This window comes from Trachinotus anak, unplaced genomic scaffold (assembly GCF_046630095.1).
Source record: "Trachinotus anak isolate AG129_WGS33_773 ecotype Australia unplaced genomic scaffold, CSIRO_AGI_Tana_v1 ptg000016l, whole genome shotgun sequence".
NCBI classification, from domain to species: domain Eukaryota; kingdom Metazoa; phylum Chordata; class Actinopteri; order Carangiformes; family Carangidae; genus Trachinotus; species Trachinotus anak.
Window position 1 is genome coordinate 12,104,159 of NW_027273867.1, and position 140,945 is coordinate 12,245,103.

General features: G+C 41.7%; 11 protein-coding genes and 1 long non-coding RNA gene across 17 annotated transcripts; 5 read left to right on the top strand and 7 right to left on the bottom strand.

The window, feature by feature from the left end:
- The first annotated feature begins 12,540 nt into the window (after positions 1-12,540).
- LOC139634295 (interleukin-6-like) lies at positions 12,541-14,208 on the top strand. The gene is made up of 5 exons (XM_071500657.1): positions 12,541-12,783; positions 12,873-13,072; positions 13,213-13,305; positions 13,401-13,544; positions 13,754-14,208. Exons 1-5 carry the CDS (start codon positions 12,768-12,770, stop codon positions 13,964-13,966), a joined length of 666 nt encoding a protein of 221 aa, XP_071356758.1. The 5' UTR covers positions 12,541-12,767; the 3' UTR covers positions 13,967-14,208.
- A 326-nt stretch (positions 14,209-14,534) lies between these two features.
- tomm7 (translocase of outer mitochondrial membrane 7 homolog (yeast)) lies at positions 14,535-20,557 on the bottom strand. The gene is made up of 3 exons (XM_071500656.1): positions 20,399-20,557; positions 17,997-18,045; positions 14,535-14,943 (listed from the first exon to the last, which is right to left on the bottom strand). The coding sequence occupies exons 1-3, from the start codon at positions 20,499-20,501 to the stop codon at positions 14,928-14,930; spliced, it is 168 nt and encodes a 55-aa protein (XP_071356757.1). The 5' UTR covers positions 20,502-20,557; the 3' UTR covers positions 14,535-14,927.
- Positions 20,558-23,797: 3,240 nt separating this feature from the next.
- On the bottom strand, positions 23,798-44,049 carry hycc1 (hyccin PI4KA lipid kinase complex subunit 1). 2 transcript variants are annotated; one of them, XM_071501223.1, is made up of 12 exons: positions 43,891-44,049; positions 35,834-35,915; positions 34,325-34,426; positions 33,785-33,964; positions 32,831-32,911; positions 32,628-32,743; positions 31,725-31,820; positions 30,764-30,880; positions 30,478-30,565; positions 28,678-28,840; positions 27,087-27,430; positions 23,798-25,653 (listed from the first exon to the last, which is right to left on the bottom strand). In XM_071501223.1, the coding sequence occupies exons 2-11, from the start codon at positions 35,882-35,884 to the stop codon at positions 27,132-27,134; spliced, it is 1,293 nt and encodes a 430-aa protein (XP_071357324.1). In that variant the 5' UTR covers positions 35,885-35,915; positions 43,891-44,049; the 3' UTR covers positions 23,798-25,653; positions 27,087-27,131. The 2 variants fall into 2 exon arrangements, with proteins under 2 accessions (XP_071357324.1, XP_071357323.1); XM_071501222.1 differs by lacking the exon at positions 27,087-27,430 and having other exon boundaries at positions 24,466-25,653.
- A 194-nt stretch (positions 44,050-44,243) lies between these two features.
- LOC139634641 (uncharacterized) lies at positions 44,244-47,386 on the bottom strand. Of its 2 annotated transcripts, none has more exons than XM_071501224.1 (4): positions 47,189-47,386; positions 46,611-46,689; positions 46,251-46,469; positions 44,244-46,109 (listed from the first exon to the last, which is right to left on the bottom strand). In XM_071501224.1, the coding sequence occupies exons 1-4, from the start codon at positions 47,240-47,242 to the stop codon at positions 45,712-45,714; spliced, it is 750 nt and encodes a 249-aa protein (XP_071357325.1). In that variant the 5' UTR covers positions 47,243-47,386; the 3' UTR covers positions 44,244-45,711. The 2 variants fall into 2 exon arrangements, with proteins under 2 accessions (XP_071357325.1, XP_071357326.1); XM_071501225.1 differs by having other exon boundaries at positions 45,559-46,109; positions 46,251-46,464; positions 47,189-47,233.
- A 301-nt stretch (positions 47,387-47,687) lies between these two features.
- On the top strand, positions 47,688-52,960 carry klhl7 (kelch-like family member 7). Its single transcript, XM_071501220.1, has 12 exons — positions 47,688-48,109; positions 48,272-48,374; positions 48,792-48,885; positions 49,038-49,162; positions 49,480-49,655; positions 49,883-50,057; positions 50,417-50,559; positions 50,835-51,075; positions 51,242-51,443; positions 51,779-51,885; positions 52,000-52,177; positions 52,654-52,960. Exons 1-12 carry the CDS (start codon positions 47,981-47,983, stop codon positions 52,817-52,819), a joined length of 1,839 nt encoding a protein of 612 aa, XP_071357321.1. The 5' UTR covers positions 47,688-47,980; the 3' UTR covers positions 52,820-52,960.
- Positions 52,961-53,970: 1,010 nt separating this feature from the next.
- Positions 53,971-58,114, bottom strand: aste1b (asteroid homolog 1b). 2 transcript variants are annotated; one of them, XM_071501219.1, is made up of 7 exons: positions 57,981-58,114; positions 57,069-57,319; positions 56,660-56,926; positions 55,486-56,540; positions 55,150-55,381; positions 54,830-55,022; positions 53,971-54,422 (listed from the first exon to the last, which is right to left on the bottom strand). In XM_071501219.1, exons 2-7 carry the CDS (start codon positions 57,304-57,306, stop codon positions 54,110-54,112), a joined length of 2,298 nt encoding a protein of 765 aa, XP_071357320.1. In that variant the 5' UTR covers positions 57,307-57,319; positions 57,981-58,114; the 3' UTR covers positions 53,971-54,109. The 2 variants fall into 2 exon arrangements, with proteins under 2 accessions (XP_071357320.1, XP_071357319.1); XM_071501218.1 differs by lacking the exon at positions 57,981-58,114 and adding an exon at positions 57,627-57,758.
- Positions 57,874-66,494, top strand: smarcc1b (SWI/SNF related BAF chromatin remodeling complex subunit C1b). Its single transcript, XM_071501216.1, has 28 exons — positions 57,874-58,130; positions 58,484-58,603; positions 59,002-59,087; positions 59,217-59,298; positions 59,383-59,475; positions 59,654-59,723; positions 59,821-59,890; positions 59,980-60,055; positions 60,342-60,467; positions 60,710-60,792; positions 60,886-60,992; positions 61,116-61,175; positions 61,327-61,355; positions 61,500-61,615; positions 61,722-61,793; positions 61,883-61,996; positions 62,293-62,446; positions 62,557-62,667; positions 62,886-62,945; positions 63,147-63,405; positions 63,522-63,593; positions 63,681-63,727; positions 63,839-63,947; positions 64,042-64,184; positions 65,488-65,622; positions 65,769-65,901; positions 65,997-66,083; positions 66,199-66,494. Exons 1-28 carry the CDS (start codon positions 57,954-57,956, stop codon positions 66,264-66,266), a joined length of 2,859 nt encoding a protein of 952 aa, XP_071357317.1. The 5' UTR covers positions 57,874-57,953; the 3' UTR covers positions 66,267-66,494.
- A 1,295-nt stretch (positions 66,495-67,789) lies between these two features.
- LOC139634642 (uncharacterized) lies at positions 67,790-68,614 on the bottom strand. The gene is made up of 2 exons (XR_011694011.1): positions 68,531-68,614; positions 67,790-67,923 (listed from the first exon to the last, which is right to left on the bottom strand). It is a non-coding gene; the product is annotated as an uncharacterized lncRNA (long non-coding RNA).
- A 5,365-nt stretch (positions 68,615-73,979) lies between these two features.
- On the top strand, positions 73,980-88,927 carry LOC139634280 (chondroitin sulfate proteoglycan 5-like). Of its 3 annotated transcripts, XM_071500639.1 has the most exons (7): positions 73,980-74,591; positions 79,580-80,351; positions 81,630-81,818; positions 82,186-82,264; positions 82,758-82,820; positions 84,989-85,153; positions 87,627-88,927. In XM_071500639.1, exons 1-7 carry the CDS (start codon positions 74,510-74,512, stop codon positions 88,278-88,280), a joined length of 2,004 nt encoding a protein of 667 aa, XP_071356740.1. In that variant the 5' UTR covers positions 73,980-74,509; the 3' UTR covers positions 88,281-88,927. The 3 variants fall into 3 exon arrangements, with proteins under 3 accessions (XP_071356740.1, XP_071356741.1, XP_071356739.1); XM_071500640.1 differs by lacking the exon at positions 82,758-82,820 and having other exon boundaries at positions 73,984-74,591; XM_071500638.1 differs by lacking the exon at positions 82,758-82,820 and having other exon boundaries at positions 73,987-74,591; positions 82,186-82,348.
- A 10,014-nt stretch (positions 88,928-98,941) lies between these two features.
- On the bottom strand, positions 98,942-106,535 carry mrpl3 (mitochondrial ribosomal protein L3). Its single transcript, XM_071500693.1, has 10 exons — positions 106,325-106,535; positions 105,108-105,289; positions 104,925-105,016; positions 103,855-103,953; positions 101,703-101,802; positions 101,530-101,590; positions 101,176-101,287; positions 100,967-101,044; positions 100,743-100,820; positions 98,942-99,214 (listed from the first exon to the last, which is right to left on the bottom strand). The coding sequence occupies exons 1-10, from the start codon at positions 106,396-106,398 to the stop codon at positions 99,065-99,067; spliced, it is 1,026 nt and encodes a 341-aa protein (XP_071356794.1). The 5' UTR covers positions 106,399-106,535; the 3' UTR covers positions 98,942-99,064.
- A 1,300-nt stretch (positions 106,536-107,835) lies between these two features.
- cpne4b (copine IVb) lies at positions 107,836-128,175 on the bottom strand. The gene is made up of 16 exons (XM_071500255.1): positions 127,745-128,175; positions 123,991-124,181; positions 121,035-121,214; positions 118,060-118,131; positions 117,655-117,729; positions 117,010-117,093; positions 116,810-116,899; positions 114,956-115,054; positions 114,081-114,167; positions 113,401-113,460; positions 113,139-113,272; positions 112,846-112,900; positions 112,562-112,613; positions 111,843-111,976; positions 111,190-111,426; positions 107,836-108,832 (listed from the first exon to the last, which is right to left on the bottom strand). The coding sequence occupies exons 2-16, from the start codon at positions 124,159-124,161 to the stop codon at positions 108,701-108,703; spliced, it is 1,662 nt and encodes a 553-aa protein (XP_071356356.1). The 5' UTR covers positions 124,162-124,181; positions 127,745-128,175; the 3' UTR covers positions 107,836-108,700.
- A 987-nt stretch (positions 128,176-129,162) lies between these two features.
- On the top strand, positions 129,163-138,129 carry dync1li1 (dynein, cytoplasmic 1, light intermediate chain 1). The gene is made up of 13 exons (XM_071500257.1): positions 129,163-129,318; positions 129,567-129,640; positions 131,140-131,256; positions 131,397-131,627; positions 131,907-132,061; positions 132,220-132,313; positions 132,939-133,074; positions 133,159-133,270; positions 133,548-133,607; positions 133,740-133,784; positions 133,878-133,965; positions 134,083-134,205; positions 136,688-138,129. Exons 1-13 carry the CDS (start codon positions 129,215-129,217, stop codon positions 136,804-136,806), a joined length of 1,458 nt encoding a protein of 485 aa, XP_071356358.1. The 5' UTR covers positions 129,163-129,214; the 3' UTR covers positions 136,807-138,129.
- The last annotated feature ends 2,816 nt before the right edge of the window (positions 138,130-140,945 follow it).

Here is a 140,945-nt window from a genome sequence, read left to right on the forward strand (position 1 = left end):
CACCTTCTCACAGATGGATTGGTGTTATATATAGTGCTATGTGTGCCAATGAGTTTAGAGTTCATTTTTATATACAGTCTATGGTTAGGAGACAATGGTGCCATTACATAGTTTGTCCACTAGAGGGCACTGACACTTTTCTTTTTCAACTATAAAATGTCCAGCTCATGTGCAATTCACATTACAGCGGCAAAACAAGGGTATTGGTCAGCACGGTACTAGTCTCGACTTCCTGGTGGTGCTTAGCTACAATGCCAGTAGATCACTACAGTCAAGAACAGACTTGGTATTTCACTGATATTTCACCAACCAAACATCTTTTTTTTGTGTGTGCGGTTATGTCAGGGCAATTTGTTTTTGGTGCTCTGAAAATTCAAAAGCACAAATAATTAGCTTTTCATCCAACTTTCACTCAATCAGTGGTCAACAGTGGCAACACCCAGAAATGTCAGCACAGTTTGGGTCAAAGATCAACAAATGTAGACGTTCGATACATGCGCAGTTCAACCAGTGCAGCGCTGACATCCAAGCACAGTCGTTGCAACACATCACATCACATCATAAAGCTGTTTTTCCACAATGTGAATACATCATTAGCCTTTGCTTATTAGTAATGTTTATTCATATGATGTGTTTGAATGTTTATCTTGCAAAAAGACCAGACAATAGACCGATATCAGATTGGGGTTTTTTTAGCTTTCAACCCTTTAATATCGATATCAGCCTCAAAAACTAAAAATATAAGTCAGGCTCTAGTATTAACATAATATGTCAGATTTAGCACAGACGAATGTTATGTGGATAGATAAGTCACAGAGCTTAGCATTTGTTATTTTTTCTGAAAAATAAAATCTTCAAGGTCATTGAACAACTCGTGTTATTGTTCTAAAGGTATTTCCATGATTCTCAAAAACCATCTGGATAAAAAAAATACATTATGTTCACTGCATTTAAATCACAGAATATCTTCTGTGATTTAAATGCGTCAATGAGTGTCAAGTTGGATTACAACCTACATAATGTATTCAATATATTTTTATTCTGTGTCTGCACTGTATGTGTGAACAGATTTGTTTGAGCTAATGCTTCTGGGAGCTATATCAAAACTTTTCCCTTTTTGAATGTGAATCCAAAGACAAAATGATGTGTGCATTCCTCCATCCCCACAATATGAAGGACTGAATTCTGTGCCACGTTTTAGAAGCAGCACACAAATCAAAACCATGCTTTGTCATTCTGTGGGTTTATGAGCAGCCAATGAGTCATATGACAAGAGGAAATTCTCTCTTTGGCTTGAAAAGGGCACAGTCTGCTTAGAAAGTTGCTGAAAATGCATTAAATTTGATTAAAGAATTCAACTGAATATGATATGAAAGAGAACTCATTTGAATTCAGTCGATCCAAGAGTATCTAAGCCTGCTACTCCAGATGACATAAAACTGAGCAGAGTTCAGCTTGAGTGCAGTGGGTTCAGTTGTATAACTCAGATGTCGAGCCTGCTTTTCTGATAGGACTCGTAATCTGGGATAATTGGCCCCTTTCAGGGACTCAGATTATACCAACAGCATCGCTGTCAGAGGTAATGGACCAGCATACATACAGTTTGACAGCCGAATAACACACGCACATACCAACAAAACCTCTTTATTTTATTCTGGTCAAAAACTTGCTGTAACACTTAATTCAGCCACACATTAGAGACCAGTTGGGTTTTGAATTCAGACTTAGATGAGGGAAAAGAACAGTGATGAACACAGACACACAATTATGACTTGTTTTTCCAGTCTCTCTATTGTTCTCTGTACTTGACTTGTCATTGTCACATTTCCCATTCCCCGCAGCACTGGACATTACACACTAAAAATCTGAAAGTTCTCACACAATCAAAGTAAAGATACATTAAAGTTTTGCACTCCATCGGCTCTTTTACTCTGTCAGTGATGACTTTGTTTCACTCAGCACAATAAAGCTGTTTTTCAGTTTGAGCTGTCAGATTCAGATGGCTGCGTGACAGTCGAAACTGATGTATCGGAGGGTGGTACAGTTCTGTGGAGGGCTTGGCATGCTGCATTTGTAGAAAAACATACAGTGAAAAAAATGCAAAGTATTTCCATAGTGAAAGTGTGGTCTACAAGGCAGCAGTGAAAAAAAATCCCATCTCATGGGTGCTATAATCTGCCAAAGTGCTGAAGGAGAGCTAAACACAATTACTGAGGGCCTGGGGCCATCAGTCCGTTCTCAGATTATTGTTCAGATAGCTGCCTTCCGAGATTTGGTGGACAATGCCGAAGCAGAAGCTGTGAACCAACTATGACAGTACAGCTCAGCTGTGAGGAGAAGATATTACAGTTGACAGCAACGCTGTCAAAGATCTTACTGGAGATTTTGAACACATTAAAAGAAACAAAGCCATTGGACAATTAAACTTAATTCCTGCAAAGTAGCATCCTCCAGTGCTTGCGTGTGTCACATTGGACAAGACTGAGGAGTGTGATCATCTCCACAGAAGTCCGGTCTGTCTATCAAAGGACTTCAGTGAGGAGTAACATGTAGCATGTGACTTGTAACTTCAATCAGGCTAAAAGTAAATGTGGAAAAATATACTAAGTACTGAGTACTTTGTACTCAGACTCATAGAACGAGCAGCTGCCTGAAAGCGACAGAAGCAAGTAAGTTAAACAATCAGTATTTGCTGAATTGCTGAAGAGGCAAAAGAAGAGAGGGGGACTTACGGCTTTCTTGTGCTGAATCTGGAGGATGATGAAATATGCCGCTCTGCGGTCCCTGGGGACCACTGAGGCCAGCCACTGATTCGTGCACGCACAGCCACATATGCACACACAGCAAAATCAAACAAACCTGATAGTACAGCATTTGAATGAATGAGCCCCACATAAGAATGCATATACAGTACTATACAGTACAGCAGGGCCACATGATGGTGCACCGGGGAAAGAATGGATTATAGGGGGAGGGGAAATGGAGTAAAGGAGGAGAAGGGGAAAGATAGAGCGAGAGGAACAAGAAGGCCACGAGAGAGAGAAAGATAGTAAACCAATTACCATAGGACTGGAGAAAGCCTTTCATCCCAAAACTGTCACCGCACACGCAAATATACACGCTTCTTTTTTTTCTCTTCTGCCTCCCTCCTGCATACAAATAAAGTCTCCAAACACACATTGGTCAGACATCTCTCTTTATCACTCACTCGCACACATATTCAGAGCTCTCTTCAAACAAATGCACTCTTGATTAAATATTGAAGAGTGCCTGTGGCGAACTGAACGGAGAAACTGTTCCTCTCGTCTCCTATGGACTCTCCTCGCCCATGGAAGAAAAAGAAGTGCCAAAGCAAGGGGAGAGAGCAGAGGAGGCAAGAACAGAGCGGCTTGAGAAAAAGGCACAAAGGGAAGTTGAGGAGGAGTAGAAAAAGTGAAGGATGAGAGGAGCAATGGGAAAGGGGAGAGAAATCAACAGGGCAGTGATAAAACCCCAGGAAAGGGGAAACTGAGGAGAATTGCAAGGGAAGGAAAAGTGGGGAGAGAACTGCCATATTGATCTAGACACTAAACACAACGTGACAATTAAGATGGTGTAAAAGAACAAAACTAAAAGCTCAGGCCATGAAAGAGTTCACACTGTTTACTGACCCTTAGTGCATGGTCCACCACTTTGATCCAGACTGAAATAGCTTTGGATTGATTGCCGTGAAATTTTGAACGGGCATTCACGTCTCCCTAGCGTGATTTATAAAAACAGCTTTCGTGATCGCGTCACTTTTCCATCTTGCCTCATCATCAGCTAGTAATTTCAATTCGTCTCATATTTTGGTATGTGACCAAATACCAGCAGAACTAAATGATATGCTCTCAGCCTCCTTTACATTGAGTGCTAATTAACAAATGTTAGTATGCTAACACGCCCAAACAAAGATGGTGAACGTTTCAAGCAATATACCATCTAAACATCAGCATGTCGACATTGTCGTATTGAGTATGTTGGCATGCCAATTTTAGCATTTTGCTCAAAGCACCACTGTGACTAGGTTTAGTCTCTGAGAGCTGTTCGCATGGCTGTAGACTCTTAGCCTTGTTTAAGTCAAAACCTTGACATGAATATTACGTGTGAAGCCAAAAAAAACAGAGGAAACACAAAATGGGATTCTAAATCTTTCTCTACTAAACGAGTATACCTTTTTAATAGACTTCAGGCCAATGCTGACATTCCATTACATGATAAATACCTCACATAATACACAGCGATTCATACAGACACTGAACACTGAAGTTAGACTCATATACATATAGGCGCAAACTCAAGTCCAAATACACACTTCCATGTCCTCAGAGGCCCTCAAGCAATTTCTGTTCAATGTGAGGGTCGTATATTATTGCTGTAGTGCAGGGGCAAAGCACTGAAGAGTCTTTTCCATACTGCTGCCTCAGGTTGTCACCCTCCCAGAGAAGAATGAATTTACCTCTCATCATTCCTGCTGCATCACTGCCATCTAGTAGCAGGCCTCATAAACTGCAGATTTTTGGACTTCATCCTCCAGCTCCACTTTCAACCACAGAGGAACCTTGTGAAACTATTCAATACCCAGAATATTGTTTAATTATTGCACATCTAATCTTCATCTGTTAAGTGTCCTGACCACTTTTGATCACAGGATACATCTAAATCTGTTCACACTCATGAATAAGAGTCATAAATCCATCCTTTTTCATACTGTTCTAATAGTGCACAAGTTAAATTTCAATTTGATTATACGACATAATTTTTACATGGCAACACCAACATACAAATTGTCCAAAATGTATTATCAAAAGGAAAATGAAAAAAGAAAAAATTGAAATTAAATATTAAACATTTGAATTGACTAAGCTTTGATTGATCACCCATGTAATTATTTAGTCCATCAGTCGAACATCCATTTCATTATGTCTGTTACTTTTTGTGGCTGTACCTTTATTATATAATTTCTACATCTGGCCAAGTCTAATGACCAAAGCTGGACTACCAACCAAGTAAGGGAGGTAACTGCCCCTTGAGCCCCAGACGTAAAATATGCACTGTATGCACATATACAGACATACGGTATATATTGCTTGCTTGTATAAAAAACAATAACTACATTTTGCACAGGGTCAAACTGAAACTTACTCATAACACTATATTACACAATATTAATTCAAGATGAATTTATATTAAACTTGTGAGGGCACAAATGAAACTGAGTTTTATTGAAAGTGAAAGTTTAAAGAGGATCTGACTAATTTGGATACTAGATTTACTACACTTTTCCCAGTATGTAATTAGAATTGGGGTTGTCGACAAACAGATTGAAGCTTTTGGGGAAAAACCAAGTGGGAAGTTTGGACCCTTTATTACACATATAATATTACACATATTACATATTACACATATAATATATAATATAATAATAATATAAATCAGTCAATAAAGTAACAAGGGAAGTTATGTGATTATTTATGTATATACACATGGAGAAACACAGAAACCCTAGAAGTAAAAGTGCAGACTTGAAAATATATATTCTGTTACAAGTTGATCCCTCCCTTTCTCAGTCATAAGAATTTCATTGGAAACATGAGAGGAACAAAACTTAAAATTGTAGTACAAGAGGAAGCCAGGAAGGAAGTCAGTAGATAGTGAACTGCTACAAATATGCTGAATAATGAGGTTAAAGCAGTCCATTGGCTGCTTCAACCTGCTTTTAAGTTATAATGCTATAATATTTTCACTCATACTCATTGTAATGCCAGTCCTGATACTGAGATAAGTGTCCTAGCATGCAGCTGTCTGTTTTGCATGGGGTCGGGGGAGGAACCTGGGCTTGAGTCCTTATCAAAACCTCTGAAAATTTAGGTTTCACTGGGCTTACTTGCACTTGCAGTACTCACTGTACAACAGAATGCCAGCACTCACAGCTAAATAGTCCTCTTGTTTAATGCGGGGCAAAGAACAAACAAAGAACACACATGTTTCAGCTATAAGCCATTATCAACGTAAACAACGTATACAATAGTAGTGGATATGACAATTTATATAGTGCCTATAGAAAGAGAATAAATTAGATACATCTGTGAAAGGATCCCCCAGAAGTGACACCCCCAGGGTGGGAGGTGTGGCCATGACAACAACATCACATTATGACAAACAGCTAAACAAAACGTTAAGGAACAAATACCTGCTTCAAGAGCTGCAATGGATATACCTAATAGACACTGGCAAATAAAGATGTACATAAAGCACATACAATTACAACAATCCTTTACACGATGTATGTATGTCCATTCATATTGAACTCAATAGTGGAAAAGATGATTTTGAGAATAATCTGTGCTTGTCCAAGAGATTAAATGCAAATAAAGGGCTCAAACTACCCAGTAAAATAGACAAAACTCAGGCAAGATTTGTCAATAATAGGGACATACAGCATATTAAAGGCAGAGAGAGACTGAGAATATAAGACTTTATGACAGTTTGCCCTAATAGTTTGAATCATCAAGTACATATATAATGGAAAATTACATAACAGAAAAAATTACAAAATGAAAAGAGAGAGTTTTAAAGACCACCATTTCACCAAAAATATTTAAAGACATTTGTACATTCTAAATTAGTGAGGACAAATGGCACGTATAATATTCAAATTAAGAGCCATATGCTTATGCTAAATAGTTTGAAGTAGTTGAAGAATACATATAAGTATACACAAGCAATATACGCTTATATTGCTTATACTATATGCTGATGATGGCTTATAGCTGAAACATGTTCATTCTTTGGCCCAAATTAAACCATTTATCTGTCAGTGCTTGGATTCTGTTTGTTCTGTTTAGATAGCAACGATTGTGCACCCGATACATTGCTGGAGTAGTGTATAGTAATACTCACTGTAGACGGTATGTGGAGTGTTTTTTCCTAATGTTATTTCCTTAGAATGTGCTCTTTTACTGGCCTTCACATTTTTTTATGTAAATGAATTGGTTTGTTAAAATCATAGCATCACATTTCAATTTTTTTCTTCTAAACACTTGAAAATATTGAAATTGAAATTGAAATTCAATGTTCTGTCAATGCAATATTTCAATTTGTAAGAAAGTTTGGAACACATTCTTCATGTGTCTGTTGTCTGATGGACAAATTTACATCAATAAAAATGTAGTAAATCTGAAAGAAGTAAACAAAGAACAGTTTCCTTAGAGCACCACTCTTTGGTGAAAAGCATGCAGTGAATCGCTCTCCAAGCTGCTTACAGGTGCAGATGTTCAGCCCCTTTTAAAGAAGAAGAAGAAACAAAGAAGAGAAGTAAAGCACAAATTTTACATGCCCATATACATCCTTTACAAATCCCTTTGCTTTGCACTGAGAAGCTACAACATATTACAAAGTTGCTTCAGACACTAAGTGTTTAATTTAGAAATAATAAATCTTTTCTTCTGAGGACATATTGAGTTAATTTTCAATAGAAGAGAAAGGTTTTTTCTGTGGCTTATGGGGAGTGCATACTGTGGACTTTTACGATAGAAAATAAATTGCGTTAGAAACAAAAGCAAAAGCAGAAATGAGAGTCAGAACTGCTCCTAATTTTCTTCTCAAACAAGACCAACCATAGTGGTCACCCAGAAACCAAATCCATGATTGCATCTCATTGCAATAAAGGTTCAGAAGTAAAATTGCTATATTACCCTAAAAATTTGCATGTCAACCTAAAAAAAAATTCTTGTGCATGAAAATGTGTCTCGCTCCCTGTCAGTGGGGGAGGAGAATGTCCAAGATCAGCATTTCCCAATAACCTCAGAAACCACTCTGCAACCACTGAGCTATTCTGAAGTCTAAAATTGTCCACTAAAAGTACCAAAACAGCCCCCAGTCAAAAGTCGTCACAAACCTGCTCTTACATCATTCTTAACAGAGCAGATCCAACATCAACTAGTTGTGATTTGGGAGTTCTCCTGTTTGATTCCCCATGAGCAACGCCAACAGACAGAGGGAAAATTACCTGTCAAAAATAGTAGCTGTGGGAATTAAAAAGAATGATGATATTTTGACTATGAAGCCCTCAAAGAGCCTGTGGTGTGAAGTACTAATGATCACATATGTTGCAATAGCGAATTGAAAAGAAGAAAGGTACACTGCACCAAAACCCCAAGAATCCAGAGATAACCTTTATAGGTTCTTGCATATCTGGAGATTTTTTGACACGACATCTTACAATGTCATGATCAGAGCATGCCTAGCCCGGATTTCATCATATATGGGTCTACATCTCCGGATTCTGCAGTATTTGCGCAGTGGTAGTTGAAAACGAAAACATGTCTGAATGTTGGTGGCAGAAAGTGACATTTCTTTGATGGTCTAAGGAAAAAGGAAATTAGGTACCGGAAGCTGAGATGAATCTTTGATACTCACTTCTTCCCTTTCACTGTCTCGAAAAGCAATGAGGAAACACTTTGTGTGAGTAAGTGGCATGTAATTAATGTGAAGCACACAGCTCACATATGGGTTAAGGTCATGCTCTGGTCATGAACGCCATGTCCCAGCCAAGTTTCAAGTCCAGCCAAGCCAATTTTTTTTAATTGAAAATGACTTATAGTAAGTGATATTCAAAACCAGGTGTAACATTAAATATGTCTAAGCTTAGCATGTTAACACACTTAAATCTACTAACTCTTTTTGTAGTCCTTTATTTATAGGTACAGTGAGAGAGAGAGACAGGGAGAGAGGGGGGATGACATGCAGTGAAGGGCTGCAGGTCAGATTCGTACCCCTAAGCCTTAATAGTACATGCTGTACCATGTACCACCGAGGCTAGGTTGAATCAGTAATAATTAGAAAGCAGATGGCCATCAAAAAGGAATAAAATGAGTCTCGTTTTATTGTTTGTTTGTTTTTTTAGATTAAGGCAGAGGCATTTATACTGCTATTTGAAAAGGACCAGGCACAATGTATAAATGCCTGTATTACTTGAAATTGCATAAATAATGATAACAAGCTGACTTAGAAATATTTTTGGTATTTAAACTAATTTTAAGTTATCCTCTTGCTTTAGAAGTGAACAGGTACTGTTCTCAACCATTATCATAAAGCCAGCAGAACAAATTTCTAGCTTTCTTGAGACACAATAAGAAAATATCCAGATACAATGTTTCATAATTTTGGACACAAATGAGCACAGGGAACGTCAAATGATGACAGAAAATTGGTGACTTAACACTTTTTTTCTGAACCCAAGCTCAGCAGTTGCAGTATAGTCGTCACTCCACCCTGACACATGACCCCCTGAGAAGACTCATGCATAGATTCTTGATAAGGCGTTGTGTGTCTCAATAGTTCCTCCTTTCTTGGAAAGTGAGATAACATGACTAAACAATGTGTAACAACAATGTACATTTTTTTCTTCTCAACTTTCTAACTAAGTAAGGTCAAGCATGAGAAAAGACAGAATAAGTATACAGTCTCAACTTAATTAAAAGAACCAATACAACAGTATGAATACTGCATACTTAACTATAAGGAAAACTTGTGTATTCAAAATCCAGAGATGTTCACAAGTAATTTTTTTCAAGTCCAAGTCTTGGTGCAAACTGATGGATCAGCTAGCAACACTGGGATGACTGTCCATAGTGGCTTGCTGTGGTAAATGGATTACCAACAGAATAAGAAGTAGCAGGCTGCGAGAAGTTTCAAATGGGATTAATTGGGACTGCAGACGAGAGACCAGTGGAAACGTTAAGGTGAGTGCATGGAAGGAACGTTTACTGAATATATATTATGAATATTCTTTGCCTAGTCAGCAGATACGGAGACAAAGTCATCAAGCAGCTTATCCTTTTTTCAGGGCTTGGACTCCAGGTAGTGGATATCATCCCTTAAGTATTTTTGAAGAAGATTATGGTGTCAGAGTCAAGTTGACCTTTGACCATTGAATATAAAATGCCATCACTTAACTTAATCCTCATCGATATAGTTAAATTGTTTCATATTTAGAGTATGAATTTGTGAGTTATGGCCAAAAATGTGTTTTGTGAGGTCACAGTGACCCTGACCTTTAATCTTTGACCACCAAAATCTAATCAGTTTATCCTTGAGTCCACGTGGACATTTGTGCCAATTATTTGAAGAAATTCCCTCTATTCATCCTTGAGTTCAAGTGAATGTTTGTGCCAAATTTGTAGAAAAATCTGCTCAAGGCTTGGATATCATGTCACGAGAATGGGACGGATGGATTTATGGACAGACGGATAGAAACCCAAAAACATAATAACATGGAGATATAAACTATAGGGACCTTTAGTTAGAGTCTGTAGATTTGAGGGGATCACACAGACTTTGAGTACTTTACAGAAGAATTTCTGATGAAATATTATCCTGCTAAATGAACTCAGACTAGATAGCCAACTTGTTGTCTTGAGCCTACCTATTATTCTGTAAAATTGGAGTCACTGGACTGATCACCCCCACACAATGATATTGATCTCTGACTCTCTTGCTGCCTGTCACTCCCTCTCTCCCCCTCATGGCCCAACAACCATTTCAGCCTACCAATAATCTGCCCCTGCCACTCCAGCCCTGCCAAACACTAGACTTCATAGGTCAAAAGTCATCGGAATTGCTTCAGATCTGCCCCAAAACGTAATGGGTTCTCCCCTGGCCCATGTTTCATCCCCCCACCAAGTTTAGTGTAAAATGGTTCAGTGCCTCCTTGGCAGAAGTAATTACACTGTTCATGATGAGTCCCAATTTTTGGGTATGAGTCAAGTCTCAAGTCTTTTAAGGATGAGTCTCATTTCAAGACTCAAGTCACTGTTCAACTTAAGTGCGAATTGAGTCCAAGTTACAAACTGAATTCTCCATTTCTACCAAAGTCTTAAGTAAAAATAGGCTACAAAACCACTGTAAGCAAAAAGTACTTAAAGTATTAAAAGCATAAGCAATGTTCTACAGTAAAATGTCCAATGTGACTGATGTAACCTATGTGACATTACTAGGTTGGAGATGTATTAATGTGTATGTAGCATTATAGGTAGCTATTTGCTAGCACAAGTGGTCAAGATAGTTTTAAGGTGCTTAATTCAGTTTCCAATTTAGGGGTGAGGGCCCTGCCAATGGGTCACATGAATCTTTGGAGTCATGATATAATAAATAGGAGAGGAAAGGGGAAATACAAAGTTCTGATACACAAATGTGTATTCATATTTCGAGGGTTTTTTTTCTTTTTTGTGAAATATCCATCATTAGACTTCTTGGGGCACTTATTTAAAAGGAGGGAAGATGTATCTATGGTAGAACTATTAATAACTACTTTCCTAACCACTCAGAAATCCAAACTACATGCTGCTCTTTTAAGAGGTCATAATCCAAAATGGTTGGGAAACACTGGTTTAATTTTGATTTATGCACTACACTATTTGTAAAATCCTAATCTGAAAGTAGTAGCTAACTGTCAGATAAATGGAGAGGAGTAGAAAGTACAATATTTTCCCCTGAAATGTATGAAGTAAAAGAATAAAGTAACATTAAATGAACGCACTTGAGTAAATGTAGCTTCTAAGTTACCTTCCACCACAATAAGGATAAATCATCAGTTTTAAAGCCATTTCGAACTTGTGCCGTCAAACCTGGACCATCATCACCATCTTCTGACAGGACCCTGGATATTGAGGATAGGTTATCGCATCAAAAAGTGGTAAACATCAGATGTCCATATCATTGACTAATATTTTTAATCAGTCATAATCCAGATATGATCTTCTGGGCTGTGTGAACGGGACATGAGTATTAAAAGAACTACATCATCCTTTCATTAATTCTATTGATCAAGCTCACACATGAGAAAGTCTAGTATCATAACTAATAATGGAACAGGAAGAACATCACTGTGAAGAAACAAGAAGAAAATCACTGATTGCAGGAGAAGAAGAAAACATATATGTAACACTGACATTCTGTAAATATACAACTTTATATTTGACATGTTCCTAAGATATTATTATCTGAAGAATAAAGAATAGGCTATTGTGACAGCTACTGATCATTTCATTGGCTAACGGAATGATCACACAAGGGCTGCTTACTGGGGAAGAAAGTTTTGAAGAAGTACTCCAGAAAGTTGACTGGGATAAGAAACAAGTCCCCCAATTTGTTAGTAAAATTAAAAATCCACCTTAGATTTTCATCACTCATCAATCAATACTGAATATTTTACCACCACACTCTGTTGGAATACCGCTATGCAAATGTATGGTTTTGAGTGGATTTTCCCTCTAAATTGTTTGACTGAAAATATCATAGGGATTTTTTTTTCAGAATTATTATTCGATTGCTGTGTGTGTGTGTGTGAGAGAGAGAGAGAGAGAGAGAGAGAGAGAGAGAGTGAGAAAGAGTGAGAAAGAGAAAGAGAGAGAGAGACTTTTTATTGTTACATTTATTAAAATAATCACTTTACTCTTGAATTTCAACGAGCAAGAAAAGAATAAAAACAGCTTGTAGATTAAATTCCTGATCTCGCTGGTCATTTTGAAGATGGACACTCCGACCATCTTCATCGAAATCACCATCAACCACCAACCGGATGCTTGACGCATATATTAATTCTGCTAGTTCCAGAGACATTGGGAAATCCCTCCAGTCTGAAGGATATAAAATGACAGCCTATCGCAAAGAAGAGGCAACTCCTTCTGGCCCTGACTGCCCTCAGCATCAGTGGAAACTCAACAAGTGCTTCCCAGCAGCGCAACATGCCCTCTATACTCAGTAAGTTGTTTGCAGCCTGTGGTGTGAATGTTTCCTGAGTTTCTTCCTCTTTCCATTCATTCAGTCATTCATGCTGTTCCTCTCCACAGACGCCCGCTTGCTCTCTGCAGTGATGCTGGCAGCTCTGCTGCTGTGCGCTCTCGGAGCTCCAGTTGAAAATGAGCCCACCGACAGCCCGGCAGGTGACCTCTCAGGTGAGGAGGAGGAACAGCCGTCCTCTGCCCCCTCGCTGAGCAAGACTGCGTTTTGGGACTTGATCGTTAATCTAATTGAGGGCCTCACAAAGGAGGTAAGTGCTTTATCCTCCAGGACCTTCTCTGGACCGCGGTATTTTTGCAGTTGTTTAGATGAGTAATGTTTTTATCAAGCTTCAGATTTAATTTTCAAAGTTAGAGTGACCTGACATGTGCACGCCCTCCTCCCCACCAGTTTCAAGATGAACTCCAAGCAACAGATTCTTCTCTGAACAATTACAAGATCTCCTCACTTCCCGCAAACTGCCCTGGCTCCAACTCAAACAAAGCAGTAGGTCCTCTTTGCTTCAGTTACACTAATAAGACACATTGGTGATGACTTCGTGTGAACACTGAGTGATCTCGCTCTCTCTTCCTCTCCAGGAGGCTTGTCTCCGCTGGATGGCTGAGGGCCTTGAAACCTACATGGTTTTTTTAAAGTATGTGGAGAGGGAGTATCCTAACACTTCAAGCCTCTCAGACATTAGACAGTTCAGTGGATACCTGATGAGTCAGATCAAGCAAGAGGTGAGTGTGCTGTTCTGCATAAACACACACAGGGGGGTCTGCATGTTATTGCTTTTGATCTGGCTCATGTTTTGTCATGATACATATGACATGTTATTGTCACACTGTAAAGGACTTTGTCATGTCTGCTCTTGTGTTACGTCTGAGGTGTATTATCATGACACAACACTGCTTACTCATATATTACCACTTTCACTTCTGCCCCATAGATGAGTAAACCTGGAAAGATAAAAGTGCTGACCAGCAGCGAGAAGGAGCAGCTGCTGAAGGACATCGACCACCCCCACGCTTTCAACAGAAAGATGACTGCACTCAGCATCCTGCGCCAGCTCCGTGACTTCCTTTGCGATGGCAAACGAAAGATTCATCAGGGAGAGATGTCCAAATATCAAAAAAATGACAGGAACAACAGTCAGTTGTGAAAGAATGCCTAAGATGAACTAGATGGTGTTAGCAATGTTACTCCCAGAGTGACTGCACTGACTACAACAAGCTACTGCAAGAATGTTTGATATTGTAGACCTGACAACTTGAATCACTTATTTAACCTATTTATACTTGATGAATAAAGTTATTTATTTGTCATAGGAAAATCCATGACTATATGATACTGATAACACAATTTGTACTTGGCTGTACTTGATTCATTTATGGATTGTGACAATTGACTCTACTACTGTTAGTAGTATTTTAATAAATGAAATATTATTGTATCATCTGTTTTTGTAAACATTTTTTTATTTATATTATACTATTCATTTTCATGTGTTAAGTCAAACTGCTCATACAATTACAATGCAATGGGCTGTGTGACTGACTTTATATTCTGTACACATGTAGAAATAAAAAAATGATTTGCATAGAAAAGAGGAAGGTTTCTTCATCTTCTCCACCAACACTTTTTACATACAGACTGTGACATATTTTCTAACTGTGACTCTAACTTTAACTTTTTTGACAATCAACAATCAAGATTGACAAAGACAAGCATGACATTTTGTCGAGGATTTATTTTCTGAAATTTTAAGTTACAAATAAAAAGAGGAAAACATGGAACGAATGTAATATCCAAACATCGGTGTCACACATTCATAAACTAAATAGCAACTGATAGTCAGCACAACACATTTTCAGGGACACCGTCTTGATTCCAGTTTGTTAATCCAAATATCTTCTATCCCTGTTGCCAACACTATCCATACTTTGAATGTATGCCATACACAATATGACCACAGATAACATCTATTCATCACTTCTCAGACATTGGACAGTATGAATTGTGGCGAGGAAAGTGAAAAATAAAGTCCATTTCCCAGACTTCAACGGACAGGTGGGTGACATGGTCTTGAAGAGGAGAGGGGATTGGCTACGTGGAGATGCTCCTCAGCCCCATAGCAAACTGGAGAAAAGAATAAAATAAAAGATTTAAGTAGACTCGCAAAGACACCCAAGACATCCTGGAGAGTTTATTCATTTCAATCAATTTTTTAAACATCCATCAACGATTCAGCAGCACTAACTGAAGAAATCCCCTTGAAAACAAAGCAGTACATCTCAGGGGGTTTAATGGTGTACATTATATATATATATATATATATATATATATATATATATATATATATATATATATATATATATATATACACACAGACACACAAACACACACAGGATAAGGTATAGACCACATCTTTTCCGTTTTTTGACTGCAATGTTTGAGTACATTAAGTACCTACTTAACATGCTCACCACAGATAGCCAACAACTGGATGCTCAGAAGTTCAAAGTCTAAACTTATTTCTTAATTAACAAAAAGTACTATTCCTGTAGAAAAAATGTTTTTTTTAACATTCACATTATCATGAAGATTTTTCAGTAAAAAAAGGAAATATAAAATATTTAGTCTTTGTTTACTTGAGGCTAAATGTGCAATTCCTTTAATATGGACGAATATTAAAAGACACAAACCTAGTCAAGGGATTTAAGAGATGTCCTGTGGCCTGACCTTAAAAAGCCTGATGTACATAATGGGATGAGAAACTGAGAAGTCTTTTAAAATATCCACTTGTTTTCTACATTTTATGACACAGCCTGCGACTGTATAAATACTATTGTCGAGACACAGGTTGATGCTGTTGTTGATGGTATTACAGTGCTGCCAGTGGTTGTACAAACCCATTCCCAAAAAAGTTGGGCCAAAATGTAAGTAAAAACAGAATGCAATGCAATCCTGGTTTTCGGCCTTGTCCCTTGCATACAGAGATTCATCCGGATTCTCTGAATCTTTTAAAGATATCATGAACCATAGATGCTGAAATTCCTGAACTCTTCCCAATCTTACATTGAGAAACATTATTCTTCAGTTGTTGCACCGTTTGCCCGCGCAGAGTGGTGAACCTCTCCCCATTATCACTGAGACCCTGCCTCTTTGGGAGGCTCTTTTTATAATTAACCTTATTAGTTGGAAGATATTCAACCAGGTGTTGTTTTTTTTTTAGCATTACACAACTTTTCCAGTCTTTTGTTGCCCCTGTCCCAACTTTTTTGAAACGTGTTGCTGGCATCAAATTCAAATTGAGCATATATTTTTCATAAAACAATAAAATTAAAGCAATTCAACATGTTCCATTTCCAGTTACATATGTGATTACATGATTTGCAAATCACTGTATTCTGTTTTTATTTACATTCTATACAGTGTCCCAACTAGAAACAGGGCTGTATTTATGCTGGAGTAACCTGAGGTCATGGCTATTGAGGGAGGGCAGGATGTTAACTGGATATGTAGTGTGTTCTCTGGCTTTTAAATCATATTTTTACATTCGTTGTCCTTTCCTGAGGAAAACCATCACATTTCTATAACCCACAAAAGATCCATGGTCCGGATACTTGTGTCCCACCTGACGGTGAGCTTCAGTGAGAATTGAGTATTTCTAACACACGGCTTAAGCCTGTTTGTGACTAGTGTGGGCTACATTTTCACTACAATGAACATCATCTGAGTTTTGAGCCATACTCATTTCAGCCAGGTGATCTGGTGTGTGGTTTTAAAAAGCTTTAATATTATTCCTCTTTCATAAGACCTGTAATTTAGAGATGTTTGGTAGCGTTAACAAAAGCAAATAAAACGCCTGCTGATGTAAAGTCCATGTTCAGGTACGAAGACAATGCCGGCGTCATCGAAACTGGATCAGTTTGCATGTCGAAGGGACTGTCATGCACAGGCTATGTAAGCAAAGTACCACACTATAATGAACCCACACAAATCAAATGGGACAACCCCCACATAGTAGTCAGCTTCTTTCCCCCATGGTGTATCATACTGTATGCTATTCTAAAACAGAATGTGTACATTACCGAACTTCCGATCTTTGAAGATGGTTTTAGTATGTTGTAAATATAGTTATTAGGTGGCATACGAAGGGTTGAATCTCTGAGTAAGAAATGTAAATTCTGGGGGGCGGCCCGGTAGTTGAGTGGTGTACCATCTGAGCGCAAGACGCTCTTGGCAGGCAGTCACCGGTTCGACTGGTCCGACTCTTTCCTGCATGTCATTCCCCTCTCTCTCTACCCTTTTCCTGTCAGTCTCCACTGTACTATCATAAAGGCACCAAAAAAAGCCCCCCCAAAAAAATAAAAAAAGAAATGTACATTCTGATGTGTTACAAATGTTCCTTTTACCACTGAATAATTAGAAGGTCAACCACTGTGCAAACTTCTCTAAGGAGAACTCTATCGTCACATGTACGGCCAAAGCTGTTTCTGTATGAATTTCTTGCTATTCTGACTGGGAAAGTGTTGAGCATGCCAGTTCTTTAGTTTGAATTTTGAGCTTGCATCTCACAGAATAGGTCTGGCTCAATCCATTATTGTTTGTGTCTTACACCTTCTTTTGCATCTTTGTCCTGTACTTAGATTCCTCAGGATTTCTCAATATGACATCCAGAGTCTTCTGGGAGATTAACTGAAAACTGGAATCCCTGGTTCTTGGCTTAGATAATTCACATGTCGACCTTCTCGACCTTCTCGTCAACATAGAGTTGCTCTCAGCAGGTCTTCATGTTTTAAAAATTGGTTGTCAAACAATAACCCAAATCAGGTTATTTGTAACCCAACCGTTTTTAGACTGTAATAAACAGAGTCGTTAAATAGCAACCTCTTGATAAGTGCCCAAATTATAAAATAATGACAGCAATTTGACTGAAATCCTAACTCCAAATAAAGTAATCAGGTTTTTTTTGCCCACTATCTCCACATCTTAATACACACACCACAATGTGCACAACTACAGATTACACTGTGTTGCCAGTTATTAAAATTACTTGAACAACAGTTAGTTAGCCCTGCCATTCCACAGTTAAGGATAAAATCATTTCACACCATTCTCCGTCCTGCTTGTGAAGTAAAATACATGAGTTAACAAGAAGCACGAATCTCACACCAATCTGTCCTTACCTTAAGACTGTGGGTTCAGGCATTCCTGGATCTGCTCCACGTTTGAAACCTGTGAATGAAAACCATAAAGGAGACTTGAAGGATGTTGGTTTACATTTTAAAAGGGACCCAGAAATGTCACACAGTGAAAACAGAATGTAGTCCATCCAAAAGTATGGATTATGGGTTATGGTTAGGTGCAAACATTTAGTGTAGAAAAAAGAGAGAGAGAGAGAGAGAGAGAAGACGATCAAACTTGACTATCTAGAGGAAGTAAAAGTTGTAACAAGGTTTCCGTAGGTGAACACACATACATATATATATGTGTGTGTGTGTGTGTGTGTGTGTGTGTGTGTTTGTGTGTGTGTTATACTAAGCCAATTGATTTTCTACACTAAATGTTTGCACCTAACCATAACTAATCCATACTTTTGGATGGACTACATTCTGTTTTATATGTGTATATATATATATATATATATATATATATATATATATATATATATACACAGACAATAAAAAATACAGTTTAAAATTAAATTTGTTTTAATTCAAATTTTAAAAATCTTCTTTGAGAATTACATGTATCCTTTTGCACTGGGTGCTGTAAGAACTGTTTCACCGCGAGTCATTGCTGACAGTGACGCTCACAATTTATTAGCTAAGCATAGTTTGCCCCTGCAAAACACCCCAGTTTGATTTAACAGCATAACTGCGTCAGAGCTCTGACATCCATCCAGTTTTAGTGTTGTAGGGTAGGGTGAAAAGGGTGTAAATTATATTTTTTCTAGCTTCATCCATAGGTTACAAATGGGGTCAAGCATGATGCAACATATTCTCAAGAAAAAGACACGAGGGAAATGCATGAAAAGAAGGACAGCTGCCCATCGCCTATCTTTTCAGAGCCTGAGGTGTCAGACAGACAATTAAAACACCAACGGCGTTCACTTTAAATGCACAGTATGTAACTTCTGCCGCTCTTAATCAAAGCAAAAACAAAAGACGGCATTAGGTGACATCATGAGATCATGAGATCATCATGAGCGCATATGGGAGTTGTTGTCTTTACCCCCATTGCTTCTCTTTTCAATTCATTCAGTGTCAGTCTTTCAGGCATTTTTACCAGCAGCCAAATTATCCACAGAGGTGTCCTCTCCATAACAAACGGACCAGGGGATCAAAACCGAATAACGAATAAAGCAGTTTCACTTTAAAAACCAGTCTCCATAACAAACAGACCTGGTGATTATACCTGTTAAAAGCACCCAGTAAAGCAGACGTGAGATTGCTGCTAACCTTTGTTTCAATTGTTCTTTTGATAATTTATGAACCAGACGTTCAGGAATTTTTTTTTTTTTTTACTACATGCAGCGGAACCATCCACAGAGATCTCCTCTCCCTAACAAACAGACCAGTGCATCTCAGAATGGCTGGAAACTGAGACTGCTTACATTTGTTTTTTTGTATAATTTACAAACCAGACGTTCAGGAGGTATTTCTTTAGGTTTGAGAATTGCTGGAAACATTTGAGTTTATATAAGTGCATAATTTAAAAATGTATAAGTCTAGTCATTTTTAGACATTTTAATGTAGAAAAATTACATATTAGAAACTTCATCTAAGTGATAGTAAAATGTTCAAATCCGCACATTAGAAAAGCTGAAACCTACAAAGGTGTGGCATTTTTTGATAAACCGATCTGCTTTTAATTATTCAATTATGTAATGGCAAGTTGCTGCAATGCCATTTCATGAAGTATGAAGTATTTTATAACTGAGTCTGACTTTTATATTGTGACTGCCTGAAACATGCAGCGTTGTTCAGATGGTGCTGCCAACACAAGAGAAACACATGTTCAGTAAAGATAAGCAAATGAGCTGAAAGGGAGAAATGCGTGAAAAAAAGCCAAAGGAAAGTTAAATGAGAGAGGAGAAAGTGTGACATCAGTGCTGGTGTTTCCAATATGCTGAAGTCAGAGAAGTTTGACTCTCTCACTTTGACAATTGGCAACTCCACGGTTTCAACTTCCCCATCTTTATTCAAAACCACAGCCTGCTATTCCAGTGTCCTACACACACTGCTCTAAAATCCATGGACGCAGGCCTGTCTTTGACTTACAAGGGGGCCACTCTGAGATCAGCTTTTCAGGACTTATTGCCTTAGTATTTCTGGGTCAACAGTTTTCGACACTCTTTCTTCCAACATAGAGGGGATCATTCAATAAAGCTCTGTCCCTCTCTCATGTACTGTTAGTCTTCATGGAAATCTTAAATAATCACCATGAGGGGTATTCACTGCACTGATTCAACAACACACCCAAGGAAATCCAGCAGAAGGCTAACAGGCTAAGCTAACTGACTAACGTTGGCGAGGCATGTCTTCTCAGCCCGCCGTGTCCCCCCCGCTTATGTTCGGATACTGACCGAGGTACAGCACGGTTGGGATAAATCCCCATCGGATGACAAACTGGCCGCACTGGAAAAGCTGCTGCAGCCGCTGTTTGGTCTCTTTGCTCATTTTAGCCATGTGTTTATCCTGCACAGCGAGGACGCCAAGGACGAGGAGAAGGAGGAAGTGACGTAGAAGAGACCGGTAACCTGGCTGTTCACTGTTCTGTCATAGGTCGCCATCTTGTGGAAAGACGCGTAGCTGCATAGAAGAACATCCAATAAACGAAAGTCGGTCATATCAGAGAACTATAAAGAAAGTGTTTTTATACTGCTCTGCGTGTATTGTAATCTGAGTTTCTCTGTTTTCAGTTTGGGTTACTGTAAATACAGGCACCGTCCACACGCAAGCCAGCACAGTGCAGTGCACAGCATTCAGGTGGAAGTGACCCTCCAGACCTTCCTCCACTGAAGAAACCACTTTTTCATCCACAAAGAGATTGTGACCAGAGCACAGGTTGGCGACTGGTGGCGACGAAGCGTTTCTGGTGTGAGGTGCTGGTGGTCTAGTGCGACCTCTAGTGACAGTGACAATCCTTTACAGACCCTTTAACCTATTGACGCTTTCAGATATCATTCCAATACAAGTGAAAGTTGTGGGGTCAAATTCTTACTTGAGTTTATATACTGAAGTACTTGCTTTTAAAAATATGTTAGTATTCAAAAGAACATTTTTTGTCAACTTGATTTGTTCCACAGTGCATTTACAGAACCTAATGACTCTGAAACGCACTGAATGAACTGCCTTGCTTGTAGAACCTATTGAGTAAAAAGCATGTAGAAGATACTACACAACTGATTCATCAAACAGACAGCTCACTTTCTTATTTCTTTTTAGGCGGTGATGAATTGGCCCCGGTAAATACAACAAATATTTAAAACGTGCAGAATTTTTCTATATTTCTGAAACATCAAACATGGACTTAAGATAGGGATTGTCTCCTGTGACAAACACAGTGTATGGTCCATCGCAAAATAAAAATTCATTCCGCTAACAATTTTCAGTTTCCCGAACATTCCTCGAACATTTGCTGGAGGGTGCGAGAACGTTCACTGGATCCGATGGCAAACATTTCCCCAAGGTAATATAGGAAAGTTTTCTTAATTAGCAATTGGTAATTGGTTCATTATTGGTAAAAAAAAAAAAAAAAAAAAAAGGTTCGCAGAACATTCCCACGTTCCGTGAACGTTCCCCACATTTTTTACCAAAAACAAACGTTCCAGGAACGTTAAGAAAACTTTCCTGAATTTCCTGAAAAACAAGTATTGGCAGCAAAATGTAGTGAAAGTATTAAAGCGATTGTGTGAAAATCTGCATCTTAAAAGTAACAAAGGTGTCAAAATGTCAAAGTAGTGGAGTGGATGTATAAAGTGGCACAAAGTGGAAATGCTAAAGTACAACTACCTCAAAATCGTACTGAAGTACAGTACTTGAATAAATGTACTTAGGGTACTTTGCACCACTGCAAATGGCAACTGGGGATGCAGAATCGAGAATTAAGGAGGAAATGCTTATATTGCAAAGGGGCAAGTAGCAGATTATCTCTCACAGTGTGTGAATGCCACTAAAGTAGGATGCAGTTGTCGACACATTTGTATCTTTTTTTTTTGGTATGGACCTTTCTTTCACTTAGACAGAAAGAATGTAAAAACATTGCAAACTTAAAACAAATTGGCCAGACAGCTTTTAACCAAACTATATTTAAGCTGTTGCTATATCTTTTGTCGGCATAATATTACTTTTATTCCTTGTTCTGTGGACATCTATAATAAACAATTTTATTTGCAGTCATTAGCAGGGACTTTTAAATTAAAACCTTAATTATATCTGATTTTTATGAGGTGAATAGTGGAGCATAAGGATGCCTTCCATTCACCAGCCTATCGGGGAGCGTCAGTTACAAAATAAAGCTATTTACCATGCATCACAGTAGATGGCGCTATTGTAACACTTCGGAAACTCATTACGGACACCCCTGTTACCCACACCCCCTTTCAATTAACCACACCCACATGTGACTCTTCCGTGTGGTGTACCAAGCAGAGCTCAGGTGTTCAGGACGCTTGTTCCACAGATGGGGAGCATAGAAACTAAAAGCTGCTTCACCTTGCTGGGTTCTGATTCTGGGAACACTGAATAAACCTGAATCAGATGACCTGAGGCGTCTGGAGGCTTCATATCATTCAAGTAGATGGGAGATGTGTTTAGGCCCAAGACCATTTTGTGCTTTATAGAGAAGTAGTAAGATTTTAAAATCTATCCATTGACACGCAGGAAGCCAGTGCAGTGATTTAAGGGTCAGAGTGATGTGCTCCACTTTCTCTGTGTTAGTGACAACTCTAGCAGCAGCATTCTAGATGAGCTGCAGCTGTCTGGATGCTTTTTTTTTTACTAAGACCTGTGAAGACACAGTTACAATAGTCAAGCCTGCTGAGAATAAATGCATAAATAAGTTTTTCAGAGAAATCTTTTAATTCTAGCAAAGTTTTCAGTAGTAGTAGGCTGACTTTGTAATTATCTTTATGTGGCTGTTAAGAATGTAGGTCTGAGTCTATAACTACACCAAGATTTCTGGCTTGATTTGTAGGTTTTAGTGTCAGGAGGGAGCAGGCAGCAGGGAGGGCAGAGCCCCCAGAAGATTCTCAGAGCTGTAAGACAACGTTTAAAAGACAACGCTAAAAGAAAATTCCACCATTCATGTAAAGGTGTAGTATCTGCAAAATAATTGGATTTGAAACGAAACAAATAGCATAACTCAGGGTGAATATAAATATGCTTACATTGTCTACATATGTAAAAATGTTAAGACCTGAAATTCATGTTTTTAGGTGTTTGGCGACGCTTCCTGGCATACACAGAAAAATATAACCAAGCACACAAGTTAAATATAGAAACACTTTATTCCCAGAAGTTGTAGCAGTTGAGTTATCTTCAGACAAATAAAAGGCCAATATAAACCAACATCAGTACAACAGTATGATGTACAACAAGAGCTTACCATTCACATTCTGTAAACCCACATACAGAAACACGATGATTGTTATTGTTCCATCAAGCTATGGACACTCGACAGCTCTAGTACACGGACAACAGAATACACTTTTGCTTGAGAGTGGGGCAGCATGAACGCTTGATTTAGGAGACTGAATGTAGCAGATGGGTGGAGTTTTATTTATTTATTTCATTGGTACAAGAAGAATATCAGCATGTCTTGTGACATGATGATGTGGCGAACAACAAGGAGGGGCACAGGAAACACATCACCAAAGTACTACAAACAGCTGGAATGGTGGGTGGATCTGAAGAGGGGGGAGATGCTTTGTTGACCCAAATGCCGTCCCACTGCAGAAAGCACAGCAATAGGTTCATTTACAGTTTCGGTCTAGTTCACAAAACTTTACTCAGAGGTATTGTTTATTTTATAGTTCTGCATGTAGGCTGACATTAAGTCCATGTGGTTTTTTTTTGTTTTTCTTTTTGGATCAGTGGCAAAATGCAAGAGTTGTGGGAATCTGTACAGAGCAACAAAGCATCTCTCTCTCTCTCTTACAGGAAAACACCACAGTTGAGAGTCAAACCTCTCTTGTTCATCATAAGAAAATACCAAAGTTGAAAACACAGCTCACTTGTCCTTCAAGTGCAAAATACTTAACAAATCACACACATCCATCATCCCCAAAATCAAAAAAACTTCCTCGTCATTTGTGAGAAGTTTGATTTTAATTTTTTGCCATCAAATACACAGCAATTCAGGAAGGTGCGAGAAGAGCAAGAGGGAAGGACACAAATATTGCTTCTCCATCATGATTACAATACTGTGCAAATGTAAACATAAAGAACTGATTCTGATCACACTGGTTTGATTATTTTGAGGTTGTTGTTCCTGATGTTTTAGGGGAAGAATGTGGACTTTCTTTTACAGAAGCATAGCTGTAACTGGTGACAAAAAAAAGAAGTGTGAACAGAGGGAATTTGGGTGATTTTCCCAAAAGATGGAAAACACTGAATAGGAGAAATTTGTATTGCTATGGGAAGGGATCTATTTTTTTTTGGTTTTTTTTAGAAAAGTAGTAGAAACATTTGTTTCAGCTAGGAGAATCATACCTTGTTCACTGTATCAATAAGCAGCCTTTATTCTAAAAACAATTGTACATACACAGATACAGTACACACACTCAAGCATGCTCACACATACTCAACATCTGCCCTCTGACAAACCTGGGCAAGGTCAGGATGGATGTATGGGAAAGCCATGCAGGGCAACAAATGCCAATTAAAACACTTTCCAAATACTTTTCCACACAGTTTTTAGTAAGGAGAGTTTTAAGTGCACCCATTTTACAACAGGCTGTTCTGCAAGGGAGTTCAGTTCAGTCCTGGCACGACTTCACGGCAACAGTGCACTACTAAAAATCAGTGAAGCTGGAAGTGGTATCCCCGACATCCCGCCTCCATCAGGCCCAGAGGAGTTGACTCTGCTGGAGGAGAGGAGCAGAGGAAGCTGATGGTGCTCTGGAAATCTGGATGGAGCAGGACAGCAGGCTGGTTTACATCACACAGAATCAAAGACGTTAAAATGGAGTTACAGAGGAAACAGTGGGAGTGTTTGTTCATGTCTTTGTGGTTCTTTTGCAGTTGGCATGGCTTGGAGTTCCAGGTCACAGGTACAGGTTCAGAGGCAAGGGTTCAGGTAATCAGGAGTCACAAAGGGTTCAAAGGTCAGAGCCAAGGTGCACGCTGATGCTGGGAGAGCGCTGCGTGTGGTTTGGCGTGGGACTCAAGTACCCCAGCCCTTCCTCCTGCAGGCTGCATGAGTAGCGACCAGCCTCTGAGGCATTGTGGTTGCTGGAGGGAGGGGCGTTGCCACTGGCCACCTGCTCGAAGGAGCGGGAGAAGACGGCGCTGGCGGTGCGTGTCAGGCTGGTGAGAGCTCCTGCCTTGGGCACTGACTGGCTGGAGGTGAGCGTGAGTCGCTTGACAGACAGCTCTGTGTTTTCACTGGCAGCCCGGCCGGTTGTTAGAGGGCCCGCCTCCTTGTCCTTGTCCTTGCTGGTGCGCCCACCGAGCCGACACTTCTTCATGGCCTTGGCCCCCAGGTTCAACGTGGTGACGCTGTTGCTGATAGTTATGGTGGGTGGGGTCATGTCAGGCCCCACCCCGCCTGGCCACACCCCTTCATCCACCTCCGAAATATCCATCAGCTCATCCGGGGAACCCAGATCCACTGCGTCTGTGGGACAGACGGAGACAAAACAAGCAATGAAATGAAAAACAGGAGCTTATTGAGTAAAAGTCTAAGCAGTTCATCTGTCCTCCAGCCCGCCTGATCCAGGCAAGTTATATTTAAAATCTAAATCAAATCAATTTTCAAAATTACATGATTTATAAAGAATATATTCTATATTCTTTGCATAAAAGTTTGGCTGGATGACAGAGGAGCTCTGTCACTGTCCAGCAGGTGGCGCCTTCACACCATAACCTCAGCTAACAGCAACAGCTTGCCACTGTAAGTTCCAGTACAGCACACATGTTAGGATAACCAGCAGCCCCGTGAGTCAACAGTCAGTGGCAGAGGAGTGCATGTTTTGTCCAAAAGGCAGAAGATGACAGTGTCTAAGAGCATAAGCCTAGGAAAGACCACAAAGGGAAGGCAAAGGAAGGCAAACAAAGGCACAGGTAAGTACACCTTAAATGCATTTCTCTTCACTAACTCTAAAGACACGCATAAAAAGCTTTTCTTCAAGGCATGCATCCACACCCATCCGAGTAGCCAACCACACACAAATGCACACTTCTGATTTGATCTATCACTGTAACAGAACACCAGTAAACAGCTGGTACACAGACTGATAGGCAGGTCCATTTATCATCATCATCATCATCATCATCATCATCATCATCATCATCATTTCATGGTCAGATTTAGCCTGTTCAGAGCAAGGTCAGGATCTGCCTGATTCAAGTCTAGATTTAACATCGTGACAAGCTTTTGCTTTAAATAATTCAAAGACCTGCATATCTATCCTCAGCTCCTAGCTACCAGTCAGAAGGAAGTAATCTGTCTCCAGGTGCAACCCAGGAGTAACGTGTTGAGGCGTACCAAGGTGGGCTGTAAGAGACACAAAAGCTTACTGATCCCTCCAGTAAAAACCCAGAAGTCAGACCTCTGAACAACATTGTAAGAGTACAGACTTCTGCTACTGCTAACAGAGACATCCAGGCTTTCTAATTCAAGGTCATTAGGCCTTTTTTTATTAGTGCTGTCATAAACCTACTTTTATACCTGTTGTTTATGTTCCTTGTTTAACCGATGTTCTGCTTTTAATAGGAGCCACTTCATTTTGCTCAACATAAACACATCGCATCTTTTTTATTATATGATTAAGCCAAGCACATTTCATTATTATGTATTTTTATTAGGTTATTGATCTGCTATTCAGTTAGATCTTTGGAATTAATTTGATTTAAGGAATCTCAGCAGGAGATCTTCATGAGGAAGCTTTAGCCACAAAGGAGAGAGTAAATGAATGAATGATATCAGATAGACAGATGAGAGGAATAGTGCAATTAGGCGAAGAGAAGGTGGTGGAGCCCAGTGCAAAAAGGTAAAGGGGGAAGTCATCATGCAGCTTTTCAGACCACGCCCCCCCCCCACACGGTTACCTAGGTTACCCCGGGAGTGGGGCAGGGGGAAGGAGGGGCAGGACCTTAATACTGGCTCCTCCCTGTGGAGGCTGACCCAGAACCCTCATTCTCCACCATGCGCCTCACAGACTTCTGCCTCCTGACCTCCTGACCCCGCGTGCCGGAGTCATGACCTCTGGGTTCCAGGCTGACCTCGGAGGTGGTGCCCAACATGTCGCCATCGGGCAGGGTGCGACCATCAGAGCGTGGCCTTAGGGAGTCTCCGTTGGGCATTCGCTCGCCGCTCACGCCTGTCACACTGATCTCGGGGATAGCCATGCCCCCCAGCGCAGCCTCACTGTCTACACTCACCTCCTGGGACTCTGGTGGTGGGGGAGCATGTGGGGTGTAATGGGACAGTACATAGACACACACATATATATGTATATATATATATATATAAAAATACACATACACAAGACAAACACACATTGTGCACACATACATGACAAACAAAAAGACGGCCATGTGCACAGGCACACACAACCACAGTAACACAAGACACACAAAGGTAATCAATGTAATGGCAGAAAAATAAAAAGACAAAAATCATATTGATCAGAACATAACACATGGTCAAAATACATGCTATATGGAGATGAATATGAACACAGTGGAATCACATTTCATACTAGGTCAACACTGACCTCTACATGTGAATTAATATTTAATAGTATTTTCCTCCATCATCTGCTCACAACAAAAGCTTTATGCATAAACAAGCAGCTCTGATAAGGGCATCAATGAGCAGGCTCCATGAGATGAAAAAGGGTAATTAGGCTTGGGATGAAACCCACTCATTAAACTAGCTAAAGGCTGTAATTTACCTGCCTTATCTGTACTCTGGGAAAAGAGAGCTGCTCTCTTAATTCTAAAACACATACAGACTGTCTTTTATTGTGTGCTCTTTAGAGTCAATGACGTCAAAGTTTCATTTGTTCTATGGTTATCTAAGTATTACAATTTCTTTGGCACAGATCAGGAACGACACAAAACACAATATACTCAATATAAAAGTGAAGACTGCACACTGCAGCTCACCGGTATTATACTATGAATACACTACCTGCTCTCTGCTTTCCTGTCTTCTGTCCTATCTGTCAAATTAGGTTCATGTGCTGCGTTGAATCTCTGTGTCTGGCTTCATCTCTCTGAGCGCTCTCAACCTGTGAATGCTCACCTGACTCTAACAGATCAGAAAGGAAATCGTGGTTTTGAATGAAGGGGTTCTAAGGGGGGGGGACAGCACTGGCTAGCAAGACGAGGAAATGTGATCTATGGGCTTGGGAGCCGAAAGACGACAACACTTGTACACAGTGACTGCAGGACAGTGAAATGATAATGTGAAATGAAGTGATCTAAACCTCATGCTCTCTCCTTTGATATGGATCTGACCTTCAAAACACTGATTTTTTTTTTTTCTTCATTTTTTTATAACACAAATGTGATTGCAAAATGTTTACAGAAAAAAGTGAAGTGTGTGTGTGTGAGAGCTCAAATATTCCAGCAAATTAACCTCCAATAAATACGTCCCTACGACTCGCTTTTTGTTCCTGTGTATGCGTCTCACCGTGTCTCTTCCAGCGGTGGCCCCTGATAGAGAGGGAGGTGACAGCATTTCGGGAGATCCTGGAAGAGGTGGGTGTGATCTCCACCTGGATGCTTCGTGCACCCTCCTTGTTGTTACTCTTCAGCGCTGCGCCGTGCAGTGACGACTTGATGGCGTTACCCACCTGAGGGTGAGGAGGAGCAGAATATTGTTAATTACAGTCACAACAGGGGCCCGCAGTAGGGTTGCCAAACTTGGCTTGCAAACACAAACTCAATGCACATGCTTCACATCCCTTTTGTAAATGGCACTGATGTGTATAAAATCAAATTAGATTTACACCTGAAATCACTGCATCTTTATTAAGTTCACACTGAGACACTGTCACAATTTCTCGTGCAATTATCACACACTAATCTGTATCAGTTCAGCTCATTTGAAAAATAGTAGCCACTCTACAAGTTGTGACATTATATTTACATTTTCTTACTTTTTTAAAACTTTTAGATATATGACAGAGAGGGCTGTTTTATGCAGTTGTTCTCATTTGAGCCAGGCCAACAATGACAAATAATAATTTTTCATTATTAGCTCTTACATTTTAAAATAGGCTTTTTGGTTTTGGACCCTTTTTCATCTTCTAGCCATCAGCTGCTGCACGTGACAAAGTATGAAATGTCAACGCTGTATTCCATTTGTAAAAACTCTTCCTTACAAAAAGTGTCTGTTTACAGTTTTGCCTGCTGGGGACTTGCATCAGTGAAAACATAGTAGTTCTGTGTAGCAAGTACAACTACAGAAAAAGAGCATCTCTGTCTCTTCACCCGTGCATAGAGCAGAGGCAGGCAGATCAAGCAAAAAAGATCCAAGTGTAAAAACACTGGCCCAGTTCAGAAAAACACCATTACTGATCCGACTGAAGTTCAAGTCATGTGACTGAACAAATGACACCTGATCAATAATCCCATTTCTACCAGATTCATGCAGAGGGATCAAACTAAAGGCTTAGCACAAACTGACTGAGTTACACAGACTAGTGAAACAAGAACAAACAAGGCTTTGTACTTAACTCTATTCAACACCATTTCACAAGTCTTGATATAATAACCTCTGCTCTCTCTGGAACTTCTCAAGCAGCACTTACACTAATGGTCATGTAACAGCTGAATAGGTAGCATGAGGTAGACAGCATCATAATCACCACACAACCTGTCTTTTGTCTGTGTGGCTGCAACACATTGGTCTCATGAGGGAGACGTCACCAAGTTATGCTAAGCTAGCAGCCACCTGGTGCATTGCACTGCAACAAGTAAGCACACACATGCACACTGCACTGGATGAATTTGATATTTGAACCTTTCCACGCCAGAGTGTGTGTATTCATGACGTTTATCCACAAAGCTGTTTCTTTATTTAAAAACATTTTTTAAACCCCAACACCATTCTCATTAATGTGAGTCCAAAGCTTGTGTGTTTTGATTGTTGTGGAAGAGTACACCTTGACTTGTGTAGTAATACTGTGACCTTAGGTTCAATCCTCTACTCCCTGGACCTCAAGGATTACAGCTTAACGGAGCAGAGAGGAAAGCATGTAAATAATCTAGTGGGATTACACTCTGCTTGCAGACTCTGACACACACACATACAGACCAACACAATACAGCATAGTGTGCTGTGCATGAATCAAAACCACAAGCCAGCATGTGCGTCGAAATCACATGCCCTATGAGACAGACACACACACACGCACACACCGCAGATCCAGGGACACACACAGTAGAAAGAGATGTGATAGTAGCACAAAAATATTATTGTACGCACCAGAAGAGCCTCGGGGAATAACTCTAGCTGGGCCCGATACAGAACGTCATCCAGCGCTTTCGATCCCAATTCAACTTCCCCATTACACCTACACACAGACACACAAACATGTAACATTGGTAGATATTGGTTGAGACTGCAGACAGCAGTTAATCATTTTTGAGACTGAAAATGCACGTGTAAGAAAATGGAGGTGTTACAGAGACATGTAGAAATGTAAGACATGAAAAGTTGACGTTGACGTTGAAACAGTGAAGCTGTGCAGTGTGTATGTGTGTACACTCACAAGGCGTAGTGTATGCCTGTGATGAGCTGAACCAGGAACTCTGACGTGACTGTCAGCCGCGTGCTAATGCCCTTGTAGCGCCGCATCTGTTGCCGTGGGTAACCGCATATACACACCCTGGAGGACAACCAATAAAAACCCAACAGGGAAGTTTGTATCAGTGAAGCTTCAAGCAGGGAAACCACACCACTGAGCCACTTGGCTGAACCTCCATTAAGGCAATTTATTTCTCTGTGACAAGAAGATATAAAACTCAGCAATGGGCAAATAATGGCTGATTGTAAACACACGCACACAGCATATAATAAATGCTACATTATGATTTATTAACGATTTATTACGTTAACATTTAAAAGCACTGTGTAACTTCAGAGCATGAACAGCAGATGGTTCATTATTTTCAAACAGTCTCATGCAAGTTGCAACAAAGAGGAATCAACTAAAACTGAGGTAGCACCTGTTGAAGCTGCAGGAATCGCTATATACACTGCACACAGGGGATACACGGCAAACTGTCGAGAGGGAAATCAAAACTGATGACTCCTCTTTAGCTCTGTGCTTATCAGACCAATGCTCAGCTGCAGTTGGCAGATTACCAAAATCACTGGGCTGAGCTGGGATGTGTGTACATCACAGCTCTTTGCCGAATAGCGGTATCTTGGCTCTCGCTGGCAGCAAAGTCTATAAGAGGATCAGATAAGCAAGTGCTTGCAAAACTGTGTGTGTGTGTGTGTGTGTGTGTGTGTGTGTGTGTGTGTGTGTGTGTGTGTGTGTGTGTGTGTATTTGGAAGTAGTGTACTTAAAAATATCCGTAATCAAGAAAGTGACACAAAAGTCACAAAGTATGAAATGAATGTGTGCTTGTGCACATATCAAGTCCCCAAGGTCTCTTGACAAGGTGACCTGTGCGCTGCTACTGTATGTTAAGATATACTAGGATGTCTGTGCATGTGTATTTTACCTGGAGCTGAGTTGGCAGAGGGACTGGAGGGAGGTGGAGGTCATGTAGCTGAGAGCAGCATTATAGCACAGCAGCAGGAAGGTCAGCACCTCAAATCTGAGCAACATAAACACACACTTAAAATAGCATGTCTCCCCTCCAGCCACATCGCAACATGACGGACAAACTGAAACCTTAAACATGATACAGCAGAACTTTATAGACACAATTATGCTTCCATCCACACTGTCAAAACAAAAAGTCCAAAAAAGAAGAGAGAGATTATCTCTGCGTGATCTTAAAAAAGCAGTCAGACTTGTTTTGTCACATAAAAACATCTTTAAGCTAAAAATAAAAGATTCACCTATTTTTAATTATCAAGCCAGTCAGTTTGAAACAGTGTAAGAAAACAGGACAGAAATAAAGCTGAGGAAGTTCAAATTAAACCACCATGACCTTCAGAGTCTGGCTGCACTACAGCCTCATTACAGTAATTTAAGAAACCCTCAGAGCTATCTAACAACTTCAAATGCAACAAAAAAAGACAGCTGCCATGGGCTACCACTGAAGCAAACACACCGTGTATAAAATTATGGCCGTGGCAGCAGCTCAACTCACCATTACCACACGAGTCTGATTTCGAGGATAAGATGTACAAAAGCGCATAAATATATCAATAGTCCTACAAGTGCATAAATCTTTCCTTTTAACACATTTGGCAAGTAAACTTGTCAGTGCTTCTTTGTCAGATTGCACATCCTCCTTCATGTGTTTCTATTTTGGTGGCTGGCTGGTGTTTGCTGCCAATTCTAAGCAGGCAGACTGACAGCCTGCCCATTTTAAAACAAGCACAATCGCCTCCCTGCTGACACGTTCCCGGCTGCCCTGAAAACTTGAAACAAGTGCGCCCATCTAGGCTCTTACCTGTTCTGTGCCGTGAAGGTCTCTCTCTGCAGGTGTGGCCCACTGTACACCACCCTGCTCAGCCCGTGATTGGCTAGAGCCCCTTCTGTAAGGGCCATGGAGCCAATGGCTGAAGGCTGGAGGTGAGAGGATGACGTTTTTACATTGAACATTTCTGCAAAAGGAAATTAAACGATTTGTGTGCAGCTGTGCGTGTTCCTCACCTCATGGTACACTGATGGTTTGGAGAGGGAAGGGACGGTAAAAGATAACACTTTACTTTGTCCATCTTTATCAACTATTTCCTGTGGAAGAAAAAGACAGGAAGACAAAGAAAAAAATGTTTCTGTGGGTGAGAAAAACAGACGCCTTTTTTTCTGTCTGTTCATAAAGCTCTGAAGAGCATGTGCTTATCTCTTCAAGCACACTCATCTGTTATGTGTAGGTGTTTGTGCGAGGACCTCAGGGGTCTGCGTTTCCCCACTCATTCTGTTGGTGTGTGTGTGCGTTTTCAAACAATATACACACAAATACACAAACTCCAGGGTTTTGGTGTCCCCTGTGGGCATGTTAATGTCAAAAAGATTAATGAGAGCCAGGCAGTGTGTTGAGTGACAGCTGACCTATTCTGCTATTCAGAGAGGAAGTTAAGGGACGCTGCACTTTGCTGATAAATAGATCATCTAGAGCCGAAATGGATGAAAAACAGAACAACTCAAAACACTTTAATAATTACCAGCGCTGGCATCTCTCTGTGGGAAGTTTAAGGGCATATGCAATAAGCAACCCATCTATATTGTATAGTTGCAAAATCACTGTGTTTCATTTCCCCTATTTCTAACCCATACTTCCTGTCACTCTCCATGCATCGCTGTCTAGCAAGGCAGAAAGGGCATAAAGTAATCGTTTAAAACACATGACGCAGATCCCAGAAATAGTCGCGCAGTTAAGTCCCCAGCCTCTGAAACTGCATGATTACACCCACTAGCTAAGGATCAAAGACATTTTTTTTTCCTTGTGTTGTCCTTATTTTGCTCTTATCACACTGGAAAGGTTTCATTGTTAGAGCAGCTCGCTTTTACTGATAATAAATAAAAAGGATCAGCTGTGACACAAGAATGTGGTACTGAAAATTTAAACACACACACACACACACACACACACACACACACCCCTACCAGGTTGTAAATGCCCAGCAGCAGGGCCTCGATGCAGCCGGAGGTGTGGGGGTCTCTGGCTGCGCTGACAGACAGGAGGCTCCACAGGAGCTCTGGCAGGAACTGTAGCGTGAAACGCTGCAGCTGCGGCTCACCGCTCCGGTAAAACTCAAACAACTGGTGACACACTGGCTCCAGCAACTGGGTGAGAACAAATAACCCAAAATCCATGCACACACAGTTACATCACACCAGTCTACAAAAATCAGCAGGCAACAACTGCCACTGCAACTGTAATACATTTTGTATTTGGCAATTGGTTCTTCAATAATGTAAGGATGGGAAACGCTGTGTGTGACAGTCAGACTGATCCATGAACCACAAGAGCAGTGAGACAAAAAGAACATAAGAAAATCAGTTAAGTGTGTAAGTGTGTATAATTTATAACAGTCATGGGCACAGAAAACAGGGAAAAATACTAAAAGTGTTGCTCAAATTATGTGGTCAGCTTATAATCTCTAATGTTTACATGAATAAATGTATTACAGTGTGTGTACATACGTCGCTGTAGTTCTCTCGGATGACCTTGTAGAGAGCAGGGACCAGAGAACCTTTGTCTCTCAGTGAGGCGGCATAGGTGGACACAGCACTGTCAGGGAGGGTCTGCAAAATACACAATCAGTTGAAGTTTAATACACTACTGACTTAAGGCCTACTGGTATTCTAAGAATAACACAGCGTGGAAATTTGAGACGGGACAACGGGATAGCAAAACATTTGTCTAAATGTGATCTGTTCAGACTCGGTACTTATGAAGTCCAGGATACACAGATATTATTTTAAGGCAATAAATCTGCCTAATATTATGACTGTTGCTGAATGAAACAAATAAGCATCACTGAAAGCGAACAATGTAAGAATACATCATATGTGTTGTAAGTGCAGGCAGAATGAATGCATTTAAGGCCTGCAGAGACAGAGAGTGATAATGTCTAGAGCTGTTCCCATCTGTATGAATATGATTGCTGTCATTGTTATAGGGGATGGCTCAGGTTAAACCCTGAGCAAATACATGAATGCCATAGAATCTCTTTTAACAGTGGAAACCTCTTATAGTGATCAAAAAGCTTGGGACAGAATGATTCCTGTACAAATGCTGTTTAAATATTTGCTTACAGTGATCAAGTAGTCAGCTTACAGTGTACATTTTGGGGCTTCTCATACTTGACAACATATGGAAAAAGAATTTAAACTGTCGCAGCCTGCTTCTTTAAACTGTCATATGCTGAGGGGCTCTGACTTATTTCTCCGACTGTCTCTCGTCTCATCTCACCACTTGCATGCATCTTACTCATTGATTCCAGTCGCCATGTTTGGCTGAGTGCCATCATGTGACCAGTGCCATAAATGCTAGAAAAGTTCATAATTTTAAATAATTTTTAGGTTTGTAGACACACAGGATCTGGGTCTGGACCCAGACTGGGGTTCACCTATTAGTGGCCTCAACCATTTACTATAAATCAATTCTTCTTCACTGCTGTATAACAATAACTGCCAGTGGCTGTACAGCGTAACTTCCTGTGTAGGCTACTGCTTTAGAGCGGCCTAGAAGAAAGTTTATCAATGCATTACTGGTATCAGATCAGTGCATACTCGCTGATTCCTGATCCAGTGTTTTGGGCAAATATCAGAGGCTTTTCTGATAGTAGTATAAAGAGGCTGTTAGTCACATTGATCTGGTTGCATTTAGAGGTCAACTTCACTGAGAGTGGATGACAGATGGGCCATCATATGTTCACACAGGAAAATCTCATCTGCCCTTTCATTATTACACCTCACCAAGCCCAGGCTTTGGTAGCAGTCAAGTAACAGTGAGCGCTGTTGTTGCGAGCGATTTTCCGGGAGTAAAGCCCTTCATAGAGTGTTTGTTTATGCGTACGGAAGACATCCTGCCAATATGCAGAGGCAGAGATCATGCTGCACACTGATTGCGGATACATATATTTTTCTTTTTTTTTTTTTTTTTTTTTTTTACACACACGCACACGCACACACAGATTTAAGCAGTACCTTAAATTCTGACAGCCATTCCTCCACCACTCCTTGGTCCATAGCCAACATGTTCCCTCATCTGCAGTGGAGTCACCTCTACCTAAGAGAGAGAGAAAAATACTGTTTAAAACACACAGTCAGCATAATTATTAACACATAGCAAATATATAAAGCAATTTCTCTCCCCCTATTTCTCTTTTTCACACACACGCACACACACAAAAGTAATTACAGCTTGAATGAGGCTCCCTTCATGTTTGCTAGCCTTCTATTGTTTTATACCCTGATAAAAATGTTCTATTAGAAATGGCAAACAATGCTGTGCACAGTGAATGTACACGCTCCAGGCATCAATACTCCACAAAGAAACACAAGTCTCTCCTTCCTCCTGTTTCCCTCTCATTCCTCTCTAGACACACACCTCTGCAGCAAGTACCTAACCTATTCTCAACTCAGGCTGGCAAATCGAAAATCACCCACACAGAGAATCCTGGCTGGCTTCAGTGTTGAAGCACTGATGAGGGAAGAAAAAAAAAAGTGGCACAGCAGCAGATTTAGATGCTTGTTGAACAGGCTGTACAGTTCAGACGTCTTTAAATGGAGACAGACAGAAAAAGAGGCTCTCCACTGCTGTAGCTTACATTTACTCATAATGAAATGAATGCCCTGCTTCCTCCATCTCTGTTTGTTATTTCTGATGTCCCTTCCTATCATCCCAGCACTCACACTGTCTGCATCCTGACTCCCGCCTGTCCTCCTCTAGACACTCAACTTGTATGCATGTAGCTTCTTTTCCACTGAATTTTACCCTATCTTCTCTTCTCTTATGAATAATCAATCATGTAATCAAGAAACAATGCACATCCCGAATCAATTAATCATCCCTTGTGATGAAATGAATAAATAATAGATTTTGTTGTTTATGAAGCAACAAGCCTAAGAGTCTACAGCCCCACTAGCTGCTCCAAGAGATTGTAAAATGCCCATTTTAAAGAAAACCACACTGTCCTCACCATTACCTGCTAAAGTCAGGGGATCATGAGTCATTAGGATTTATCCTCAGGGGAGTATAAACATCTCTGCAAATCTCCATAGCAAACCATACAATGGGTGTTGTGTTATTTTTAGTTGTTATTTCAGTTTGGGCCAAATGGTGAACTGACCAATCACCTGACAGCCTAACATTGCCATTTCTAGAGTCACTAGTGTGGCTAAAAATATTCACTGGTTTCAGCTTCTCAAATATAGCGATGTTCTGCTTTTCTCTTGTTTCATATTGTAAACCTTTGATCTGGACTGTCAGACACAACAAGCAAACTGTAGATCTGTAGACTGTAGGGATATATCTTTCCCTTTGGTATTCCATAGATTACATACACACATAATCAATTATAAATGAATAGAAAACAATCCGCAGTTTGATATCTAAAATCATGTCACCTTAAGCAGTTCTGACAATGACAATGCAGCAGACTGACCGGAGACCTACAGGACACTTTCTGCTGAGGAGGACGACGACACTGTCTCTTCGCTTGTCTGATTAATTATCTGTTTTTGACTAGCAGTCTGTTTTCACTGCGGGGTATGTCGTGTCTGTGCTCTGTCGTGTCTGCATACTGAAATGGCAAGTACAAGGCTGAATTGGCAGTTGAATGCGGAGAAAGAGTCCATGTTTGGTATGTCTGGTAACAGAGGCTGGGTTTTAAAAAAAAAAAAAAAGAGAGAAAGAGGAAGCAGTCCTTCTATGTGCTCACTTGTCATGCAGAAATAACATGTGCTCAGATTTGGGCTGAAAATGAATTAATTTCACCAACTTCCACTTCCAACATGTCACTCATGATCTCACACATGTCTTAAAAAGTAATTATATTTTCAGCTGACAAACAAGCTGGCTGTGAAAGAAAGTATCTATTTAAGTATGCATAATGCCTGCGTGTATGATGCAAAATTTAAAATGTTTCTGGTTGTTTTTTGTCTTCCCTGTCCCCGCTTAGCCTCCGCTGTCCCTCCGCTCGTCCTCCCACACCACATCATTTTTCTCTCCCCATCTTCCCTGCCTTCTAATCTGTCTTTTCACACTTCCAAATGCTTTTATTATATTTTGAATGATTCTGATGCTTGGTCTGTCCATGGCAGCCAGGTGTCTATTTATGGACTGTACCAATGACAGGAATGACAAAGGGGGAGGGGAGTCAGTGACTCATGAAATGGGGAAGGATTATAAAGCAGAATAGCCTCCATTTGGAGAAATTAGTCCTTTGTGGCAGTCATGCTGGTGAAGACAATGAGGAGGACTGCAATGTCTAAAGCCAGCATGTGCGTTTCAATGGCATGCTCACTGAATAAATAACAATATACAGGCTGTGATTAGAGTGAGGATGAGTCAGTCTTGTAAGAGGATGGCTTCTGCTCCTACAAAGTCGCTTTTCAACCCATCAACTCTGTCCACGCTGGCATCTGGGGCATGTCATCTGTATCACCTGCATCCAGAGGAAAAGATACTTACAGACAAAAATCAGCAGTCGCCTGCCATGCCACCTACTCATGTGATATATTTGCCTCGTACCTCAGCAGCAAGCAAGTCAGAAACTGCTGCACTAAAGCAGCAGTGGAGAGCGGACACTTTGGTCCAAAGTTACTATAAATAATTTGTATGTGTATTTTTAAAATCATTTAGTTAAATATATGTAGAGGGTTTAGTATTTAAGATTTTGACAAAATAAAGGCAAACAAGTCAACCTTTCATACTGTCATTGAGTGGACAGGAGCATCAGTCATGTCATCAGTCAAAAGCAACAAAACAAATTTAATGGCACATCTATTATCCTCACCATGTGTTGTACATGTATGCATTTTTCTACTAATCCAATTAGCGAGATAAAATCATATACTGTTAGGCGTGCAGCTATTTGCGGCACATTTTTTACTGTTGACATTTGACTCCTAGTAACTCTGTAGAGCAGTAGGTCCCTGTTTGCTTCTGTTGTAGACAAGCACAAGGATGCACTTAGCACATTTGGGTGATGTAATACACACCTCTGCCAATGGTTTCACACTGTCCCACTGATCTACAGGTGGTGGTAACACGCTGTGGCAATACAGCAATGTGCCAAAACTGGCAGTGATGAAGAAGACTGCCAGCAAACAAGCATGGGTGTAAACAAAGTAGGTTTCAAAATGTAAAAAACAAAAAAAAAAAACAAAAAAAAAAAAAAAAAAAAAAAAACACAAAAGAAAAAAAAAAGTTTTGCAACAAAATGTGTTATGAGGAAGGAAATACTTTCAACACATTTGGCAGACCTTAAGGATTCACACAATTCGTTTTGGTGAGTAACACTGAACGTAAACACAACTTTTGTTGGTTGTTTTAATCTGCAGTTTCAAAGAAGAAAAGGCTGCAAGCTGCAAATATTTGACTTTTGCTTGATAAATGAACTGATTAATCAAATTATCAAAATGGTAGCACTACAATTTTCTGGGGCAGCCCAGTAGGCGAGTGCTTAGGGCACGTACCACGGGAGCACAAGACGCCCTTAGCAGGCAGTCACCGGTTCGACTCCCAAACGGTCCGACTCTTTCCTGTATGTCATTTCCCTCTCTCTACCCCCTTTCCTGTCAGTCTCCACTGATCTATAATAAAGGCATAAAAAGCCCCAAAAAAATAATAATCATAAAAAAAATTCAATTTTCTGTCGAATGAATGGCTTTTTGAGAGATGATTTTAGCCAAGATGAACACACTAAAAATCCATAATTGGAGCCACTCATCCATGAAAGTGAAGATGATTCAATTGGAAACAGCATTCAAACTTCAAGAGAAAGTGGCACAAACAGCACATAATGCTCTGTCTTGAGGATTTCTAGGCTCTGTTGACACACTGCAGACAAGCACAAGCAAATAGTGGAGGAAAATAGAAAACTAATTGCTCTGGGAGTACACTACAGAGCGTAATTATGTTATTTGTTAGCCATCTCTGTCATTACGGACTCACAGATCATGACAGAATCAATACAAGCCAGAGAGAGCGGACAAAAGATGCAGCAGCTGGTGAGCTTCTTCTCCGCAGCTCAACCACGTTGACCAGCTCAAACTCAAACACACACACACACACACACACACACACACACACACACACACACACACACACACACACACACACACACACACACACAAGGATAAACCAGTTTTAGGGATAAGTGCCTGAGCAGGCTTGACAGGCACAAGTAACAATCCAGTAAAGTAATGAACAAGTACATGATAAATGCAGGAGAGGGAGCGGTAGGGAGAGCAGAGGGAACAGAGCAGAAATCAATAGCTAAATGAATAGAGACTGAAATAAATGGACGTATAGAGAAGTGAGGGATAAAAGGAATGTATGACAACCCAAGGGATAACTCAAGAACAGAGAGCGCATAGGGTCGATAAATGAGGAGAACTCATTAGGTTTCAATCTGCGCTGCCCTGGCAACCTCCCAGGCTCTGAGAAACACACAATAAACACACCTCTCTCTGTGATCTAAACAAGAAACAGGTCTAACCAATGTGTTTAGCAGCCTAGCTGAGGCATACCATGCAAAGCTCTGATGGAACAAACAACTAGATGGAACTACCGTGACAGAAGATGTGTCATGCATTGCACAAGTGAGTGTGCGCACAAGTGTGTTTATTCAATGTCTCGTTTGACAAAACTTGTTCCTGTGAGCTAGCTAAAGTTGACAGTTCATTCCCTCTGAATTTACACCCACGCCTCTGCCTTAAACTCTCCCTCTCTCCCTCTCTCTCTCTCACACTCACACACACACACACACACACACACACACACACACAGGACAGACAGACTAAATGAGCTTATATTTGACTCCTCCTTCTGAAGACTTCTACCAACACCAACAGGTCACCTATGAGTTTACATTCCTAATCCTTGCTGTAAGTGTGCTTGCATGTCCTGACAAGAGTTACCACAAAACACCTGAGGCAAACACACAATACACCACCAATACCTTCACATGGATTATTACAAAAACCACAGGCAGTCGGCCCTATCAATACGCAGAGTGTCCTCCGCTGCTCAATGATGAAGTAAGAACATACCTGTCGGGAAAAAAAATCAGGTGGAGAAAGAATTGAATGAGCTAGGGGGGGGACACCCATAAACGTACGCATCGCTCCCTGCTGATTACCTCATTTCCTATTACACACATGCTTTGCAGCCTTCTCTTTTTTCAGGAAGTGAGTGGGCCAATAACAATGAAGGCCTGAATGGAGGGAAGAAAGAGAGCAGAGAGAAAGATGAAGTGGGTGGTTTTGAGAGCGACAGAGCTGCCCAGCTGCTTTTTCCTGTGGTACAGGGTGCAACCGCACAAACTACTGGTTAGGCTGATAACTAATGCCTCAAGAACTGAAAGCTATACAGAGACAGAGAGTTGTGAAATAGATTAGGTAAGCTGAAATGAATCTAAACAAGCTCATGTTTCCTCAGCTGACTCAACTTTTCTACAGACACACCCAAACCACTAATAACTGCTAAACCATGCTAACCAATGTCAGAACCAGGCACTATAGAAACATGCCTCCACACTGAATCTCCAAACTAGGTCAGCTGTCAACTATCAACAAGCTCTACCGGTGACTACACACTTATTTCTACTTGAATGGAAGCAAAAGCCGTTAAGGAACTATTTTGAGGAGCAGCATGGTGTTCAAGTAAAGGTGGAGGCAGGGTTGTATAGCTGTGGTCATAAATGGCAGAACCTCTAACATGCCCTGAGCTCACAGCTGCACCGGCTCTGCTAAGGGCTATTTACACTGTTTGTCCATTCCAAGGACTTTAGCATTTTGCTTGCTTCAGTTTACATCAAATCTTCCATGCTGTCTGTTACCATCTTCTTTATTTGGACAAGCCTGGTCTGTGGTTAGCCCTGTTGCATCATTGACTCCCACCTTGCTCTCCTCCCTCAGGTCTTCTTCAATAGCAGGCTGCTTATAGCTTGGAGGAAAGGGGGGGGGTAGCCCTTCATCCTCTGCTGCTGTTGCTGCTTTCTTTCTCTTTTCCTCACACACACACACGCACACACACACACACACACACACACACACACACACACACACACACACACACACACACACACACACATATATATATATGTATATAGCAGTGGGCTGCCTGTAGCTAAGCAGACATGACAACAGAGTTGCTGGTTTGTGTGTGTGTGGTTTTTGCTGCTGAGGGAGACAGATCGAGAGATCTGACAGGGAGGAATCCTCTTATAGCAGCCTACGCTCTCTTCTCCGTTGCCTCTAAGCCAGTGATGCATCTTCGTCCCTCCTCTCACCCTTCCAACTCCCTGTCTTCCTGCTGCAAGTGAGCCTGAAGATAACAATGATTAATATCACTGATTCTTCAATTATGTACACTCCCTTTCATCTCCCCTTTTTGTCTCTCTATCACAGCAAGCAGCTTTTTCTTGTTGTCACAGTTAAATAGCTTTCTCAAAATTTATTAGTGTTTAGCCTTAGAATCTCACATTAAAATACCGCTTTTGGTGAAAATAATAAGGTTGCATTTATTTCAAGATTTTTTATAAAATTAAAAGCATGCTACTTTTACTGGTATATTTGGCAAAAAAAAAAAAAAAAAAAAAAATACACATTTGCCGGATAAGTTCACATCTGTACTTCACCTATACGCTGCTTGTGTACACAGGCACAGGTTTAAAGAGGCAAGGACTGAAACTGTTTTCGCTGCTCAAATTGGTCATGAAACTGCAGGCATGGGTGACTCTAGCTATGATGCTGGATGACAGCAGAGCCAGTGTGATCCTCCTGCTCCATGACCTGCCGGGCTTCACTGTCAAAACGCATTAAGAGGTCTGAGACACTAGCAGCCACGGATGCCACACATTAACAAGCCTGCACATACTTTTTATGCATGCACTCACACACATCCACACCCTAATGTCACCACTTTAACGGTGCGGGATCACTCACCCAACAAACACATCAATTGCTACAGGGAAAGCCTCTCCCTTATGTCAAAGGCAAACACAGATATGTAAAGCAAAGGACGGACTATGAAATTATATCTTATTTAAACAACTAGTACACCACCAGAAGCGCAACCTTTGTGAAGGACACAGAGTGTAAAACAAACGTTTTTCAACTTCTGACAGCATGTACAGTAGTGAGGGGGTTTATTTCATACAGCAGGGCTGCCATGGGGCTCTGCGGCAAAGCTTCACACTGTCCCCTCTCATACAGGAAACCCCTCAAATGGCTGAGTGGCACGGAGGAAAGCTGCATCACATGATGGCATTTGGAAAAATCCTAACAACGCATTATCTAAAATACCAGTCTGCAGTGGCTGCCAAACTGACTGACTGCCACACACACACACACACACACACACACACACAGAGGAATATCACCTGAGGATCTTACCAAAGTCCTCACAGACAACACACACACACACACACACACACACACACACACACACAGAGGAATATCACCTGAAGATCTTACCAAAGTCCTCACAGACAACACACACACACACACACACACACACACACACACACACACACACAGCTGTGAAAGTCGAGTACAAAGTCTGTCTCTATGACAGATGTGACCGAGTCTTCTACAGCAGCAAAATGGTTGCTATAAAAAAAGCTCGTTAACTTAACACGTTGGACAGCCGTCTCATCTCGACTGTTGTTTTATGTCATGTTATCTGGCTGATTTAACTACTAACTATACCTGTCCTTGGGCACTGCTAATCAGCTAGTTCGCCATCCTGACTACCGGCGACACAGCTCGCAGTCAAACAACGTGAAATTGTGTCTCAACACACTGGTAGCCCATTGACAAACATTAGCTTTCCCTGCCATTCTGGGTACTTCCAGTGTATTTGTTAACCAGTATCAGCCGGAGAGTGTAAATTAATCCTCCGCCGTCACACACTCTCTGTCTCGGCTTGCTGAATGACTTCGAGCTGTCACAACGGTGGTTTACAGATTAGCTAGTTAGCTAGCGCGGCTAAGGCGCGACACCAAGTAAACTGGGGAAGTTAGTTTACTTACTGGCATGCTATCTGTCAATATCCTGGTATCGCTGTCCTCTGCGCTTCCGACAAGACGAGCAGACAGCTATCAGTTCGCTACTCTATAAATCTCCTCAATAATTCAACAACATCGGCTCCTTCCATCTTCATTACTTTCTCCACTCAGACTACCTTAGACGAGGGGGACACGGTTTGCCCGGAGTAACTAAACGCCTGAGCCAATGAAAGAGCGGTTTATAATCTAACTGCCACGCCCCCAAATGCAGCAACCAATCAAATTAGAGTCTGGGCTGCATGTTAATAATTTCCACGATCATGGTAGGTTGTCGCTGTCAGTCATTGCTCTTTGACAGCAGAGTGATCTACCATAAGTGCTGATAATGAATCATTTTATTTATTTCTTTATTCATTTATTCATGGAACATGATAGCGTTGTAAGAATATACTTCAGCATATGAATTGATGTTGAATGATGTTTAATCAGTAGGGATTTCCCTCTGAATCATTTGATTAAAATAAAGTATATTCACATTTTAATTCTGAACATAATTAGTTACAAATTCTAATTCTAACCATTTTGTCACACTAACACTGGATCTAGTCAAAGTCATTAAGGACATAGTTAGGTTGCCTGTATTCAACATATACAGAACAAAATTTCATTTACTTGTTATATTTACAGAACCGTTTCATGATGAGACTAACTGAATGTTCTCGGGCTTTATCCAACACGTCCTACACACTTAATGCCAAATCAATCTGTAAAGCTTAAGGCCAAAGCACTACTCTCTCAGATAAATAATGCACGACCACTTGACTATGACCTCTGGAACAATGGATTTTCCAAAATTAATTATCAAGATGGCATATGACCATGTGTTTGTTTGCTTTCACATCAACTGAGGCTGGAAAGCTGCAGTTTTTAATCAGTTAATAAATGCGATGGGGCTTTTGTGGATAATGAGCAGCAAATCTCCGTCTGAATGCTCCGTCTGCATGTTACAATAGCAAAAGGATATAAACAGTCACAACAAACCCTTAAGTTGAGTTGACCATTGCAGGTGTAGGAGACTGTATCCTGTCTTGTCCTGTTTGGCACAATAGAAGAAATGTCCAGTGCAGTTCGCAACATGAATACTCCTGCATTTGGAACAATCTTTCCATAAGGCAAGTGTTTAATTAGGTACAAAATTCTAAAAAAAAAAAAAAAATAATGATACATTCACTATGTGGAAACATAATTCTGAGATTCAAGGATTCAGGGAATCTTAATCCATGCAGTGCAATTTCTGAGAGAGCTACATTTAAGGGATATGAGTCAAGGAACAGCTGTCACAAATAGTAAAGTTAGTCTGCAATGCCCCCTGATGTTAGCTGGTAAAATTACACATATAAAGGAAATTTCAGTTTTTTGCACGGACAAGTTTACAGTATTTTCAGTGTGAGTGCTAATCTCTGCTATATTCAATACAATTCTAATAAAACATTTAAAAGGCAGGTATGATCACAAGTCTTCATGTCCTTGCAACAAACATTAAACAAGAGGCTGCAAAGGCCTGCAAAGCACAGTGTGCATAGTACCTTTAAATACACGCATGACATTCTGTGTGTACGTGTCTTATTATCTGTTCTGTCACATTTCTAACATTCCTGATGCTGCAGATTGCATGATATGAATGCAGATGACTGATTCTGATTACTGGATTTGCAACTGGCACGTTTATCAAGAAAAAGAGTAAGACAGTTGGCAAATGTGTTTCCTCTATCCATAAGTGTCAAAGAGTGCGTATAATCTTCGTTAAAGATACAAAAAACTTAAAATGAAAGCATTTGGAATAAACTATGAATAAGATCCTGCAATCTGTGCAGCCTCATTGAGAACTTCGGCAGCTCGCTCTCTGTATCGCACCGACAACTCCTTTGCCCTCTTCACTTCCCGCATGTTCTCATCCAGGTTTGTCTTCAGTCTTCCGTGCTCCTGGTAAGATGGTGCTACCTGTTTCACTTGCTCAGCCATTTGATCCCTGCTATGGAGAAGCCAGTTGAGCAGTTCTTTGAGTTTGGTACCCCTTGACATGGTGGCTCTGGCACTCTTAGAAGCGCCCCTCAGTTCGTCCTGAGCCAACTTCAGAATGGGAGGGAGCGGCTCCTCTTCACGTTCACCCTCTGACCCCACAGGAACCACAATGAGGGAGAAGTCATAGCCCTTCATCTTAAGGCAGACCCTGTATGTGGCTTCTGGAAGGAGAGAGAGATGGAGATAAACACAGGGGACAGCAACGGAAAACTGAGGCACGGTAGCCTGCCATCACATTGCCTGTACTGACAGGTTGTGTGGGTACTTCGCTCAGGAGTGTGAGCTCTGAGCCTGTCACTCACGGTACTCCTCTCTGATCTTCCCCACGCATTCAGTAAAAGCCAGGGTATCACCGTGGACACAGCTGCAGCTCCTTCGCAGGTTCCAGATGTGTCGGGCCATGGCCTCATAGTGTTCCAGCTGTTCGTTGAAGGTCTCGGCCATGTCAGAAAACCTCTGGTCCAACTCTGGCACACCTACTCGCTTAATCACCACCTTGCCAGTCCGCCTCATGGCCTTTACTTCAGTACAAGAAGAAAAAAACAGATCACATACACAGACACACAAAATGGGTACAGAGAGATTCGGCCACTACACTATTTTATGCATGGGAGGTGTATAGGTTTGAGAAGCAGATATATGCATCAAGAGAGATGATGTACCACTGCCTGTTGGTTGGATCTGCCGGGCTGATGCAGCTTCGTTCAGATCAGATTCTCTGGCCTGCAGGAGAGGCTGCCTCTGAAATAGCAGAGTTGTTCCTTTTCATATAATCTTTCTTTTATAATAGTTTTTTTTAACTGACAAACAAACATAAAGGACTAATTATGCACTGGTGTTCACTTAAAACTATAATTACTTTGACATAAACTCAGTGTGTTGAAATATTCATTTCAGTGTCTCATATGGTTCTTACTGCCTTTGTGTTACATCTCTGCACTTTGTATTTGTGACAGAACAATAACGTCATGGTGATTTCAGTGATTTATATTTTATTATTTTCATCATTATCATTATTATTCGGACTTGCTTCTATGACATCTGCATAACGTGATTCAGATAGATTTAAGGTTTATTATGGCTGTAATCCCCGCGATTCTTACATTAAAGTAGGCTTGTAGTAATGGGTTAATCCAGTAATTTTACTGAAGCAAGTCAGTAATGAACTCTGAACTCGACAAACTCTACAATAAACCCGCATCAGCATTTGCACAAAACTCAAAACAGCCCAATCACATACCTCGCTCCCGGAGTTTTCCCCAGAGAAGCAGCAGCAGCAGAGACAACGATGCATTTTCTGCAGCTCCGGTGCCTGTCAGTGTGTTTTCAGGTCAGTTATCTCTGACAATAGGCTGTGTATCTGTTGCCCCCATTCAACGTGACGTCAGCGTCATGCGATTTCCGAAAAACTTCTCTTCCTGGTTATGCTGTGAAAGCTGCTGTGCAGGTATGAAGGCGGCAGACGGTCATTTACCCACAGGTGTGTGAGTTACACCAGATAAACAAAGTGCTGCTGTCGCCATTGGGTGTATTGATACCTTGGGTGTAGGATATTTACATCAGAAACCTGATATTACAGGGGATACATAGTACTAAAGTCTTTGTTTTTTTTGTTTTTTTTTCATTAGATATTTCATGTCACACTGTTAAAGCTTCGCAAACCTGCAGGTTAATCTGTAATCTGTCGCTTCTGCCGCTAGAGGGCAAACGCGCGTTTATTCAACAATAAGCGAATCGTAGAAGAAGAAGGAACCCGCAACCCAAGCTACACAGTGCAGTTGTAGCTTAAAAAATACGCCACGCTAATGCTTTTTACTGCTCTTTTCCACATATGACAGCAAGTTCACCTTTAAAATTTTATCTCTACTTGCTTTCAAGGTGAAGCTGCATTCAAAGTGGCGGCTTTTTAATTCGTAAAAAAAACAAAAACAAAAACACAACAAGCCGCTCTTGTCTAGTGAGACAATTGTCAACAAAGAGACCGCGGCTGCACACCGCTGGCAGTGGAGCTCAAAGCGACATCCTGGCTGACATGACGGGGATAGCCTCTCCAGAGAAGGCGTCCAGCGCCAAGAAGAAGAGCGAGAGGAAGTGTGCCACCAAAGAGGAGTACAGACAGCTGTCCAGCATCATGGGAGTCATGAACAACCTGAGGAAGCAGGTGTGTGGATGTGGGAGACAACACTAAACAAGAGTGGGAGCAGGACCTCTCATGTCCTATATGAGTGTGTGTATGTGTGTGTGTGCGTGCATACTGCTATGAACATGTATGTCCCACCCTGTCTGGACACATGATAAACATGTTTGTGTGTGTTTTCTGCAGGGTACCCTCTGTGATGTGACACTGGTGGTTCAGGGGAAACATTTTCCTGCCCACAGAGTAGTGCTGGCAGCTGCAAGCCACTTCTTCAGCCTCATGTTCACCAGTAAGTGTGCGCGCACACAAACACATGATCATGGACAACCCCACTTACAGTAAGGCACTGATTTCAAATAGTTTTCTGTCATATGAGGCACGGAGGCATGTTGGGGAAATGCTCATAAGTAATCTGTTTTGTTTGAAAATAAATACATTTGTACTGTTGTGGACCAATGGTTGATTTAGAGCCAAAGAAAATAAATATTCACCCATAACCGAGGACAACAGGTCCTCTGTACACGTGAAAAAATGCCAAGATAATTAATTTCAGAAACCAAAATCATATGTGCGATTAAGCATTATCAATTATACAGCGCTTTCCAAGATGTTGCCAAGCATTGCAGGAAAAATACCTCATGCTGCCGCATGTTGCTGGATGTTTCTCTGTTCTGTGAAGTCTTTCTCTCTTTTTCCTCACCTCCAGCCAGAATGATGGAGTCGATGTCCCATGAGGTGGAGCTGAGAAGTGCTGAGCCCGAGATCATTGAGCTGTTGATTGAGTTTATCTACACAGCTCGGTAAGAATTTTGGCAAGCATAAGGCTTGAAAGCTTAAAGGGAGGATCATTTTGAGAAGTACGGTTTAAAACTGATATAAAATACTGTGGCCTGATGCTGCCAAGATCTGGATCTTATGAAGAGATGTGTGCATTTGCATGTGTATGTGCTAGGATCTCGGTGAACAGCAGTAATGTCCAGTCGTTGTTGGATGCAGCCAACCAGTACCAGATTGAGCCTGTGAAGAAGATGTGTGTGGAGTTCCTCAAAGGACAGATTGATGCAACAAACTGTTTGGGTAAGAGGAGCACTTAACCCAGGTTAAATCTTATCTCTTTTCTTTTTACCCTACAATTTTGTGAGTGCTTTGATGCTTCGTCTATTGATTCACCCACAGTTAGTAGTTATTACATAATGAGTAGACTAAAGGCCAGTATGCTCCAACCTGAGTACTTGTGCTTGTTTACATTTAATAGCCAGATAAGAGTCTGGTACGTAAAGAGCTCTTCTGTTTGTTTAAATATAAAAAAAACAAATATTATCCAAATATTTAAATTACTTTTCCAATCATGTCACTCATTAGAGGAGAAGACTGATCCTTCTTCTGTCCTGCAGGTATTTCAGCCCTTGCAGACTGTATGGACTGTCCAGAGCTGAAAGCAGCAGCAGAGGACTTTTTCCAGCTCCACTTCACTGAAGTCTACAAACTGGATGAGTTCCTGCAACTGGATGTGACACAGCTCACACACCTACTGCACCAGGACAAACTCACCGTCCGTGCTGAGGCCCAGGTACACATGTAGACATTCTTTGATTATGCGGTTCATTTCATTTGTGCTATAATTTTCTAGAAATCTGGAGACATCCCTAACAACTTTTTGTGAAGCATAACTTAGATTACTAAATGTATGGGTTCATTACATCAGGACAAAGTTGATTGGTAGCCTTGATTAAAAAGATAGTGTATCCCCCATAACATAAGTTTTAACATGTTTTGTCGTTGCATATGTTCCCAAAGATTTATGACGCAGCAGTGCGCTGGCTGAAGTACGATGTGTGCAACAGACAGCAGTACATGGTGGAGGTACTGGGGTGTGTTCGCTTCCCCTTGGTCTCCAAAACCTTCCTGTCTAAGACAGTGCAGGCTGAGCCCCTCATCCAGGACAACCCACAGTGCCTCAAGATGGTCATAAGTGAGTAGAAGTGTAGTGCATTCATGTGAAGGCACACAAAACATTGGTTTCTATGTGTGAAAATGTTATATTACTCTGGATCTTAGCTAAAGTATCTGTGTTGTACTTTATTAAAATACTAAAAGGTTAAATATTTATTATTATTAAGGGTGAAATTTGAGGTTTTAGCAGAGCAGAAGCATATCATATGAGCCACCACAAACAAATGTAGGTAATTCAGATTCATGAGAGCAAGTTGATGTGAAAATTACATCAGAGCTTAGGACTGCTTGGTTGACATCAGTGCACACCAACACCCACACCCACAGACACAGGCACGTAGACACAGACAAAAATAAAACAGTCTGTTTTTGTCCCAGGTGGGATGCGCTACCACCTGCTGTCTCTGGAGGACCGGGAGGACCTGGGAGAGAGCAGCAGACCGAGACGGAAGAAGCACGACTACCGCATCGCGCTGTTTGGAGGCTCCCAGCCACAATCCTGCCGCTACTTCAACCCCAAGGTAACAGGCTCCAGATGTGAACAGATTTTTACCCACAGGAGCAATCACACACAATTCAAGAACCATAAAATGTAGTATGGATATGTACTCTTATTCAGTATTACAGTGTAATCAAAAAGCTAAAGATAAGGCTTTTACATACATTTTTAAATTTTAGTTTTTCAGTAAAATTTTTTACATTCCTGGATTAGACGATGAAGAATATTTTTTGGATTGTTATTTTGTTTATTTGTTTGTTATCCAGCGGTCAAGTGTCAGTCTGGCTTTCATTGCAGGACTCCAGCTGGACAGACATCCGCTGCCCCTTCGAGAAGCGCAGGGACGCCACAGCCGTCTTCTGGGACAATGTGGTCTACATCCTGGGTGGCTCACAGCTGTTCCCCATCAAGCGTATGGACTGCTACAACGTCCTGAAGGACAGCTGGTACTCTAAGCTGGGTCCACCCACACCACGCGACAGTCTGGCTGCCTGCGCCGCCCAGGGCAAGATCTACACATCTGGGGGGTCAGAAGTGGGTGAGCACAGGGATGTGAGAGAAAGGGTTTAGATTTTCATAATGACTTGCATTTTAGGTTTAGAAAAGTACAGGAAATTATACTGATGATCCTACATGGGTTAAATACCACCCATTTTTGCAAATATCTGATCGTGGTGCTACGTACTGTATGTGTGTGTCTACAGGCAGCTCAGCCTTGGACCTTTTTGAATGTTACGACACCAGGACGGAGTCGTGGCAGGTGAAAACCAGCATGCTGATGGCCCGCTGCAGCCACGGTTCAGTGGAAGCCAATGGGCTCATCTATGTCTGTGGAGGAACAGTTGGCAACAATGTGTCTGGCAGGGTCCTCAACAACTGTGAGGTGTATGACCCCAACACACAACAGTGAGTCGCACAAACACACAGCTCTGTACGGCTCAAGGAATGATGCACTGTGCGCTCGTGTGTGCTCACAATCCTGAGACTTTTATTTAATCCACTGGCAGAGTGAATGGATATAATAATGAAAAGGAATATGAGAGAAAAGACTGTTGCATTATGGCTCTGTACTGACCTTATTATTTATAGCTTAGTGTGTATAAACCTATTGATTTTGTTTTGTTAAATTCATTTGTCCCCAAAACTGACAGAGAAATAAGATAACAGGTGTCTGTCTCTCTTACACTCTAATTTTCCCTAACAATGAATGCCTTCCTCTGTCTGCCTCTTCCTGTCCTCAGATGGAGGGAGCTGTGTGGGATGAGAGAGGCCAGGAAGAACCACGGGCTGGTGGTGGTCAACAACAGGATCTATGCTGTTGGAGGGCAGGGGGCACTAGGTAATAAAACTGAAACTGTAATAACACTAGTAAACACAGTAGCTGTGGCACATGGTACATGAAAAGTGTTCTTGAGGCATCTGTATGAAACTGTTTTTGTGTATGTGTTTCTTGTCGGTGGACTGGACTCGGTGGAGTACTACGACATCGCTAGTAACGAGTGGCGTGCTGCCTCACCGATGCCATGGCGAGGCGTAACGGTGAAGTGCGCGGCAGTCGGTGATGTAATTTATGTTCTGGCGGGGTTCCAAGGTGTGGGGCGGCTCGGACACGTCCTGGAGTACCACACTGACACCGACAGGTTGGTATAGTAGATAAATATAGCTTAAATAAAAGAAATCATATCACCATGAATAGACATTACTTACGTCTTTGTCATCATCATGTGGTGTGAAAACTTGATTGATAATTAAATGGACATAACCACTGCCTTGATTTCTCTCCTGTTTGCTTATTTCGTTAATTAAAATGATCTTAATCCACTTTTGTGGCTGTTGTGGCTTGACTCACAAATTCATTAATTATTTTGAGTAGTTAATTTAGCCAGGTATTCATCACTATTATTCTTACCAGTAAAGACGAACCATTGTCTACACTGTTTTAGTTGCAGTTCTTCACAAAATGTTGAATTCTGTCACTTACAGGGAATACCGGGAATCTATAAAAAGACACGATAGCTTGTTTAAACACTAAATCTAACCACCCCACCAAGACTGCAGGTTTTGATCTTCATTCCTGTTTCATGCTGTCTCTAAATCAGTTTTCTTCCGTGTTCAGGTGGGTGACCTGCAGCAAAGTGCGAGCGTTTCCCGTCACAAGCTGCCTCATCTGCGTGGTCGACACGTGTGGAGTGAATGAAGACGAAGACATGGACCTTATAGAATCTCAGTCACACACGGCATCCACTGCCTCTCCATCTGCCTCGACCTCATCATCGTCATAGGACGAGAGGAAGTTTTAGTGTATTTTATGTCGTGATGTTTTATGACAGCTGTGGCTGCCACTGCATTAGGCCTCCAATAGAATATGGAGCTGATTTACGTGAGGCAAGACCTGGCTTTTCAGGAAGAGTCAGTCATGCTTAGAGAGCTCATGCCAATGTAAATATTCATGTGTGTATATCGGTAGTCATGTTCTTCAACTATGTCCAGTAGCCAAATTTCTTTTTAACTTTTACCTGCACCTGAAATGCAGGTCCTTATGTTGAAGCTCCAATGGGACGCTATTCACAAATTGATGTTTTAGGGGACAAGGAGGCTTTTAATGAGAGATGTTAGTCAGGTTGGATACCCGGACTGGTTTTGAAAAAAATCTTAAAAAAAAGAAAAAGACTGATTAATACAGTCAAAGAATTGAGAATCTGAGTTCTTCTCCTTATTTTAAAGACGTTTGTAATTTTGTTATTGTAGTTTGTGAATTATGTACTGTTACAGAGTGTACACATACTGCATTTATGTATAGCTGAATCCTGTGTTGTATTATATATAGTTAATAACAGTGCGTCTGTAATACACTGTAACTTAAAACTGACTTTACGGAGAATTAATAAACAGTTTATTCTCAGATCCTCAGATTCTCAGATGTGGTTACAATCTAAAAACTAGCTGAATATGATGCTTTAAAAATCATGCTTCTGAGTTTGATTTATATTTTTTTAATAGAGAAATATGAGTAAACAATTCAGGATCACCAAATTCATGAGTATTAAGGCATCCGCGATAAAATGACATACAATTTCATATATTGCTTATTAAGATGACATTAGCTGCCATACAACTTTCTGGTCACTGCTGATGAAATAAGACATCTCTACATTCACTGTTTAAATCTTGTGCTGACATAAGTGAATAAAACCCTCAGGTTGGAAACAATTGCATGAATAAAAAATGACATTACTTTGATCAAAGCTCTTATAAATCTGCTAAAATATGTCAAGAGTGGACTTTGGAAAAACCACTCAGGTATTCTGATGCAAATGTTTTGACATCACAGTATTTGAGATTGTAATGGCAACTGGAACATAAAAAGCAGGTAGTTATCACTGAGGGAGGTTATATTAGTGCAATAGAAATATAAAGGTTGACGCACAGTGGTAAACATGAAGAGGTGTTATTCTTCACTTGAAAATGACCGTAGCATTCCCTGAGCATGTTTTAGAAACCACTGGAATGTCCTCCCTCATTTGGCCCCTAGCAAGTGCTTCATATCGATTCGTTCTGTTTTCTCCGCCTGCTCACCAATCATCATCAGACTCTTCCTCGCTCATCAGGAGAGCAAACCTGTTGTTAATCTCCTCGGTCCCTTGACCCCCTCCCCGCGCTCCTCTTCCACCTCCCCTTCGTCCTCTCCTTACACGGCCTCTGCCTCTCCTCCCTCTGCCTGCAGCCGAAGAGGAGGCATGGGCTTTGAAGCTGCACTTCCTCACAGCTTCCAGGAGGGAGAAGTAGAGTTGTCCAGACAAGGAGCCCCCAGCTAGGAGAGATTCGGCAGCTCGGCCCCCTTTTATATACTTGAGGAGGCCGTGCACCAAGGTACCGCTGAACAACCTGAGACACAGAGAGGGGAAGGGAGACAACCAAATGATAAGACAAATGATTCTTTTTTTTAATTTGGGTGAGTTGACCCTTTAAGTGTATTGATTTGACTGAAATGAAAAGCACTGGGACCCTTTGCCATAAGCAATGTGAGAAATGTTCGCATCAATGATAAACAATTAGTAGACCAGTCAATCACTGCAAAATTATTTCCCACAAATACTAATTATCACTTAACTGATTAAGAAAAATATTAAGCACAAATGCAAATGGTGATGGACATTTATCACTACTTTCTGATATTTTATAGACTAAAATGACGGATTAATCGATAACGAAAATAGACATAAGTTGCAGCTCTGGTTTTCATACATGGGAAATGCAAACTGTGTTTTCTTTTTTATGTCCCTGTGTCCTACCATGACAAGTTGGGTTCAGGCAGCGGCAGCAACAGCAGCTGATTGAGACACAGTGCACTCCAGAGGCAGGCCTGCCATTGGCTGAGACTGTGAGCCACTCCGACGTCCAAGCCCCGTCTTTCCCCTGGTCTCACACGTTGTCGTTCCAGCCCTGCCAACACATTGCGCTCTGCAGCCCAGTTTGGCTGTGGGACTAGGATGATACACAGCAGCAACAGGTTTTAGATCAATAAGAGTGGATTACTGTTTGCCTCGTTGTTGAGGGATGTTTTAGTCTTTGTAACCTTGTGGAATAAAATGGCAGATAGAGCACAACTAACCAGCATATTGGTAATGGGTAGCTCCAGGCTGGTTGTTCCAGGACAGTTCTCCATAGACCATGCCCAGCACCAAGGCCTGGACCTGGGGCTGTGAGGGGGTAGGTATGGCCTCTCGCAGCCAGAAGCCTGTCACTGCTACAGCGAGCCTCAGGTGGAGAGGAACAGCAGCCAGGTCAGACTCCTTCACTCCTAAGACTTCTAACAGGGCACCAAGACGGACTGCCACAGGAGCCTGTATAAAATCAATGGACAATTAATTTTAGGAATTGTATATACCAAAACATATAAAGACAAATATGGTCAATATAAGAGAAAACATTTTATTGTCATGTTTACCTGGCCTAGTGTATCCAGATGTATAGGGATTCTTGGTGGATGTGCCTCTGCTTGGTTTTTTTTCAAGTTCAGGTCCGAACGGTCGTATTCCTCCACACAAATGGGGGCACTGGAGCCCTGAGCCTGCAATGCAGCTCCACTAGCTGCTTGTTCCTTGTTAAATCCTACATTTACACCCTGCTGTGTGGGTAAAATGATTCCCCTACCTCCAGCGCTTTTACCACCTCCCCTTCCTCTTCCCCCTCGCCCTCTCCCACCTCTCACACCTTGGCTGAAGTTTTCTTGTACCATCATATCCTGTGCTTGGACAGCACCTCCTGGTCCCCTCAATAACTGCTCACTGCCACCCCTACCCTGAGGCACATTATACTGGCCTCTTTGCTGTAATATCCCATATATAGCCTGACGTATAGCTCTGGCACTACAGTGGCTGCTGGACAGTTTGCTGTTCTCCACCTGTGGAATGAGCAGGACCTTACGCATCACCAGAGCATCCACCACCAAGGGGGCCAAAAGCCCCTTTGCTGCAGCCAGGGAAAGGCACTCTGGTAGCTGTACGAGCCCAGAAATCCACCCTCCTGGAGCTGGCTTATCTCCAGAGAACCAGAGAGCCAGGGAGCTCTGGGGGGTGAGGTGGTACTCCTGCATACCTGCCCACAGCTCTGAACTCAGCCCACCTTTCTGTCTTCTCTTGCCCCAACCACCTTCCTCCCCCATTAGCCTGCTCACTTCCTCCAGGGCCTCTGCTGGGCTTGAAAAAGAAGACAGCCAAACAAGGATACCCTCGATGCGAGAGGAGGGTGCTCTACCCTTACCTCTGCCACCCCCTCTCCCTAATGCGCTAACATCTAACAGAGCAAGCAGTGTTTCAGCATCTTTTGGAACGCCATAGTCGTTACCAGTCAGGACGGCACACAAGGGTAGCAACTGTGGATTCATTCCCCCAAACCAGCGACAAAGCCCATTAGTGGTGTAGCACCGAGCTGAGATATAGCGATGAGAGGCTTTACCGTTAAGGTTGGTCCACTGGAAAAAACTAAATGGCAGGTAACCACCTAAGGTGAGACACAGAAGACAAAAACTTGTGTAACAACACCAAAATCAAAATAACTAAAATCAATCCAATTCATTGCAATAGGCTGTTTGGATACAAAAATCCTTGCACTACCCACACCTGGCAGGTCAAAGATATAAAAGTCACTGTCATTGGTCAGAACTGGGCAGTTCCACTGGTGAGCCAAGCATGCGATCTCCCAGTCAGCCTCAGCTGAACACTGGTATAGTGGCACTCTTCTCTGGCTGAGGACCTGAATGAAGACATCTCTTGTGAGGATGGGAAGAATAGAGCCACTGCGGCCATGAGAGATACTGTCTGCCTCCCTTATCTTGGACTGCAGGCGTTGACGCAGAGTAGGAAACTTCTTGTCACTTGGATCAATCCCTTAAAGTCACAAAAAAAGACAAAATTATATATTTGAGGGTCACAACTCTATTGTTAAAGTAAAATTTCTCGAGTTTTCTACAATAAAGGAGCGGATGGGAGGCAAGATTTTTATTGGGTTGTTATTCTACAGCATCTTTACCTCCATCCAGTACCACATATGGCTGGATGTTGCAGGCTGCCAACGCAGAGAGGAATTGGGTGAGAAGGCGAGCAAAAGCATCATAGTCCCCGCCATGCTGCTGGTCCAAACCGTGGTTAAAGTAGAGGCGGAAATACAGACTGCAACCATCAATAACGAGGCGACTGTCCCTGAACTTCACATCTTGGAGGAACTGTCTGTTCCCCTCAACATAGGTGGTCAGACCCTGGACACCCATGGGATCTCGGGGCCTAGGAAAACATGGAGAAGTTGAATGAGTTCTTGTTACTCACAGGAGTGCTGGTGCTTCACTGCCTAGTAGTTTCCACTGTCTGCTTGGTCTGAGGGTGTGTGGGTCTGTGGTTTTGCAGATATCTTATTATAGAATGTAACGGAAAAGAAACTCGCTGCCTCAGCTGGACAGGAGTTCCCCCCCCCCCCCAAAAAAAAAGACTGCAACAAGAGACTAAAGGCAACTTATAAGTAAATTTTCAAACAAATATTCGAAGGGGAGTTTTGAATTAGAGCATTAAAATATGTGAGTTGCTACATACTGACCTGTCTCACTTTTTCACTTCTGTTTACATTTCCTGCGCAGTTACTTCCTGGTCATGTATCATCAAAGTAAAAGTCCTAGTTTGCAAATGTGTGTTTTCTGTTGTGCATACAATAATATGTTTATAATATGTTTTAAGCATGTACTACTTAAACTAAAAAGTACACAATTTAATTCAAATATCACTTGAAAATGTAAAAATGTTAAAAACTAAAATGTAGTAAACCCTTATGCCGAAATGCACCGATCGCGGTGCATCTCGCGAGAGAAAGCGAGAACACACAAGCTAGCAGTTTTGTTCTCCCGTTTGAAATTAATCTCGTATTTTTATGGCCACAATGTCCGGAGGAGCAAACCTCGGGATTCCCGGGACGAGCCAGACCGGCTCCGGGATGACTGTGCATCGGAAAAAAGACAGCAGTCCGTCCGCCTGGTTCTGGGAGAGCCCAGATACTTTAGCCCAACTGGAGGTGGTGCGCCAGTGGATCGGGAAGCACTACAAAAAGGTAGTTAGCTGTCCAGGAAGCTAGCTAACAAGCTAGCCGCCCCCTGCTACTATACCCAATGGCTCACACTGTAAACAAACATCTCATGCTGGATAACGTTACCTTTGCACTGGCTAGCGAGATTTGTGTAATGGGACTTAATGGTGCTGTGCCTATTTAAGACAAAACATAAAGTTCAAATGTTGCGAAAACCTAGCGGTTAATCAGCCCTAACACATTGGTGAGGCTGTCGGGAAATGCAGGAAGACAATGTTAAGGTTTTAAATTATAGCTTATGTGTTATTAATGATATAAAGCATGCTGAAATTCTACTTCTTTCAAAATGTGTGTGCGTGTGCGTGTGTGTGTGTCAGTTTGTGTTGGTGGATGCTCCATCGTGCCAGGCCTTGGCTGCAGTCACTTTACAGCTGCTCCAGTTTCAAGAGGATGCCTTTGGCCGACAAGCTACCAGTCCTGCTCTCACCAAATTGCCTGTGAGTCTGTCTGTCACTGTTTCACTTTGTTGTATTCTAGAATTAGAGATCAGAGTACCTGGTTCATTGGTTGTTTGCAGGCTCCAAAGTGTCCAACTTTAGTCATTTATGTTGCATTAGTGTTTTTGTGTTTTCTTTGTGTATCATTCTATTGTTGTATGACCAAGGACAGATGGATAGATTTGTTTGTCAACAGTAAGGGTTAATATTAGACTTAATTCCCTTATTCTTGACAACAAAAATTGAAGAGGATGGAAATGCAACAAATCTGACAGTTAATTTCCATTATAGTCCTTGACAGAAAGGGGAAAAAATAAGATGACAGATCTTAAAGTCTTGCACAATGGGTTAAAACATGCAAAGTAGAAGAAACAGCAATTATTATCATTTCTTCTTAGGCACAATGCTTCCTGGACTTGCGACCAGGGGGTGGACTCTGCCACATTCTGGGCACTGCCTACAAGTTCAAGGCAGAGCAAGGCTGGTGAGTGTCAAGCCTCATGTACCATCACCATTTCACAGTGATATGCCCTCACAAAACCTAGTCTGCATTTGGTTGATTATGTCTTAGAGTGTCTTTAGTATCTCTTTGTTCCTCTCCACACCTTCACAGGCGAAGGTTTGACTTGCAGAATCCATCAAGAACAGAGAGGAATGTGGAGATGTTTGGTGCAATTGAAGGGGCACTTATCCAGGTGACAAAGAGACACACATACTCAGACACCAGAGTACCAAAGACACACCACTGATGAACTTGCACCTGTTTTGTGTGTCTACAGAACAACTGTATGTCACTGCCTGTGGTATATCTGGACCCCACTCTCGATCAGGAGTTGGCAAGCAGACTGACCAATATCATCACCAGGCACCAGGTAAAGTGCTGCACAGGAGAGTCAGGGATATGTCAATAGAACTACTTAAGAGAGAAAACCTATGCTAGAAATACAGATTAAAAGTATACTAAGGCTGATCTGACTGATAAAAACTACTGTAGCTCTGGTAATGTAGTTCCTTCTCAGTGCTGCTGGGTCACAGTTTGTCCTTGCACAGGGTACACTCACTGAGGACCAAACACTCGCCAGTCACCACATCTACCCCTCAGCTGCTTCTACAGAGGAAGGTCAGTTCAATTTGCGCATGCACAGTATGTGTGTTTGTTATTGTTGTGAATGTCTAGTACCACTTTAACTTAATACATTTTTTATACATATCTTCAGATGAGTGGATGTGTCCTGTCATGCGAAAAGACAAGTATGTCTTGGTACACTGGGGTATGCACCCTGACAGGTAATGCGCAAGCACCCACATTAACAAATAGGTGCTCATACACAATAAGAATGTGGACCCGTTATGTCTCATGTCCCTTTTTTTAACAGTTATGATAGCTGGTTGTCCTCAAGTGACGTTGAAGGGGAGGTTGAAGAGCCACCACATCCAGAGAAACCCAGGAGGGTGAGCATTAATATGCACCACATTAAAACAGTGTTCAGAATTAACTTTTTGTCTCATCTGCTGAGGCATCCAGCTTGGGGTCTGTTTGCTCCTGTGCTGTTTGATTTGCTTACAGTTAAAGAGAGTACGACAGTCGACAGGGACAAAAAGTCTGAGTTGAGATTAACTTGCGTCTCTTGGTGTGATCTGATGTGGTTTAATTTTGGACAATGATGAGATAGACCGAAACACACTACTCCACACCTGAATTCCTTATTTAATATTTGTGTTTGTTTGTGTATTCCAGGTCCATGCTGGTTGGGTTTTGGACACAGATGTTTTCAATGAGTGGATGAACGAGGAAGACTATTGTGTGGATGAGAGGAATGTACCGATTATCCTCCGCCAGCGTATTCACCTCCGAGATGACCAGGTTTGTGTGAAGCTGTAGGCACAGGAGGTCTGGAGGGCTTGTGAAAGGATACTGTTATCTATTATTAACACTCAGTCAAATAGTGGACAGTTAATTCAACTCCAGGAAGCAAGTGTGATCTTTTAGACTTTCATTTTTTTTCCGAATGTGAAGGGTTTAATCTTTCTTGTTTCAGTCAGACACTTACACTCTTGTTCTTTTTGGGGTTTTTTTTCCCCCACTACCTCTACGCTATCTTCCAGGACTCAAAGTCCACCCCATCTAAAAAGAGAAGACGATCCCCCTCTCCTCCTTCCTCTGAAGGCAGGAAGAAAGGAAAGAAGGGGTAAGAGGCAACTGTTTCATCCTAGCAGGAGAGTGTACTTCTGTTTTTGGCATTTTGGTGCAATGTCTCAGAACTGATGTTTTGTGTGTACAGGAGAAGGCGTGGACAACAGGAGGAAGAGCCAGAAGAGGACCTGACCAAAGACATGGAGGACCCTACACCTGTTCCTAACATGGAGGAGGTCATACTACCCAAGAATGGTAAAACACTCAAACATTGTGACCATAACTCACTAAAATATTTTGCATGAGTGAAGGTTTTCAGATGGGTTATATGTCATTAAGTTGTTCTTAATTTCTTTCTTTCTTTCTTTCTCTGTTTAGTCAACCTGAAGAAAGACAGTGAGAATACTCCTGTCAAAGGAGGCACCATGGCTGACCTGGGTAAGCTTGCATGTGTTCATGGTAAATGTTTCCAAATGAAACTAGAATGTCTATAGGTTCCCAGATTTAAAAAGATTAAAAATAAAATGTAATATGCTTTTGTTTGTGTGTATGCATTTGGATTTTTCATCTCTCACTGTTTCTCTTCCAGATGAACAGGAGGATGATTTTCCAGGAAGGGTATATATCATGTCTTTCTTTTTTTTATTTTATTTTATTTTTTTTTTAAATCAGAATGTTTTTTAATTGGGTAGTCTGTATTAAGTATTTTTGTTGCAGCAGAGCAAAAGTGGTGTTGAATTCACACTGTGTGTATGTGTACAGGAGGATGAAGAGGGTAGAGGAGAGATGCCACGCTTATCAGAGGGGGAGGAGAATATCACAGAACAAACCCATCACATTATTATACCAAGCTACACGTCTTGGTTCAATTACAACAGGTAAACAAGCACATACAGATACATAAACCTTTACTGGCACTGACATGTTCTCTTATTAATCAATACATGCCTGACATTAGAGAACTTCTGTGTCCATGTCTCCCAGCACTCACTTAATAGAGAAACGTGCACTGCCTGAATTCTTTAATGGGAAGAACAAGTCCAAATCTCCAGAAATGTGAGTACTGCTGACAATCAAGAAATCACCATTAACTTAGAAGATGGGAAATGCCTCACCAACAGCATGATCTTCCCTGTACATTGCAGTTACCTGGCATACCGCAACTTCATGATCGACACATACCGGCTCAACCCCCAGGAATACCTCAGTTCAACGTCCTGCAGACGCAACCTCACCGGAGACGTCTGTGCTGTCATGAGGTATAACTTAGTGTGTGGGTGTTTGCTACGTCTGCTGCATCTGCTAAATTAAGTGTAGTATTATATGTAGGCGTTCAGGTTTGTAAATGTGTTAACTAATTAAATCTGTTAATGTTGCGAGGGAGCGTGCGGTATGTGGTGTAGTTAATGGGACTGCAGTTTGAAGGCAGCATTTATTTTTAAATACAACATGCCACATGCTGATTTGTCAGTGTATTTATTTTTTGTCATTCATGGAGACAGTTTTCCAGCTGCATTAAAGTGAAATGAAAAAGAAAAAATATTCCTGTGTCCAGGGTCCATGCGTTTTTGGAGCAGTGGGGTTTGATTAACTACCAAGTGGACGCCGAGAGCAGACCCCTCCCCATGGGACCTCCACCCACCCCTCATTTCAACGTACTGGCTGACACACCGTCTGGGCTGGCCCCGCTACAACACAAACCCCTGCAGGTAACACACCCACCCATCCACACACACGCACACACAACAAGAGCTCTACACAGATGGACATGAAACGCCTCTTGATGGTCTCTGCTGCTCGCTCTCACTCACTCTTGCAGGTGACGGCCTCGCAGCACATGTTGTATTTCCCAGAGAAGACCAGAGAGAAGCCTTCAGACTGCCAGAACTTCGGCCTGCGCACCGACATCTACGCCAAGAAACACCCGAAGGTCTCACACAGTAACAATACAAATATACCGAAAATGGCATTCATTTTCATTTTTCTCATGTCCAGGTGCTATGTCTGGTAGAAAGGATTAATATATTTTTATATATTACCAGTCCCCGTTTTCATTACTATCTGAAATTAGGTGTGAAAAAGTTATTTTATTTTGTTTCATTATGTTTCATTATTATTAATAAATGAATCTTATGCCATCTGTCTCAGACTAAAGGAGCAAGTGCAGGAAGGGAATGGACAGAGCAAGAGACACTCTTGTTATTAGAGGTAAGTAAATCACTTGTATGTTGTATGTGTATGTTTTCTATCATGGATCTCACACATGACTCATTGCTTTTCTAGAAGGGAAAGGGCTGGTTTTAGATTTAGAAGAATCTTTTAGATAGGCCCTGATGTTTTGCAACTGTGTTCTGAGCCTTGCCTGTTCCTCTGTCTGTCCCCTTCACTTGTCTCCTGTGTCTCTCTCAGGCCTTAGAGGTTTACAGAGACGACTGGAACAAAGTATCCGAGCATGTGGGCTCCAGAACGCAGGACGACTGTATCCTCCACTTCCTCCGTCTGCCAATAGAAGACCCTTATCTAGAAGACTCCTCGGCCTCTCTGGGTCCACTGGCATACCAGCCTGTGCCTTTCAGCCAATCAGAGAACCCCGTTATGAGCACTGTGGCCTTCCTGGCATCTGTGGTGGATCCACGGGTGGCATCGGCTGCAGCTAAGGCCGCACTGGGTGAGAGGACGGAGGCACAAGTGCTAATTTGTGTGTAGTCTAGGTTATGGTATAGCTATGAGATAGTATACTGTATGTACAGAGTGCGTGTTGTGATTCTACATCTTTGTCTTCAGAGGAGTTTTCCCGAGTGCAGGAGGACTCAGTGGATAAGGTCCCTGAAATCTCCAACCAACCCGAAAAAACAGGTAAGACTTAAATATAACATGCACATAATCACACTCAATTCAATGTTTCTTTATACAGTCTATATTCTGTCTTTTTCTGTCCTTTAGAATCGATGGATGCAGAAAAAATGGAGACAAACTCCACTTCCCATCAGGTAATGCAACAACAAGAGCTTAGAGAGAGTTTTTATTGTGTCTCCTGGTGATTTTTGTAGCTTAAGGTCTGTGTGTTTGTGTGTGTGTGTGTGTATTTGGATCTGTTTCAGGTCCCTGGAAGGGCGGATGGGCTCAAAGTGGAACCTAGTGGGGCTAAAGTGGAGGGAGATCGAGTCAAAAGGGAAAATGCAGAAAATGTTCTGGGAGAGGAGAGAGATGGTATGTAAATTAGTACAATATGTATCTGCTGTATACAGTATATACTGCATGTGTGTATAACTGGCTATAGAATGAAATACTCTCTATGATCTAGGAAGGGGAGATGATGACGAGAGCTTAGGGCGGCGAGAGGGAGACGGGGACGAGGGGAGAAGAGTGATGGAGCAGGAGCTGGTGGAGGGCAGTGTTGCCACGGCAGCAGCATCTGCTCTGGCCTCAGCTGCCACAAAGGCCAAGGTAAAGCCCACCCTCTCACTTCAAAACTGACCAATCATTGGAGGATAAAGTGAAGTAATGGTTGTCATTTTAAATTGTTTTTTTTTTTTTCAGTTGTGTTAGGTCCCCTAGCAACCAAAACAGGCTCCTTGGAGACCAGTTCAGTACCTGGCTTTGCACGTGTAATTGACATTGACAAAGGCCAATGCTGAGATTATTTAGATTTCCAACCAAAAGCAAAAATTAAAAATGTCTGTTTTATGTTACAATGGAGGAGAAGACAATTTAGACATGCAATCATCTGTCCTCAGTAGTTTTCTGTATAATACACTGCTTCACCAGGAAACCTCCGTTGGTAACACCCATGTACTGATTTAAACAAAAATGTATTATAATATAATATCAAAATTAACACAATGTCCATTGTGATATTGACTTTTAAATCCAAAAGTGGACTTCAAATGTAGAGTAATTTCATTACCACACTCTGTGTCTATGTTGGAAAACCTAAAACAAAATATACTCATTCTTCTTGCTAAGAATGAGTAAAGATGGATACTTCCCACATGTTTAATTGTTAAATATGAAGGTACGACAACAGCTTAACCGACATCTTGTCATCTTTACACTTTGGTTTTTGTACAAATGAAACACAAGACGTAACATCTTCATCAATGAGCTTTAGAGGGGCTTGATTTTGGTTGACAGAACCAGGCTACCTGGTGTCCCCCTACTTGCAGACTTTGTGCTTAAGTAATTGGTTACAGAGAGTGGTATCGATCTTCTCATTTAACCCCTGGTAAGAAAGCAAATACGTGTATTTCGCTTGAACAGAGAAGGCTACAGGTATATCTCAGGTCTCAATGTAAGTCTCTGCTATATCGCTCTGTCTCGCGTGTGGCAAAGAGGTGATCCTGTCCACAGTCATGGCTAACTACTGTGGTATAGCTCTAGCAATAATATAAACTTAAAATGCGTTCTGTCAAGATGTATGGTCAGGTCAATTATAGTCCAATGCCTTATTTGCTTGATCTGGTAGTTTTCTTCCATCCAGTCTCTTCATTTGTATTCTCTCTCCATCCCTGCCACGCGCCGGCACACCCAATTTATTCTACCCTCATCTGCCACGTCTCACCTCATATCTTTTCTCTTCTTCCTCTTTGTTTTCGTTCTTTATCTTACCTCTGCTACTTTTTTTTCATTTCCATTGCTTAACCGTGTCACAAACACTTACCACCCAGTCTCTCACTTATTTGTGGATTCATTTTCTTTCTAACTTTATCCTCTTCTAACTGCCTCCATCTCTTTCTTCCCGTATTTGCAGCACTTGGCAGCAGTAGAAGAGAGGAAGATCAAGTCCCTGGTGGCTCTACTGGTGGAGACTCAGATGAAGAAGCTGGAGATCAAGCTGAGACACTTTGAGGAACTGGAGACCATCATGGACCGCGAGAAAGAGGCTGTGAGTGATTCTAATATCTGCCTAGCCCATAGCAAAGATGATCAAACCTTCTTCAGGGTTTATGTCCAGAACCAACAGTAGCATGGCTATCTCATATCACTTAGCCTTTGTGTGTGTGTGTGTGTGTATGTATGTGTGACATGCAGCTGGAGCAGCAGCGGCAGCAGCTTCTATCAGAGAGACAGACTTTCCACACCGAACAGCTGAAACAAGCAGAGATGAAGGTCCGCCAGCAGAGGGAGCAGCAGGGGCAGCCGGGATACACAATGCAGCATTCTGGTCAGGCCACACACACAAACACATGCGCACGCACATGCACATTAAATCATTGTTTGAACCTACTCCTAACATTTAAGTCCTCCCTCCTTCTTCAGGACAGTCCATGCCAAACCGGATAATGCCAAGTGGAGGCAATACCCAGCCGATGGCCCCCCGACACCCTGGAGCTCCCAACGGCATGTGTAAGTGTCCTTTACTGTTGTCTCTTGTTTCTGAAGCTGTTACTTTTTGATCTGATTCCATTATTATTATTTTGATCCTATTCTTTGGGGTTGACGACAATAACTTCTCCTTCAGACCCGTCCTCACAGCCTGATGGGATCGCACCAGCTCAGCCCGGTCCTCCAGCATCCACCCACAGCTGAAATAACCAGAAAACAAGATACACCCACACACACACACCAATTTTCCCTCAAGTAGGACACACATAAAAATGTAACACTGGCATACATGTTCAGGAACAACTGCATAAAATTGAAGTCCGTAACTCCTCAGTAGCCACACATTTATAAATATTGAAATATTTGTGCTCTGATGTCAGAGTTGAGAAATCTGCAGATTGAACTCAACTCATTAAAGTTGTTTTATATGAAGCTTTTGTTTTTGTTTTATTTTATTGTCCAATGTTCCTTGTGGGTCTGTGTGATTATGTCAGTGTTGACGCGTATCACAAAACACTATTTGGTGCATGGGATTCACTGAATGCCAGAAATAGCTCAAGATTTACAACAAATGTGAACAAACACTGCAAACAGTGGAAAAAACTATTAAAGTTAAACATCTATCTAAATTAAATTTGAGAGTACAATACCTGTACTTTCAGTTTGTAAAACTACAGGTTAGTGAGCTCAGATCTTAACACTTCCTGTCCCACATGTAAACTTATGTTCTTTCCCTCACATGGTACTTTCGAAGAGGGGTTGGAGGATGAGGAAAGGGGTGGTTGACCTCATAGCAGCCATTAAATAACTCAATCAATTCACTTACAAAAAGATGTATTTCACTGAAACAGTAGTTGAATGTTGTATTTGTATCAGTTTGTGATAACAGTGCTAAACAGTGCCACATCAGTGCCATCGCTTAAATCATGTGTTCAAAATGTTTACAGTACAACCATAAGTACGAAAGTATTATCAAGCAAAAAAGTTGTGAATGCAAAAATGTACTTCCACACCACAGATTGTTTACAATTTTTATTTTAATGCAGAGTAATTATTCCATTGATCCACTGATACTTGAAGTTAATTAGAGAAGAATAAAGTTGTAATGAACAGGTGATACAATACTTCCCTCTTACAATATCTTAGTCTGTAGAAATCTGTTGTTCTATAAAACCTACATTCAGTGTAGTCTAAAATCAGCTACAGCTGAAATACGTTTGAGACGTGTAATACCCTTTAAGTTTGGTCAGGTTGTGTAATCAAGATAAACAACTTTTGTTTGTACTATTAAATGACCAAAATGTGTTTAATGGTAATTGAGTGTCCTTTTAAAGATGGTGAAAAAAGAGGTGTCATCAGTGATCACTAGTTCAGTTTGTTTCCATTTAAGCAAAAATGAATCAGTGCCAAAGTTTAAACTGTTTGCAAGCAACCAACACATTGAGATATAAAGCAAGTAAGCATAAATTTGTTGTTACAGAATTTTCCTTCAAAACCACAGATTAATATGTGCAATGTATTTTTTTTAATTTGATAGTCATGATTAGTAGATATGAATATTATTAAGCTGAAGATCAGTCCATGGCGGTTCGTCCTTTTGTACTGGGTTTATTTTTTACTGAAAGAAGCAAAACAAATTATTTGAGTATTTGAGACCTTAATATCTAACATTTAAATGCACATTTATCAGACAAAAAGTTTCTTTTAGAAAGTTTTGAATCACTTACTTTTGGAAATGCACACAGCTCCCACAACTACTACTGCTGCTGCTGCTATTATAGCCAGAGAAGTGGGTGACACTGTCAAACCTGTTATCCCAATCGTCACTCCAATCCTTGCAACAGTCACACTTATAGCGTTCCTAAGAAAAGGAGTTAGCAACACACAGTTAGAGGAGGATTAGAAATTTTCATTACATTTTCAATGACAAAAGCTGTGTGTGTGTGTGTGTACTTCTGTGCTTGTGTATATTACAGTAAGAGGCTGTTTTTATTTTTTTTTTATTTTATGATTAAGAATTATTTTAAATGTAGTTGTCCAGGAACTCTCCTCTGCTAGTAGAGGAAAATGTTTGTTCAGCAAAAGTTCCTGCTTTGTACAAAATGTCAATATACTGTCCACACTTCATCACAAGTGGTGACATTCACACCAGCATCAACTTTACATTTTTGTATTATGCAAATACTATTCGCATTTTAACACACAGAACTAAGAGAGTAAAGATAGTAAGTTACACATCATAGCTACAAACTGATTCACTTCATTCAAAAGACCAAGATATAACATAACAACACGAAAATTTTGTAACAATTATAAAGTCAGTGCTTGTAACTAATGAGATTATCACTTTGCTTGTTTGAATAACCAGTGTAAGCACATTGGTAATTTTACTAGCAACAAACCCCTTTATCAGTCAACCACCAATAAACAGAAATGCATCACCTACAGTTGAACGTAAAATTACTTACACAGTCACAGTCATTTTTGATATCTTTGTCTCAACAGTCGTGTTCCCGGAGCAGGTCTGATTCCGACTTATGTGAAGTTTTGTGTTTAGTTTCAGTTGTGTATCAGCCCCTCCCGTTGGACTTCCTATCAGTCCTCCTGAAGGGCTGTGCCTCAGCACATTCAGCTGCTATGAGAAGATCTGAAAGTTTGCAGATTTTTAACCAAGAGATGTGCATTTGTTCTTTACAATGTAATGTTTCAGTGAATTAGGCTCTGCTGCGTGAATTTTGTACTATTCAAAGATTAGAATAAGAATAAAGGCGTCCTCTTATGCCTGTGTCTTTTCCTCCTGCATTTGTGTGTGTGCACTGTAGAAATACTCTGTGTGCGGGCTCTCTGCATCTTACATCAGAGTAATGTTTATTACAATCTGAAGAAAGTGAGCAGCAAAGGCAGAGGCTGTGTGTGCCCTCAGATACTTAGAGCAGCACGGGAAATTCAGGTTTGTCAGGAAGCTTTGTTTACACAGACCATGGTACTTTCAGTTTACTTCAGTGCTTCAGTACTATAAAACCTGCTTTATAACCTACTTTCCAGTCTAAAGTCTGCTTCAAATTAGTTTTACCAAATTAAGTTTGAGAGGTGTAATACCCTGTATGTTCGTCAAAGTGTATCATCTAGATCTAGAGCGACTTCTGTTTGTTTTTGGTCATTTTTATGGAAAGAAACTAAATAAATGATTTGAATACTTGAGAACTAAAGGTCTAACATTTAAATCTACATTATTCAGACATAAGAAGCCTCTTTTAGAGATAGTTTTGAATCATTTATTGCTATTAACCAACTGCACTTCGCTGTTAGACAAACTTTGTCATCACCTAGTAGCACAGCTCTCTTTATCAAAGACACAGACAGTTTGTTAATTGGGGCGACACAACTCAAAGACACTCAAGTTTATTTACTTTGTCCATCTTGTAGACTGACATCCTCTTATTATCATCTCACACTGTGAATCCTGTGCTGTCTGTGACGACCCTCTCCGCTTTGCATATCTGTTGCTTCCGTGTGGCTGTTTCTCTCTGCAGGTACTAGGGGTGGGTGTTGTAAAGGGCTTGAGCTCATCAGAAAACCTGGCACACACAGAATAAGTTTCTGGTCATTTACAGTCACTGAACACAGATATTGACATTTAATTTATGGGTGTGGTGCTCACCTGCAGTGGCCCTGCTATTGTCCCAGCATCTGTACTTACACAGACATTTTGGACAGGCACGGATTGTAATAACCTTATTAGTCAATTACATTCACGTCAGCATCAACTTTACTTTCTGTATTGTGCTAATCAGCAGTTGCCAGCATGTTCACAATCTGAACTAAGAGAGGAAACATGGGAAATTAAACATTATACCTGCTACAGCACACAGAAACAGACTGAACTAAATCACAAACATATTCAGATCAAATGAGACTAAGAAAAAACATTATATTACAAATTATGTAAAGAAATAAATAACTATTAAATCAATCAAAGCTTGTACCTATGACACCTTTGCTTTGTTTGTTCAAATAACTCTCTGTCTGTTTATTGAATTAAATGTGTGTTTGCTGATATAACTTGCCTGAAACTGGGCTTGAATCATGATTTGTTGTCTGATTCTAATTTTATTTGATTTTTAATTAATAGAGATCTTGACGTGACACTGTAGGTGGTGTGCTACACTGAACCAACTACCTGCTGTGATCCACGTCCAACTCTGACCTGAGATTCTGTGGCTCTGTCCTTTCAGTTTGTTGGTTGGAGCAACACAACTCAAGAGTTTCATGGCAGGGCACAGTAATGCTCAAACTGATCTTTAAATTATGTTTAAAAAAAAACAAAAACGTATCCTGTATTATTTTTTATGTAGCTCCTTATCTCATGGTAAGAGCTTTCATCAGGGACTGATTTGCTGATGGGACTTGCAGAATAAAGTAATGCCTGACATTAACAAACAAATTATTTGGACAAGCTTTGGATGATTTATTTGATAAATACTGTTCATGTCCAGCTGAGCTATATGCAATAAACTTCCATCCTTTCCATCACTCATGGAAAAGATGAAGGGAGGCATGACATAGTAAATATGTCTTCCACCAATTTCAAAAGTGATGAATGTTTGACTTTGTTGTGACATAACAAGCACCCTGCCATGAAAAGCACCCCCATACAGTTGGCATTATTTTTTAACCCTAATCATCACCAATCATCACTCTTCATCACATAATCTATCCTTAAGGGGCTCATTCAACAAATTTAGTAGGAATGTCAGCTTTTGGGTCTAGGTATTGTAATTAACTATAATGTGTGTTTCTCAGGCTTTATGTTTTCTAAACTTGTCTGGTTATTTATTTATTTATTTTATTATCATCATCTGATAATAGTACCTATCATACAGTCAGTCTGTGATTATTACTGCTGTAGGTATGCTCTGTAAAGTAGAAGACCCACCACTTTACATAAAGTGCACAGAAATCCCACCATTTATACAGCAAAGGACACAAGGCGCATCAGTTGTCTGATCACCTTCACCAGTGCAGAAGGAAAGATAAGACGACCAACTGCACTTCGCTGTTAGACTCTGAAGCTTTGTCATCACCCAGTGGCACAGCTCTCTTTATCAAAGATGCTCAAGTTTATTTACTGTGTGCATCTTGTAGACTGACGTCCTCTCATTATCATCTCACGCTGTGAATCCTATGATGTCACACACAGAATAAGCTTCTGGTAATTTATGATAATAATTTTAATAATAGAATTTATAGGTATGGTGCATTTGCAATGGCCCTGCTATTGTCCCAGCATCTGTACTTACTCACGGCAGCCTGACAGTACTGCATTGTATTCATTCCTTACATTTGGTACAGGCATGCTCCCCTCAGGGTGGATTGGAATAACTTTGCTAACCAATGGCATTCACGTCAGCACCAACTTTACTTTCTGTATTATGCTAATTAGCAGTTGTTAGCATGTTAACAGACTGAACTACATCACCAACAGATTCAGGAAAGAACAAACACCCTATAGCAGTGGTTCCCAACCTTTTCCCACTTGTAAATCTCAAAAATGCTGGTGGCCCACAGCCGACCCCATATATGTTCTTATCATTGGCTTATCACCGCTTGTGATAGCCCATAATGGGAGGGGGAAAAACTAAGAAAGGAGTTTTTCAACACTTTACGTGTTTTTAAAGATAATTTCATTTTAAAACCTTCAAAATTCCATCTTTTAACCAAAATTGTGGTTTTGCGAATGATTTGTTGGCTCACTTGCAATACCTTTGCAGCCCACCAGTAGGCTCTGTCTCACAGGTAGGCAACCACTGACCCATGGGCACTTGTTATCTGTCTCTCTCTTCACGTTCATATGCAAGTGCGTGCACACATAAATACATTAACAGCCTGACTCTGCGGGAAGTTCGCTTGGATTGATGTTTGCTGATACAACTTGCTTGATTTCTATCAGGATTTGTTGTCTGCTTCTTATTTTATTTTCTTATCTATTGTCTTATTTTATTATTATTCATTGATTCTTTTTTATTTTGAAAATAAATGTGTAAAACTCTGTAGGTTCAAGATTATGTGGCTCTGCCCTTCTTTCAGTTTCTTGAACTCAGCAGAAAAAGTCTGAAAAAATATGTCCCTTCTGCTTTCCATTTTGTTGATCACCTCCGGACCCCTTACATTTATCCTGTGAACCCTTGTGAAGGCCATGACCCTTAAGTTGGGGACCACTGCCATACTAGAGGCTTCATGGGTGTAGATATAGTTTTAATAAGCAGCCTTTTCTTCTGCCTATAGTCAATGTTGCAACACTGGACACACATTCACAGACACACAGAGTATGCACTGGAGGGGATTTGGACATCCTGTCCACCCCTCACTGTTCAACACAGGAACACAGGATGGAAAAACCGACGTGGCCTCAGCAACAACATGCACAAACACATGCACGCACAGAGCTTGGCGTCGACTTAGGTGTGCTATTCTTCCACTCTGCTTCTTAGTAAGATCCATCTGTTCATCCTACACCAGAAAATACTTCTCTTTCCTACAGTCTGAAAACAACCTATCCTGCCTGCAAAAAGCAAAAATATTGGAATTAATTCAATCGCTGGAGGAAGAGTGAGAGCTGAAAGATGAGATATACGTGTTTGTGTGTATTTATCATAGCCGATAAGTGTGTGTGTGTGTGTGTTTGTGTGTGTGTGTGTGGGGGGGGGGGGGGGGGGGGGGTAGGCGGGTGCAGAAGCAATTTCGTTCTGCTCTGTTTGGCAGTGCATCAGTGAACATTTTTTCTGTTTCTCTATCTCCACTACTCTTCAGCTCCCTCTCTTCAATGCTCACCCATCTCTGTCCATCCTCTATATCCCATCACACACACACACACACACACACACACACACCCTCTCTCTCTTCCCCTCTTGTGTCTGTCCCTTTCTCTATATCGTCCCCTCTCTCACTCTGCCAGCTCCTTCTCATTCAAATTCCCAGTCTTCTGTCATTGAGTGTGGGGATGTGAGGAATGGATGCAGTTTGGATTTTGGTGTTTTTTGAAGCATAATTGATGGGAAAAAGCAGAATGCTGCTCAGCAGGAGCTGGGATCAATTCACTGCTGATTCAATGAGTAAAAACTGCACGTTGTTCACTATGAACAGAGCATTTGGTCTTAATTATTTCCTAATGTATCTGACATAATCCCGTTAAGGAGGAGAGTGGGTAGTCAGCCCTCCACAGGCCATTTTGTTAGCTGTTTGTGACAGAAAAGGGAAAAGAAAAACAGGGAAGTGGATTAGTGTCACAGAGCAGTGATTACATGTTACACTATTTAGGATGATTTAGAGGGAAAGATAGTAAATGGTGCGAAGGCAACGTGAAAAGTGATGTGTGTGGTATGGTGTTTGGTGGGAAGAAGAGCGAAAGAAAGAATATGATAGAAATGATGCTTTGGGAGAGAATATGTGTGTGTGCGTGCGTGTGTGTGTGTGTGTGTGTGTGTGTGTGTGTGTGTGTGTGTGTGTGTGTGTATTGGGGGGGAATAGGCAGATGCAATTGTCTGGAGCCTATATCACAATATAACAGTAAGAGGATTAACCACCCATGCAGACACACACACACACACTGTACTGGCCAAAGCCAACATGCACCCAAATAACCCCCCTGACATATAGCCACCACCCAGAGAGAGTGAGAGACATAATGTTCACACACACACACACACACACACACACACACACACACACACACATTAACAGTGGTGTAAAATGGAGCATATTGACTTCCAGTGACAACAGACGCTGCTAATCCCCCTCTCACCCCGATTCTATACAAGCTCCAGCAGGCTGCTGCGGCTGGACACTGGCGACCATTTACTCATGTCTCTCTCTCTCTCTCTCTCTCTCTCTCTGCGCTCGCACTTTGACACCCAAACGCCCAGTGTGTGCGCGCCCTGACGTGCCGCTCCGTGCCGCTCCGTGCCGCGCCGCGCCGCCGCGCTTTGCCGCTCATCGCCTCTGCAGCCGAAGGGAAAGGCTTAGCGGATCGTCTGCGGCAGCGACAAAAAAAAAAAAAAAAAAAAAAAAAAAAAAAGCTCGCCTGCAGACCTTCTTCCGGTCGCGCGCGCCTCACTACTACAACTCCTCGCGGCGCTGTCCACGGAGCCAGAGTGACGCGCGCGCGCTGAAGGTGTCGTGGAGAGGGCGCGATGGGACCGAGCGCGAGTCGTTAAACGGTTCAGACGTAGAAAAAAAAATAAATAAATAAATTGAAAAAAGAAAGAAGCACACGCTGCGGCTGTGAAGGAGGCCAGACGCTGGGGAGGAGAACGGCGAACATGGCGAAAAAGATCTGAACTTTGGAGGACCCGCTGCGAGGATCGTCGTGCAGCCCGCTCTCCGACCGTGGACACCAGGAGCCGGGATCTGAGCTTTGCATCCGCGGATCACAAGGAATAGCCCGCGTCATGGCGCTCGGTGACAGCCGCCTGGGGACCTGGCAGGTGTTACTGACCCTCTCTCTGGTCGTCACCCCCCTGTCTGCCCACGGTGAGTCCATCGCGCTACCTGAGTCCCACCCTGCGTGCGTGCAAACGTGTATGTGTGTGTGCGTGTGTGCGTGTGTTGCATGCAAGCGCTCGTGTGCGTGAATCAAATCACACCTGCGTTGGTTTGGCTTGGACGTGGGAAATGACAAATGGCATTGTCCATCTGTGCAGCACAGGGACGCAGCTACCGCTTAAGATGTGGCCATTGATGGTCGACACTCAGCCGAATAATCTGTCTGTTGTCAGCACTGAGATTCTTTGACCCAAACCGATAGTGACCGGCTGGTAACTGATCTCTGTGTAGCATGGACACTTACATTTCAAATGCAGTGACAATCCCCTGCATTCCGGCATTCACAAATGTCATCGGGTTCATTTTCATACATTTGCATTCAAAAGACTGTCGATGGATCATTAAGCTGTGCAGATATTTCTAACAATCTGATGTGAGATGCTCTGTCTCTCCTGGTGAGAGCTGCTCTGCTGATCATTCATGACACTCGAACCACTGACTGTGGCCGTGGTCCAGCCAATCTCATGTCCATTAAGGAGAAAAAAAAAAAAAAAAACCTTTGCCTTCCGTTTCCAACTATTTAATAGGTAACGGACTTGTTCTGAATGTTAAGAGCTCTCGATGTGTCCGTCCTTATAAAGAAAAATAAAATGAAATAAAAGATAGGTCTGTGGGTGATCGGTGAGACAGACGCATCTGACAGTTCAGTGGCAACTGCAGCTGCGGCTCGCCTCGGCGGTGCGTGGCCCAGACAAAGGCGGGATTAAGAGCACCGTGGTCTGGCTCCAGGGGGCCGCTTCACGGCGATGAAAGGACCGAATTCCTCCACACATCCAGGGGAAGCCTGAGACAACGGAGCCCGCCACCCTCCACACCCCCCTCCCGCATTGTTATTTGGTTACTGTCCATCACTTGAGACATGAAGACAGGTAGTGTGGGAACTCAAATCTGACACGGCACACACACACACACACACACACACACACTGTGATCTGAAAATCCTGGAGATGTAGAAATGAGCGCTGCCGCCGCTGCCCAGCAACAGGGTGGCTCGCAGCATCACCAGTGTGTAACCAGGCGTTAACACTGTGACATATTGACCGGTGGATGTGCGCCGGACGCCCCGTCCCGCCTGCTTTAAACCTCCGAGACCAAGTGGCTGTGGAAATGCGATTAATAAGGGACATTGTACAGGTTCTTCTTCACTTACACTCAGCTGTCGGTTCATTAGGTACACCCGGCTAAAACTAATATTGTCTCACACAACAGTCCTGCAATAAATCCGTTAAAACGCTCTGTGCTGTGTTGTGTTGCGTTGACTTCGATGATGTGCCGATTTGATTTAATGGTCATTTGGATGGGGGTGGGCTGCAGTTTGTCAACCCCATTTATATCAATGGGGGTATTCGAAATAACAGAAGCACCCTTCTGCATAATGTGATACAAAACATTATAACCTCTCTCTGTGACCCCTAGACAGTAATAGACCAAGCAAATAAAAAGAAAGAAGACATAGAAAATATAGCTTTAATATTCCTATAGTGGTCCCCTAGTGGCTATAATTTAATGTAAAGGTCTCACAATGGTTACCTCCTTTTTCAGGTCTGTGATTAAAAAAAATTTGAAATGGAAGCTGCACGTATCAGTTATATTTTATTTTTGGTTAATTTGACAGTTATGTTTCTCTATTAACCAGTTAATTGCTCAGTCCACAAAATCAATCAATCAAAAAAAAAAAAAAAAAAAAGCCCAAGTGCTTTACAGCTTTGGACATCCTCCATCTTTGCACCCTGTTTTATAAAACAAATGATATCCTATTATTTACTGCCATAGGGAGACAAAGAAAACTGATAAATGTTCACGTGTGAGAATTCAAAAAAATGATAAACAATGAATATATTATTGAAGTGGTTACTGCTTAATATTCTGTTGATCAGCTAAGCAATCAGTCAGTCCACTAACGCATGCACACAAACATACACAAACGCAGATTATCCTTGAAGGCTATGTAAAGCAATATGGCTCAAATCCAGACTCTTGGGTGCTCTGCCATGTAAGTATGTGTGTATGTATGTGTTTGTTTGTGTGTGTGTGTGTGTCTGTGTGTGTGTGTCCACTGTCTGAGTGACTGCACACTGTGAGGTCCATCTGCCCTGTAGCCCCAGAAAGCTCATGATATGTCACAATGGATCAGATCATCAGCATCTCCCTGACTTTCACATGCACGCACGCAGAAGGGGAGGGGCTGATGCATGGTTTAAAAGTCAAAATGCACTGGGGCGGATGGCTGGAGGTCACAGTTTGGCCAATCAGAGGTGTCAAAAACAAATAAGAAATACAGTGGGGGCAGCTGGACACATGCAGTGCAACATTTTCCAAAGCTTTCTTTACAAATCAATGTAGTTTTATCATAAAAATACTTAAGAGGATCGACCACTGACAGAGACCAACACCTGATATAGTGGCTGTAGTTGTCAAGTGTCTATGACCAGATTTATATATTTCAATCTGTTAAAAAAAAAAAGTGGGACTAGTTGTGCTTGTCCATCCAACAACAGTACGTAGGATCCCTACCCATAATTCCCACTGTGTCCTGCTGGTAAGACGGAGGCTTCTGGGAATCTGCACTCTGGCAAGCCCCATTGACCTCAGGTAAAAACTTGTTACCATGGTGATGCCAGAGGTGAAGAGCTGAGCAGCAGTTAAAGGCACAAATCACACTATTTGTAAGACGGAAATCAAATTGCTAAGCAAGGGCTCGTGCATTCAATCTGCTCGCCTTGCTCTTGTAATCTCTTCATGTTCCCTTTTGCTCCTGTAATCGCTACGAGTCTGCCAGCTGCTAACAGGATGTGGCATCTCACTCTCAACAGGGAACAAATTGGCAGATTGAACCTTTAAATGGAATTTGAATGAGTTATAATCAGTTTTAACCAGCGGAGCATGTCTATCTCTTTCACAAACTGTGAAGCATTCAAGTTCATTCCACCTTGGTTTTCCCAGAGATGGAGTTGGCATATAACACCTACTGACTGGCTGGCTGATTGATTGAAAAACAAGAGAGAGAGAGCGCGTGAACACTAGATTCTCTGTTTCCACTGCAACTCCCTCGCCCCACTCCTCCTTTCAACATGGCACCTCTTTACATCTCTCCATGGCAACAGCAATGCGTGTGTGTGTGTGTGTGTGTGTGTGTGTGTGTGAGGTGAATCTCATGGTTCCTCAGCCACCACCAGTCTTCGTGACTCCAGGCACGTTCAGATGGTTTTTGTATTAGCTCTGAATAAAGTGGCAGACACTGAAAGCAGTGATCTCATTGGGCACAGTGATTTCAGGGTGGCAGAGGGAGAGAAAAGACCAGCCAAGTATTTGGATGAGTTGGATCAGATGTACCAAGCCAGTGGAAAAGTATGAAGAAGTGGATTTTGGAAAATCAGACGACTGTGGGAACACTAGCCTTACCTCCAGTGCAAGAAAACAATCCCCACACTGTTCAACAGCAGGATCTTTTCTTTCCTCCTTGTTCCTTTTGTTTTCCCCTTAAAGCGATTGTTTTACATTTTGGGAGATGCACAAACTGTCCTTCTTGCCGAGACTTAGATGAGAAGATTGATACCACTTTTATGCTAAATATGAAACAACTGCCCGCAGCCCATTTTATCTTAGCAAAAAGGAAATAGCTTCCCTTTCTCTGCCCAAGAGGACAAATTCAAAAGTGTTGTATTTTTTTATTTTTTGTGGAAACTTTTGGATCTCCACTTGAATTTGAAAGAGCTCTGTGGGTTTGAACAATGCTTGAGTGCCCAGCATAAGTTTATAATGACTGGCCCACTGGCGACCTGCTGCATGTTAAAAAGTTTAAAGAATTCCTGTCTGTCTGTCTGTCTCCTTGTCCTCGCTCTTTTTCTTTCTCTCTCTCTGCCTCCTTGACTATCAGTGTGCATCTTTCTCTTGCCAAGTAGAAGAGAAGTGCCTGACTAGTCGGCCTCTAACCTATAGCTCTAAATCCTAATCTAATCCTCACCCAGTCTCGGTCACCAGAGCACATTAGACAGTCAGTCAATGTGCCTAATCCCACATCTCCACGGTCTGATTACACGACAGTCTTCAGCTCTTGTTCTGATTTCTATGACAATTAATCACTTAGCTCTTAAACATGAACCATATCAAGTTTTTTGCTGAGCCAGTTTTCCTTAAATTGATTAAACAAAATTTGTGCAAATTGTTATATAATATTATTACAGTATTTGTCAATTTCATCTCAATTTAAAGTGAAGGATATATTGACTTAACGGTATTCTCCCAGAAAACCTTGCCTGGTTCAGCCTTGAAGCAATTCTGCAGAATATTGTAGGGATCCATTTCAATTATTCATGCCTCACCCTCGGCCACAATCTTTATGAAACAAAACAGAGGCAGCACTATGGGATTAGCTCCAAGCCTTTGTTGGTTATTTTGTCCTCTATATTTAGATAAAATCTCAAAAATCTGACAAACTCTTCCACTGCTCTGTCACTGATGCAATGTTGACAAAAAGATTAAGTCAAAGGGGCACGCAATTGATTTTACACATCACTGTCAGTATGCCTGTCACATGAAGGACTCAGCCTGTGAAAACTGATGTCTGATGTCTTCTGTGGTTCTGGAGGAGCTTTGTCTGGAGCGAGTAAATGAGCCCATGGATGTCATCACTGTTATCTCTGTTTGGGCTTCAAGGCCACAATTTTTGGACGAAAAGTTACATTATTGTGGCATCTGTTTTCCAGGTGGAAAGGCTCTAATGAAAAGACACTATTGCATTATGGGAAGTGTAGGATACAGTGTTTTTGGAGCTTGAACCACGATGAGTAACCTAAAGCTGCGATGATTTTGAATTCTTTTTTGAAATCTGTCTTTCCTTAATCCCGCAACTTTATGGAAGTAAAGTCCTAAATAACTGGCCTACCCAATAACGTTTTTTATTGTCTGATTGACAGGGAGGCATTCGCTGGCCAGGCGCCACCATCACCACAACCAGTCGTCTGTCAACAAGGAGGCCTTGAACACCAGGATGGTGCTCAGTGATGACTCGGCAGAGAGAGACCACCTGATTGGAGCAGGCCTCGGGGCCAAACTCCCTCTCAGCTCCACCAGACATCACCATTCTCGTAAACGTGTCCACCTAGACTTTGTAGAAGAGGACCCACCTGTTGGGGAAGAGCTCACTGCCGGTGGGGCGGGTCCAGACCAGCCCGGAAACCCCTTGTCCGATGACGTCATCACCGTGGAATTCCACAGCCCGGCACCAGATGTCGTGCCCTCCGATCCTGCTCTGGATTGGGCAAAAGCCCCAAAAGCCCAGAAGCAAAAGGGGGGAGACCCTACTGCATGGACGCTTTCTGACTTTTACGACTACCTGTCCCCTGACGACGACCTCTCAGCATTAGATACTACCCCAGAACCCGAGCCCACCCCTTCACCCCCGGCCGACATGGAGGATGAGAATCCACTCCTCACTGGTTCCTCCGCTGTTCCTGACAAGGTGAAGCCGAATGTGGACCGCGGGCCCTCCTTACCTGCTCCCCCCATGCCAGGGCCAGACAAGGGTGATGGGTTAGGCCTAGGTGGTGCCATGGGGACTGACGGCTGCAGGCTGGGCTTTGTACGCTCCGGACCAGGGGTGTGTGTGTCTCAGTGTGACATTGAACCCAATTTCTGCTTCAATGGCGGGGTGTGCACCGTGGTGGCAGGAATGGGAGCCTTCTGCAGGTGAGAATAACTTTTTCATCTACAGGTAAACTTCACTGGTTGGTTTGGGTATTTGGGTAGATAATAAGGAGGAGGATTACACCAGCTTCCTTTTTTAATTGTTTTTAGTAATATAGAGTCTTTTTTTTTTTTTTTTTACCAGCATTTACAAGCAGGCAGTGACATGTTAGAGGACAACTGGTACACATATGTACAGTGTGAGAGTGGCAGCAGGAGCGTCTGGGGGATTGTTTGGAACTAAAACATTCCCCCCTTTTAATTTGTGTTTTAATTTGTGTGTGCTCTCTGACACAAAAGAAAAGATTTAGGACATTTAAGACAAGCACGCACACACAGAAAACACACACATGCACAAAGACAGAAGGCTGGCTTAATGTGTCATGAGGGTTCGTCAAGAACACAGCGGGGTCGCCAAAGGATTAGCTCAGTTTTGGAGGCAGGGTAAGGGTGTGTGTGTACATATGTGTGTGTGTGTGTGTGTGTGTTGGTTGGCTGGTAAGAGCTGATGTAGACACACGCAGTATGCACATACAGAAAGTGTGTGAGAAATATGACAATACAGTAAGGTTAGGGAGGAACACACACACACATGGAATAAAGACACACACTGCTCATGCACATGAACACACACTCATGCACCACGCCTTGTTGGCACCATCTGTCCTATCCTGCAACCTCACTATAAGCTTAGAGGTAAACTGTTGCTCAGCTGATCATACCTGCTGAGTAATAGCACACACACACGCACATACGCACACTCGCTCACACTGGGATATATAAGGGTTCAAACACTTGCATGTTGCACAGAGAAAGACAGCAATATGGACAAGGTACACACACACACACACACTTACACACACAAACACACACACACACACACACACACACACAGACACACATACCTCGCATGCGCGTCCTGATCCTTTGATCTCATTAAGGACTAGGCTGCCGGCCGAATCCCTGCTTTGCTGGACAGACCTCAGGACAGCATGTCAACAGCCCTGAGTACCATTTTACACTCTTTACCCTGGATAACACGCTGTAGTGATAAATATGGTAAATAAGCTAGTGCAGTGGGCAAACACTCCTGATAAACCTCTTAGCTGTCTGCTTTTTCATACAGCAGGTCAGGAGAATAGGAAGGTCGATTAGTAAAAACGGGCAAGCTAAAAGTGTTCATTTAATACAGAAGGCAAATACTCTAATAAACCAGGATGTATAACGATGTAAGAATGAACAGTCTTCATGTTCCTGCTTCTCTCCCCCCTTTGTATCCAGGTGCAATGTGCAGGACTACATCTGGAACAAAGGCACGCGCTGTGATTGGGCAGTCACAGAGTTTCAGGTGCTGTGTGTGGTGGTGGGCGTGGCCTCCTTTGTGCTCCTCCTCCTCTTCATGATCATCGTATTCTTTGCCAAGAGGCTGCACCGCCTCAAGAACGAGAACAAGCGCCTTCGCAAACGCAGGTGTGTGTGTGTGTGTGTGTGTGTGTGTGTGTGAGACTGGGGCAGGGGGGTGTGAATCTAAAAATATGTGCTGTGAGTTACACTATTTGGTGGGTGCAATTTAGATTTTATAGTCACCAGCCACAATGTAGTGTTTAGATTTGATGAAATTCTCTTTGGTATCCAGTGAATTATTTACGTTCTTAGACTGTGATGATACATTTTCTGTCTCCCTGTGGCTTTAACCTCAGTTTCACACTGTGCAGAGCAATGTAGGAAAACATCAACCTGGAAAGTGCAAAGAACGCTAAAAAAAAAAATAAAATAAAAAAATTATCTGCAAATATTTATCACACACACATCTCTCTCTCTCTGTGCCCTCCTGCAGTAAGTACCGCCCACAGAGCACCGAGCCACAGACGGACGGCCTCTCGGTTTCCACAACAGCCGACGGCTCGCAGCCAAATGTAAGGAAACTATGTGACACCCCTCCGCCCGCTCCCCAAGCTCACTCTCACAACCTGGCGTACTATGACAACATTATCTGTCAGGTATGCCCCAACTCTCCTCATGTTCACTCTCCTCTCTCTTTCCTTCCATTCTTCTTCTTTTCCATTTGAATTTTTTTTTCTCCTTTCTCTCTCTTCTGCTTCTGTTTAATTTTCCTCCGTCTGTTTTCCTCTCCTCCTCATCACGTTCCCTCCTATGTTGTCTCTCTGCCAGCTTGAGATGTGGTTTGATCTATCTATCTGTCTGCGTCTGTTTGTTATTCTCTCTGCGTGCATGGCTGTCTATCTGCACTGAAAACACCCAACTAACTGAGGCTTGCGGTGTTACGCACACACCAAACTCACCTTGGTTCCCTATTAAATCACAAGTTTTATTGGGTTTTTACCTTGAGTTGTGTATGTACAGTATAAGTGTGTGTTTAATGCTTTTCACACTCACCGATCCCCTCAGAGGCCATCAACAACCAGCTATACCTGGGAATATAAACCCAGAAACCCTTATAACCACTTCCAGGTAAGCAGAGCAGACACGTCCACATTGCCTGCAGCAGTTTTCCCTCCCTGGCTTTGCTTTGAACTTATCCACCGTGCAGCTGCTAGATGCCAGATTTTGGTTCTCCATTTTCTGCAAAACCTCACTTCCACAAACTCCCCCTGCACCCGATCTTGTATCAGCCATATTCCACGTACACTGTAGGTGAAATGATTAATGACCTCCTGCAAGGCTTCCTGCAACCCGTTGTTCAGAGGTGACATGTAGTCAGCGCTGTGTGAATAAATAGCAAGTTCCCACATTTGCTGCCTCTCTTACCCGTGCCTTTGCAGCTTCCTGAGAAGCCCGGTGAGGAAACTGAGGCTCCATTTTGTTTTAACTGCTCGCTTCGCTCTTGTGCCCGTAAAGCTCAGACAGCCCCTTGTCCACCCAATTCTCCTCCAAAGGTTGTGCATGTAGTGCTGCTATAAGGTGAACTGCATTCTGTAGCAGCATGTGAGTGTGTGTCCGTGAATATGATTGTGTATGCACTGATGCATTAATTTCATTTCTGTCGGTGTTCCTGTATGTGAGGGGTTTGTGTTTTCAGGCAGATTTATGTGTGCCCCTGTTCGGCATTCATCAATCATACTGGCTTCCTAGGTTACTAAGCCAATAAAGTGTGTCAGGTTACTGAAGCATGGATAAACTCTTCAACTCAATAATCAATGGAAATTCTTTTTTTAATAGAGGCAGATATAAATAGAGATTAACCAAAGATGTACATGAGATCAACAGAACAAAGCCATTTTACCTGCACGACCTCAAGCTTTTTGAACTTGTCCCGGGTGTGAAAGGGCGTTTGGTGAGTTGTGTCCAGCTGTGGCCAGTGTGACCGATCGATGGTGCCCTACTTACTGCCTGCTGTGCCCATGACCTTCAGATGTCTGTGACATACCAATCAATCGATGCCTTGATCATTGACGAGCCGACACATGCAGATGCACGCAGACACAATAGTTTTGTAGTGGTACAAACACGGCCCTCTCATCGATGACTGCATGCATTTAGTACATTGAACACACATGCACTCACAAACGCAATAACAGATCGATTGATTTTAAAAATCACATATCAATTCTCAGGCCATTACCCACACTTGGCTGGGCTAACTGGAGTGAGCAAACTGTGACTTATTATTTTAATAGAAACCACTGCTCCTAGAGCTCTGCTGGCATTTCAGTTGTTACCGATGAGTTTCTGTGACTTCCGGATGCTCTAAATGTCAGGTCTAGAGGCTAAAAAGCCCCTGCAGCATAGTCTACAGTCATAGTCTTTTTTAAATGTCAGAGAGCCGATCGGTATTTTTTTTTAAAGACTGAGGTATGATTAGTTGATTAGATAAAGGTCTAGACATACAGTGTGAGTATCAGTCCATACAGTGACCCATATTAGTTCATGAAGATCAGCTCTAGCACGACGGCGGCTCTCTGCAAGATAGGCATATGATTTTGCTTTGATCGTTACTGAGCTACATGTTTTACAGTTAGCATTTTTGGTTTTAGTTTATTTTTTTTTTAAGGTTTCATTCAATTTACTCAAATTGTTTGAGAATTCAATTATCCTGCAAAGTGCTTGTCACTGCTAACACCACTTCCACCTGGGGACAGTTTAGATTCCCATGTGCTTTCTCCATCTCACGTAGAGTAGGCAGCCTCTTCTTTGTACCTGTTGGGTAGGAGGTTATCTGTGAGGATGTAATGCACCTCAGAGGTTTATGCAATCTATTTTGTGCATATTTCGATGAGTGCGTTTGCCACAGCATATTACAACTGGGTGACCTCCTAGCCCAATTTGGACAGGAAATGCCATGACTTCAATTGATGTAAAATACAAATTTTATGATTTTATATACAAATGATTATACAGTAACAAATCAGGATGGGAAAGCTACAGTATCAGTCTTCAGTGAAGCGTGGGCCACATGCAGAAAAGCATTTAAGGTTCCACAGACGTTCCTGTCGTTGCACACTCATCATGCAAACATGAGGAGCTTATGCACTTTAAGGTTACAGAACCCTGTGTTCTATGTGTGTGTGTGTGTGTGTGTGTGTGTGTGTGTGTGTGTGTGTGTGTGTATGTGTGTATCAAGGTGTGTTTGTATGTGTAAATGTGAGGCATGTGTAAAGAGTAACTAACTCTCCCCACAGGATGAGCCTCAGAAGCAGGAGGACCCAGCAAAGTCCCCGCAACCCAAGGAAGAGGGGTCTATGAACATCCTCAACTCTCATTCCCCCAAGCACGAGAACAATCGCCCAGCGTCCGTCGTCCACGACCACGGCCACACCCCCAACAACACAGAGGAGAATGCCGAGGTAAACATGCTCCAGAACAACCTGGTATAATGTCACCATCTGTCGAAGTGTGCTGCCGGAGAATCAGACCAAAATATTGAAAGCACACACAAACAACAACAGAATATTATAGGCTAACATTGTTTACACTTTGCAAAGTACATATTGTGTATTTTATACAGTTCTAATCAGGCCTCATGTCAAAAGTAAGCACAACATGAATATAAGGATACAACTTGAGAAGCACAACACTCCTGTTTACAAGGCTGCCATGACATCACAGATCACACAGTGGCGCCACTGCCTCCTTTCTTCTCTCTGTCTGCCTCTTACTCTGGTCTAAAATCTCTGGCTTGGACCAACTAATGACTGACTTTCCCCTCTACTGATGCCCTGCCTTGGTCTTTGACCAATGAACTCTTGCTCCTTCATTGTCTCCTCTCCTGCCCCCCCCCCCCCCCCCCCCCCCCCCCCCCCCCCCCCCCCCACCTCAGCCTGCCCCGCCTTACTGTCTCTCTCTGCCCGCATGCATTGGTGTTATCAACGAAAAGTGTCTGAAAACGTAATATTTGCAAAAGAAGTACGTGGAAATCAAGTGAATCTGTATTTGCGAAATTCATGTTTGACATTGCTAATAAGTGGATATGTTTAGATTATATGAGGTCTAGGTAATTGCTTGGAGTCGATATTTGAATCAATATACACATATTACACACGCTGTGTCTTGGTTTTCAATGTGATTTCTAATACTTTAATGTACTTGAGGTTCTTTTGTACTTTTTGGGGTATACATGGAGGATTATAGTTCACAGTGGTTGGAATAAATCTTTTTAATTTTATCCAGCTTGTCCCTGTGTGTTGCTATGAGCTCTGCTTTCCCTCAAGATTCTCTCTCTCTCTTTCTCACTCTCTCTTTTCTCTGCATGCCTGCTCACGATGAAGCTAACTACTGCCCAACTGCTCCCATGCTAATAATAATTGAATGCATGGCTGACCCTGCTTTTGTGCTACAGTAGACAGCTCTCACATATTACACTACACACACAATGGTGATTGCGTGCCCTTTCAGCACCACGGACAGCTCTTTTTTAAAAATGCTCCCTGACAGAACATTAAAATTTAAAGCAGGCTTTTTAACCAGACCCAGTATTGTTGCAGAGGAAAACATCACAGATTACTGGGTTTTAATTTGTCATTTACAGAATGTCCCTCCTGTGTTAATTTTTTTAAAAACAATGAATTGAGATCAAATTTAGATGATCTGCTCCGAGCTTTGAGTTTGTATTTCTCTGTATGTTCTTCTTTCAAGAAAATATCTGTTTTGTTATTATTTCAACTTCCAACTTTTAATCATTTAATTTTACACAAGTCCACACATGTGGCCCACCATCATTTCTATTCAAGCTTGCATTTTTTTATATGATTATTTGTATCACTGTATCATTTATTTTTCATGTGTAGTTCCGATCATTTTTTACTATCATCTGTTTTGACCCTCCTCCAATCATGGATGGATTATTAAATGGGCGTACTGGGCCCAGACCTGAGGATCAGGGGTCCCAGTGCTTGTTCTTACCAAATAATCCTGAAGTATTAATATTAGTTATCAACTGATGCCAAATCTGATAATACGGCTGCACATTTAGATTACAATAAGCTTACATCAAAATTAGTACAGGGAAGGCAATTTTACTTGCATAGCAAATAAAGGCAAAGAAAATAATCAGAACAATGTTTAAAATCACAGTATGAAGGACAATAAAAATCAAAATTAGATTAGAGAGAGAGAGATAGAGTAAGACATACAAAAAGATAATAGACAGTCAATTCAGTTACTGTCAGAAATTCAGTGTGGTTACAGTGAAGTAAAAAGTTGCCTCAAATTCAAAAAAGGAAATAAAAGTACAGTAGTAAATCGTGGCTCTGCTTTAAGTAAATATAATCGGCATTACAGGTTTCCTTTGTTAGCTTCCTGTAATATGTTGTATAGTGTGCTCTTATAGCACTGTTTTTGGCTGCAGAAGGAAACTCTTGTCAGGTAAAATCTTTAAAACCTCTTTGTACGCAACCCAGCATCAAATGGCAGAGTAGTTGGTGAACATAGTGGACAATTTCCCTCAGGAGTTGGTAGAGATCCAAAACAGAGCAAATATGAGAGTGAATATTGGACTTACATTTATCAGACAGCCAGAAATATGACTCCAGGTGGATGCTAATGTTGCTTCATATCTTTGGAATTATAGATTAGTAACTGTTTGCCGTACTGACTTAAAAGAAGATAACATGTCAGTGTTGTGCTAACAGCTGGTTTCTACTGCCCCCAAGTGGCAGAAAAATCTGTCTCTGTGGTCCTGTCCTGTCTGTGTTCCCAGGGGCCCATTGTCTCATAATCCATCCATGCCTGTATCTCTGTACAGCTTTATTTCATTATTTTACCTCTATGACTCTCCCTGCATTGTTGCGTCTTTCTCTACTTGCCATATTTTCACATCAGGATGGAGTCACTATTGGCCTGGAAGTGCTCCTCCCTAAAGAGGCCAAGCTCCACTCAGAGGCCAGCCCACCCCTTCAGTATGACGTCTTCCTCTACAAGGTTGCCAACAATGGAGACTCCACCTCTCCCAGCCATGCCCCTCCCACTCACTGTGCAAACTCTTACTCCACCTCTCACCCCATTCCCAAATCACCCAAATCGCCCAAAAAATCGAAGACACCCAAGTCGCCCAAGATGCCCAAGTCACCCAAATCACCCAGACACACCAAGGAGCACCCGTCCATTAACCGTGAGCCCTTGTCTGGGAGGCACTCCTCACCTGGCCGTCACCCCTCACTTGGTCGCCACCCATCACCCATTCGTCATTCTGCACCTGGGTGCTATTCTTCCGCCAACTACCATCCGTCTTCCCACCACTCTCCTGCCCACTACAAATGCATGCCCACCTCCGCTTCCACCCCGCCTCAGCTGCGGAGGCCCAGAGGTCGATCTCAAGATCCTGGCTCAGAGCGCTCTTGGAGCGGGAGAGAGTACCAGAGTGGACACATTCGCCCATCCCCCTCCTCACCTCACCTTACCCATCTCCCTCCATCACCATCATCCAGGTTGAAGTACAGCCCAGTCAGCACCCGATCCCTGCCACCACTCTCCTGACCGGGCCTCCACCCAGTCTGGCCCAGCATCTATAAATTTAAACGCACGAACATCTAATCTATCCACTGATGTGTCCATCATGGCTCTAACTCTTTTATTAGTGATTTATAGATCAATTATCCATCCATCCACCATCCAGTTTTGTACCCCCCCCCCCCCCCCACTCCACACGCACACACACACACACACACACTTCAAACGAAGAGGACAAGCACAGCACCTGGTCCAGGTCCATGGAGCCAGAGAACAAGGACTGGGACAACTCTGTATACCACACTCACTCAGACTCAGACATGGATGCATCAAAATGCACACATAAATCACTGTGTAGTCGCTGCAGCCACACATTCACACCTTTATGTAAATGACAGCCTCTCAAAGCTCAGGTTACTGCTTACACAAGTACAAAATGAACAACTACATGTGAACACGCTCCCCTAGAATGGTGCCAACGACAGCGACTGCCGAGGATATTGTTCATAAAGGTTTCATAGAGGTTTACTACAGTTTACTACTAGTCTTCGTGTTTTCAATGGTTTATATAAATCTTTTGCACTTCAGTGTGTAATATTATTTCATGTTTTCAAAAGCTTTTTTTGGTATGTTTTTCATGTTTCTAATCCTCAATAAATAGATGAACAACAAAATGTGCGGTATTGTGCTCTCAAGATGGAGAAAGGTGAGAGGAACAAAGCAAATGATCAAAGGAGAGAGCAAGGCAACAGGAGTAAAGGATGGGGGATTATTGTTTCGTGTGGTCAATTTGGATGTTAAAAACTTATGAGGGCCTCTGCCGCCCCCTTGTGGATAAAGCAAACATTGCAACATGAACAGCAAAATGAAGACCTGTGTAATTCTGGTGATGTAATGACATTTTAGGTTTAAAACATAAATGTAAAATCAGCCAGATGACAGGTTGAATAACAAGGGTAAAATTATATGTCAGCTCCCCGCATAATTCTTCAACCTGGATGATTTTCTGTGTGCATGTATCTGTTTGTCTACAGTATGGCTTTGAGTGACTGAGAGTTTTAAACTGCGTGCCTTTCTAGCTATATCTAGGCATATCTAACACAAGCAAGACCATGAAACGTTTGGTGAATAGTGGCTACTGTGGCCACGAGTGAGGTTTAACAGATAATGTTAAATTCTATAACATTGCTTTAAAGTCCAACAAAAAAAGCTACTTTCCCTTTTTGTGGTAAAAAAAAAAAAAATGTAATGTCATATTGTTTTAGTTGTACTTTTTGTCATTCAATGGAAGGGGGTTGTATTTTTTCTCTCAGCCCTCTCAGTTAGGTGAAGGTGTGTTAGTGGCCATGTTTAAAAGAAAGCAGAGCACCAGAGAGTCAACACAGACACCAACTGAAGGAACTTGCAGGTAACTGTAACTTAAGAACAATCAATGTTTAGTTAGCAGAGATATCGAAGGGAGAGAATCACATCAGCATCTATACTGACTGTAATGACATTATCAGGTAAGTTCAAAGTATTTCTCATTGTGCTGAAGCTGACTAACTAATCAGCTGTTTCGTGGTTTAGTTGTGTGGGTGTTCTATGAACATATTATTATGTAAGAGCGGTTGTTTGACATTTCATTTTCAAAGACTTAGGCGGCTTCACAGTGCACAATAATCAAATGCAATGAGGAAAACATCTGTGGCATATGTCTAATAATGTGATAATAAAAAGAGCATTTGACAGACTTAAGTAGCACATAAAAATGCAGCACACTGTCTGACTTGAAATGATACATTTATTTGCAGTGTTGCAAAGGTCTCGCAGGATTTTATGTTTGCACTCATTCTGCTCCTACACGCCTCCCTCACAAATTAGATGTGGGAAGTGTTCTTCTGCTTTCAAAGACTTAAACGTATATAACTTCTGTTGCTATGGGTCTCTCTATCAAAACAATGACAAAATGTGGTGTTTGGTCCCACGGTACTTGTGAAGTACTGTACTACTGAAGTACTGTGGGATCTTGGGAGTTTTCTTCATCATCGCCATCACTGCAGTCAGATGGTAAACTGATAAAAACAATGACTAAAGCAGTTTCACATTAAAAGGCAGTGTTTCACTGATTCTGTACGTTTCATTCAACAAGAAAGTCAGTGCTTGTCATATGAACATAAAATAAGTGAGTGCATATTTTTACAACCATTTTTTTTTTTTTAGTTCATTCAACCATCAAAATATGTTCACTAGTGCACAATGTATGTGTTGTTAATTAGCCACAAACTAATTAGGTTATATTGACCTTACAAAGTTAAGTAAAATTAACTCAAAACCAAAAATTGCTGACTTAACATAAATAAATTATGTCAAGCTCACAAGGGATGAGTGTTGGTGTCAAGTGAACATAAAGTTGTCTTTTTAACAGTCCTGAAGATTTGAGCGGTCACTGATGGATTGTTTTTCTTTTTTTTTTTTTTTAATACAGTAACCTCCTAGTTCTCAGCAAAGTTCAATTACACTATTACTTATCCACTAATAACAAATAACCAGATTGAACATCTGAGCAGCTAAATCCCACTGCCCATTAGCAATCTGATGCCATGTGAACAGTTTGTACTCATCAGTATAGTATCTGTTTTAAACTCATTTAAACTCAGGATCCATTTAAGTTACACAAATATTTTAAAAAAAACATGACCTGAAACAATGAGAGAAAGTGTCTCATTGTAGTCACAAATGGACTACATACACCTGCAACTGGTTCGCACAAAAACAACATGAAGATCAGTTTCTGCTGCTGAGGTCATGTGATTTCCTGTTAACTGCAGGGGTCAGGTCTCTCCAGTTTATGCCTCTCCTGTATTATTGCTCTTTTTGTACAACACAAGAACTATATGAATCCATTATTTATTAACATGAAATTGTAGTAACTGACATCAATATACTTATTTATTACCGATGAACAACATTTTAAAAGCTTGGTTTATGTTGTGTATATTAGGGAAAAATCCTTGTTTGGGTTAGTGCACGACTCAGGAATCCCAGTTTAAAAATATTTTTTTTTTTTTACTGTGTAACAGACACAATAGTTTTTTTCATCCAGATATTCCAAAGAGTCTTTGAAGATTATGAAAATACCTTCAGAAGAGCAGTAACGTTTGTTACATCACCCTCTTCTGTGCTGTCATGAAATCAAAAAGATAAAATATACATTTCTACCTTTTATGTTTAGATTTTTTTTCTCAAAGATTTCAGATATGTATATTGTAGCACAGAAAACAATGCGATTTAATTACACATGTACTTTAAAACATGTACAGATACCGATACTGATTTAAGTCTTTGTCCATTTCAGGCGTAGAATGGTGAGATGTTATTCTCTTTGAATGCTGCACTTTTTTTTTCATATTGCTACTTTATTATTTATAATGCGAGGGTGCCACTTCTATCCTCTTTGGTGTTCAGGACTTGAATCTGCTCATCTCCAGCAGCACCTCTGTTTTCTCTAGGGAATTCAAAATAGGCAGCTTATCTATTCTTTGACTTTTTACCTGGATAAAAAGAACCTTCGCGTTCCAGATGGATCAGGTGAAGGTGAAGCTATCCTTCCTGCTCTTCTCATTCATCAGAAATAGGCTGTCTTGACATGAAAAGAGTAATTGACAGGTTTGAAAGTGGAGAGTCTGTATCTCTCAGTGACACTCAATGCTCCTGAAGAGCTCTCCTGTCCTGCTTCACCTGCAAGGTGCTCACTGTGTGTCCTCAATGTGTCCTCACTTGTCAGGTTTTTTCTTTTCTCTTTTTTTTTTTTTTTTTTTAGCTGATGTAGCTTCGAGAAGTGCTCTGTCATTTGGAGTGACCCTGAAACTAAAATAGACCTTACTCTGAAATGTAATTATGTTTTTCTGGTCGGTGTGTTCCTATATTGGCGCATGAGAGAACATTAACATTTAATTCAGCATTTTTTAAGTAAAAGAACATAGAAACAACTGTGGGCTTTTCAGCCTGGTGTTAAGTTACTCTTTAATAAGCATCCATGTTATATCTTGTAACCCTACAGCACATTGCATACATGAGATGGTTTATAGAAAAGAGTGGAAAACAGTAAAATGAGAAACTATACAGATTAGCAGGATAAAATGACAAAAAAAAAAAAAAAAAAATACACTAACTGAAGCTGTACAAAAACCAAAAGAATATTTTCAATACTAATAGATTTAAAGTGAATTTGAAAATAAATTGATAATATGACACTGCTTTACTGCCCTGATCTCATCATGGACCATCCCAGAGGCTTAATGATTCGAAACAAATGTACAGAGGGTGACACATTGCCACTGCCACTAGCTTGATTATTGTTGGCCCTGAGAAAATTTCCACTTCACATCACACATCAAAGACCCTCAGAGAAAAGTCACGCAGTCAGGACTAATCCAGAAACACTGATTTTCTGCAAACGCTGGTGCTATTATCTTAGCAGGGTGTAAATTTCGAGGTCCAGCTAGAGATGATCTCTCAGTGTGACTTGATTAAAGTGGAGGCAGTTGATCAGGAGTGAGCAGAGCAGGTTTGGTCCTATAAAGAGGTCTGTTATCACAGATCACAGCCAAATGCAGGAGCAGCACATTCTGCTTGAGCAAAGACTGCTTTAAAACAACCTCTCAGGCTTGGTGTGTGTGCGCCATACAGAGAGGACTGTTAAAATATTGAGAGCGTGGGTGAGATAATACAAACCTTGTCTGTAAGGGAAATATCACAATTTCAAAACACTAGATTCCTCTGAGATGTCAACTTGCACAACCTCTTCTCCAACCAGCCTCTCTTCCGTGTGTGTGTGTGTGTGTGTGTGTGTGTGTGTGTGTGTGTGTGCAGCTCCTGTATAAACCACTGAGCGGCAGCGTTGCCCCACAGTCTAACTTGCACCACTGTTACTGTAGATAAGAGATAAGATCGGCTGACACTTTGAAACGGCTGATCTGCATCTTCATTAGCATTCACTCTGGGTCGACTGAGGGAATGTGTGCTGAATCAACACGATGCTGGGATAATTGATAATGTTATCATGTCGATATCTTGATGATCTCTGGTGATCTCAGGCATATTTAAAGCTTTGCAGGGGAGGAGACGAGTTCTGGGATAGTGTTGTGTGTCTGCGGATACTGTGTGATCTGCTGGGCTGATGAGATGATATGTCTGCATAGTGCATGTTCAGATTGTGTGTTTTTGTGTGTGAGTGTGTGTGTGTGTATGTGAACCACTTGAGTGTATTGCCTTTTGGCAGGTCCATTACTGCCTCTTTAAGTAGGGCTATAAAGTATTTTTGCTGACCCAAAACAGATGTAATTCTCTCTCTCTCTTCCACTGAGCCCCTCCTTCTGTCTGTAATGCACCCACCCACACACACACACACACACACACATGCGTGCACACGCACACAGGTCTCCTGAGATGCCTCTCATAGCAGATGAAGGGTTTTTTATAATTAGTGGCATACCCACATAATGCAGTGAACTGACTGCATTTTCCACACAAAACCCAATTTGTTTTTGAATCATTTTTGACAAAGCTTTGATTCATCATTCATCTGTTTGCTTTCACCATCAAAGAAAAGTAACAAGTTAGAAAAATATTTTATCTGTCAGTCTGAAACACAGACAGACTCTGCATGATTTATAGCGTGAACATACCTATTGTTCACTCTCAATAGATACATTAACCCTATTGTTGTCTACATGGATGTCAGGTTTTAAAAGTGTGCTTTTTAATGTATTTTACTCTCCACAATATTAAGTGACCCCTCCATTTACTGTCTGTCTTTCTCCCTCTCTCTTTGTGTTGATGCTTTTGTGTCTGCTCCTCTCTGTGAGTCAGGCGAAATGTCTTTCTACTCAGGAGTGAGAAATGTCTTCTTCTCTTGTGTGCAGGCGTGGGTGTGTGCAAGAGAATGTAAAGGTTCACTTCAGCGGAATCACAAAAAAATATATTTTTTCTCATTTAAACTTAAAGGTCTCTAGTAACTCAGATAGTATTGGTTTGATTTGTGCGGACTGAAGTGTCATTTTTAGATGTTTGAGCGACACAGATTATTGCAGAGGGGTTGCAAAACAAGTCTGAGCAGCACATATCTCTAAATGTCAGCAAATAAAACTATATCCACACCTAGACCCCAATATGTTGTGTAGATATTCTGTGTGTGTGTGTGTGTGTGTGTGTGTGTGTGTGTGTGTGTGTGTTTTGTTTTGATTTAGGTGAACTGATCCTTTAAAGAATAAATGTGAACATATTCTATATTGTTACAGTTGTCAACAAATCCCACAAAAAGACCAAAGCAAAATATAGAAATATATCTTAAACCTTAACTCTATGAACTAAACTACAGTGGCCAGCTGGTTTTTGAATATATTAATCTTCAGTAGGAATCAATAGAGAATATTGCCTTATCCTTTAATGCACCTGCACACACTCCCACACACACACACATGTGAGGTCACAGATTAAGCTGCTATTGGAATGTCAAAGGTCAGACAGGAGGGGAAGTTAACTCAGTCTCCTCTTCCCCTCCTCCTCCTCCACCTCCTCCTCCTCATTTTCCATTGCTTCTCCCTCCTTTGCTGCTGTCATTTGGTTTTTCACCTGAGGTAACATCCCCTCTCTCTTTACCCCCCTCCTTCAGCCGCTCTCCCTTGGCTTCCATATTGATTTACTCGGTATCCCGTGGTCACATTCTTGTGGCGAAGGTTTCCGGCTGAAAACCGCTGACATTTACCTCGCAGTCACAACACGGCTCATTTAAGCCTCACAAAATAATGCGCGCTTTTATGGCACATGCCAACAATGTGAAAGTTAAAGGATGATTGCAGACATTTTGAACACCTAATGGTGTAATGGGCCACTTTGCTCCATCTGAGAGGTGAGAGTCAAAGGCCTGAGTGCTTGTGGTGCATGTTTTAAAGACAACTATAAACTATGTTCCCAAAGTTTTCCTTCTTCTTGCTCCCTCTTCTAATGCCTACTTTCCTGTCCCTCCATTGGCCCTTGTTACCATGGAGATGTCTCAGATCCTAGGTGGGCTTTCATTAAGTCTTGTAAATAGATGCAAAGTACACACACACACACACACACACACACACACACACACACACAAAAAACATATCTGAGGGCAGCATAGGAACACCTGTGGAGAGGAAGGTGGGGACCCAAAGGCTGCACCCTGCCCTCACCCAGTGGTGCTGGAAGGAAGGAACCCAAATTTACCAACGTGGGTGGGAGGCATCACACACATACACACACGCACACACACTCTCATGCGACGCAGGTGTGCACAATTGGGAGGGGGCTTGGCACAGCAGGACCACCCGGGCAGAGAGGCTTTTAGAGGGATGTGTGGTGATTGTGGTGCATGTGAAATAACCAGCGGGGCTCTTCTCTCCATCCCCATTTAGCGCTGATAAAAGGCCTGTGACTGGATTAAACTATGATAAACAACACAAATGCAAATGTCTATACTTAGGGGTCATTTCCTCTCCATCAAGCGGTGAAATCTTGAATAAATAAGGATTTGAGTCACCGACGCAGTTTCTCTTTTTCTCTCAAGATAAGTGTGCTGTGACAGAACGAAAACATTATGCAACACATGATACAGTGCGAGAGCTTGAGTCAGAACAGTCATTTCACCAGTGACTCCATTATAAACTTCAAACATCGCTCAGACACCTTGATTTGCAGACAGCGGTTGTGTTCAGTCTAATAACAATAACTTAACGTTCTGTTTGTAGTGAAAAGATTCATTCATTTCATTTCTCGTGTTAACTGACTTGGGCGCTTATTTAAACACTTCATAATATCATTTCCTGCTGATTCGAGTCAGTGTGAAATTGCATTAAGATTCTCTCAGTTCCCTCTTTGCTCCTGTTTAGAGACTCGCTCCTGACTCATAACTGGCTGACTGACTGAGGGAGTTAATGTGTTCAACAGCCAGCTGTCCCTCAAATAACACACTCAATAATTCATATTGCAAGGCACACACAAACACACACACATATATACTGTATGTGCATGCAGAATGGCAGGCGAACATTTTTTTGTGGAAACTTGGCAACGGAGTAGCAACATAAGTGCTGACCAGTCTTGGATGTAGCATCTTCGCTTGCTAAGGAGGCAACAAAAAGAATGTGTGTGTGAGAGAGAGGTGGTCACAGTAGGTTTGTGTGTGTGTGTGTGTGTGCAAAGCAATAGGAGAGGCTGTGCACTGTGTGCGTGTGTGCGTGTGTGTCCTCTTTACTAATGGATATCAGATCTCTCATGTGTTGAGCCAGCAGAAGTAGAGCAGTAGATCCATCATGTCAGACTGGGGTCATAACCGCGGCCTCCACCTTCACTCACACACTCCCTCGCTCCAAATTTCCCCCCAAAACATTTGGATTCATTAGTGAATGCGAATGCATTTGGGGATCAGATATTGAGGCAGACTGACAGACAGGAACACGGGTGGGTGGGTGGCAGCACTTCAATATCAAGACATGCAGAGTGGTGATTTCAGTTGAGGGCACGTCCCTCCACACACTTTCCTGCTCCCGCAGCTCAACAACTCATCTGCTTTAAGTTTCTCTGGTGCCAACATTTTGGTGTTCAGCTGAATGTCTTTGGGTTTTGGATTTGAAAATGTAAGCCTGCTCGGTGGAAATGTTTCAACTTTTTCGGCAAATCAGCTGAATAATTAGCAGATTAATCACTAATGAGAATAATTGTTAGCTGCATCCCTGGCTGAGACTGATTCATTCATTCATTCAAGCATGGGTCTAATAGTCAAATATTCAGGGAGTGCATTTCTACAAGGCCTGTCCCTAAGGATCTTATCTTTTTATTTATCTTTATTTTTTTTATTGTTCCGAGATTTTACCAGGTCAAAATCAAACCTTTAATGGTTCTGCATCTAAGTCCCTCCTGTAGAGGTAAAGTCTTGTGTCTTGGCGTGATGTCTACATCTCTGCCGTGTGCACTTTGTGGCACAGCTTCATGGATGGTAATGTCATGTGGTTAGTCTGCCCGTTGATCCACTGATCACTTTGGTCCAGACTGAAGAATCTCAACAACAGTTGGGTGGTGTGTCATATGATTTTATACAGACATTCATGGTGATCAGGTGATAAATGGTACTAGCCTAAAGATGTTGGGAATCCCCAGACTCTTGTCTGAGGGCCACCGTGAGGTTGACATTTGACCTTATGACCCTGAGATCAGTGTTTAAAAGCACTCTAATGTGCCTCAGGGAAAGCTGTTGATGTCAAAGCTTATTGATTAGCAGTTTTATCCATGCTCTACTTCAATCCATGTACATTTTCAGGTCAATTTTCATTTTCTTTTCTTGAATCAGGTCATTAGTTCGTTGGACAGATTTCCATGTTAAAAACTAACAATCGTACAGGGCTTCTATGCCATGCAAACACACACACACACTCACACACACACAGTAAGTTAACAATCCAGCACACCCTGTCTTATGAAAGTGTGCTACAGAAATCAGGCTGGGGTTCATCGTCTGTTCTTCCTGCTCTGCTGCTTTAACAGGCAGCGACCCCCCTCCCCACCTCCGCTCCTCTCGTCCACCCCCACAAGAGCCTGATGATGTGCAGGCTCCACAGAACAGGACTTTCAAACGATATCATTACCATTTCAAAGAATCTGCTGCTGCCTTATGGACCTACAAGCTGTGGCATGTTATATGGAGCAGGACGGTGTTTGCCACAAACTGCATCATCACTGTACATCTTCATATCTAAATGACAGCCAATGACTGTATGTTACGCATTCCTGAGTCTGCCGGCTGTTGTGTGTTGTTTCAATTAGGGAAAAGGCATGGATGCTGTGTGTTTGTGTGTGTGTGTCTGCAGTTGTGGCAGGGTATTCTGTGAGGCATCACCGCTGCATGTCAGTATTTCAAACAAAAGCTTTGTTTTTGCTGCTGTCAATTACAGAGCAGAGACCAACAAAGAGAGGGACTGATTCACATGCAGGCCTCTGAGGATGTAAATACACAAAACAAGAGTTGAACACTTTGGAGGATGTGTTTCTAATTTATTTATTACCCCCCCCCCCCAAAGAAAAGGATGCAGGAGGGGGCCTCTTAAACCCCCCGGCTTGAGGTTTTCTCATTTAAATACTGCAGAACACAAACACGCATACACAGACTTAAGCGCCAGTGGTTCCTGCTGCAACATTAATGTCCTCATTTATCCTCTTATGCACAAATGTCAACCTTTGTCAGCCTCCATCCCTGCCTCTCCCTCTCTCCCCCCTTTAGCCGCCCTCCACACCTCCACCAGCTCATTTCTCCCTTTCCCTCCCGCTCTCTGCTCCTTTGTATTTGCTCCCATGCCTTCCGTCCCATTCATCCCTCCACCCCTATCTACACTCTGTCTGCATTCCCCTCACTCTTTCTGCAACTCATTGTATCCAGCTCAGCCCCCCTCCCTCTCCTATCCTGCATCCTGCACGGATATTACACATTTCTCCATCATATCTGCCTCTTTCTTATTTTGTTTCATTGTCTTTTTTTTTTCACTGCTTGGGGATCCTCAAGTGACATCATCACTCCTACAGTTACCATGGTTTCAGGGGAAAGGGACCGTAATAACTGTTTGGATCAAACAGACAGGCTCGGTGCTGTTGTATCATTCACACACACACACACAATAAGAGGGGCTGAAGACATTCAAAGGAATTACTCTTTATTACAGGATCCAGATACAGTTTGCAGGTCTAGGTATGAATGTGTCTGTGTGTGTGTGTGTGTGTGTGTGTGTGTGTGTGTGTGTGTGTGTGTTGTGTGGTCAGGTGAGTGTTAATGATGGTTCTGTGTGAATGAACAAGTTGTCATCGTACAGGTCTTCTTCAAGGTCAGCTTCCTCTTCAGTAAAATAGGTAGGGAAAGGAGGGTTGAGCAGGGTGGAGCTCCTGGTTGGCAAAACCGTATCTCTTACCTGGAACAGACAAACACTCACTTCAGGTAATAGCTGTGAGGACACTCTTGTCTTAATTAGTGCTGAAACAATTAAGCTTTGATAAACATAAAATGCCAAAAAAGGAATTTTCCAGCTTCTCAGATGAACGCATTTTTGCTTTTCTTTGTTTCATTTCATTTTAAATATAAAAAAACAAAAAACAAACAAAAAAAACCACCAGAACACACACTTTGAAAATGTCACCTGGAAATGCACTGGAAAATGAGCCAAAGTAATTTTTTTGATCAAATCAGCAGTTCTCAAACTTTTTCTATTATGCTTTCAGAAGCAGAAAAACAATGTGTCCAACAATTTCTGTAACTTTCTGAAATCGACAATCCAACATTCACACAAGCTGTGCAGACTGACGGACAACAACATGTCGGACAACACGTCACATGAACTAGTTATGTCCAACCCTTAACATGTCCTGCTGTTATGTGGAAAACTACTCGTGCTGTTTGCAGCATGGAAGCAGATCAAGACTGTAATTATTACTGACAGACTTCTTCATTAAGACAACACAAATTTGTTTGGCTGCACTGTAAATAGATACACCAGTTGCTCTGCTGTTGTAATTCTGCTGTTACCACGGTAACTCAATCAGGACTGAAATCTGAAGGATTACAAATTTTAATCAGTTATTAACAACGCTGAAGTAGCAAAGCAAATGAAGTTAAAATTTTTTGAAAAACAAAATTAGGTTAGAAGATCGGTGTTTAGTGCTTCCACATAAATCATCGCGCACTCCCCCCCTGCAGTGGATCGACACACCCCAGGAGGCCCTGACCTCCACTGTGAGAACCACTGGGCTAAATGATTAATCGATTCACCATAAAAACAATCAACACATTAATCAATAATGAAAATTGTTATTAATTGCAGCCCCAGTCAAAATTGTATTAAACAGAACAGCAGTTCCTCATTGACACAGGGACACTGAAGCTGCACAGAATAATAAAAACAAAATAATGAACTTGCAAGTGTATCCTTCAGGGCGATATAATTTTAAGTGAATGCAGGTGTGTGTGTGTGTGTGTGTGTGTGTGTGTGTGTGTGTGTGGAAGACAGATGAGCTGGGTGAAATGCAATGCACATTTGTATTCATTATCGCTTGTCTGCAAAACAAATAATAGGCTGTGTGTGTCCACACAGACACACAAGGCGAGCACAACATGCTGAGTATGGAAATGGATGCTGTGGATATTACTAACATCATTAAGAGGCACATTTCCATTCCCTCACAGAAAAACACACACACACACACACACACACACACACACACACACACACACAAATGCACACACAGACACACACACGCGCGCGCACACACACACTGCTGATCCAGCACAGTGTCAAGATAAAGATGGATCACACTGTCTTGCAGGTGTGACACTGTTTTACAGGTGCAAGGTCACTGGTCTCTGTCAGAACACTAAGCATGCTGGGGTTGACCTTCGACTTCACACTTCCATTTGAAAGTGTGTGCGTGTATGATTATTTTTACCTTCAGTAAGCAGTTCCTGTGGCCGGGGACCGAGCCGTGAACATACAGCACATTATTCTTGGTGTTGACCCTCCATATCTGAAGACAGAGAGAGACGGAGAGGAGGCAGATGAGAGAATATGGAACTTAAATTGCTGTCAAGGACAAGCAAGTTCAAAACTTAAACTATGCATGTGTCCTGTGTGTGTGTGTGTGTGTGTGTGTGTGTGTGTGTGTGTGTGTACCTTCAGTCCATAAGCTGTGATGTAGGTGTTCCCCATTTTGCCAGGCATCTTCTTCCCTTTGAAAACTTTGGCTGGATCCTAGATGCAAATGAAGAACAGCACACATGCTCCCATTACTGGATTATGGGAAGCCAACTGTTCATGCCTGGCATGAATGAGTGTCTTACACAGTATGTGTATGTGTTTGTTTATGTGTGAGTGTGTCTTACCCCTCCAGGTCCAGAAGCTCCCGGTCTGCGGTGAGTTTTGGTTTGGCCGTGGCTGGCCGGCTGACCCTTGAACCCCCATCGCTTCATTACGCCTTGAAAACCTTTACCAATGCTTCACACAAACACAAGAAAAATTCATGCTCATACCTTCAGGTTACATTCAAGTATGCTGACTTCTTGTCTCGGAGGATAATGATATAAAAAAAAAAAAAGAGGTTTGCACTTTCTTATGAAGTCAGAAACTGATCTATCTTCAAAACGTGACGCTGGAGCCGAGAGAGGACACGATATAGGAAAAGAAGCCAAGCAGAGAGAACGCCAGTAAGGAGGGGTAGCTGGCAGAACAGAACTTACGATTTGGCTGTGACGTCCACATATTGGCCTGGACGGAAATGTGCTGCATACAGAGGAGTGCCTGAACACACAACAAACAAGACTATATTGAAAAAATGTGTACGAAAGGGTGAAAATAAGATATTAGATTCTATTATGTGACATGGACAGCAAAGTAATGCATGTGCGTATACCTGGCTTGATGAGGGCGTTGTCGGAGATTTTAAAGGTGGTAACTTTCTGTTTCGGCGGCACTCCTGCATTCCTGAACATTTCCAATTCATTTTCAGACCGCTGTCAGTCACAATGATGGAAAGAGAGAAAAATATAAAGTTGAATGGAGGGAAAGAAAGTGGTAAAAGAGGTAGGAGCACTGAGCTGCAGTTGGACTTTCGCATTTTAAAACTAACCGTGGGCCTGATATGACTGTATGTGAGCCAAGCACATACACACTGACAGGCATATGCGCGCACACTTGGCAGTGAGTGCCTCTAACATTTGCTTTCACGCGGCTCGCTCTCATCTCAGCCCCTCCAGTCACTCTAAAGTCTCTCTCTCCCCTTCTGTTGACTCAAAATCAGCCTGCCAAAGCCTCTGACTCTGACAAACTCTGCCTCTGACTGAGGAGCGCTGTGGCTGTGTGAGAGGGATTCAAAACAACTTCACATACGACGAGTGAAACCCTGAGCCCGATCCATCACGCACCTATCAGGACTCAGAGAATGAGCCTTTGATTTATTCATCCTTGTTCTGTTGTTTTCTTATCTTAAAAAGATGGACATTAACATTTGAAGAGGAGGTTTCTCCTCATACATACTAAAGAGGTGATATTCTTAAGAACAACTTCTTGTCTACACTTTCTTTGGAGGAGGTAATGCAGGGCCAGAGTGAGCTCTGAGCCAGTGTGTTGACTGTCATCTCAGTTTTCACTGTTAGTTCTGATAAGTATCTGAAACGGGAGCAAGACCTTATTACAGACAGACATTTTTCTGATTAAGCGTGCTCATCATTGTCATTATGTTATCATGTTTCCCCTGTAACACTGAGCTGATGTTTTTGGTTTTTTTTGCATGATTATGAACTGTGGCCAGAACTAAGATCTAAGAGTGAACGTGTTCGGTGTGAGCAGTATAATAAGTGGTGTTTTGATTAAATCATTAATCAGCTATGCGTAGACACATCATTCACGCTTCAGACACTTTGAGGCGATAAAGTGACACTGCATGACTAGGTTTTGGCTACTCTGCTAATATTAAGAGTTCCGAGACTGGGATGATGAAATATGGTTTTCTGAAATGTCACAATTCAGTACAAACTCAACACTTTTTTTTTTTCAGTCAAGTCATGTTTGCAATTTCTCAAGCTACTTGGAGGCAAAAATAAATAAGCACACAATAATTCAATGACATTTCTGTGGGGACAGCTGCTGATTTTACATTATAAATACTGCTGCCTCACTACTGAATACATAAATGCGTTTACATTATCAATGTCATTATAGACAAAGAAACTTTTTCACTTGTCACAAAACTACTTTGCTTGAAGTGAGACAGTGTAACTTTTGAGAGATAACGCATTCTTCTACTTACAAATGAAGAGGTGAATTTAGTAGCAATTAAACGCTACATTCAGTACATTCAGGAGTCTAATGTGGTCTGGTAGCTTATGGTTGCTAATGTTATAGCTAAGCATCTTAGTGTAGCTTGCTAATCTGATGGTATAACAAAGTAAGTGCATTACAATTTCCTTTGATTGTCCTCATAGGTTTATTATCTATCAGAAACATAACCCATGAATCTCTTTGGTTTTCTTTTTTTAAAACCTGCATGTCCTCATTTTTTTGCCACTCTTTATCCACTAAATATTCCACCATGTTCACCAACTAGTTGCTAACTCTTTGCTGTCTGGTGCTGAACAGCTAGGATACAGTGGGTTTTCAGCACTTTTTCACTAAAAACAGCAGTAACTGCTGCAGATGACATTATGAGAGCAGGGAGAGCGAACCATAATGTGAAAAGTGTAATGTAGTGGGCAGGACGGCTTAAGTGATGAAACTCGCTGAAATACACTATCAAGCTCGGTAAAGACAGCTGCAGATTCAAGTGAGAAGTCTGTAGGTTGTTCTCTACAGAGACCCCTTTTAGATTGGCACCACTTTTTCACATTGTCATTTGAGGCATTGTAATGATAAAATTATCAGCTATAGCTACTTTTGAACCTGAAAAACTGTACCACATGAAAGTTAAAAGAATGTGCTGTAACAGCTCTTACTATACATTTTTGAGGTTCACAGCTGAGAAAAAACTCACACATGTGTTTTTAATCATTTTAACAGCACTTTCTTACGTGGAATGGTGATGCGTTTTTCCCTCCTACAATGAGAGCTGCTGTGTGTCCATCATATTGTTCTTTGGACAAGTACTTTATTACATGGCAGTCCTGCACCTAGAAAAAAAAAGATTTCAGGTTTAGATTGACAATCAGAAAGACAGTGTGAGTAAAGTATTTCATTTAACTATAGTCCAGCAGATGGGATTAAATGGAAGCTCCTACTGGTGTAAAACATGTTAATATCAGGTCAAAGGGTAACTCAACACACCTGACAAAATGTAACTACAATAGGATGACAGAGCACTTTGCAACACAAAATACTTTACAAGTAAATCACCTGTGACCATCTAATCTGACCATCTTTCTGCACTTATTCACTGCCTCATGGCGAACTTTTCATTTCACTTCAGATATAACATGTACCAAAATGGCAAAGTGGTGGGAGTGCGTTCGCCCCGAGAGGGTTTATTTAGATGTTCCTCCTTTCGTCTAGCACAGACTGTGCCTGTATCAGATAAAAGAAAAAAAGTGACTAAATGCGACAAAAGTGAATCAGCAGATGGGTATAGACATTTCTGTATAACCTTGACGCTGATATTGCAAAATAAAAACAAATAGCTGAGTGTTAACAGTGACATTTAACTGATACTTAAATAGGAGTTTTTTATGCTTTCCAGAGCAATATAAAAAAATGTCATTATCAATAAAGCATAGAGTGAACACACAAAGCCACAGTTTACTTTTAATTACTTCACAGATAAGTTGATTAGGTTAAAACGTGCTCTGAATAAACCTGACATCAAATAACACCTGCTGTAAGGGAGTAGCAGCTTGCTGAGGAACACACCATCTGATCATCAGGTGAGATTTAAAGGAGTTCACTATTTGCTATTCTTCCTCCACACTCCAGAGAATAATCTAATTTATTTGACTGCTTTCTCCTACTACTGGTCATTTCATTATGAATGACAAAGGTTCACACACATTATCATTCCTGAAGAAGGCCTGTGGCTATTTTCACATGAAGCTAAGGCACATCACAAAAGTGAACACAGTGAGTGTGTGTGTGTGTGTCTGTGCAGTACCTGTAACATGGTGACGACATGTCTTTCTCCTGTTTTCGTCCAGATTGGAGCCATCCCCAACTTCACGGTGACTAACCCGACTCTTCGGCTCCCTGGAAAGAGAAACAGATGAAAAGATGGTTAAAGTGCAAGTCAACAACAAGAGAACATACATACACAACTGTCACTAAGCAACACACGAACCCTCTGTCCATTCATGGCGTTGCCAGGGCTCATCTTTGAGTGGGTTGAGCTTTTCAGCTGTCTGTCTGCTGTATTCCTCTGCCACACTCTTCCTCATGTACTTCTGGTTGTCCTCTGTGAGGTGTTCATCAAACCACGTTGTGGTTTTTACTGTCCTGATACAACCCACCAACTGGACAGGACTGCAAGAGAAAATAAATTCAAGTTATCAGGTGCAGTTATTCACAGACAAGGCCATTACTTACATCAAGACATACTCACAACTGTGTCCAATCAATACTTGAGTACCACCTACCATACATAGATATGTACTTATTTATTTCAGGGCTGCTACTAATGATTATTTTGCCCTGTCGAGTGAAGTTTCTTTCCCCCTAATTTACTGTTTCGTCAATTAAATGGCAGAAAAAGTCCAAGGTGATTATGTTGGATTGTTTATTTTGTTTGACAAACAGAACAAACATAGTCTATTTGCAACGGAACTAAAAAAATAAAGCCCCAAAGTTGAACACCAAAGAATGATAATTTTGATAATGGTTAAATGATTATCAATTTTGTTTTGCTTTATTTTCAGGATCATCATTCCTGCACTAATTTATATACTCACTGCAAAACTCCTGCTGTGAGTTAGTTCAGTCACTGATGCATTTTATGTGCCTTAATGTCACCATGATGATGATGAATCAAAGGCAGGAAAATAAAGCTACACAGGACTGGATGAATCCCGGTGGCATTTTGTAATATCAAAGACTGCCCACGTCTGCGTGCAGATGGATATCAACACATTACTCATCTGTTACTGATCTGACTGGGACTGTGTAGTGGTTCATCAGCTTTGTCCTCCTCAATAACAGCATGTACTTCTAATCAAGTATTCCATGTAAAATACAGAAGCTCTTAAAGTTCACATTTAGTGAAAACAACTACAACAACCTCAAAGCAAACCCAAACTATAAAACCCACAAATCTAGAGAAACCGTAGGAAATATTACCAATTAAATGGTAAAACATACTAATTCGTAGCCCAATTAAATGGCGAGATGTTATAGTATATTATTATTATAGTATATATTATTTTAAAAAAACCCCAAAGACAGTACTGAGCTGAAATGTAAAACTGTTCAGCTATTTTATCACAGCAGTCTATATCTAGCTAAGGTGTATGGTGAAGCTCACTTCAGATACGTTAGCACAACTAGCCGTTTAGCATTAGCCACCTTTCAGCTGCTGCTCGGAGAGAAACAAGTCGAGTTCCCCGCTGAAGAAGAAACCGACAGCTCCACGCCGCCATTGCGCTCCTTAGTCTGTACACTTACACATAAATATAAAAGCTACATATGAACTAAGAGGACACAAGGTCTCACAACATATGGACACCCATGCCTTCGTTTTCGTCCTGTTCTAAATGTCACCCTGGCTACTTCCGGTACGTGAACAAAACAGTTCCGTAGCACTGAGGCTCATGTCTAAGGTTCCGCACAACCACCTTTAATAATTTTAGACATATCTTTAAAATTTCATGTCCAAAAAGCGTTTAGGTTCAGCTTTATGTTTGACGGCTTGACACAAATGACCCAACAAAAAACGTTGATAAATGTTGAATTTTAAAGTTCATGGCCTTGGAAACAGAAGTTGACTAAATAGTTTCACCCTAGTGGTCGTTCGTGAGCTTTCATATGACGTGAACTTCAGTAACAGATGAGGTTTGTATGTTTGACAAGGAAATATTGATGTTTAAATTTCGATATCTGAGCACTGTAAAATGTAAAATTAATATAAAACGATAAATAAATTAGCTCAATAAATCAATTTTAACCTGGCAAGTCCCATTGTATTATTATTATTATTATTATTATTGCTGTTATTATTGTTGTTGTTGTTGTTGTTGTTGTTATCAGTAGTAGTAGTAGTAGAGGGTAGTAGAAGTAATAGTATTGTTATGAAGAGAACAGATTTTTTTGCTCTTATAAATCTGATCCTCAGTCTCTCTAATTGGGAAACAGACAGGGGATGCATGTGCTGAATATTGATCTGAATGTCAGAGACCGAAGCACATAAAGAGTCCATTTTCAGGACAGCCCAACTTTGGTTTGCCCTAATTAACTATATGCAGATTAGTGAAATAATCTATTCTTGCATTTTAATGTCTGTCTGTGAGATGGTGAAAGAGAGGTGTTACAGATGAACATGCCTCTGTCCAACAGTGTTATTTGTGTGTAAAAAGGAAGTGTGTGTGAGAGTTAGTAGTTGCTTGCAATGCTGGTTCATTCAACAAGACAGCGTAGGGCCGTCCATGAGAGAGACAAGGGCTCACTGGGCTGAGAAAAATAAATCAACTAACAAGCTGCCACCTTTTTACATCAAGTCTATGGCTGCCACCTACTCGCTCTTTGTTATTCTAGATTATACCTCCACACTGCACACCTGCACAAATGCACATAGGGTTGTTTTTGTCCCTCAGAAGAAAATGATATTGTTCTGCATTGATTCCTTGGAAAATTAACCTTACACAGGCCATAATCACAACACACCCAACCCCAATTCTAACTCAAACCTTTAGCAAAAACCAAGTCTTCATCTGAAATGTAATGTTTTACCTTGTCACCAAAAGGGAGGTTAACCCCCCTAACCCACCACTATCCCCCCCTTTGATTGTGAAAGTGTGAACATAAAAACATGATTCATACAAGTACACAGACAACTACACAAATATCAGATTACAAACAAGTGAGAAAACCAAAGTGTCTTTATTATAATCAACATGCAGAATACAGAAAAAACAGTTTTCAGCTCACAGATGAGTGTCTACCACACACGCTTATCTACCCTCCCATAACTCTTTAAAATGTAAGAAGGTTATTAAGAAATTATTACAATTATTCAGTCGTTCATTTCGATTTAGCAAAATCTCAAACAAATCTGTAGAAAAGAACCCAAAACACCCAAGACAACCTTGAATGTCACTCAAATGACAGAGATACTTTATTTCATAACTAGCAAGCAGATACTGGAGATTGGATATTAGCAGGAGCTAAATTATGCATGCATTTATGCAGTACACTAACAGGGACGCTACAGTTCCCATAAATAACATTTGCAATGCTAATTCTAAGCATTTCAGGCTATGCAATCACATATTTTGGCTTCTCTACTCACAGATCTTTTGGTCTATGTACTTGCTAGTTATCTAAATAAGGTAGGAGTGTCATTTCTTTGGGTGGGCTATGGTTTCAGTCTGCATGCTGGTTCAGAAGGCTGCTCTTATTTCTATAAACATCTTTCAGATATACAGTAGATAGTAATAATTTCCCAGGTGATGCCACTGTGGCCAAGCATGCAATAGTCATCAATGGAGTAGTTCAAATTGTTTCACCAGAACAAGCTAATTCTCTGAGCTAGACTACTGTATGTAGTATGTAGTACGGTTGTGAGTACATGTTTGTGTGTGTATGTGTGCTTGTGCTTTTGCCTGTGTAAATGTATTATACAGTACATAAATGTATGTATATATATCTATCTATCTATCTATATATATAGATATATATGATATATATACATGTGTATTTGAGTGTATGTGTGCATGTAGTCCATTGTCAGGGGCTGAAGGTTCTTGTGGACTCATAGTCTGACATACACTTGGGTTTGATGCCTTTAGCGTTGTAGTAATCCACCACCTGGTTAGGGACTTCTGCCAAAACACTCTTAGCCAGGGCAGCTGGGGAGGCCTGGAGACACAGATACAGACAGAGAAGGAGGTGGAGAGAGGTCAATGCACACACATCGCCGGCCATGCATGATTCTAGGATGCCAGAATTTACTGTTGAGCCTGATGCTGTCATAGGTCTAGACTGCCGGGACAGATGTGATCAGACAAGCAAACATCTTGTCTGATGTTTGATTTCTATGTTTTTGGCGTTATGAAGAATGTTGAGAATACTTAGTGAACTATTCATTTAAAACGTGCAAAAACATAAAATGGTCAAATAAAGCAAAACACCCAAAACTTTAGTTAGATTGAGGACTTAAAAAAGAAAAAAAAAACCATTCCAATGCATACAAACACACACATAATTACATACACACACACACACACACACATGCGACTGCACTACACGCACACACACACACACGTCCGAATATTTAAAGTCTGCGAATCTGTCATACTCCATCTCACATAATTCCCCGAGACAATGCATCATCAAAGTGCACCCACCCGAGCCCCATCTCCCCTCCTCCTCTTCCTCCCCCTCCTCTCATTTCCACCCTCCCTCCTGCTTTCTCTCCTCCGCTCCTATCTACCTGTTATCCCCCGCTCTGCCTGTCGCACAGCAGCTCCGTCCTGCTAATCCCTTCTGAAAAGAAACGACAGAGCAGAAAATCACCTCTCCACCTCTGTCACACACTCCCTCGCTCCCTTCTGTCTTTAGCTCCGCTCTCCTGTTGACCTCCCTCAAACACCGCCACCACCACTGGGGCTGTCTCTCTCTACGTCTTCCTCCGTCACCCATTCAGATTTATTCTTCACTTCTCACATGTGCCTGTCCCTTGATCTATATACTTTTGAGTATACTATATGTTTCCACTCCTTCCTGCATTTTGCTGAGGTCTTCCCCACTCTCTCTGTCTGCGTAGCTGCGATGATTTCTCAACCTGTCATGGACCATAACGGACTCAGCCAAACAGGCCCTGTCAGAGCCAGGAAAAATGAATGCCACCAGAGACACACATGTGCGCAGTGTGCAGATAGCTGATGTGTTTTGACGAGCACACCAAGCACATTACGCCCACACACTCGCACTTGTTAACCCCCACCGCAACACTTCTTAGCACCCACCCAACACATTCATATACACACGCACAAACACAAACATATAGAGCCCCTGTTGACATGGAACTTTTTAAATGCTGCTGCTGGTCTGCCTGAGGCCGAGCAGATTTACAGCAGCTTGTTGTAATATTCATTTGGCATGAAATGACTCATATATGTGATATATTAGTTAGTTCATTGATTACAACTGTGTTTGGACTGTTAAACAGCACCAAATATGGCCAAAGGTGGCCGTGACAGGATAACAGGAAGTGCTAAAACGCAATGTAGCTAATGATAAGTAGATAAGAATAATAAAGTCAGCAAACTAACCCAATGATGTCAGTTGACCATAGCAATATCTATCAAAGGTGTGCTAACATTAGCTAATATATGCTAATGGTAATAACAGACCATGAAAGGCTGCTGACTGTAGTGGACGTGTTATTTCTTCTTTCAACAGTTACATACTTTAAATGAACTGGATTATATTCTTTATTTGTCTTGTTCATTTGTTTATTAAACTTAATTTAATTGAGACAAAGTAGCTGCGGTTTGTTTGCTAGTGGGGGCATTGATTATTATTACGAGGCCATATTTATTAGGATTTATTGTGTTCCTTGTGTTTACACAGATATCTGCATCAGATTTGTAGATCTGAAAAATCATGAAAAAGTTTTGACGAACTGGAAAACTTCAGCTTTTGTCATGGAGCCAGATTTGGCTCATGGGCCTCACTTGCCCAGCACTAAGACAAAAATACAGAGCAATGTTTTGAATCAGTACAGAACCTCAGGTATTGTACGGGCACCAGTGCTAAAATATTTAAAGCAAAATGTACCCCTATTGCGTATTGCCTTGTTTTTTTGTTTTTTTTACATTGCAGCCCTGATGAAAAAATTCTTAATATTTCATGACTAGATACACCTTCATAGATACTCCTAACATTTCTTATGCTCTTTAATGTTATTCAGCTTGAGAAAGCACTCAAGTTTGAAGGTTAACAGTCTGGTATCCACTATAGTCATGCTGACTGTGAGGAAGTAGCCACATAAAGTACAGAAATAGCTGAAAAATAGCATTTAGTGCAAAAAGATGTTATAAAACCCACTCTGCTGCATTCTTATATACTTCCTCGTTTGTACATGTCTGGTTTCTGGACTTCCCTGGAGATTCAGTCACATTTTCTGCCTGGAATGCATTCATCAAAGCTCTATGATTTTTCCTGAAATTCAAGACTTCTGCCCTCCACCCTTTCCCCCGACAACCACCCACGTGTTTGAAGTCCTTGAAGGGGACGAACTGGACGATGTCGCGGAGGACAGGCTCGCCCTTGGGTGAACGCAGGATCCCGTCGTCCCCGTCCAATATCTGCATGTCAGTGAAGTCTGCGTTGCCCACGCCGACGATGATCACAGACATGGGCAGGTGGGAGGCGTGCACGATGGCCTCCCGTGTGTCCGCCATGTCGGTGATGACGCCGTCAGTCAGGATCAGCAGGATGAAATATTCCTGGCGTTGGAGATGAGAGAGCAGAAATTTGTGGGTTTAAGAAGGGAGGATTTGGGGAGGGACAAACAGATGTTGGCTGAATTTTATGTTTTAAAGTGGCTTCTTGTCAGGGACTCATTTGAATAAAACTCACTCTAATCCACTACAGTCCGGAAAAAGCGGGAGGCATTAAGGCGGAGAGGAATTTGTGCACTAAAACTTATGACTGGAATTAAATTAATATCAATGACATCCCCACTCTTTCAATTCATCTCCTCTTGTTCTTCTTTGTCCCAACTTTTACCACCTCTGACGTCTCACTTTTTGCCTTTTCATTGCTAGTTTTCTTTCTTCTTTCTTTGTCTCCCTGTGGGCCAGTGCAAACACCATCACTCACAACAACTTTCTTTTGTTATCTTTCTCATTCTCTGGCTCACCATGGCCTCTTTGGTGTGCATCTCCTCTGAGGCTGATGAGGCCACTTTCTGGATGATTGGGGCGATGTTGGTGGGCCCATACAGCTGGATCTTAGGGAGGCAATTCTGGTAGGCCTCCACCACGCCTTGGATCCCTGCAACACACATACAGGTTCACTTGCTGCTTGTTTATTTGTATTTCTATCTGTCTGTCTCTATATTACACTATGCTGACCTTATCAAGTCAAAGTTCTTGTGCTTGCAAAAGTATCTGCTAAACTAAATCAGATTCTGCTCATGTGATTGCACTCCAAGGTGACTGGGCATCTTTCAAAAAGCTTTCTCTTATAGTCCACACAAACACGAGATGACAGGCACACACCTTCGCGGCGGGTACGCAGCTATGTGGGGAGAAGGGTGCAGAAGCCCATTTCACACATACAGATTAGTGTTGTTTTTCTCTGTATCTCAGAGCCTGAAATACTTCCTCCGGCATAGTGACAAATCTGCCGGCTGCATTTGTGTGTGCCTGTGTGCATGCAAGTGTGTGCGCATGCCTGAGTGTGTTTGTATGTGTGAGAGGAAGAAACATGAGGGTGGGGAGAGATAGAGGGAGAAATATGGGACTGACAGCGAGGGAGAGATGAGAGGGGACTGTAGGACTGTTTCCGTCCTGTGATGTATGAATGTTGTGAAAGAATGTGAAAGTTTTCTGTGTGTGTGTGTGTGTGGATGCTCACCAGCACATTCAGGATTGTCCTCATCAAAGTTCACAGCGAAATCGTGTGAAACCTTCATGTGGAACAGAGAGAACACAGCACCTTTCACTGCTACAGCAAACCAAACTCAGCACAACATGTTCAGTCCAATTTTCAGGTTGACAGATGCATTCTCCTTTCATGTTGATCAAAAGCAAACTGTGCCTCCAAAAGAGATCTAAAATCTAAATCTAAACTAGCCACAGCTCCCTCTGCTACCGCAGACACACACACACACACACACACACACATCCCAGATGTCCTACCTTGAAGTCAGGTGGTATCAGAGCTCCAAAGCCAAACGCTGGGAACATTTTATCACTGGAAAATGAGAGAGACACATGATTCATTGAAAAAGATGGAGTAAAGGTACAGATGGAAGGAAAAATAATGGATAAAAGCTTTGCGATATATGGAACACTTTACATGATAGGCACATAGAGCTCCTTTTATGTAGACTTTCATCAAAGGTTTTGGTCCTCAGGGGTAAAATGTAGTGTGTGTGTGTGTTTGTGTGTGTCAGCATTAGATAAATGATGATTGATGGAGTGTTGTCTACCTGTCATAGTCTTGGCAGATCTCCCCTACAGCCACCAGCGCTTTGAGGTACTCATTGGGCTGGTAGGGGTGGATGTAGTGGAGGGAGCAGCTGTTTCTGGGATCCCCATTGGATGCTGTGAAATCTATTGCCACCTGGGACAGAAACACACACACACACACACTCACATATAAATGTATACACTCACATAGCACGAGTGGGCATGGACAGACAATGACATACTGCCGTGAATATTAAGCAGAATAAATGTGACAAAACTTACTGTGAACTGAATTTGGCAGCCTCCCATGATGTAATCCAGGAAAGAATACATTTTGATGATCTGTCAGGAGAAATACTGAAATTTAGGCCACATCATAACAGACATGACAGACATGAAAAGATTGTCTTTATTGTCCAAGGGAATAATTTGTTGCCACAACTTGCACATGCTTGTTTCTCTCATAAAAAAATATACACAGTACATACGACGAAGACGTGGTCACCTATGCATATATACATTTGTGCCCTTACACACTGTATGTTACCACACATACTTACATACCCGTGTACACACAGAAATTCACATATATATCTATACATAGTGTTCAGTGGGAAGTTTAATTTAGTGCTGACAAAATGCTTGAAATTTTTGTTGAAATATTTATATTATTAATTGATATCCTCTGTTTATATCATGGTAAATTTAACATCTTTAGATTTTGGACTGTTGGTCAGAACAAAAGATGCAATCCAACGACCTCCCTCTCAGTTATGGGAATTGTGTGATGGCCATTTTTCATCATGACATTTTGTAGACTAAACAATAATCAACTATTATGGTATAACCAATTGACAGATAAATTAATACTTGAAATACTCATTGCAGACTTCACAGAAAACACAAGCAGGGATAGACTGCAGAAAGTTGAAGGATGTGAGACTGATGTTGCTTCACTTCACCTTACAGTGGTTGAGAATGACAACACCAGAGTTTCTGTAATTCTTCTTCTTCATCTGGTATTTCGGGTTGATGCACTCCCACTGAATCTAGGTAAAAACAGCACACAGCAAATTATGTCAGTGTTAGTGGTGCAGCTGTGGGTGTGGTGTAAGTAATTACACATACATTAGACAAAGGTGCAAGGCTAATGGAAATAGAGCAACACCTGCACACTGGCTGAAAACCACCAATTTATTTCCAATATTGACAGTGTTGGGAAACCACGACCACACCACAGCTTTTAAAAAAGAGACTGGTCAAACACAGATGCTGCATTTGCACCCAGGACCAAGGAAACCTGGAGGCATCTCACCTTTTGCCTTCAAACGTAAACACCAATGGGTCTGAACATGAGATAAATATGAAATAAAGCATTTCTTGGTAATTAAGATGTATTTATTTGTATAGCTTCTTGTTGATAGCTATCCTTAGCCTGGATCATGCCACACATGTATGCCAGTGTATGTCAACAGAAAAATATGATGCAGACTCTTTGTGTGGAAGTGTTCAGGTTTTTTTGTCAGGTGAAATAGTGAAAATGTTTTGTCTCTATTGTACCTCTCTTTGAGACTGACTGTAGTTTTCATTGTATGCCTCTTGAGTTGTTCATCATTTTGAGATGTTTATCACATTGAGTGGGGTACATGAAGAACCACACCCGTCACCATACAGCCTATCAGCTTTCTGGTATTTACTGTAACTATTTTTCATCATCCTTACCTGACAAAGATCCAACTGCCCAAATACATTCGTGCTGAGGAGTCAGTGTGCGGTGTGCTTTTCATCCATTAAAAAGCAGTTTTGTGTGTTTATGTTTGTGTGTTTATGCGCTTACCTGTTTTCCCTCCTGCTCTGCCCTCATCTCCTTAAATGTGGTCTGAAACTCCCCAATAAAGTCATGTTTCCCATTAGAGTCCCAGTCCCAGACCGTGCACTGGAACGGACACAAAGAGACACACATACACAAGCGCACACATTCATTCAGTGAGAGCGCAGCTGCAACACTGTTTTCTAAACACACACACAGACACACGCACTCACAGGCAAGCAGGGAAATGCCATGCTGAATGATTGATAAGGCGGTGTTGGTGGGGGGGCAATGGAGCGGTGAAATATTAATCTGAGGATGCTGAGAGCGACGCGGCTTAAGAGACAGCTTTATGTGTGTGTGTATGTGTGTGTGTTAAGGCGTAATAGTTTGTTTCTCTCAAAGGAGCTAGTGGACAAGATAAATGGTCTCAATCACTGGTGAAATGCGAGGGTCAGCGGGCCAAGGCTGAGCACATCACAAAGAAACAATCCTGTGATTTCAAAAGGAGATAGGAGGCGCCGATATCTGGGCTGTCCCCGCAGAGTCTGTACCATCAGTAATATTCAATACAGTTGGTCAATAGAGACAAATGCTAACACACACACGGAAATGCTTCTACTTTTAACACAGGTTTAATTGCTATGAATGAGTCATTTCGCTGGCAGAACTTTGTGTCCTTCTCGCCTGAGGTCACCTCGACAAGTAGCGATCAGAAACAATTCGACGCATGATTAAAAACAACGACCAGCAGTAATCCCCTTATTTCCTATCTCCCACTTAAACTTCCAAGTGCCTGTGCCTAAAGTGTGTGTGCCATTTTTGTCTGAGTTGTGTGTGTGATCATTTGCGGATTGTATGTGTGTCTGTGTTTTTGACGGTAATTTGTTCGCCTTGCTTCCACTTCAAGTTCCTGAGAGCTGAGCGAGAGAGTAATGAAAAAATGAAGAACCGTTGTTCCATTCACTGAATACTAACAGTTGGATGGAGAAGGAGAGAGACCAATGGAGGGAAAGAGGGAGAAAAGTAGAGAGGTGGTGAAACGCATAAGGAGAAATACAAAGGGAGAGACAGGCAGACACTGCAGAGAAGGGTTTATGCATTTATGCATTGGTCAGTTAAGAGCCTGGTGAAAAGCACGTAGTGGTCTGAATAGAAATCTCTGCCCTGCCATTTCTCACTATAGCTCTGATGCTTCAAACAGGTAGCCCTGGAAACCATAGCTGATGGCTTGCATGTGTGTGTGTGTGTGTGTGTGTGAGTGTGTGAGCCCTTTCTCCTGCTGTCAGGAGCCATGCAGAGTTAAGACACCTCTGAATATTTAACGAACAAGCTCATGTTTATTCATGGTAAGAATAACTGTTCGCAGCTGATGTGCGGCCACCACTTTTGCACATATGCACGCACACACACACACACACACACACACACACACACACACAGATCTATTCTGGCAAGAAAAGGTGAGAGTTTAGGGCGACCGCTGAGCTCTTTCACACCCGTCTGGCTCTTTAAGGAACGGTAGCACCTGACCTGAACTCAGCTCCTGGATAATTGAAGCTGCTCACACTGTTATCTGTCGGTTATATATACCTGTGGGTATGTGGCACTTAAGCAGTGCTTATGTTTTACAAATCTCATCATTTGTATGCTGCACAAAAAGCAAAACATTTTGCAAAAGAGCAACTGCAGGCCTTCGGGCGCTGTTTGGCCTCGGCCCTCTAAATGTGCCTTAAGTCTTGTTTGGGGAACTAAAATAATGACGCGAGCCGTGGTCAAGGTTTTGCTGCACTGAGATTGTAGTAGATTTTTGTTCAGGTTGAATAAAACGATGTTGCCCTCATCATGACCTGCTAACAATAGTTACAGCTCCAGACTCACCTTTAGCTCCCTATCATGGTCACCACTGCAGAGCGTGTTCAAGGAAACTTTGAAGGATTTCCAAACTGGGCTCAGGTTGTTCATGACCGTCTGCGCATATGAAGTACACACAGACAAAAACATCACAGTAATTGTTAAACACAGATATGAAGCAGTCAACCACATTTAAAACATATGCTTGTGTGTGTGCTTGTGTTCACCTCAGTTCTGTGCACAAGCGACTCAGTCCCGTCATCATTTAGCCTAAAGATCTCCAGAAAAGGGTCCGACTTGCTGAAGAAATCCTTCAGAGGGAAAACACGCATGTAAGGCATTGCCTCAGCGCTGCCTTCGATCACCATAAATCATCCATACACTAACAGAATCGCCTTTTTCCCTCCCTTTCTTCCTTGTTTCTTCCACCCATCTCTTTCCTGTCCTCTCCAATTTATCCACCCCTCCTTTGCTTTCTTCCATCTTTCCCCTAAGGCACAACTTGTTTGGATTAGTCATCCGTGGCTGTGCGTGTGTGTGCGTGTGTGTGGAAGCTGAAAATTAATATAGTTATCTGTGTGTGTTGTGGGGTGGGTGAGATAGGAGGGGTTTACTGGGGGAGTGGGTGGGGGCCACCCATCTCAGGAGGCCTGCTCTAATGCCAGATTGTACTTCTGTGTATTGAATGTGAGTTGCTGCATCACCAAATCCCACAGCCCACACCCCCACCCCACCCACATACTTACACACACACCTGCCTGACAGCACACCCACAATTTCATATCTCTAAATATGAATTCCTCATATATATGAAAAAAACCCCACAAATTTTCAATATGTTTGACAGCACACACACACATAGTTGCACAAACCTTGTCGTCTAGCTTACGAGCACTGAAGGAGAGTTCAACATAATCGTCATTACCAGACAACTCCTCTGCTGTCACCTTTACAGAGGTGGAGAGAAAGTAGCGGGGGGGGGGGGCAGAGAGAGAGAGAGAGAGAGAGAGAGAGAGTGACAGGCAGAGAGGTAGAAGAGGGAGGTGACAGAAAATGAGATGGAAATGAGGAACAGAACAGATTGAACAGGCAACATCATCAAATTAATTATCTTCAGAGTGCCTAAGTGCAGGAGGTGGTGCGTGTGTGATTTGCACGCACATGCAAGTGTGTGTGTGTGTGTGTGTGTGTGTGTGTGTGAGTGTGTGTGTGTGCGTGTGCGTGTGCATGTTTGTGTGTGTCACTGTGTTGGGCTGACGTCGGAAACACTGTCATACCGTTATGGAAGACTTTCCAGCAGTGTTTCCCTGTTTGAGTAGAGCTTTGGTCAGTTTCCTCTGTGAGACGATCTGGAACAAACAGAAACACAGCCTCAACCAAATCAGATCACATATTCCAGCGCTTCCCCTCAGAGGGACAGCTTGCCCTGTTAGTGTCACCCTGGTGTTTGCCTTCTTAAGGTTAGCATACAACCGTCTACTTACACACCCAGTGGTCATAAAGCATTGCAGTGAAGTCACCTTTCTCACTCCCTGACAAATGTAATTTTCTCTGGTGTTGTATTCCTGCTTTAATCTGCCAGCTCCAGAGAAATCTGGTACCCCCTGAACCATTTATAATTTTGTGCTGGCCAGGTGCTATAATAGGGCATTGTTTGCTATGAATGACTGCTCACATTTAGAGGGGAGGCTGGTGAGATTCACTAGGAGTCAACCACTCAGACAGAAGAACCAAAACACTGAACAAAAAGCACCTGGAAGCTGCAGAGTGAGGTGTTTCTCAGTGGGATCACTAGTACTAGCAACACTTTCTTATCACAGGAAGACATTTGTTTGATGTTGTTATCCAAAGAGCAAAAGTGATACACAGGTGCATTGCATTGGGGGCTACACACCTCTTAAAAAGCCAGTAGTGTGTTTTAGTTTGTGTGAAGACTATGAATAACTGAAAGCTTGTCTCTAATTAAATAGTACAAGTGTGTCTTTGTGTTCAGTTTTGATAAGAAAATTGGTTTTGAAAGATTTAAATATCACTTATTATAAAAATGAAACATAATTGCAAAGAGAATAGAAGACGTGTTGTTTACCTACAGCTTTATTTAAACCTGTAATAGCTGCTTTTTCTTGGCTACTGGGGGGCAGTAGAAGAAAACTGTGAACACATTGATGTAGTTTCACCTTAGCCAAGTAGACAACCTTAAACTTGTCAGCAAACAGTTGCCTATTCAGACATCCAGCTGATCCAGCACAAGATTATTGTTTATTTGGAGTCGTGCTTATGTTTACCTGGCAAATGAAAATCTAATGTTTACTTCAATCCAATATTTACTAATATTTAGTCCTTTTTTTTTTTTTTTTTTTTTAAGATATTTTTGGGGTATTTTGCCTTTATTTGATAGGTCAGTAGAGAATGACAGGAAAGGGAGCGAGACAGAGGGATAGACACGCAGGAAAGAGTCGGGCTGGTTGGAAGTCAAACGGGCTACTCGCCTGCCAAGAGCATCTGCACTCATGTGGTACGCGCCCTAACCACTCAGCTATCAGGTCGTTCCTTAATATTTACTCCTTTTGACTCTTTTTTCTTTTGAAATTGACTGCCTACTGCTAGCCATAACAACACTGATAGCAGCAATGAGAACAGATTTTCAAGTTTCAGAAAATCAAAAAATGGAGCTGAAAGACGTGAACCGCTGAGTCGGGAGATAATTCTCTGCAGGCTTCATCACTACAAGTAGTAACAGTAGTGGTTCACATCCAAGTAGTCATGTGATCTATTGTCAATATAAAACACTGTATATAGCAGCCTTCAATATAGCGGATGTGCTCTCTGTGATGATCCCCAGATCCCATTTCCCAGTTCAGCACAGTACTGCAACAAATGCCAGTAGTCCCACTTAACCTCTGCACAAAATGTTCTACTGTCTGTCTCAAATCTCACTAAACTGCTTTGAATTAACAGATCTGTTACTATCACTTTTTAAAATCCTCATACGCGCCCCTGCTTTCGTATTGCAGTTGTATAGTGTTGTCTTTTTCTTAACAAAGCCCTGGATTGATTGTTGCATCCAGAATGTTGTTGTTGTTCACACCCAGACTACACGCTGGCAGCATGTTATCCCATTTCAGTAAACCTCTCTGTCTCTTGCCTTTAAAATCCTCCTCTTCCATGTCAATTACCTCAGTTCAGCCAACTATTGTAAATCCACTGGCTTTGTGTTGCTGATCGTGTCTCTGACAATGAGAAGTGGATTCCAGCGGAATCAAACTTTTTTATTCCCCTCGATGGCAGACGGGACCTTAAAGCTATTGGACCCAAGTTCCTTCCATTCATTATGACACTAGATGGTAATTCCCTGAAATCCACTTACTCAACTTGTCAATGAGTACCACTGCAATTCCACTTTCCATTTTAAAGGCTATTGCACGTTAAGTGAAGAGTGTAAATAAAGCAAATCTTTAAATATTGATCACAACGACATCATTAAGAAAGGCAGCAACACCATTAAGTACGTAACAAGGCCATATGTATCAGCATATGCACATATAAATGCTTTGAAAACTTTGTGTAATGCACCCTCAGGGCTATATGTAAATGAGGACTCAAGGACATAGAAACGCATTGTAAATGCAGATAGTGAGAGTAGCCGACCTCAAGTGAAAAGATTGTATTAATATTTTATCCACAGGTAAAGTTGGCCTCTCTAATCTTAAAGTTGCTCTCTCACCCTAATTAAAGTACATATTACCTGATACATATGTTTCATATCTCAAAAAGGTAAATGAACTTCACAAAAGGTCATATACAAAAGGTCTGTAATTCTTACACTCAAAGTGTGCAGGCTGTATTTATGCATGTTTGGGTCTGACACTGACTTGCATACAGCACACTGGTAAACATCACCCCTACTGTATGTGATACACTGGTTCTGTGTGCAAGTACACTCACTGATGCACATAAATGCACTCTCGTCATGCTCACATCATATGCACTTCTGTTCCTATGATGAAATCACTCTAACATGTGTTCACATGTGCACCGTATATGTACTAAAAAATTCACTCACACGCACCACTTAGCCTGTGCAGTGACCTGCCTAACATGCCGCGTCATATTCAATCATATAAATCTGACCTCTAGAGTTTTATTGAATGGTATACAGTGGAGGGAGACGGTAATCGCATACACTGTAATATGCAATTGATTACAGTGACAAAAGACTGCAATGCACTGACCAGTCAGAAGAAGCACTGACCTGTCCTAAGGTGCACTCCATGGCTCCCAGGAAGTCAGCATCACGGAGGCCATTGTTGCCAGAGCTGATGTCGTGAAGTTCAAAGCGCAGCCTCTGGACCTCCTCAAAGTAGTAATCCACCAGGAAGATCTTGGAGAAGACTGGGCTGCTGCTGCTGCGGATCACCTCTGTACGGTCCACCTGCAGACATGCATGTGCATACACACGCACAAAGGCAGGTGTGCATGGACACACACAAACAGCTCCAAGTTAACCTCATTTCTTGCAAATAAAGATACTTATGTTATGAAAGGTTTGCCTTGGATTTACCATAAATCCCACTGCAGTCCATAGAGGATTTATTATGTGCATCCCAGGCAAAGTTTATCCATAACAAGAACCCAGAGGACAAAATTAAAATAGAGTTGGTGAATAAAAAAAAAAAAAAAAAAAATACTGGTAGGTAGAAATGCAAATTGAAAAATGAAACCCCTTTTAATTTCTTGCATTTTTAAATTGATTAGTGATTTATTAATTGTTAATTAAAAATAATAAAAAATAAACTAATGAATGATTTTATATGGACATCTACTTATTGAACAATTATTAATGAAATCAATTAATGACCTAATTTATATTGATTTGCAAGACCCCTGAGATCTTCCATATATATCTGATCAGAACATCTAATAACAAATAACTAAATCTAATATTACTCATGTGTTACACGGACTAATATTTTTTATATAATTAAGTTATATTTGTTGTGTTGGAAATGCTATTTAATATTGGCAGTTTCACTTCAAATTAAGATTTTTTTCCAAAGTTGACAGAAGAATAAAGATTTCACTCAACATCCAACACACTGTGCACTGTTGTGCATTGATTTGGAAGCTCAGCAGACTTTTCAGCTATGCAGCAATTATCACAAATAGCCATTGCCACATTGTTTACACTTATCAACTAGAAAACTGGTATTATGGATTTCTCTTGATGGCTAAAAATCACACAGGCTGTTTGACTAAACAGAGAGGCGACTATAGTTGTAACATTGATCTCAAATTTTCTTCTCTCTAACATCCTGACACAAAAGGGAATAGAAAACCAAAGAGAAGTCTATCTCTGTGCTGCCAACAAAACCTATCCAACTCTAGCAGCAACAACTGGGTCCCTTTTATTGTTGATAACCCATATGGCACACACACACACACACAGACTTACCTCCATAGGCTGGCATCTCATTAAAGCAAAAAGTATCGTGAACACATGAACACACAAACATGCGCACACACTCAAACAATTATCCAATTAAGAGACTCTAAATCTGATGGGCAGTGATAACATTTGTCCAATCCCACACTCACAAAAGGGTTTATTGTAACACATACACACAAATCTCTCTCTCTCTCTCTCTCTCTCTGTCTTTCTCTCTCTCTCTCTCTCTCTCTCTCACACACACACACACACACATGCTATACAAAGTAGCTTTTTGTGAAGTCTCCAGATAATACTGCACTACAGTCTGAGTACTTGATCTTGAGCCCCCTGGAAACAAAAATGTGTGTGCGTGCGTGTGTTTTTGTGTGTGTGCTTGTGTGTGTGTGTGTGTGTGTGTGTGTGTGCGCACGCGTGCGTGTGTGTGTTGCATAGTGTATCCTTTGTGTCTATGACAGTGTGTGTAAACAAGTGATGTGTAAATCCACATACGTGTCTGCATGTCTGTAATAGTGGGCCACTGTAGCACTGAATGTGTGAGGACGTGCATTCATGCGTGGGTGTGTAGCTACACATTTAAAAGGAAGGCAGAATGCGCTCAGCATATGTGTGTCTTTCTCACAGATAAGGGAAGAGAAATAAAGGCCGACAAGGATACATTTTGTTCCTTGAACTCCTCTAGATTTACTTCATGCTGTGTTTGGGTAAAGTTCAGCTACTACATGTGTTACTGCCACCAGCGAGGCTTGAACAGGAATATGCTGTTTTGTAAATAGGAGAATTCTTTCTAAAGTCCTTGAAAAAGCACCTGGGACTTGGAGGTAAAAAGAGAGGAAGTACAAGAGAGCATTATCAATTTTCCATTTATTGTCTGTTTTCAAGTGCTAAACACTCTAGTCTAGGAAGATATTGTCTCCATCCATTTGAAACCGTTTATTCTGTACAATAAAAACGTCCATGATTCCGGGGAAAGTAGCTTGTTGCTCTCATTATTTTCAATATTAAAATGACTGGGGCAAACAGGTTCTGCTGGAAAGCTGAGATGAGCATAGAAACAATAACAGCACACTTTCCATTTCAAGGTGACTAAAGCATTTTGGATAGATAAATACTGTCTATACACCAGCTTACAAAAGTTATGACTTCTGTTGTCTTCCGTGACAATTAACATCCATAATTTATAAGAACCACACATAACCCGCAATTTAGTGTGAGAAGGTTAGCGACACAATCACAGCTCAGCATGATTACTCGGGTCCTTGATTACACATAATAATTTAGTCAAACATGAATTCAATGATGTGCTTGAACAATTTCGAGAGTTGTCTGCAGGGGAATTCGTAAGGAATCATCTGCAACAGAACCTTAAAAGCAGGTGAAGAAAGTTTCTACCAGATTTTGTAGCAGTGGCAAGAATATGTGCTTTTGACAAAATTACAAAATGGTGTTGAATCTTTATACATTTGCAGACATTTTTCAATAGAATTAAAATGTAAATTGTTGGTTTATAAAAGACCACTTTATAGGGTCAAAAAGTGACACTGTTGACGCACCAGAGGGACTGTTGCCCATACATACGACTCCCACTGCAAAAAGAGAAGCCTCTAAAAGCATGCACACATCAGCAGCCTGGGCTCTCATTCAGAATGTCTTTCAAAGGTTCGATGAGTGTTGTATGCAAGGACACTTCAGATTTCCCCTCACTGATACTGCCGTCATCTTCTGCCTATAAGAGCCCCCACCCCCCATCCCATTACTCTACCTCAAACCACTGCCCGTGCGATTGCATCTTCAGCACCACGCAAGGGTCGGGTTTGGAGAGGGCATCGCGATCCGAGATCCCCCGGCAGGCCACTCTCAGCTCCACTTTGGTCAGGCATGGAGAGCTGATGAAGCCCAGCGTGGCCTCTGCAGACTCATAGATGTTACTCATGCTGAACACACAATCACACACTGACAGGAGAGGGAGACAGAAGAAAAGATGGGGTTAGTTTGTAGACTGTGAGGAAGATATAGATAGATAGATAGATAGATAGATAGATAGATAGATAGATAGATAGATAGATAGATAGATAGATAGATAGATAGATAGATAGATAGATGCACTGCAGTTCATTTGAACTGGTGTTTGCTTTGACATGAGCAGATGCAGTGGCCCTGACTAAGCAGACAACAATCAAACTGCTCAAGGTCAGGACTCCACTGAATATCAGACAAGGTCCCTAAATACACACAAATGTACACATACTTTACAGTATCAACATAAACACCCACAATTACGCACTTACACGTTAATGAACTTTGATTTATGCACAGATTAACACAAACATGCACATACTAACACACAGATACACACACACACACACACACACTAACACACACACACAGACCGAGCTCTGCTGAGTAACCAACAAATCGGCAGGTTTCTCCTCAGATGTCCACAGAGTGTATAGTGTTCATAGTCCTTAAATAGAATACTGTCAAGCATCTAATCACTGCGACGCAGGCGTTTTTTTTCCCATGGTAAGACTTTTACACTAAAGCTTGCAAGGAAATGACCTATTAACTCAAAATATATTTTTCATTTATTCAAGGTGAATGTTCTTATTTTCCACCCTTATGTCTGGGTAATTCTTCCAGGTATTAAACTATATCACGTGCCAGTTTAAAGCGAGGAAAGGTGTCGGTTGTACACATCTCATAGGAGTGTTTGCACACACAGTAATACGTAATAGTCAAAATCACATAGACATGGCAATATTACTTAATAGATGACAACTCTCTTAATTTTAAAGGACCTACACGTCCATCAACTACCCACATACTGTAGGTGTTTTCAATGACTTGCTTAATTGCTCAATACGACCTCCTCCTGTGCAGTGTGCAGGGCTTTTAAATGGATAGTTTGACATGCTGGGAAATACGCTTATTCACTTTCTTGCCGAGAGTGAGATCAGGAGATTAATAACAGTCTCTCTTTTTTTTTCTTGTTATATGAGGCTACAGACAACAGTTAGCTTTGCTTAGCAATTAGGACTGATCAGGGGGAAAGCGCGAGCCTGGCTGTCCAAGGCTAATAAAATCGGCTTACCAGCGCGTCTAAAGCCCACAAATTAACAGTTATATCTCTTGTTACATGAAATGTAGGTGTAAAAACGACAGCATGGAGGTGTTTTATACCTTTGGACATAGCCAGGCTGTAGCTTCATATTTACTGGACAGTATCAGAGTGGTATCAACCCCCTCATCGAACTCTCAGCGAGAACATTAATGAGGTTATTTTCCTAAATGTCAAATATTCATTTAACGGAGGATATCACCGCTACGCCACAGTAGTCCACTCAATAATAGTAATATCTTTCCACCATGTGAATGAAGGGCTACAATTTCTGAGGCTGGGTCAAGCTGACACTCACTTAAACCTGTAAATGTATGACTATTTACTTGAGAGCACTGCACTGCATCTATAATTAATCTCAAAATACATGGATTCATATTCCCAGCCCATTATGTACATGAAGCAGTGGGCTGAAACCATGGGTAGCCTCAGGTCCAGTTAGTCCAAACTAAAGGATAACAGCAGGTCTGATGTGCTAGATGGTACAAACTGAATATTAATGCAGTGGTCTAGTAGTATCGTCCTTTGGGAGAAAAGCTCTTGGAACTGGGTCTGACTCTGACCTGAATGTCTCTGTCTCTGTCTCTCTCTCTCTCTCTCTCTCTCTCTCTCTCTCTCTGTGTGTCTTCCATAATTCATGTTCCATGTGTGTTGGCTGGTGGTGATTATTTTTAGCTAAGCACAGTGAATGGCCTGTATACAGATAAACGGATGCGGACAGAGCTACATGGCAGGTGTGTGACATACAACAGACCTGTGTGTGGGTGGCACATAGTTAGTTGTGTTTCTGGATGTGCCCCGTGCATGGATGTCTTTCTGTGCGTGTGTGTGTGTGTGTGAGTGTGTGCGGGAATCAGCAGATGCCTGTCTGTTCCGCTTGACGGCAGATGACACTGATAGTGATGGAGGCTGTGGAAGATTTCTACAGCCAGAGCTACTGTATCAGAGCTGTGTACAGAAGCCGCCTTTACAGCACAAAGCATCAGCTGTAACATGTGTTACACGTTGCCAGAGGTGACAATTAATTTTCATATTGCACTTAGTCACAGGATCTTGCAAAAGCTTCTTGGGGTTTAAAAGTCCCACATAAACTTATAGATTAGCCTGGCATGTTTCGAACATTTGATGACTGAAAACTGCGCAGTGTTTCACTGTGTTACTGTTGATAGGAGCAACCATTGCAAACAGGGGGGTTGCAAATTGTAGGATGCGTGGCTGAATGGTTTGTAACAAAGTGACCTGTGTGCTCTGAAATTGGTATGTAAATCAAAAATAATGCCAAAAATAGCAATGATTGATTGGCGGGCGGTGTAAGACATCTTAAAATCATTTCAAGGCTCCTCACTGTCAGCTGTTATTCTGTGACAATCAATCAAGGCTTGGAGCTCAATTGCCATGATCCTTGACTCTGTGTGTGTGTGTGTGTGTGTGTGTGTGTGTGTGTGTGTGTGTGTGTGTGTGTGTGTGTGTGTGTCCCTTCACCTTCACATGTACACTTGTGCAGAGTGACTGTGACAGATGTGACATTAATGATTCAGCCACAGGAAGGTCCATGACACTCAAGTACACTGTAATTGCTCGGTCACATATTGATTATCAGACAGAGAGGAGTAACATTGCCATCCGGCAACAGGACAGGCATCATAAGCTGAAGTACTATATGGAATATTAATCATGACAGGTGACAGCAATATGCTCAGCTGAAAGAGCAGACACATAAAAGGCGGCCGGGTTTGAGAAAAGACAGAGAGGAGTATCAGAAGTGAAGCAGTCTGGTGTTGCGAACTCGCAGTGTTATTAGATCTGACAGAGAGGGAGAGCCAGAGAGAGTGAGGGGGACAGAGGTTGCGAGGGGGGATTAGAGAGAGGGAGTGAGAGAAAGAGCTGGAGAAAGGCAGGCAAGTGTGAGTGAATGAAGCAGAGGGCAGAGAGGGAAAGAGAGAGGGATAGAGAATGAAGCGGATCCCCTCCTCGTCCAGCTTATCTTGTCTTATAGCACTCCAGCAGAATACAATTAAAGCAGAGGATTTCTATGAGAAGCCCCCTTGGTGTTTTCCAGTATTTTCTCAAATCAAGAATCTCTCAGGTCCCTGTGGATTACTGTAAAAAAAAAAAAAAAAATTGTTCCTTGGCAATAAAACGTACATTTTTTTTTTTTTTTTTTTGTGGTCTGTTCTCTTCCACGGGATAGTTAACACACCCAGTTAGTAACACAAGCTGTTAAAACAATAAATATGAAGCTGTCGGGTTATAGCTCACCGTGTCAGGCTACAAACATCTGATGCCATCACACATCCATCATTTAAGACACTACAGAAAAACACCGGAATAGCCTATGCGCCGGGTAAGACCATGCACCATCCGGGCTGCCTCTCTCTCCTGCAGAGAGAAAACTCACCTCAACGACCTGGAGAAAAGATCCGAGCAGAGCCGAAGAACTTCACCGCCGCTCACTTGACAATCATGGACAACTAACCGCCTCCGGACCCATCTCCCTCTCCTCACTCTCTATGTCTATATGTTTTTTTTTTTTTTTTTTTTTTTTTCTAAATCCTTCTGACACTGCAGAGCTCTGTCGGTTTGGCGCTGGCAGCCAAAACAGTGCTGATTTCCAATTCCCAATGGGCGGGCACGGCGAGGATGCGTGCTCCGTGAGCCTGGGTCTACTCTGGGTGAGAGACGGGGAGGAGGAGGAGGAGGAGGAGGAGGAGGAGGACGGTGCGCCACTTAACTGGAGTTTGTAATCCGCCGGCTCCATCGGGGGCCGCAGAGAGCGCGCCGTACCCTGGGACCGGCGGCCTCGGAGCACGGTGCGCCAGCGCCATCTCACGGTCATTGCGGCGAACTGGCGCTTACAAAACCGATTTTCCGGTGCTCAGCTTTGATTGGCTGCGACGCGCTTCAGCGGCTTTATAATAAGCGGTGACCGCGCACCTGAGGCCGCCTGGCAGTGAATTCAAAGTGCACACTGCGCCCGCCAGCTTTAGATGAGTTCAAAACGACCCAAACAGCAGTGCAACAAAACTTCACCTCAGTCACTGCCACTTTGTTTCCAGTCGTTTCCAGTCGTTTTAGACGACAGATTACATTTGTTCTGACTTTCTGTCTTATTAAGTGAAATATGTAAAACTGATACTAGCTTAATACTGATTGAGTGTGTGTGTGTGTGTGATATATTTAATTGTAATCAATATTTTTAATAGGACTACATTACTTTTTGGATTTTTTTTTTTTAAATTGTGGTATTTTATTACCTCGTCTAACTTATTCTAATAAACTGTTGCTCCTACTCTTTATCTATATAGCTTTTATTGTAGCCTATATGAACTTTGAAGTGCGTCCAACTCTTACATGGTATTACAGCTTTATCTCCATCCTGGAAGCTTAGGCTCGGTGCCGTGTTATTCACAAATAAAGGCACTGCTTTAGGGGCCAAAGTATTAAAGATATTTTGTCTGAAACGGATTTGTGTGGCTCTTTATCCTGATCATTTATTCTGATCGGCCAGCACAAGCACAGAAAAATCTGTTATAATAACCTAGGTTTTAAACTATCAGACTATTTCGCTTATTATTTATGTATTAGCCCCAATTTACAAAAAAAAAAAAAAAAAAATAGCATGCAAATGACTTCCCTCTAGCCATTCATCATTTGAATGATTTATTTCTGACATGAAGCCGTTCACTCTCTTCCAGTGGTCTGCCCTGATCCGTCACTTTGCGGATGAGCTCATGTCATGACCGCAGCTGAGAGCCCATGCTTTGTGCGGGGCGGACCACGCCCCGGCCCCGGCGTGCGGTGCATCGGGCTAGGTTAGCACGCAGCTGCTACATCCGGGCGCTCCGCTCGGTTCACAAGCCTTGCGAAGATGGCGACGTCAGGGAGGAGTGCATTATTATCCTCCACCTCAACTGGACCTAAGAGCACACTGGAGAACTCCAACCCAGAGGAGGACGATGGACAGAACCTGTGGTGGGTGATACGTGATTAAAGCTGGTTTAATGTGGGCGGTGGGGGTTTGTGGGCGCAGAGGGTCCATTGTGCTGGGATGAGGATGGTTTGACAGCTAGCCCGCTAGCGACGCTAGCTAGCATCAGCACCAGACCGCCTTGGCACTGGTGACACGGCAGCACTTTAGCTCGCTTTAGCTGCTCACTATCACTCGTTGTTTGTTATTGGATGAACAAGGCGTGTTTTTAACGGGGCTGCTCTGTCTGCAGGTCCACCATCCTGAGTGAAGTGTCAACCCATTCAAGATCTAAGCTACCGTCTGGGAAAAATGTCCTGGTCATGGGTGGGTATCTGTGTCTGCCTGCAGCCTCCTGGCTAGCTCGGAGGCATCGTTAGCTGGTGACCATCTCATCCTGGAGGACTTAATACTGCTCAATAGCTGAGTTAGCCTGCTCTGGACCGATGGTGCTTTATTGTTCAAACCTGGTAGCTGGTGCGTTGGCTAGCAGGGGGAGACAGGTGTATTTTCTGAGCGCACACACACACACACACACACACACACACACGCGCGCGCACGCGCACACGCACAGCCTCCTCCTCATCATCTAAGGAGAGGGGATCGGGCCGCTTTGAAACACTGCAAGTCATTCTAGCATCCAGCGATGCTAGCAGCAGCTATGTGGAGATGATGCTGAGAGGACGAGACAAACCATCGGTCTGTTGTTTGAACGGAGCCATTGAAGCAGAGACGGTGCCTCCCTGTCTCGCTCGGTCCTCATGCTGTCCGCACACACACACACACACACACACACATTGTCTACACATCCGCCTGGGATTATCCGCAGCCTGATACTCATTCCAGCTAATCAGCGAGTTAGTTACCGATGTTTAAAGCCATTTGTCTTTCATGCTATCCACGACAACATCAGCAAGCTCATGCTTTATGATGCATCGAGTCCCCCTGTCGGTTTAAGTTAATATGGCACAGCTGAAGAATGGATGCTGCCCTGACCTTATCACACAGACAATAACAATGTTATGCTGAAGTTAGCAATAATAATGCTAGGACAATTGCAGATACTCTGTCAGGAGATATACAGTCTGTTAGGGCTGTTTGTCCTTCATGAAAAGTACATGAAGGATCAAGCTGCATGGCTCTAGTCAAGAAGAGATTGGATTGTTTACAGTGTATGTGTGCACACATCTGTGTCTAGCTGCAATGATCTGTCGATTAATCATTTAGTTGATTCACAAAAATGTACACGCAAACTATATTGCTCCTCAATTACTAGTTTAAGACATTTTTCAAGCAAAAACTGTCAAAAATATTTTCCAGTTCTAGCTTCTCTATTGTGAGGATTTGATGCTTTTCTTTGTTTTATGTGACAGTTAACTGAATGTCTTTGGTTTTCAGTTTAAAATGTTACTTTAGGAAATTGTGATAGGCAGTTGTCACTATTTCCTGGCATTTTATAAAACAAATTACAAAATAAAATAAGAAAGTAATAATGAATGATAATGAATAGTGAAAATAATCTTAAATTGGAGTCCTATATTTGGGTAATTTTGTGCATGTCCTAATTTTAGATAGGATGTGCACCACACACTATCTATTAACCTGCATTTATTAAACTTGAAGTGTGTAACTACTAGAGTTCACAGCATGATAGAGGACAGCATATGTATGGAATAATAGAATACATGCTCAGCAGTGGTGTGATGTGTTGGCTGTCAGTTTGCCACCATAACAATTTATGGTTAATCCATATCATTATAATTTTTTATTATAACATGACATGACTGTATGTTACTGTATGTCATTTACTGATTTTATGTGTTTAGGTGAGGTGGGCTCGGGGAAGACCACCTTGGTTGCAAAACTACAAGGGGTCGAAGAGTACATGAAAGGGCGTGGCTTGGAATACCTCTACTTCAGTGTCCATGACGATGACATCGATGGTAACCAGCAAACACTTGCAGTTCATAAAATAAATTACTTCGTCCATCTACACTTCTCTTTTTGCCTTCTAAAATAATCCAGCAGTATGGTTGTTTAGAAGCGTGTACTTATCTTGATGTATTTTTGTGTGTGTGTTTAGACCACACCAGGTGTAATGCCTGGGTGTTAGATGGAGACCTTTACCACAAAGGTCTGCAGGGAGTAGCTGTGCCCGTGGACTCGATCAGCAACACGTTGCTGCTGATAACGGTTGACATGTCGCGGCCGTGGAACGCCCTGGACTCCCTCCAGAAGTGGGCTGCCGTCGCTAGGGAACACATCGATAAACTCCGGGTCGCCCCGGAAACGCTGCGGGAGCTGGAGCACAGACGTGAGTCACACTGACAGCAGTCAGACTAACCGGGAGATAAAAAAGTATACAGCAGTGTTTTTTCATACATATTTACATCCTCCTGGGTGTATGAAAAGAAAAGCTGTCAGATAAGGAGCCTCTTTATCAAAGCTTTGGTGTAAAGCTTTACATTGGACCACAGGCAAGGGATTTGTGTTAGGAGGAACCCAGTTATGAGAGTGATAACGCTACATGTTTAAGATGATAACCCCTGCCAGGACTTAATATCATTGTTTGTGTGTGTGTGTGTGTGTGTAGTTGTCAAACAGTTCCAGGAGTACACAGAGCCAGGCAGTGGGGAGGATGGCACCCCACAGAGGAGGAGTGAAGAGGAGGAGAGCGTGCTGCTGCCATTAGGAGACAACACACTCACACACAACCTGGGCATACCAGTGGTGGTTGTCTGCACCAAGGTACACACACTCACTATTGGACTATTGCGTTAACATAGTTTCGTATTAAATTGAAATGTATATGACCCTGTTCTGCATGTGCTCTATTAGCGTTATATATTTGTTGAATCTCTTTACACATGTTCACCTCTGTTTGACACGTGCCTCTCTGTCCTCAGTGTGACGCCATCAGCACATTGGAGAAGGAGCACGACTACAGAGACGAACACCTGGACTTCATCCAGTCCCACATCAGGCGTTTCTGTCTGCAGTGTATCCTTCACCAAATCAGCATTTTCTCATAGATGTTTCCTTTGGCTGGTGTGAGCTAAAAGCTGCTTAAACAAAAAAAAAAATTACCATCAAAGAGAATAAAATGAAACAAGTGTATATATGCTGTTTTTATGGGCCTGCTAGTCAATACAATCGACTGTGATTTCCAGGTCAGATGCAGAAATTTGGATCAGGTGCATTACAAAGTGTTTTGTTCTCAGGCCAAAGGCAAATACCCAAGCAGAAGTATTATTGCAGTAGTTTGGCCACTGTAAGCTGCATTTGAACTATTGTTGTTGATATTGCTTTGTTGCAAAGAGAGTTTGATAAAGGTCACAGATCACCCGGCACTGCTTGAGATTGATTTTCAGAATCATTTCTCCAGTCCATGCTGTGTGGACGCGGTTATTACATTTTCAGTGGTTATTGTGTTTAAAATCAGCCACGATCACACACTGCCTCAATTCTTCTGTGTAATTGTAGCAATTAGTCTGAGATAGAATCTGTTTTTCTCTTGTGCTACTGTTAGTAAGAATTTAGTTTTTTGTCACTATGGTGTTAGTTTGATTTTGGCTCCTGTATTTTGAAATTGCGGTGTTATTAATGCCCTTGACAGCTGTGTCAGATGGTGCGTCTCTGGTTTACACATCAGTGAAGGAGATGAAGAACCTGGACATCCTCTACAAATATCTGGTCCACAGACTCTACGGCTTTCCCTTCCACTGCCCCGCACAAGTGGTGGAAAGAGATGCTGTCTTCATGTAAGCCTGTGTGTGTGTTTATGTCCAAGGACTTGTACGACCACCTGTATTTGGTTTGTAACCCCCCCCCCCCTTCTCTACCAGTCCATCAGGTTGGGACAATGAGAAGAAGATTGCCATACTTCATGAGAACTTCCAGACAGTAAAAACAGATGACACCTTTGAGGACGTAATAGTCAAACCACCAGTCAGAAAGGTACGAGCTCCCACTAAACACCACCCAACTTCAAAAGATTCTCTAAGACACGCTAAGCAAACAGTGCAGCAGATTGAATATTCCTGTAATGTCCTGTATCATTGCCTTCTACATCCTTTTACAGTTCACAGCCAGTGCACTGAGCTTAACCCAACATCCCTACAGGGATCACAAGTTTTATCCAGTCTTATGTATTAGCTGTTGTAGAGCTTTAAGGAAAAGCTGGAAGTGAAAAAGACTTTTAAAGTTGTATTTATTTTTTCCTGCCTCTCACCAGATTGTACATGAAAAGGAGATTCAGGCAGAAGATGACCAAGTGTTTCTGGTAAAACTGCAGGTCAGAAAACATTTCAGTTCTCTTAATGTCATTTGGTTTGTTACTTGTGGGAACTCCAATTAACTTGAGGGTCTTGATATTTTAATTGAATACTAATTGGAGTGAGTGTTCATATTGTGCTCTAATTTGCAGTCACTGCTTGCCAAACAGCCCGCTGTGTCAGCAGGGCGACCCGTGGTGAGTGTTCCTGTTATTTCTAGATTTGGCTCATAAGACAAGGTAAACGCTCTCTGCAGGGTCCATATGTGTGAAATAAACTGTTCTTTACAGGACACGACTAGCAGAGCACCCACCGGTTCCCCCAGGACGAGTAATCGCTCTGCAGCGGCCAACGTAGCGAACACCATGCCACAGTCAGGTACGCTATGCATTTCATCGCTGCACCGACGCACCTATGACCATTGTTCAGTCATTGCACTGCTGTGTGTGTGTGTGCTTAACTGTGTGTTTTAACTCTGCTCCCTGTGTGCTGCAGGTCAGACCAGTGAGGGGGTGTTGGCCAACTTCTTTAACAGTCTACTGACAAAGAAGGCGGGGACAGGTGGACCCGGGACGCCAGGTGGCGGTAACAACACTCCAGGAACTGTACGCAAGTCAGGTGAGAACACACACACACACACACATACTCACACTAAGTATTATATGTTGTCACAGTGCTCTGGTTCTGTAGGGTAGAGCAAAAATGATATTTATTTGTTATTATTCAGTTGTGTTTTAGGATTAATGCCATTTTCAGACACTTTTTTTTGGATTTCACTTTTCATCTGCCACTATTTTCTCAACTCTGTCCTCTACTCCAGACATGAACATAACACATGGTAAAGAGATTCATGAAATGGTCTGAGTGCATCTCCCAGCCAAACAAACACACACTCATCCTCATCATCATCATCATTATCATCTCTCTGCCTGTTTGTAGCTCTGTGACTGTATTTCTTTCTAAACTACACTCATAGTGTTTGCTGTCGATTCTCACTATTAACATCATTCATAATGTGTGTATGTGTGCGCACTAGTCAGAGGATGCTGGCCACGTTAAGGTGTGTGTGAGAGAGATACTCCTCATTTATTATTGCTTGTGTATGTCACTGTTCATTGTCAGAAGCATCCCTTTCTTTTGGACTCCTACCTGCACCCCCTCCCTCCTCCTCCAGGTTTGCTGGGATCAAACCTCCTGTATCACCATTTTCTAGGACATGAACTGGCCTGAGGATTATAAATGATCTTAATATGTTTATATACACTGTTCCACTGCGCAGATTATATAGAAGGCACTGCTGCTTTTTTTGAGTCGAGAACTGAAGCAGTGGTCCAGGAGATGATCCCATTGCTGTTTAATTACTTTCACAACACATGGCTCTGTTTTGTTTTCAGGTTGTTTGCAGTCAGTTTTATTGACTTCAGAATTTCAAACAGTGGCTTTTGCTAATGGGGTCATGTGAAACAGGAAAGCTCAGGCATATTCATCATGACAAGTTGATTGAATCCAGCTCATATGTATCAGAATTAATGTATTGTTTTCCTGTTAGTGGCTAAATCCACAAATGTGTAAAGTTAACAAGGCAAACAGGTTTTGAAGGTTCAGATCCTTTTGCTTTTCTGTTTTTTATCCACTTAAGTGGGGAAAGAGATGCCAGTTGTAGTCAGGATGTTGCCTTTATGGACATTTTCATCCCAAATCTTTCCTCTTTTAACCCCCTGTCTTTACTTTGCTCCCCTACATTTAATTTATTTTTTATTTTTTGGCATGTGGCATTGCATCTCTTCCAACTAACATCTGTCTTAGGCATTGCACATGATTGTTAATAAGGCTGGGCAATATCAGAAAAACATCTTTTGACACTTGCAAACATATTGGCTATACACAGTGTACATCCTAATTTATGCATTCTCTGCAAAATGGCTTAAAGTAGATATTTTATAGTTTGACCCATATTTTTAATGAGAAACCTAGGAAAAGATACTCAGGATAAAACAAACATGTTTTGAATTGTGACAAATGTCAACCACAGTTTAGGGAAAAGACAAAGCTTGAGTCAGATTAGAAATACTTAACCTTAAAGCAGAATTGCATCAAATGTCTGTTTTCCACTGAGTTCTGTTTTGAACTTGATACTTACACAGGAAAAATAATATAGAACCGGAGTGGTTGCATGCTGACTGAATTAAACTAAAGATGTCACATAAAAATGTTGACAATCAACATTTTTCAGTCATTGCAATAAGAAGAATTTTACACTAAAGTAATGCTTCAGATATTTTTAGTGCAATAAGACATAAAATGTAAAAAATAAACATCTGTTTGTGCGTAAAAAGCATGAGGCAGAAAGGTATGAGATGATAAAATTTGTATTACTACACTGCAAGTTGTAAACAAATGTAGGTGCCATGAATACATTCAGAAAGGAATGGATTTTGTAGTAATATTAATGAGGTTTGTGATGGTCTGTTTCTTAGTGTTCATAATATGTCATTTATTAATGTGCAGTGTGTGGTTTGAGGAGAGAGGGTGTTTTTTGTGGGCCGCCTCTTATTTTTTTTGTTTGTTTGCCGTGATTATTCTGATCCTAATTTTGTGCACCTTAAAAATAAGTTGATATTTTTCATGAGCAGTTATTTAACCTACTGTGGATTTTAGCTCGTCTTTTCGGTAGCGCGTCAGATAAAGCAGACTAGGCCCGACCTCAGACTCTCAGCGACTTTTAGTTTGTTTCCTGCAGTCGCTTCACAAACAGTCTCAACAAATGTACAACTGAACAACAGCAGCTGTAGCCTTGCTGCTCCCCTTCCTGTCAAACTGAGGTGACGCAATGCAGTGGAAAAAAACCTAATTAACTTCACACACAAACATTTCCATGTCAATCCAATGATATATAGCAAATATTTAGCTTATATTGACATTTTCACCCAGCTCTTATTTTGACCATGTGTAATCATACTTATTGCATTGTGTCTTAACCACTCGTTGATGCACTGGATAATGATGCACTGGATTAAAGCTTGTCAGCCTCTGTGGTAGTTTTCTCTGTGATATTGTACTAATTTCAACGGTTGTCTGTATCCACCCACACCTGATGCAGGTTCCAAGCTGGGCCTGAGCGATGTACAGGCGGAACTGGACCGCATATCCAGCCGGGAGACTGACTCCGACTTGCCCAATGCCAACGACACCCCTGCCACCGACGGCCAGGACACATGAAGACCAACACACATCACCCTGCTCTCCTCGCCTCACCCCCTCCACCTCAGTCACCTTCCACCTTCCTTTGTCCCTCCTCCCTCCACTCTCAGCTCCTTCTCCATCACAAAGATGTGGGGAGAAGGAGGGAAGTAGGGGAGAAGGAGGGGGAGGGGACACAGTTTTTCCCTCCCTTTCCTCTTTCACGTTCTCCTCAAGGTGAAGAACACGCCCTCTCTTCCCCTACGCCTTCTCCCATTCCTCATTCTCCTTCCCCTTTCACTCCTTTTCCTGGCTGTTACACTGAGGGCCAGTATTTGTCACTGTTACATGACTGTCTGTTACATGAGAGTAGATGGGTATGGGGGACCAAGTGGGGGTGTGAAGGTTGGGATGGGAAGAAGTGTGGGGTGGGTTGAGAAAGACCGATTGCAAGAATGAAAGCATTTTATCCATCCATTTATTGTGATGGTACAGTTAGTGTTTTTACTGTAGGAACTGCTGAAGGGCGCATGTTGAAGAAACTGCACTTAGGTACTGTAGGGACGGTTGTGTGATTGTGTGTTTAATGTATGTGGGGCAGTTGTGCTTGGCCGGAGGAAGAGATTGAGAACATAAAAAAAAAAAATATGCCTGAAACAAAATTGCAAACACAGTCTTGTTTTTTTTTCTTTGTTTTTTTTTTTTTTAAGATGAAGGGACAAACATACCAGTGTGTGTATGTGTGTGTATATGTGTGTGTGAGTGTGTGTGAGAATGAGGCAGACAGAGAGAATTAAGTTACTTCAGCCTAGACCTGTTTGTTGAGAGATGTTTGGCTGTTTGCATTTCCAGCAAAAAAAAAACAAACATTACTATGCTCTTACACTACAAGCTCTCAAAACGGTGCACACACTATTATTACCGCAGCCCTGTGTGCTGCACTACACAAAGCAAGTCTGACAAAAAAAATACTACAAAAGTTCACACTCAAGCACTAGTCCTATGTAGATGGCACCAAAGGTCCAACATGACACCCAGTTCTACAATTGGCCAAAACTTCCCCTGTTGTTACTTACTGCTCAAACCTGTAGATAACAGACAGTACACTGAAAAGGGAGGGTGGTAGAGAGCGGGTGGGTAGTTGAGCTTTACTTGTACAGAACGACGCACTAGTGATTCAGTTCCATAGTTACTGCTGGCGGGGTGGTGGGTGGGCAAAGGGGTCAGAACATGGGAGGGTCACATCAAGAATGTACAGTCATTGTCTCGCTGATTGGTCCTGTTATTTCAGAGCTCTGTGTTGGCGTTTGTATAATCAGATCTGTTAATCAGTCAAATAAAAGGTGTATTTATTCGGATTCATCCACCTGGCTTCTCTTGATTTCTTTACTGTGGTCATTCCCCCTCTCCTCACACTGCATGAATAATAAACACAGATAAACACAGGTTACAGCTGAGGATCCTTCAGCTAGATGACTTGGGGTTTAGCCCTTGTTAGAGAGAATCCACCTGCTGAAGTGCCCTTGTGCAAGAGCTTAAATTGACATAAAATCAACTGGAAGTTATTCACTTTTCAAGGATTCAAATATTTTTGGAGCACTGGATGCGCGCAATTTATCCAAAGGGCAAACAGCAGATGATGGTCATAAGTGGTTGTTAACAGCTGGCAGGCAGCGTGTTAGGCTAATAGAGGATAAGACACTAAATATCACAGAGGCTGCAAAGTATATAAAAAAAAAAACTTAAAATAATGTTTGTTATAATGTTTTTTTGTTGTCTGGTAAGATTCTCACTAATCCAGGTCATGATTTTTTAGGAGGGGTTGAATCAAGGGCAACTGGACCTGGATACTTGAAGATGTTTTGCCTCTCATCCATGAGGCTTCGTTCTTTTTTTGCCTTCAGACTCTCAGAGGTATTGATTCAATTAAATTGCTACTCTAAAGACTTTTCATCCATTGTTGGTGAGTTTAAACATACTAGCCTCAAAAATAACTCAAATGTATGAGCCTCACCACTAAGGTATTTACTGTTGGGCTGTTGTATTGTAATGCCCCCCCCCCCCCCCACACTCTGAAGACACTGTGGCTGCAGTTGTACCAGCCAATACTGATCTCGAACTGCTCTGAAGGGGGGCAGGAGTAGAAAACCCTCACCTACATCATAAAGAGCATTTGTCCTTCTCTTTACCTCCAATGAGATAACCTAAAAATGAGAAATGTGGGCTGACCCACATCTAGTCACTTGTGGCTAGATAAGAACAAGGAAATGAACGGGGTCAGCAGCAGAAGTCGTGGTGGAAGGGGAGGGAGGCAAAACAGAGGAGGGGGTAGAAAAGGCCAAGGATATAGACATATTCCCAATGAAATAAGGGTCACGATTGAGGACCATGTTTTCAATCATGGTCTCACAATGGCCAAGGCTGGTCGAAGGGTGCAGCTGAACGTTGGGAGAACAAGAACCGATCTGTAATATTTTACCAAGTCAACACAAAATGACTCAACTTCATAAGGGACAAGAAGCAAATGGCAGGGCAGTGTGATGATTGATATGTGTATTGATCTATGTCATTCAGTATATTTAAATCATAAGTGAACTAAAGTCTGCACACTGTCCCAAACTTGAGAAATAAAAACTTAATGCTTGGAGACACATTTTGAGATGATATACTGCCCCATTTGACATTTTTTATTTTGCCGCGCGCCGCCAGCAACCGTGGCCGGAGGCATAATGTTTTCTGGTTGTCCACCTGTCTGTCCGTCCCATTCTCACGAAAGCAATATTTCAGGAACACCTTGAAGGAATCTCCTCAAATTTGGCGCAAACATTCGCCTGGACTCAAGGTTTTGATTGTCATAGAACATGTTTTTGGCCATTACTCTGTAATCCATACACTAATTATGATAAAAATACACTTAGTACATTTTATTAGATTCCTTCAGTCTTCACTTCATTTGTTATGAGTCTGAACAGACATGGATGCAAACTGCAACTTGACCAGTTGGCAGGAGCATACAACTACAAGCAGTAATTGTAGTTTGTACTCACTCTTATTACATACAAAAAACAAGATGATAATTGATTGTTATATTAGTAAATTAACAAAAAGGCTTGAACAAATTGTAAAACTGCCTAAGAGGGGGAAGGAAACTTAATTAAAAGGAAATATGTTGCAGTAGTGATAAGTCTGGACACAGGTTTTCAGTCAAACCTCAAACTATAACTGTTGATTAAGAAGTAAAAAATGTTATTCACCTTTAGCAAACTTCTCAGTTACCTGAACAGTGTTAGATTGTGTTTTACCCACAGGTGCAGAGTTTCCCTCTCAAACATGTCTCGCTGTGAAGATGCTGCCGATGATGATGAGGCTCAGCGCTGCAGGATGAAGCCTCCTGCTTGAGCCTACCAAAGGGGAAGTGAAGGAGAAAATGGCGCTGCAGTTATTCCTCAGCACCAGCGCGTTACAGATGTTCCCTTCACAGCAGCACGAGCACACCTGGCAGATGACATTTTAATGTTGAGAAGATGTCCTGATTGTATAAAGGGTGGTTTTCCTGCCTGTAAGCTACCCAAACTCTGAGTCCAGCTTACATGGAGAAGAGCAATCATCATTTTGAACAAGCATCTACCTAATATTAAACTATAATATTTAAGAATTTATTCAGGGAAATTACAAACCTGAATTGATTTAAATTTTGGCCACTTTGTGGCAGCAGGGCAAGGTGAAAACACATCTTAAATTATCACCTAGACAGAAGGCCAACATGTTGCAGCTAACCACCTCCACATCAAACAGACACAGCAACACTGGCATTTATTTGGAGCGGTGTTTGAATGCAGGTTTAATATTCGCTCTCCTTTTGGTCTGGTTTCCATCAACTCCTGAGAAAGATATCCAGCTCTTTAGCTGCTAGATGTTCACTTTCCAGCAGCTAGTTTCTAACTTTGTCTGCCTGCTGTTTGATGCAGGGCATGTTATGTACAGTGGGTTCATCAAAGCTTGTTAGTTGAAAACAGCTGCCTGCTGCTGGAGAATTTCCTACTGTTTTTTTTTTTATGGGTTTGTCATTATAGGCCACACCTTCCACATTGCCATTTGATCCCTTTCACATTATATACTCATTTGGATGAAATGACCATGTACAATATGAAAAGTGACGCTCGTGGTGATAAAACCAC

Excerpts from the sequence above, each read along its gene's own strand:
- dync1li1 (XM_071500257.1), top strand. The coding sequence starts at position 129,215 with ATGGCGACGTCAGGGAGGAGTGCATTATTATCCTCCACCTCAACTGGA. Across the intron at positions 129,319-129,566 it reads GACGATGGACAGAACCTGTG|GTCCACCATCCTGAGTGAAG; the intron begins GTGGGTGATACG and ends CTCTGTCTGCAG. Across the intron at positions 133,966-134,082 it reads GAACACCATGCCACAGTCAG|GTCAGACCAGTGAGGGGGTG; the intron begins GTACGCTATGCA and ends TGTGTGCTGCAG.
- klhl7 (XM_071501220.1), top strand. The coding sequence starts at position 47,981 with ATGACGGGGATAGCCTCTCCAGAGAAGGCGTCCAGCGCCAAGAAGAAG. Across the intron at positions 49,656-49,882 it reads CCGTCCGTGCTGAGGCCCAG|ATTTATGACGCAGCAGTGCG; the intron begins GTACACATGTAG and ends ATGTTCCCAAAG. Across the intron at positions 51,076-51,241 it reads ATCTGGGGGGTCAGAAGTGG|GCAGCTCAGCCTTGGACCTT; the intron begins GTGAGCACAGGG and ends GTGTGTCTACAG.
- LOC139634280 (XM_071500638.1), top strand. The coding sequence starts at position 74,510 with ATGGCGCTCGGTGACAGCCGCCTGGGGACCTGGCAGGTGTTACTGACC. Across the intron at positions 82,349-84,988 it reads ATGACAACATTATCTGTCAG|GATGAGCCTCAGAAGCAGGA; the intron begins GTATGCCCCAAC and ends CTCTCCCCACAG. Across the intron at positions 85,154-87,626 it reads ACACAGAGGAGAATGCCGAG|GATGGAGTCACTATTGGCCT; the intron begins GTAAACATGCTC and ends TTTTCACATCAG.
- hycc1 (XM_071501222.1), bottom strand. The coding sequence starts at position 35,884 with ATGTTGGCTATGGACCAAGGAGTGGTGGAGGAATGGCTGTCAGAATTT. Across the intron at positions 31,821-32,627 it reads ACCTTCACGGCACAGAACAG|ATTTGAGGTGCTGACCTTCC; the intron begins GTAAGAGCCTAG and ends TATGTTGCTCAG. Across the intron at positions 25,654-28,677 it reads CCACCGCTGGAAGAGACACG|ACGCAGTGGATCTGGGTTCC; the intron begins GTGAGACGCATA and ends TCTGTCCCACAG.
- tomm7 (XM_071500656.1), bottom strand. The coding sequence starts at position 20,501 with ATGGCTAAAATGAGCAAAGAGACCAAACAGCGGCTGCAGCAGCTTTTC. Across the intron at positions 18,046-20,398 it reads CCCAACCGTGCTGTACCTCG|GTTTCAAACGTGGAGCAGAT; the intron begins GTCAGTATCCGA and ends TTTCATTCACAG.
- smarcc1b (XM_071501216.1), top strand. The coding sequence starts at position 57,954 with ATGGCCACAATGTCCGGAGGAGCAAACCTCGGGATTCCCGGGACGAGC. Across the intron at positions 60,468-60,709 it reads TTCACCTCCGAGATGACCAG|GACTCAAAGTCCACCCCATC; the intron begins GTTTGTGTGAAG and ends GCTATCTTCCAG. Across the intron at positions 63,728-63,838 it reads CAAACTCCACTTCCCATCAG|GTCCCTGGAAGGGCGGATGG; the intron begins GTAATGCAACAA and ends GATCTGTTTCAG.
- LOC139634641 (XM_071501224.1), bottom strand. The coding sequence starts at position 47,242 with ATGCATCGTTGTCTCTGCTGCTGCTGCTTCTCTGGGGAAAACTCCGGG. Across the intron at positions 46,690-47,188 it reads GGGAAAACTCCGGGAGCGAG|AGGCAGCCTCTCCTGCAGGC; the intron begins GTATGTGATTGG and ends CTGCTATTTCAG. Across the intron at positions 46,110-46,250 it reads GAAGATCAGAGAGGAGTACC|AAGCCACATACAGGGTCTGC; the intron begins GTGAGTGACAGG and ends CTCTCCTTCCAG.
- mrpl3 (XM_071500693.1), bottom strand. The coding sequence starts at position 106,398 with ATGGCGGCGTGGAGCTGTCGGTTTCTTCTTCAGCGGGGAACTCGACTT. Across the intron at positions 101,045-101,175 it reads GAGCTTCTGGACCTGGAGGG|GATCCAGCCAAAGTTTTCAA; the intron begins GTAAGACACACT and ends ATTTGCATCTAG. Across the intron at positions 99,215-100,742 it reads ACAGGAACTGCTTACTGAAG|GTAAGAGATACGGTTTTGCC; the intron begins GTAAAAATAATC and ends TGTCTGTTCCAG.
- LOC139634295 (XM_071500657.1), top strand. Across the intron at positions 13,073-13,212 it reads TTGAGGGCCTCACAAAGGAG|TTTCAAGATGAACTCCAAGC; the intron begins GTAAGTGCTTTA and ends CCTCCCCACCAG. Across the intron at positions 13,306-13,400 it reads CTGGCTCCAACTCAAACAAA|GAGGCTTGTCTCCGCTGGAT; the intron begins GCAGTAGGTCCT and ends CTTCCTCTCCAG.
- aste1b (XM_071501219.1), bottom strand. The coding sequence starts at position 57,306 with ATGGGTGTCCAGGGTCTGACCACCTATGTTGAGGGGAACAGACAGTTC. Across the intron at positions 56,927-57,068 it reads ATATGTGGTACTGGATGGAG|GGATTGATCCAAGTGACAAG; the intron begins GTAAAGATGCTG and ends TGTGACTTTAAG. Across the intron at positions 55,023-55,149 it reads TACCCATTACCAATATGCTG|TCCCACAGCCAAACTGGGCT; the intron begins GTTAGTTGTGCT and ends GTATCATCCTAG.
- cpne4b (XM_071500255.1), bottom strand. The coding sequence starts at position 124,161 with ATGAGTAACATCTATGAGTCTGCAGAGGCCACGCTGGGCTTCATCAGC. Across the intron at positions 121,215-123,990 it reads CGCACGGGCAGTGGTTTGAG|GTGGACCGTACAGAGGTGAT; the intron begins GTAGAGTAATGG and ends GCATGTCTGCAG. Across the intron at positions 112,901-113,138 it reads ATCTGCCAAGACTATGACAG|TGATAAAATGTTCCCAGCGT; the intron begins GTAGACAACACT and ends CTCATTTTCCAG.